At 32.7% G+C, this 144,179-nt stretch overlaps 3 protein-coding genes and 1 long non-coding RNA gene across 5 annotated transcripts; 2 read left to right on the top strand and 2 right to left on the bottom strand.

Moving 5' to 3' along the window:
* The first annotated feature begins 2,818 nt into the window (after positions 1-2,818).
* On the top strand, positions 2,819-50,529 carry LOC130894483 (serine protease inhibitor 27A-like). The gene is made up of 8 exons (XM_057801356.1): positions 2,819-3,042; positions 8,692-8,816; positions 17,951-18,127; positions 20,349-20,565; positions 29,416-29,630; positions 33,846-34,031; positions 37,007-37,160; positions 50,187-50,529. The coding sequence occupies exons 1-8, from the start codon at positions 3,021-3,023 to the stop codon at positions 50,351-50,353; spliced, it is 1,263 nt and encodes a 420-aa protein (XP_057657339.1). The 5' UTR covers positions 2,819-3,020; the 3' UTR covers positions 50,354-50,529.
* A 24,928-nt stretch (positions 50,530-75,457) lies between these two features.
* On the top strand, positions 75,458-79,237 carry LOC130894489 (uncharacterized). Its single transcript, XR_009059342.1, has 2 exons — positions 75,458-75,572; positions 79,033-79,237. It is a non-coding gene; the product is annotated as an uncharacterized LOC130894489 (long non-coding RNA).
* Positions 79,238-96,168: 16,931 nt separating this feature from the next.
* LOC130894474 (titin homolog) lies at positions 96,169-125,212 on the bottom strand. Of its 2 annotated transcripts, XM_057801339.1 has the most exons (10): positions 124,672-124,990; positions 124,264-124,467; positions 123,915-123,991; positions 121,540-121,734; positions 110,726-117,726; positions 108,678-110,668; positions 104,521-105,075; positions 103,515-103,878; positions 99,633-100,230; positions 96,169-98,017 (listed from the first exon to the last, which is right to left on the bottom strand). In XM_057801339.1, exons 2-10 carry the CDS (start codon positions 124,449-124,451, stop codon positions 96,801-96,803), a joined length of 12,186 nt encoding a protein of 4,061 aa, XP_057657322.1. In that variant the 5' UTR covers positions 124,452-124,467; positions 124,672-124,990; the 3' UTR covers positions 96,169-96,800. The 2 variants fall into 2 exon arrangements, with proteins under 2 accessions (XP_057657322.1, XP_057657321.1); XM_057801338.1 differs by having other exon boundaries at positions 108,678-117,726; positions 124,672-125,212.
* Positions 125,213-126,208: 996 nt separating this feature from the next.
* On the bottom strand, positions 126,209-134,541 carry LOC130894476 (MATH and LRR domain-containing protein PFE0570w-like). The gene is made up of 4 exons (XM_057801344.1): positions 134,334-134,541; positions 132,427-132,621; positions 128,156-132,319; positions 126,209-127,608 (listed from the first exon to the last, which is right to left on the bottom strand). Exons 2-4 carry the CDS (start codon positions 132,614-132,616, stop codon positions 126,305-126,307), a joined length of 5,658 nt encoding a protein of 1,885 aa, XP_057657327.1. The 5' UTR covers positions 132,617-132,621; positions 134,334-134,541; the 3' UTR covers positions 126,209-126,304.
* Between the last annotated feature and the right edge of the window lie 9,638 nt (positions 134,542-144,179).

Here is a 144,179-nt window from a genome sequence, read left to right as displayed (position 1 = left end):
AAAGATGCTGATGCATTTAACGATACAAGTGATCAATTTATCAATGTCTAAGACGTCATATTCAAAACATTCCACGTTTTTTCTACATTCACCTTCAATACAAGCTATAGTATCTACATGTGGCTTGTTATTATTTGAAAAAATGTCAGGAAGGCAAACAATTTTCAATTAAGCGGTGAATAACTTTGGAATAAAATTACCAAGGTGAGAAGAGGTCTTTCAAATTTGCAATACCAGTAACTCATGTCTTAGTTCCAATTAAAGTTATATCGATAAGAAGTTTTTACTAACTCCAGAACCAACTTTTTAATGCACAAGATCTTAAATACTTGATCTCATTGTGCACTACATATTGTAATATTAGAACTCTACAATGCCAATCTCGCTACTCATTGCAGATCAACGTCCGAAGTCTGTGTGCACATGAAATCCGTGTACTTGTAGCTCGCTGAAATAGCAAATTTGATAAATTAGCCGACATTATCGTGCAATATTTGAATGAAATTATTTTATTTTTTCTTCCTTTAGAAGAAAATATATTTCAAATGCTACGCCAAGTGTATTAGTTACGAAGAATAAGTTCAACAATTTGTTATGGAGGAAATTAAAAAAAAGAGAAACGTATTGAATTCAAAACGTATTTGTGAAGTATAAAATCCTATATTTCAATATCTACGACAGTTTTCTGAAAAGTTTCTAGCATCAACCTGAAGATGTCAGCACTCATCAATGTAAGCTGGGAAATAGATTTCCGCGTGCGTTGGATGTTCTTACTAAAACTTCAGCCATTTTGGACGCTTAGTTTTTGTTTGACAATCGTATAAGTGAGTCGTTGTGAAAATTTGCCTGAAGATGGAAAAATTAAGTATTGAGATGTCATCAAATATTTGTTTTTGAAAGGCAATACGCTTACGAAAATGATAATGAAAAGTTAGATACTTCGAAGATTGTGCATCCTCATTTACGACCGTAAAATTTTGGGAGGCTGCATTACAACGTGACTGTATCAATTTGACTAACAAAGAGTATTCAAGAGAGCCAGTGATTTAATCGACAAATGGTGCTGGAGGATTGTCAAATTGAATTTAGAGAGATAAAAGAGGCTATCAACATAACAGACTGAAGAATTATGCATGCGTAAGCTATCCGCGCGACAAGTGCTGAGTCCTTTGGACTTTGAACCAAAAGCGCATATTTCCCAGACCCCATTAACCCAAGTTGCGCCAAATAAATCGAATTGCGTCCACCACTACACTTCTGATGACCGTTTTTGTGATAGTCATTCAAAAAACAAAAATGATTGGCACAAATTTTTTTCTGTTAGACCAAAAACTTTTGGGGCAACCCTCCTATGATGATATTTTTACAAAATTCCATCTCTCAGGGTACAATTATCCTCTAACTTTGACGTTAGGATATGTAGTAGGGGATAAAATATAATATAAAGGTCGGCATAAATCTGCCTGACTTATGCACTTTCGCAAAATCGGCGATCCATGTGGGAGGTCACGTGAGTTCGTACTTTTGTATGGTCACGGGATAGGCCAAAGTTATGTATGTGGAATGTTCGAAAATTTAAGTGGACAAATGAACAACGATCCAACACTCGCGAACATCTGTCATTTCATGCAGTATGGAGCTTCGCTATACTACGCTTTATGTGTGTGAAAGTTCCTTAATGTTCATTTTGAAGAATGGATAGGTAGACAAGGATTCGTAGAGTGACACTATAATTACTTCTTGAGGAGCCTTTTCAAAGACCACACGCCCCTTCCGATCTCCGCACTGCAATTGAAGATGAATTTGAAAGAATTTTGACTTAAGCCGGCCTCCGTATACAAAAATGGACGCGCGCTTGCGACAAGGCACTGCAAGAAAAAGACAACAAAAGAAAAAAAAAGAGTACGTGTTGGGTATTTAATCATATGTTCAATTACATATGTGGAATATGTAATGTGCAATATAATAAGAAATCCGTCAATCGGTCGGAGTACGTTTATTTCAAGGTCAAGGTCATAGAAAAGATAGAATTCTACGTTAGATTAGGTTATGTTAGGTTGGGTTAATTTTGTTTTGTACCCACTAGACCGACTGGAACAGTGATCTGAAGATGTAAAATCATAAGATCGTGCATTTTGAAAAACTGAGAAAATTTAGCTTTGAACAAAAAAAAATATGAGGAAGGCATGAAAATAAATATTCATGCATAATCTCAGAATGAACCCATAAATGACATATTTCAAGGTCATTGGGAAGTTGTACCCTAAAAGATAGAATCACATAATTTTTTGAAGAGTTCAAGCTATTATTTCTTAACTTTGTACTCAAGTCCTTTAATTTACCAACCCAGATTGATGGCTCTATAGGTGGAAAAGAATATTTTTGGACACAGTCGTTGGACACTCAATTTTTTTACCTTGCGTTGATCACCCTCAAAGAAGTGTACCATGCGTCCCCGCCGTTACCAACGATGTACCTTGACTACATCTAATCGATTCTTATTTATACCGGTTAGATTAGTATAAAAAAAACATTCTTGTACACCGAACCCAAATCGAAAGTTTCGTTACTTTATGAACACATTGTATAATAAATATATATATATATATATAAATTCGCAAAAACAAATTCTCTATTAGCTCTCCAAGCGCCGCTATTATAACGAATCAAAATCTCATTTAAAACCAGGTTATTTATCAAATTTACTGACTCCAGACCTGTATAAATCTGGGAATTCCCTTGTATACTAATATCCTACGAAGCAAAACGAAACGTAAAACTAATAATTATTATAACAGATATCCAAGAAACTAAATGTGGTTATTTTAGATAAAAATACTTGATAAACCAGTCATCATACAACCGCCAAGATTACAGAATATCGAATTCAAAAAATATAAACATACATACAACTAAATACATCAACCTAAACAAGTTTGAGGTCAAGAAATCAAGTATTATCAGTTTCATTCCAATAATTACAAAGTCAATTTCAGTATTCTAATCAATATCAAGCAAATATGATCGTCATTTTTATTTTGGGTAAGTAAAACCAGTTTTTTTTTTTAAATTTTAGTAGTTGTAAATTTTTAGAACAGAACTATATAAAAAAGGTGGTTAGGTACGGTGTATACTCATATAAATTCTCGCTATAATTGAAAGCGAGGTTGTGAACTTGACACAATAATTATTCAAATCTCCTCCGCCATTTTAATTTCAAATAATGTACATTATTAATTGAGCTATGTAACACAATAACAGAATTATACGATATTTAAAAAATACCTTAGGTTATAATTGATATAATGTGAAAAGGTATTAACTTATGTCTTGTAATTCATAAATATATTTATTTATGCTTCTAAATGTTCTTAATTTTAGGTCTCTTTCGATTTAAAATTAGTCTCCTTAATAATTTTTCAAAGACAGATGACAATTTGACGTTTCAACTTCTTTTAGTTTTTATCATAATATTATATTGGAACTGACAATTAGCGTATTTATATTAATCAATATATCACCTGAATTAATTTTTCTTTAGTTTTTACATCTCAAAGCAGCCATCAATTAAATTATTTGTAGTTGAATTAGAATATACAAAATAGAGCTATAAATTCTATTTAAATTATTTACAAATGTGAACCATTCCTAAAAATTCTCCATTTCATGAATTAGATTTGTGAATCTTTAGAATTTAATTAATTTTTCTTAATTGTTCGTGGTCTTTTTTGTGACATAGGATGACACAAATTGATGTTCAAATATCTTGAGGATCAAGTTGATTTCGTGTACCATTCTGTTCTGACGATATTGTTAATTTCATATAATGTGACATCAAGAAAATTTATTTTATTATTTTTTTTTCATTTCGATTGTGTATTGATAAGTTTTTTATGATAATAATTGAATTTTTTATTTATGTCTTCAATTTGAAACTTTGATACAATCATCTACATATTTATATCAAGTTTGCTTAGGACAGTTTCCTCAAGATCTTCAATTACTGATAGTGCTATAACACTTGAAATGGAAGCTCCCACAGCACAACCATCAATTTGTTTGTATATTTCATTTTCATATTTGAAATATGTTGTTGTAAGTGTCTATATATTCAATAAATTTTGAGGTATTTCTATATATTTAATTTTGTCCCATTTTTTATTAACATACTTTTCACAATGGTAATAGGAATATTTGTATATAGAAAAACTACATCCAACGAAATACATATTGGTTAGGAATTTTTATATTTTTAACTCTTTCTTTGAAATTTAATGTGTTTTTGATATGGTTTTAGTATAAATAGTTTTTTCAAAATATTTTTCATATAATTAGATAATGGGGAAAGAGTAGTTTGAATATTTAAAACAATCGGTCGAGGAGGAATATCAGATTTGTACAGTTTTGTCAAACCATATATTTTAGAAGGTAAAGCTTTGTGAATTTTCAATTTTTTTGCATCTGATGGCGAAATAAAAAGTTGTTCTTCCCAAGAGCGAATTAGATCATTATTTTGTTTTTGATTAGAATTCGAAGGGTCTTGTTTAATTTTTCTGTTAGCTTAATAGTTTCATCAATTGATCATTATAATCTTCTGACTTCATAATAACAGTTTTATTCGATTCATCTGCTTTGAAAATTTTTAGATGTTGGTTTTGTTCGATAAATTGGGTTTCACTCATATTTTGATATTGCTCGTTTATTTTTTATTTTTCAATTTATTTTCAAAATTACTGATAATTTTACAAGAATCAGATCTTATTTTATTTCAAATCACGTTATTTAAATGATTGGCGTATCAATAATCTTATTATTTTTTTCTTCGAATTTATTAAAAAGTGATTCGATTCTCTCTCGAAATTTTTTTCAAATTTTTCCAAAAATTTAATAGGAATTACTTCATTATTTTAATTTATATGCTTTTTAAGTAATTTTCTGATTTTCTTATTTGAGTAGTTGATTCAGTAATAGTTCATTTTAAAAAAAAGTTCATTTTAAAATCATTTTAAATTTAGAAATGTATGTACCTATGTATCAACTAATTTTTTTGCATCTGAGTGATTGGAAAAATTCTTCGTTTTTTCTGTTTTACAATTTTGTATTGGATATTTTCGTAATTTTTTATGTTCTGCTTGGCTTCAGTTCCATTTGCAAGTTCAATATTATGATAGGTAGTCATTATTTCATCCCTGCCGGTAGGAATTTTTTGGATTTCTTATTTCTTAGACCTTATGATATGATCATGCTTCTAAATGATCTTGATTTTAGGTCCCTTCTGATTTAAAATTAGTTTAATCCATAATTTTTTAAGACAGATGAATATTTGAATTATTAGAATCATAAACATATCAAAAGATCTAAGATTCATTCTTTCTGTATACCTCGTCAGGTTCAGATCGTTAAGTTAAATCCCAACAATAATAAATTCTTCGCTTTTTGTTGTCATTAAAATGTGATACCACAAATTAATGAAGCTGCATTTTTATCATAAAATTGGGTAAATATACTTTAAAATTATTTACGTATCCGGAAATCAAGAGGCCAATCACTGAGACACAGACTGTTTGGTTTTTCTCTTATTTTTTTCAACTATTGACTGTGATTTTGGCAACCAAGATCACAGCAATATGTCTAGCCTTCCCTCACTACTAAAAACCAATTCAAATATTCATTCTCCACCTGTATCATATGCTGCAGCTACTTCAGTAGAATCCCCACCCCCTTCTGTGCCCTCAAGAAATAAAGCCATCATTATGCCTTCTATCCCCAACACTGTACTATTTGACTACATTAAATCAATAGGTAGCATCGTCTTTCCTAAAAATTTCATTTTTGCATTCAGAATATCACACGGACGCATATGCATTTATTTATCATCGACGACTCAAGTCGACGAACTTCTAAAACCCAACCAAAGCATTCTATTTAATTCCTATTTAATCCCTATACGTCGGCTTACATCTCCAACCAAAAGAATACTCATTTCCAATGTTTGTCCATCCATTCCCCATTCCGTCATCGAGAAAGCGCTGCAAGACCTAGGGTTATCACTCCTATATCATACGTCAAATGTGGATCACCTGATGAAGAATACGCACATGTACCGAGTAACTTACGTATTACCAACCAATAATGATTTTTCTCTTCAAATTTCGACTGTCATCAGTCATGAAAATACAACACTCAGAATATTTATGTCTACCGACAAACTTGAATACTTTCTCTGCAACCAGGCTGGGCACACTGCTGATTCATGCCCAAACAGTTCCATCCCTCAAGATCCCTCTTCCAAATCAAATAATTCGGTCAATCTCATCCCCTCCTCTTGTGCTAACCCTACTGCCACTACTGATACTTCAGTTAATCCCGTAGTATCCTCGGAGTACACCCTTTCTCATTTTCTCTCTCTAATTTCCTTATCAAAAACTAGCGCCGCTGGTGTCAATGTTGAAGCTAATCTCTTCTCCTGTCATATGCTGCTAAAGTATCTTCCAATCCTTCTAATATTGTCCAATCGCTACTTGCCACCGCTTCCATACCTATCAACTCACGAACAACTGTAAATTCAATCCCTCAATTGCTCGCACCTCTACTCCAAAATACGAACCTCTCGTTGACCTTTCCACTTTCTTTGCCTTCTCCCCCTTGGATAAAAAATATTCCCATAGTAGATACCTCATTAACCATCTACAATAAACACGAATCCTCTAGCGTTCTTATAGAGAAAGCATTCTTGGAAATTCTGCATAAAAAATCCTTTGATCTAATTCTCTATACGGATGCCTCCGAAGCTGAATCCGGTGTGGGTTGTGCAGTCACTACAAACCACCAACTCATAAGTTCTTTCCGCTTAGCCTCGACGTGTAGTGTTTACACTGGTGAATTATACATTAGCCTTCAAGACTTGAAATATATTTCTCCTCCCTATAAACATATCGCCATATATACTGACTCTCTTTCGTCCATACAGTCAATCACAACCATATTCACCAACCATCCATCTACCAAACTCTCATTGCTCTTGATATAACAGTCTCTCTCATCTGGCTTCCATCGCGCTCTGGAATTGCTGGAAACGAATGTGCCGATCGCCATGCCAAAAAAGCCATAAAGAATCATCCTAAAATCCCAGTTCAGCTGGCCAATTATCTGAAGATTAACTTCAAACATCTCCATCAATAATCTTGGCGCGATACATGGAGCAAGAGTACTACAGCACTACATATAGGAGAGAAGCTGTGACAATAAGAAGACTTCGCATCAACCACACGAAACTTATTCACGGCTATTTGACTGCAGAGAATATTCTACCGCATATCAACAATTTGATATGAAAACCAACCTCAAGGAGACACTCAACTGCCCGACGGAAATAAGGAAAATCGTGGAGTTTCTTAAAACCACCAAGCTGTATAAGAAAATAATAATTTAATATATGCATTGTCATAGATTTTGTAACAATCCTCTATTCAACTTATGTATCTTATGATTGTTTTTGTGTGCCAATGACCAGCGCTGTTGAGGCACGTTAAACTGAAATAAAAAAGAAAGATCTAATAAATAAGAAATTGAAAATAAAATTAATGTTTTTAAATTATTGAATGCTATGAGTTAACACAATTTTTAGAATTGAAGATTTTAAAAGAAAATTGGGATTAAGTGTTTTTGTTTCTACAGTTTATTCATCTTACAAAAAATCTCCATGCATTTATCAGGTACACTACTGATCGAAAGTTTTTGCCCACTCTATTGTTTGGGATAATCATAACAAATAAAAACAATACGATCGATTTCGATATTTAGATTTTGATATAGACAAGAATATAGTAATAATAAACCTAAAGACTGTGTTTGTCACATATTCAATTTATCTGTAACAATTTTAACAAATAGTCTATTTGGTTCCATTTGTTTATCAGGATATTCCAAAGACGTGAAGTGGAAGTAGGACAATACTTTCTTTAACCAGTTTGTTCCACAACAATTTAACCGGGTTGAGATCGCGACAAAAAGATCAATTTCATTACATTCTTCCTTTGCAATTCTCTCAAATTCTCTTTGCATAGTTACGAGGAATACTTGGAATCGTTGTCATGCTGGAAGATGAATTCGATAAGGCCAAACCATACATCATTTACTTTAATATTTTTATAGCAGTCTCTTATTAGAATCCCTTCAATTTTTACTTTAACAGCGAGATTCTCCAACAATTATCATGACTCATCACTACATAAAACTCTCCCATATTCTTCATGCGACCAATTGTGAACTCACTGCAACATGTTAATTTTATATAGAGATCTTAAAAGAAGTTTTTTCACTGCCATCTATCTTCTCGCAATCTTCTTTTCAATGTCGAAGTTCTCCTAGTGTCATTAATCTGAGGTGCTCTCTTTGAGCCTGTGAGTCGTTGATTACGTGGTGGATGAAGTATTTCCATGTTATAGTCAACGGTGCGTCGATGTATTTTCAAGTCAATGGTAATCGAACGGTTACTTTTGCCTAGACTATTAAGATTTGCCATTAATGCACGAATTTCACCTAATAGTTCTTTGTTTTCATTTTAAAACATACAAGTACGGATTTCCTGGAACGAAAACGATTCGTCTACGAATATGGTAGGCAAAAACATTTTGTAATAATAATAATTATAAATTGTGATAAAAAAATATTTGATTTCATTTATTTTAGGTTTATTTTTGGTGCAACTGGGACAGACAGAAGTAGTAACTCAAACCGAAGCTGCTGGTAACGAGGAAGATTCCTACTACCCTCCTGAAACATGGTCTAATACGTTTGATTGGCGCATTGTTAAGGTTAGTGAAACAATTTTTGATTTATTTGAATACCCTCTAATTTATATTAATTAACTTTTACATTCTCTCAACAACTTATTGAGTTCAAACTGCTTCAGTTCGAGAATTTAACTCTGTTAGGATTTAACGGTTATCAGTTAGAAACTGTACGAAATTCATAAACTTCAGCTATACATTCATCATTTTCGATTTAACTAACAACAATAAAAACACCTAGTTCCTAAATAGAGTTGCCAACACGAATAGAAACGAATTCAAATTTTATGTTAATTTCAACCCAACTTACAGTGGATTATTCCAGCTTCCTTTCCTAAATTTGAAATTTAGAATATAATCATTAACGGAGTGAAGGTGAATTTTGGAATTTCGATAAATAATTTTGAAAAGAAAATTTAATTTGTTGGACTAAATAGAAATATGCTAATTGAGAAAAAAAATCCATTTTTTTCAGCTTAATTATATAACTTACTGAAAATAATTTCTTATGCATTATGATTATCATCTCTTCTTTGGATATTTCATGCCAAATTATCTCAACTTCATGACAGGAGCTGTTAAAGTTTATGGAGGATGCTCTAAATTGAACAGCCTGCTACCAATCATGTTTCAAACCTGTTGAATTGTAGTCAGATTGGGCGATTTAGATGGCTGGGGCAGGGATCGGCAACCTTTTGAATCAGGAGAGCCGGAAATTACATTGCAAGAAATTTCAAAGTTTGATGAGGCATATAATTTTTTGTTTTCAATAATAAACAGTTCTCCCACAGGTAAAAGTTTTTTGAGAAAAAAGCTAATCTTTTATTCATAAGAAAAGATATATATTTAAATATTTAAATTTATTTTTTTCTTTCTAATTTCTTGGGTTCGTAAGTTGTTTGGATAACAACCTACGATCGAACCCAAGAAATTTTATCGTAATATTACTTCTAAAATTGAAAATTAAGTAATTTACCGCTATGAATATCTTCTACAAAATGATTCAATTTTTATTTAAAACAAACCAACTCTTCTACCAAAACATTCGCTGGGCTTCTCTTTCCTTGCAATTTTAAATTTAGCAGATTTAATTTCTATAAACTGGGTATCACAGTAGAATTTTTCAAACCACTCATTAATTCAGTGTGATTAATGCCTTTTTCTTTCAAGAATGTATTTATTTCATTCAAGCACAAAGCCAAACATTTAAACACCTTACCTTTGGAGAGCCATCGCACACTTTTTATGAAGAAGGAGGTCGGCATACTGAGTCTCCATTTCGTTTAACAATTCTTTGAATTGGTGATGGTAGAGTACTTTTATATTGAAAATGCTGTTTACACCACCACTACACCAACACTAACAATTACACTGTCTGACGCGCGTTTCGATAACCAAGTTATCGTCTTCAGAGACTGAAGGTAAACTGTTTCTAAAGACGATAACTTAGTTATCAAAACGTGCGTCAGACAGTATAATTGTGAGTGCTGGTGTAGTAGTGATGTGAACAGTGAATTCATTATGAATCTCGCCAACGGTTCCAGAAATTCCAACTTAATTTCATTCTGACACAAAGTCACTATTTCAGCCTGATCGCGTTCCCTTGGTTATTGGTTTCCTTCTCCTCCAAGGAAATATTGTCGGATTCAGATCGCTGTTACAAGTGAGAATAGGTACATAAGTGCTTCTTTATTTGATAAGGATGATTAATTTTACTTTGGTATGAAATCATACTACAATATTTTCAGTTATGTTTATTATTATTGAAGTCTCAGTGTCTGAAGACGATAACTTGGTTATCAAAACGCGCGTCAGACAGTGTAATTGTTAGTGTTGGTGTAGTGGTGGTGTAAACAGTATATTCAGAATGAATATCGACAACGGTTCCAGAAATTCCAACTTAGTAGGGTACTTTTGACAAAATGCTTTAATAATTTGGATCACCAAATTCATAACCTCAACTATTTCGGCTGGAAATGTTTGGGCACAAAGCGTTTCTGGGCAGCAGTGAATTTCGTGATTGATTTTGCTCTGAAGAATCATTGTTGCCTCTTTATGTTTTCTTGTTATACTTCTGACTCCATCAGTTACCATTTTATTTAAATTGATCCCATGGTCTTCAAGGCATTTTCGCACGGCATATAAGTTTTTCTTTTGAACCTTGGAAAGACATATATCTGACAAAAAGAGAAATTTATGATCCCAAGAGTAAGAAAATCTGCGACCTAATGAAATTTTTATTTAGAATTTCTATTCGTTGTTATACCAAAATATATCCGCTGTATTAATTTCTTTATTAATTCATGTTTTCTAAAATAGATGAGTAGGTAAAAATAAGTTTTAGGAAATAAATAAGCAAAAATTTCTATCGGTTTTATTTCTAATTTCAGAGGGAATCTATCTTGAACAACTTATTTAGCCTTGGCAATCTTGCTAACGACCTAATGACGTGTATCACGGGGTAGGAAGCAAAAAAAGAGATAGAATTCGTGTCTAACCCTCATTAATAGATTCAGAACGATTTCTGAATATTTTTTTTGATAAAATCAATAATAATTGCATATAGATGTAAAGAACCACCAATTATCCCTCGGCTGAAGCAAACTGTGGATATTCCGTTGAATAATGAAGATTTTAGCTCATCTAGAAACACGTGAATAAGGCCAATCGTAGTGTGAATGTATGAAATGCATTTTTATTTAAACGTAGCGCCTAGCTGTCTTATTTCATGATAGATCTCGTCTTTCTACTACGACTTTTCTCTATTATCTAATTACTGTTCATCCTGCAAAAATTGTGTATACGGTGAGAAAAAAGACAAAACTCCATATTCAACGATGTACGTATACAAATCACTATTTAGTGATCTTCTATCTTCTAATTTTCAACTATAGGGATGCTGTTAAATAAGTCTCTTATAGCTGAAATCCTCAATTGACGATCTGGTTTGTGGTAGCTATTTACCGACCAGAGGCTCTCGATCTATGACCTTGGCATCATTAAACTCGTTAACATTTCAGTATTGTACATAAGGATCTGTTGGATAAGGGATATCAATGGACAAGCTTAATATAACCAATCGAATTAAATTCTAGGCAATCTGAGAGTGTGGTGACTCGCTTTCCCAATTTTTGTTTTCAAATGTTCTATTCAGTTATGAAATAACGAATCTGGTGTTTGCCGGAGTGTGCTCAAAATCCTCTTTTTCATATTTCATGTGTAGCTGCATCCCAACCTTCAGAATTCACGTTTCGTTTCAAATTCTACAAAAAACTGGCCAAAGTTGAGACACTTTAGGAAGATTCCTAGACTTCTGAATAATCGGAATATTCAGCTCTGAAAAAACTCCAATATCTTTTGCATAATGAACAGTGGCCATATCTGCTCCAAATACTAAATTTTCTTTAGGATACTTTTTCTTCCTGAACTGTATTATTATAGATCTAAGACATTTTTTTCATATATTTTGGCTGTTAAAAATTTCTAGTAGGACAAATATATGCCGAAGAACGACCACGAGAAGATATCGCCAACCATACAAAAACACATATTTTTTGTCTTTTACCCTTCTGAATTTACTTTCTCACCTTCCTGACAATAATAAATCTCATTATTTGCCCCCTTCCAATAAGTAAAACATGAATTGTCCTCAATAATAATAAACATAACTGAAAATATTGTAGTGTGATTTCATACCAAAGTAAAATTAATCATCCTTCTCAAATAAAGAGATAAACCTGCCGAAGGACTTATGTACCTATTCTCACTAGTAACAGCGATCTGAATCCGACAATATTTCCTTGGAGGAGATGGAAACCAATAACCAAGGGAACGCGATCAGGCTGAAATTGTGACTTTGTGTCAGAATGAAATTAAGTTGGAATTTCTGGAGCCGTTGGTGAGATTCATAATGAATTCACTGTTCACATCACTACTACACCAGCACTCACAATTATACTGTCTGACGCACGTTTTGATAACTAAGTTATCGTCTTTAGAAACAGTTTATCTTCAGTCTCTGAAGACGATAACTTGGTTATCGAAACGCGCGTCAGACAGTGTAATTGTTAGTGTTGGTGTAGTGGTGGTGTAAACAGTATCAGTTTGAAATTAAATGTCACATCTACGTATAAACGTATAAATATGTTGTTAGCGACGGTATTAAGTTCGCGGCTTTGTTGCAGGTGAGAACGTGCCTTCAGCACCCACGCCGTTTTCTTTTAGCATTTCTTTAAAACCTAATGAATACTGCTAAATATTGGGGTTCACTCTCCTCTTTAATCCACCCTGTACTCAATTATTGATAAATAATTGTTATTTTAGTTTCTGTTGTGATATAATCAAATGCCATATATATAATTTCATCTACGAGTACATCAAAATCTGCAGTTCACTGGCTCTCCATCTAAATGTAAACTAAAGCTCCTCTACTGTATTTAAAAGGGATTTCCTTTTTCTTATAACGCATTCTAGCTTCCCACATATGTTTTATCAGATTTAAACCATCAGTTTGAGGTCGAGCGATTTCAATATATATTTTCTTTGTCAATCCTCCCACAGGATACTTTCCCAAAATATTTTACCACCATATCCGAAGTTTGTTTGCATTTGGTATACATATTTTATGATTTGAACTAGTATTCAAATCCATTCCATCGCGTTGAAATTGAATTCTAAAGTTTTTTCGTGATAATTAACAGTAAAAGAAGTAATCCGAATTTGGACAGCGAAGCAACTTCGCTCATTCGAGCACTCTACGAAATATTTACGACAGTACGTGAGTCGATTTCTTATTTGTGAAAAAGGATTTATTGACAATTTATTAGGGTGATTAAAGAAAAATATTTATTGTAGCTAATTAGAAAGAGAAAGCTAGGAGAAGGTAAATATATTTAAATGCAAGAGTCGTTCATTGAAATTGAATAGAAACTGTGTACCTTTTTGCCAAATGTTTCAACATAACTAGCGGAGATTTATGAGAGAACAGAGGACTTTCACTCTAGATAAAGTTTGAATCTGTAATGACTGTGCAAAGGTCGTTACATATTAATTTTGGTTGGTAATTACTGCAACTGTATATTTTATCACCAGTATGTTTGTAGAAAGTATGGAATTTTAAAAAGTAAGAAGATACTTGAACGCTTGTTATTATAGAACATACCTCAAGAAGAAATGCAAACTTCGTTGGTATTCAGTGGAAATAACATGGCGGATTTTCGATACCAGTGTCCTCGATGGTACATGGCAGAACTAATCTATTTTCGCGGTTCATTTGAATTTACAGAGAGAGAGAGGGAGAGAAATGCTTTGTTGTCAAAAAATTGTTACAATTTGTGAACAAAAGCTTGTAAAAACTAGAAAAAAAAATGTTTTAATAAAGATACAACTTCAGAATACAGAATATACAACATAGAATATCTACCGTATTCTAGGTTATTAATTTCCACCCAGTTATGAATTCGCAGTTTCCTAAATGGAAAAATGACGATGGAAAAACATCTTAGAATTGGTATACGTTCATTTACAAAATAATATTCACATAAATTTTCAACCAATCTAAAGAGAACAAATTGTAATGTGTAAATAAATACTAACCAGAAAATTCAGTTGAACATATTGCACATCATTACAATGATATTGTACTATTATCACAATACTATCACAATGTCACTAATCACAATAATATCACAACTACTACTAAGCTGGAATTTCTGGAACCATTAGTGGTATTCATACTGAAGACACTATATACACTACCACTACACTAACACAATTACACTATATGACGCGCGTTTCGATAACTAAGTTATCATCTTCAGAGACTGACGGTAAATTCGTTTACCTTCCGTCAGACAGTGTAATTGGGAGTGTTGGTGTCGTGGTAGTGTAAGCAGTGTGTTCAGTAAGTTGAATCACTAAACTATATCAATTCATCACAATTAAAATAAAAAGTTGTAGAGACTTTTTTTGTATTTAAAAAGAGCAAACGGTTTGTCCTATATAGTCCATCGTTTTGTTGTACCTTCTCTATATACTCAAATGTTCCAAATCCACACATCTTCTTCAATATCTTTAACTGCTGTTTGTTATTCTTCGATCTGTTTTTCAATTGTGATATTTTAGCTATTGTGTTGGTTAAATTGTTCATACTAGCTTTAGCTACAGTCAAAAAACCTGATTTTTGGTTGTCAAAACTGAAAATTCACTTGAAAACTCCGATGGCTCTTCTATATGTAAATTGCCAGATGTTAAAGCATGAACGCTCGTATTATCAACTTGATCTTATCATACGATCATATCAATGTCTACTATACTTGTATTTACAACATTTGAATATTCTTGGTTTACTATACAGTCATTAACTTTGACATAACTGTGATCTTCATAAATGGAAGTAGACAATGAATGCAGATAAGAGATAAGAATAGATGGGATAGCTTTATACTTCAAATTTTTTCTATTGACCTTTGTAAAATCACTTTACATACAAACGATAATTTGGTGATGAGCATTTAATTTTACAAAATTCTTCCCATTCAGAACACACATCAGGAAAGCGTTTTGGAATTTGAGACAAATTATTATTAATCTTCACAATTGACATTGAGAGTAATGACACATTTTTATTACACTAGCAGCACAAATTGGTAAGTGGCAGAACTAAATTTGTGTTGCCGAAATTTACATGCAAGTTGACTTTCTTATTGGGTATGTTTTTTGCTTTTTACTTTAAAAACGATCGAATTTTATTCATTATATATACGGAATAATAACCACACAGAGAATTTAATCATGTCTTTAATATAAATCAAAACGGCGTATTCTAAAACAGAATTCAGTGTACATTTCAGCTCTCTATTGACCACTATTGTTTCCTAGTTATAGGTATACATTTCATTCGCTTATAGTTCTGCTAACTGCCTTTCAGGTACACCTGAATATTCGAGAATCCACAATCTCCACGCTAACGATGTTTGTACGACTCACATTGTAGACAATATTCAAATTCAGAAACTCTTGATGTGCAAACAAAAATGTTTTCAATTGCTAATTAGCTCTTTGAATAATGAAAGTTCACTAAAATAACACCAAATAAATCACTTTATATTACATTTTAATGTTAATTAGTTAATTAGCCACTAACTAGCAACTGAATGAAATTTATAATGAGTCACAAGGTGCGTGCTCGAGTTTGTTATTTCAGTATTTTTGTTAACGTTGAGTTATTGTCAAATTTGAGTTAGACCATTTAATATAAAGTTCGGAAATGCCAGAATATGATTTTCTAATTCAGTATAGTTACATATGAATTCTAGGTTGTCAAGCTTTTATTTTGTTGCAAATGAATATTGATATTAATTATTCCTTACTTCACTTCCTGTAAGCTATATTTTGAGTTTATTAAATACATAAAATCGAATCGCGGTCAAAATTTTCTAGCAAAACATCTGCTATTTCTATTTTTATTTCAGATTCTAGTATATCAATTAGTATCAATCACTACAAAGCAATTAGTCTTTGCTTTATAATGATTGTTCTATGTTGTTATTGAGACGACGTGATCCTCTAAAACTTCTTCTATGTATCGGTTCACAGTTAATCCTTCCGCTCCATTGCCAGTTTCAATAAAAATTCAGTTTTTGCTTCCATTGAAATGTCCACCCAAACCATCCAGGAACCTCCTCCAAAAGCATTGTTTTCCTTCATGCAACAATGCGTAAATCTTTCTCAAAGTCTTATGTAGAAGATCTGCTCGGTGGGCTAGGATTAGCTGCCTCAAGCCTTCTTCTGTCTGTCCAGCCACTTACAGCTACTCATCACGATTATTTTTTCTTACTGTAAGGTTCATGGCTTGATTTCCTGATGATGATATAAAGCTGAGGCGTAAATCAATTGTAAAGATATGTTACAATATACATCTATAAAATGAGGGTTCCAAGTAACTGTACTTTGGCTCCCTTTATGCCAGTTATCACCCTAGTGAGCTGTCGACAACTTTTAGTCATATCATTCGTAATTTGTGTGCGCACGCGCGATTCAGAACAGGAGAAGAGGCATTGACATACGTCCGCACACCTCCGGTATCCACGAATGATCTCATCAAAATATTTGGATGGAATTCTATCTTACACCCTCCTAACAGCTCGGACCTAGCCTTCAGGGATTACCATCTCTTTCCTGAAAGAAATACTAGGAAGGGACGTCAAAGAACTGAAAGAAGAGGTTTTGGGATCTCTCCAAGGCACGGTTGTAGACTTCTATGGCTCAGGCATAAAGATGATCGTACACTACATGCAAAAATACATTGATCTAAGTGGCGATTATGAAGAAAAATAGAGGAAAGTCTAAGCTTTCCCAACATATATTATCGATACCAATAAACATGTTTTTCATTATGAAAATTTGAGCAGAACATTATTTTAGCAACAAGCGTCGTAGAAAATTTGGAAAGATAATTATATTCCAGGAAAAAAATTAAGTTAAATGAGTAGTCTTCATTCAAGAAACGCGACCAGATTTTTCAGCCAATAAGGTCATGACCATTATGTTCGGAAACAAAGTTGCAATCTTAATTGATCATCAAGAAAAAGGGTGCTTCACGTTTAATTTTCGAAGCATAGATTGGTAATATTTCTTTGATTATAGAAAAATCTTATCAATCCTAATGTTTCTCCTTCTTCTGGAAAATAAAACAACTAATTCAAATTTCATAGATTTTTTGAGGAACTGTCAAAAGTCCAAAGGTTTATTCCGCACCACTTCAACCTTCGGCAAAGATTTCCGTTCAATTACAAAAGAAATGTGGCGAAAAGCATTTGTATCTATAGTTCTTAAAATAAATTGTTTATTATAGAACTACTGTTGTTTTTTGCACAATTTCTATATGAGAATAAAAAAAGAATGCAGCAGCTTCAAAGAATGTGTTAACTACACCTCTTGCCATTTGAGATTTTTCAAGCAATGGTTCTTTAGGAATGAAACCGGCATGAAATCAAATCTTCACATATTTCTAATGATTTCAGTTTCAATAAAACTCTAAATAAGTACCTAGGCAAAATTAGTATTCGTATATTTTTTTCCCTAAAAATAATTAAACTTTTTATTTGTTAATTATCCCATCATCGAATACTGTACGATAATTAAATTTTATGTTACAGGAATATTCGCCTTTGTACAGAAACTTATTAGTGTCTCCAATTAGTTTGAAAACAATTTTGTCACTATTATATCAAGGTGCGAGCGGTATTACTAAAAGAGAATTAGAAAATGTGCTGCAGTTCACCGATCAAGAATCTGCCAAACAAGAGTGTAGGAATATCCTCAATAAACTACAGGTAAAACATAATTCATACAATTCATACTGCCTACAAAGATTTCTTTACTAGTGGACTTTCCAATTCTCCATCATCATATCCCTTCTGATTTACGTAATATCTTAACTAAGTTGGAATTTATGGAACCGTTTGTGATATTCACAGTGAACACATTGTTTACACAACCACTACACCAACACTCACAATTACACTGTCTGATGCGCGCTTCGATAACTAAGTTACGTAAACTACTATTAGTCTCTGAAGACGATAACTTGGTTATCGAAACGCGCTTTAGACATTGTAATCGTGAGTGTTGGTGCAGTGGTGGTGTAAGCTGCGTTCAGTACGTAATAACTTGATAAAACCGAAATTTCGCATTATACATTAAACTAAAATCTGTTATGGCACCATTTTGGTTAAGTGGAGGAAAAAGGTTATACCGCCAGCTCTCAGAGGACCATCATGACCAAATGCTGGAATTATTCTTCTTCTTTTCTACATAACAGGTCTATCGCCTCTTCCATCTTCGATATCTTTCCTCATTCTGGTTCTAGGTTGTGGAGAGGTGGAGTACCTCTTGCGTTGTCAATCTCTACTCCGTGTTCCAATTGGAGATTTATGCCTTGTTATTTTTACCAGTCTATCGTCTGCTATTCGACATATTTATTGTTTCTTGTGCTGTGCTATCCATTCATCAATGTGGTCTGCGTTACATAATCGTCTGATGTTTTCGCTCCTTTCTTGGTTTAGTAGTGTGTTTCCCAAGATATGCCTAACAATTTTAATTTCAGTGGTGCCTTTATTTCTAATCTTAAATGTTTGTTTCGATATACTACGTTCTGAAGACCTTATTTACTCTGACAAGTTATACTCTTATCTCGTCTTCCACGACTCCATAACTGATTATGTCAATTCCAATGTACTTGTATTTCATTTTCTGTTGTATTATTTGACTTCTAGTTCTAAATCGTATCTAATGGGCTATGTTGTCATGTATATGTTTTTTCCAGTAGAGATAATCATATTTTACTAACCTAACTTAACCTAACCTAACCTATACTGTTTCCCTGTGAGATTGAAGTTATTCAATATTCGTTGAAGATCATTTTCATTATCAATATTTCATTTATGTACAATAACATACTTACTATGAGAATCTCCTTTTCTAGGTATGAGTTTGTTCACCATGAATGCGAGCCTGAACTTTATTGTCTATGTTTTCGATGTTTTGGATCATAGGTACGTTCTTGTTGTACAATCTTCCAATTTTATCCAGTCAAACATTTATGTGAGATCATTGAAGCATAGGAATGCAGGTTTTTTATATTCTATGAATTTCTCAACCAATTCTCGCAAGATAAATACTGAATCTACACAGGATCTTCCTGATCTGAATCCTTATTGATCATCATCTGGTGTTGTAATCGAGTTAATGTTGTTGATGATAATTTCTGCCACAACTTTAATTGTTGTTTCCGTCAGATTCACCCCTTTGTAATTATACTCTTCGCTTGTATTGATATATCTTTCGTAATTCAACTGAGGGTATAACCTGTTTGCTGATGCGGACGTTGATTTCTCCTAATAATATAGACACTTCCTCGGCACATAGTTAATCCATCGTATTTTGTCTTCGTAAAAAAATTCCTGATCGTGTTTGGGCTTGCCGTCTTCTAATATATTAGCAAGTTGTGATGTTTTTTCCATATTTTTTTGTCAATTAGTATGTCTACTCCTTCTTTAAGCTCCTTTGTCTCTGTCAACTCCGCTGTATATGAGTATGTAGTTGTCAGATTCTTCTTGTCCTCTTCCTTTTTGGTTTCCTGGATGCCGCAAATCTGATCATTCCTCTTGATAATAAATGTTTTAGTTTATAAATATTTTAGCTTAGGTATGAGATTATTTGTTGCAAAATTACAGGACAATTAATTTGTTGATGAAGATAGCTCCGAGATCAGAAATAAACTCTTTCCAACTGAATATCACCCAAACGAGTTAGTTTTTGAATTACACTATAACAGGCAAAATATTTCTTTACTTGTGTAAGTGCAAGCGAAAACACTGTCGATATCTATAATTGCTTACACAAAAAAATTATTGTCAACCCGTTTACTCATATTATTTTCATTTAAAACGAACGATAAATTTTTCATTTAGTTGAGAATTTTTTTGCAGACCCACGGGGGTCAATAAAATCCAACAAATGTTCGATAATATATTCCATTTTTATATATTATAGCCTTCGGAAACGCCAGAATACAATTTGAATTTTGGATCAAGAATTTTCCTAGATACACCAATTCAACCTCAACAAAAATTCGCTAGTACCGCCAAGGAATTTTTTAAAACCGATATCGGATTCACGAATTTTAGTAATGCCCAAGAAGCAGCTGATAGCATAAACGCGTGGGCTGAAAAGCTTACAAATGGAAGGATACCGAAAGTCATTGATCAAGGTTAGTATCTGTAATGGAATACATGTGTGTTTGTGTACATAGTGGAGAAATTAGTAGTAGACTGGATACATTGTGCATTGATTCAGTAGCTCTTATCATATTTTCAATTTAAAATTACGAATGAAACCTATTGAAATCTATCGAGCATCGTTTTCCAAAATGAAAACTGCATAGTCGATTCTTATATCTAGTACATTTTCTATTGATACAAAATACAAAATTTAACAAACTAAATACACATCAAATTTAGTGAATATCAAATATATTTGAATATAATTATCGAGATATTTCATGAGGGTAAGTAAATATATATGCTTTTTCCCACTTTACATCAAAATCGCATCCAAATGAACAGTTCCCAGGGCTTATTGACGCGGATTAAGCAAAATTATTGGAGCTTTTGCGTTGATTCATAACTGTGGATGTAACCTAAATTTACTATACGCTTGATGTTGAGAAACAGTCTAGACAATGGACCTGATCGGAAAAAGGTGAAGACGATTTCATCGGAAAGTGGTGACGACTTTTATTTGGGATAGTCATAGTCAGAGTCAGAGTTTGTTCATAAACTATCTTCTAAAAAGTGAAAGAATAGTTTTAAGAAAAAAAAATAGCTTTAATATCGATTTGCACTGGTTGACTAGACACTGTAGTCACCAGATCTGGCTTCAAGCAACTTGAGTCTCAAGCTCAAAGTCTCCAGAAAAATCTCGTAGAAAACTCGGTTGAAAAAACCTGCCAATCTAATTAAATCTGATTCAGGGATGCTAAACTGATTTTTCTTTCTCAGAATATTTATAGCAGTACTAAATTTTTTGTTAGATTAAGTATTACGATGGAAGAGCAATAAGGTATTTTCCTATGTTCCATAATGAAGGTGCTTTTCAATTAAGCGCTGTAACCAGAGATTCTAATAGCCTTGGTTAAACTCATGATTGAGCTCATAGTAATTGCCCTTTCTTCACTATGACATTGGGTTTTTCTAAAGATGCAAATAACATATGATAGAATTACATCGCCTTGAAGAATTACTGGCTATTTTAACAAATGCGGCTACTGAATATTATTTCCTCTTCAGATTTACAATATTTTAGATTTAGCTGATTCACAATTGTTCATATTTTTTTCAAATTTTGATGTTTTTATCGTGAAAACTCAAAACATAATTCAAAATAACTACACAAGAGTCTCTTTATTAGCTGCGACCTTTAATGTGAACTAGTAAGGGAATGAAGACGTGGATATTTGGGGAATGAATGAGGAAGACCTCAAGCAGTCGTTTGAACTAAACTTAAAAATATATAAATATCTTTTTTAATGAACAAATACGATATTAGTCTCTATATTTTTAGCAAAATGCCAATTGTGGTCCATATTTTCATCATATTGAATATATTCTAGCAACAAAGCTCCATTACCAGGTATTGAAAACTCGCCCAAATGATTAAAAAATCCATTTTTCTGAGAGAAATTGCATAAAACATTGTCCACACCACAACTATATTTCTTTGAAATGAGTTATTCTCTTTCTATACAAGACCGGAAACAAACTAATTTCTTTCAGAACTTGGCTATAACCAAAAAGAAGATGTAAAATATCTCGGTATCTATCTAGACCGGTGCCTAACATGGTTGTACCGAATGATGAGCCGTTGATCCCAATTATCTCTTACGAACAAGGTGCTTGTATACAATCTATTATAAAGTCTATATGGTCGTAAGGAATACTAGAATACCACACTGGGATTCAGCAAGCAACACAAACATCTTAAAGATACGATGTATACAATTTAAAGCAGTCACATCGCTGGCTACTGCTATATGGTATAGCTGCAAACAGCGAGGTTCTTGAGCGCATGAAGAAAACTTTAGAAACAGTCAACATTATAAAGTGGCGTAAAATTTGATCATGAAATGCGCATATCTGTAACGTACAATTTTCTTCACTCGGTAATGTAAGGCAAAATAATGGAGCACAATGAATAAAAAGCGTTACAAAATAAAAACAAGTCAGATTTCTAGGAGTGGGACTTATCTATGGAAATCAGGGATAGTTGAAGGCCTCAAATGAATTCTCAGTTATTTGAGTTGACTTGAATTTGTTTGTGGTGTATCGATTGAGTTGTGGGTGTGGTTGAATTCCCAACCTGGCAGCTGTAGAATTGTGAAAAAATAAGGAAGGGAACAGGAATACAGGTGGAAATTACTAAAAAAGGAACGATTGGTAGAACAGATTTGAATAGGAAGGAACTAATGCTATAAAATTTTAAAAAATAACCAAACAGGAATTTTTTTTATTCTATTTGTTCTGTTAATCGAATACGAAATACGAATTTACACGAAAATTATAATACAAAATTTGCCTAAAACTAAAGGAAATTAATGAAAATAATATATTTATAAAAAGCAACTTCAAAAAATATAAGAAAAACTTACCAGCGAATATAAAGAATAATATCACCACAAATTCCACTAAATTTACTTTGATTTAAACAGTTTTATGTGTAGATAGAGGAAGATTTAGCTAGCAACTAAACTAATGTTTTATCGCATGTTGAAATAAAGTGTGGGGTCAAATAGAAGTAGCTACTCAGCCACAATATCAAAGGGATATCAAAATGTTTGAAGAAAAAAAGTAAAAGCATCATCTGACATAGACTTTCTGAAATACAATAATCTAATATTTGAAAAAAAAAAACTGAAACTGAAAAAAACCTATTGATCAATAAACTTTCTTTCTTAAAGCGCTATGTTTTTTTCTTCTTTGTAAAATATTCGAACTCAACTTCCAAACGACGGACCTAAACTTTAGCCAATACACAAGAATTGTTTGTATTGTAAGTATTAAACTCAGTTCGAACACCGGGTTTTAGTTGTTGGCTGACATTTCTCGACTGTTACGCTACGCTTGTTCTCGTCTAAGCCAAATATTGTAATATTACTTTTTCTTTTGATATCTTTCCGAAAATTCAATTTATTTTTGTTGTTTCAGAAACAGAAAATAGAAATAAAAGCAATGAAATAGACTCTTTTAGGTGAACATTTTGAATGTAACACAATATTCCTGAAACGACCATAAACAAATTTGAATTTTATTCACATCAAAATAAATGTAGGTGAATTTACCAATAAGCTAGTTGACTAAGTTTGCAAATTTCTTCAGTATCTATTTTATCCCAAAAAAACTTTATTTCGAAGAAAAAGCAATATTCGCATAACGTATTGAGTATTTAAAAATAATTATATTAAATTAATTAAATTAAATAATTTCCCTTGAATACGCTGAATAGTGTCATATTATCAAGTGTCAACTGTTTCCTAAAAAAATATCCTTTATTTTACAAATACTACTGTATAGTGCCTCAGTGTAATAGTACAACCATAAAAAGGTGAGACAAATTATTTATATGCGTTCCAAACAATCAACCCTAACGGGAAAAGTTAACATTTACTAGTGGAGTGACGCTTATTGTTTAGTAGCTGAGCCCGAGACTTCGTTCACGTAAATAAGGGTTTAATTTTATATTATTATCTCTTATTATTTATGTATCACCAAGGGTAAATTGAATCAATGTTAAATATAAACAGATCAATATTTTACACAAAAATTGCACTTTCAAATCTTACAACATAATATATATACAAAAACAAACAGTTATTTGATAAATATTCACAATGCCTCTTTTTAAACAACGTAGGAGGTTTGGTTTGTCGGGATGTATACAAATAATTTATATGCTTTACTCACTCGGGGGAGAGCAACGTACAGACCCTATGCAGTTCACACCAAGGTCTACCCCTTAAATGCGTAGAGTCCACCCCTATGCTTTGTTAATAGTCATTGCATAACAAAGACTAACCGGGAATTGGCCTAGTTTGAAATTAAATCGAGCGTTGTTTGGGATGAGAGTGATTCTTGGTATGAATACCCACGTTTGCCGCTCACGATCAGCGTAAAATCGGATATTTCTTTAGGTGGCCGGTTCAACGGAGCATGAAATAACATGGCGCTCTCGAACTATGTTTTGTCGAGTTCCCTTTCGGCAAGAGCTTCCAAGAAACGACTTGAAGCTTGGTGCTCTCTAACCATAGCAAGTCTCGTTTCTCGATCCTCAATCGAACTAACTTGAGTCTATTAACCCCTTTTGAGTATTGAGAATCACTAGACCGTTTTTTCGGCAGTATTTGAGATTCCTGAAATAAAATGAAAAACTAATATGGTAGATGTCAACGATCTTTAAAGAGGCTAGATTATCACTGCAGACAAACGTAGTTCTCTGTTCCTAGATAATCCTCTAGAGCTAACTTTTTTTAATAAAAATTAATTCCAACACTGAAAGCCCTCTTTAATCTGTTATTTATGTGACGGCTTCAATCATTCACCAGAAATTTGATAATTACTTTTAAATAGACAAAAAGTTTATTTCATCAGTTATCACTGAAAACCTAAAAAATAATTTGGCACATTGAATACAATTTATCCGTGTCGTCGAACGAAACACAAAATGAAACCCGTGATATTTATGACAGTCTACCTTCATTCGTTACGCAAATTGAAAAAGTGCCGTCTGTAGAAATTTGGTCGAATCAAGATGTGACATGCGAGATAAGGTGTTAGCGTTGGGCGGCTGTTATAGCATTGTACAAAGAATATTCTTTATACAATGGTTATAGTATAAAAATAACTTACAGCTCGAAATAGATATGGCCACGACTTGATATCGAACACATTCTAGGTAGTTACTTATATGCTGCCCAAATTACGCCGAATGCAGCGGTGAAACGAAATGCCAAACAAAAGTTTGGTAATTAACTTTAGATCAACATAACTTTTTTTTCGTACACCTATTTTGATCAAATATAGCCTAAATGTTGCTCCAGGCAGAAATTATTAGGAGTTTTATAAAAATCCGTCCAGTAGTTCCAGAGATTAGCGTGTACAAACAGACAAACGGACATTTTTTCCGATAACTTGTATTTTTGTGTTTCTTTATCATCTACAATCATTTTTTTGAAAAACAAACCAATGGACAGACTCTTCAGCTTTATTGTAATATAGATCAATGTCAATAAATAGAAGAATGTGTTTTTATGAAAATCATTTTGATAAAAGTACAGCACTCAATATTATCTACTTAGGTGATATAAATATGAAATAAAACTAATTTGTTTTGTGGAGTTGTATGAAAACGTCAACAATAATGATATTTTGCATGACGTGACGTAACATTTTCTTATGAATAATAGACTGTTTTCTTCTTATCTTTGTTCATTCATTTATAATTAGAAACTATAAACCAAGAAACTCGTTATTGGTGGTCACAAGCCTATTATCAGTCACGAATAATAAAAATATGTACGGCACAAGTATGATATGCCACCCCACAACGATCATCATGAAACTCTCTATATAGACTATTGATATTACGAGAAACTGAACTATCATAAGCGGAAATATTTACTTCCGGAGGTACCGGAAGTGGCCATTATCTCAGAAAGGCTAACAGATATCGAACCATGAATAACTTTGTTCGATAGATCTCAATCTATTTGTGCGTGTAAAGTCATGATGATTGACGCATTAGCAGAAGAGTTTCTGTGAAATGTATGCATTTTTCACGAAAAATGAAGAGATAAAATGAAAATTTTTGTATGGTTAGGCTAGGTTTTTTGGAAAAAATTATGCATTTGCATACTTTTTATACGTCAATCATCATGACTTTACACGCACAGATAGATCTTGATGAGATCTATCGAAAAAAGTTATCCATCGTTTGATATCTGTTAGCCTTCCCGAGATATTGGCCACTTCCGTTATCCCCGGAAGTAAATGTTTCCGTACAAAATAGATATGATAAATCGATTTCTCGCAATATCAAAAGTCTATGTATAATTTCATGATTATCGTCGTGGGGTGGCTTATCATACTCTAACCATATGTACACTGTAAAAACGGCAGAGGTCTTGCATCACGTGACTTATACTTCAGCACCATTATTCATACGAATCCAATCAAAATTTCTGACAACTCGGTAGAAATAATCGTTATGACTAATATTCCAAAGGTCGCCCTTTTCCGAATAAGTAATTAAAAAATGAATTTAGCTTTGTCAATTGTTTTGATTTTATTTATATGAATGGACATCAACATATTTAGCAAAACTATGCTCATAAACATATGGATAAACTGGGTGAATAAGTTAGAAAAACCAAAATTGATATTATTGTCCTACCAAGAATTCAATTTGTTTCCTTTGGCATGTATCCATGTTTCATGTACAAATAAAACTTGTCTTGAAAATACACGATTTTTCTCATATTCTCGAAGTAAACATGATTTTTGACTAGCAATATTTGATGTTTATATAACACTGATAAAGAGGTACTTGTAATAAAAAGAACTTCCTTATTTATAAGTTCCTTATTTATGGTTTTGACAGTAACATGTTTACCTAGAAAATAAAATTGAAGCTACCTAATCTGTGTGGCTAAATCTATTCTACAATCAATAAATAACCGGACAAAGTAATACTTTCTTATCAATTTTTTCTATGTTTAGACATGAATTATTATATTTTTGTTCAAACTTACACTAAATTACCAGTTTTCTAAGAATTTACCACGATATAAACAACTGGTGAAAAATCATACTCTATAGATAATACAGTATGATGGGATTCTATTTATTAGTGTTTCACATGTGTATTTACGTACTTTGTTCATACATGTTATATAAGGTATCCCCTAGTGCCATTTTGGTTCCCTCGTGTACATTCTGTGTTTTTAGTTTTCATCGAGGTGTCCGACTGAGTGTTGTATCATATATAAATAGATGTTAACTTTAGTTTAATATCTCCTGGACAGATGAAAGAGGTTGAAAAGGTCCGGTGTTGTTTTTTTTTAATTAAAATATTTAATCAAATTCATAACAAATTCTTGTGCTCGTGAATTGAGCTGATGTCTAACCAATTTCTGAAAATAACTGTTGGTTAATATACCGTTATAAGTTCAAGCTGGCACTTCAATTTTGAGAATTATACAGATATTTACAAATTGTATGAAATTATAAACACTATCTACTACTAACAAATAATAAAATAAACATTGTAATCTTCCCGTTTCACGGCATTTTAGGTATTATGAGATATCAAAAGTTTGCAAGTTGATGATGTATTATATTCGTACTTACCGATGTGAAATTACTTAAATAGTCAAATTAGTTCTAAAAAGAAATGATTTTATAAATAAACACAAGTTTCATTCAAAAATTCTTTGAAAACAACACAGTAAACAAAGCTCACGTCGAAGTCAACTTTTAGTAAAATCAGTTATTCACTAATATCAATTTGAAGAAACTATTACGTATGTCTTGGAGTTGGTCTTGTGAAGAAGATAATCGATATCAAGTTGTTATATTTGATTTCTATTGAGAGAAGAAGAAAGTATATGAAAAATATGTCTTCGATAAATCGTAGATTGAGTAATGGAAGATCTCTAACGTTTCTACTATAGCTCAATAAATATTATTATTTTGTAATAGTGATTTCTCCATCTACATTACAGAATATTTTTGTTTCGATTTTTAAATAAAATCTAAGCTGTAAATTACAGATTATTATCAATTTTTCTAAGCTATTTGTATCAATCTTATCGATGAATTCATATGTTGCGAAGCAGTCCCAAAGAAGCATAGTGTTCTATTTTGAGAATGTCTATGTTCCACATGCAAATGAACTACGGCTCCTATAGAATTTTCTGATCCAATAGGCACACAGCTTAAAAATTGCGAAGAACTTCCAATTTCCAAATATAAAAAACTGAAAGTAATTTGAAGACCTAAGTGCTGACCAGAAGTACATATTTGAAAATTGTCAAGCAGTATCCACCGGAGTATTCTCCGAAGACTTGGCAAAAGGAAAACCAGGGAAAGTTAACGACTGCGAATAGAAATTTTACGTTTATATGTTTCATGTGAAACTCCTCGAAATCTTGAAGTTTTTACCGAAATTGTTATCAGGGTTCATAGTCAAATGTTGGTCAACATCAAAGTGAAAGCTTCTCACAATAATGGAACTAATAATTTGAGGTAAATAATCAAATATAGATGTATTGATCCAGTTATACAGGAACTGACTCTGGGAAACATATTAGGAGACTTGGGCTTAGAAGGATTATGACAGCCAGATGGGAACCTAAAGAAAGGGTTATGTACTTTGAAGCACCTCCTCTCAATTAACAAAGGTTCAGATGGGATGTGCCCAGGATTTTTCTCGATTTTCCTGTGGTGGAGAGATGTGTCAAAATTGTTGCCGAAGACGCATGAGCTGTATCAGGTTATGCCACATATGGTTTCGTTTAGGAAGAATAAAATATTATTCTCAAGTTTGAAAGAAAAAATGATTTATAAACTGGTAAATTTCAAGATATAACCCGTATTTTTTTTAAATGATGGGAAGCGGCTGCGATCGGCTTCCACCTTCCATCCTTTAAAAAACATAAAATGAACTATTTTGCATTGCATATCTAACATAGGTACTAGATCAGACAACAGAAATGAACATTTATTTCACTATTACAAGTCAAAGTAAATGATTTTCTTTTTTTAATATAATTAGGTAACTATAGAAACTATACAGTTTCTACCATATTTTATCCAATAAGTATACGATTCGTATTCTGTTTTGAATACAAAACTATGGCAAAAATTGCTTCCACGAATAAAATAAGAACATCAACACCCGCACTATTTAAGATAAAAAAGAGCCCCACGTATATTTCACACCGATAACTTCAAAATTTCTCCCCCGTATACATATATCTGTTTACCTATAAGTCCAAATCTTTTTTCAGCTGATCTTGCAGAAGCCATAATGGTAATAGTCAACGCAATATACTTTAAGGGAAGTTGGAGATATCAATTTTCCAACCAGACTGTGGATAAATTTTACGTTCCAGATGGTAACAATTTCTTTTCTATTCAAGCCCGTTTTATGTCTGTTGAAGATAAGTTTTACTACCATGAATCTTCAGCTTTAGATGCTAAAATTATACGGTTACCGTACAAGGTAAATATTTGAATGTTATTCTAAATATTCTCCGGGTATCTTTATGGCTCAAATTTCTGTCAAACTGATCGTTACGAATCGCTTTAGGTTGAGTAAAGTTTCAGAGTGGATATGGATACTATGTTCAAGTGCGTGAAAATATCATACATAAAACTGATCAAGTCTTCTATAAGTGATTTATTGAGAAAGTTCAATATACCCCAAAAATATCGCAATATTTCGAAACAAAATTCTTGATTTTATTATTTAGTTCTAGTTTTATAGGTGTCAGTAATGTCTACTTGTGAATACTTTTATTCGTTGGCTTTGAAATTACGAATTGGGAATCCTTGTCTGATTCGTTCAACTCAAATAGTCTAAAATACCAATTATTATATTTATTTCAAAATTATATTTTATCAAATGAAATATATTTGAGAATACGGAGTCTGGCTATTAAATAACGGAAATGGTTACGAAAAAGGGTTGTATTATAAAAATTATTCTACATTCGAATTCCCCTTCAATATACTCTCTTCTCCTCGCCACTTACCTTTTCATACATTTTTTCTATTGATCGAAGCATTGCTGGAAGTCTTCTTTGGTGAAGGCGTTTAGGAGCACTGCTGTTTTCTACTCTACCACTTCCATCAACTCAAATCGGGTTCCTTTCAAAGCAAATCTTTTTCCAACCTTTCTAGCCTTTCAAGGAAATCTGAGCATACCCGTTGACGCAAGAGCTTCTGGTCAGAAGTCAGATTTTTTGGCACCAAATTCGCACAGACTTTTCTCATAAGTAATTCCTCGTGAAAAATTTTTCTAACCGTTTCTTTATTGGCGTTACAGCCTTGGATGATTTTGGTCATTGTTTCTGGAGTTGAAACAGTCATAGGACGACCTGGGCGCTGGTGACCCCAACGCACTACTCGTTTTTCACCCCACCCATCTAGAGCACCCTCTAGACGCGCAGTCTCGTTATTAACTATCCAGACCTTGTATGTACCAGTAGGGTTGTCATAGCAAAATGCTTATGAATGTGATTAGTTGGAATGATGGAAATTCTAGTCTATTTTTGATCTTGATTCCAAATTGAGGTACATTCCTATTTAAAATTGTTCCAAAAATACCCAGCCTGGCCAACAGATGACGGTAGTTGGTTGAAAGATACCATTGTATTACAATGTACACAATCTATACAGCATATGTTTGAAGTTTGAAGTTTTAAGACTCCACGTTGCTTAGCCTTCAATAGTGAACGTTTTCAGTGATTCAATACTTTTATTTTAAAAGCATTGGCCCCAATCAATATAGAAGCTGAACTAGATTCTACGTCTCCGTCGTTAACAAAAGTAAAATATTGGGTGGCAAAGTTTAAACGAGGCCGTAAGACTTGAGAAGATCAACAACGCATTGGTCGATCAAATGACGTGACGAGTCCGGAAATGTTGAAAAAAATCCACAAAGTGGTACTGGATGATCGTCCACTAACAGTGTGCGAGCTAGCAGACCTAGTAGGCATTTCAAAAAGTGCAGTACATCGCGTATTAACTGAAAATTTGGAAATGATAAAGCTATGCGCAAGTTGGATACCGCGTTTGTTCATAATAGAACAAAAACAGCGTCGTGAAGATATTTCCATAGAGTGTTTGGCAATGTTTCATTTTGAAAAGATTGACGGTTCTCATTATAAAAAGAGTATTAATATCCTCGAATTATCCTTTCATGTGGAATTACCTATCTTGCATTTTACGTTTAAGGAGCTGAAACTAATTATTCTTCAACTTATCTGATACAAGAAAAGCTCCACAGTATGATCTCATAACTGGTGGAATTTTTCCAAATATCACTCTCAAACCATGCCAACAATTTTGCAAATATATAATGCCATCCTAAGGCTCAGCTATTGCCCTCATCATCTCAAATAACATTTATATCGAAACTAGGGAAACAACCAAATAATGTAGGTTCATAGGAATTTGGATTTCAGCATGGAACAAATGTTAAACAAATCAGCGATAATCTCAAAATGAAACGTAATTGTTCGACTACATTTTTAAATATAAGTTAATAAAGTATCACACAAAGGCCTGCAATGTAAACTGAAGAAACTATTCCCATACTAATTCTACACAATCTTCAAATCATGGTTTAAGACATGGAAAATAGGGCAAAGAAAGATTTGTGTCCAACGGTCTTGTTTAAAAATCACTCCTTCCTATAAAAAAATAAAGTAAAATACCTCCGATCCATTTAGATCGAAGGCCAACATACAGAACCCACATATTTACGAAAAGGAATAGGAAGCATGAAACAAAGACAGTACTATTGGTTAATTAAATCTGGAAAATAGGATGCTGATATACAAAACTGCTTCAAAACCAATATAAGTCTACGGAACAGAGTTATGTAGTTAGTAATTCAAACTATGATCAAAATAATACGCATCATTACCAGTGCTCCATAGTACGTCCCAAACCTACGAATCTAACCGGATCTTGATGCCAGCCGTTATGTGAAAGCTGCAAAGTCCAAAATAGTGTTCACAGTAATGTACTTGTGCGCAAATTATTTAACACAAATAATGAGGTAGGACGTTTAAAAAGTTCTAAACCAACGGACGTAGCTGGGAAGTTCTACTAACCACAGACTTGTAACTAATATCTAGTTAATTAGTGTTCAGTATAATCACCTAACATAATGTTATAGATAGAGAATTACTACATGTCATAATACAAAAACAAGCATTGTTTAATAGTTGAAAAGATTGTAAAAAAAGAGGAGAAAAACAGCAGATAGGCTTTTGATCAAACAAATATTTTTTCTACTTCCTCTTCTTTTTTTTTAATGTAAGCAAAATGCTTGTTTTTCCTCCAATCCTCTGCCGTTTAATTATTAGAGTGGTTGTCGCTCCATATCTTGCGGGGTCTTCCAACGCTTCAGCGCGACTTGTCTCCAACTATTTTGAACATCCTGTTGTCATTCATTCAATCTATGTATTCGTTCCACTTTCTCTTTCTTCTCAATATCCATTCGTTCACGTTGGCAATCTTAAATATTCTTCTAATGTCCTCGCGTCTCTCCCTGTCAAAAAGTGTTTTTACCGCTATCCTGCACCCTATTTTCATTTAGATGGTTTCTAATATTCTCTTTGTGTTCGATGTGTCTGGTTATGTGTATGTTAATACAGGCCGGATGACAGCCTTGTTGATTTGGGATTTGGTCTCGATTCCGATATATTTGTTTCGGAAGATTATATGGTTTAAGTAAGCAGAGGATCGTGCTGCTTTTGCCGCTCGGTTTCTTACCTCCGCTCCGATATCACCGTATCCTGATATTTCTCTGCCTAGATATTTGAATTCATTCTCTTGTTGTATAATTTCATCATCTACATTTAGTTTGCGTCTAATAGGTGTTTTTGAGGTGGTCATGCATTTCATTCTCACTGCAGATATCTTCATTTTTAAAATTTTTGCCGTTGTGTTAAATTTAAATAGTAATCTCTGTAGATAATCTTCGTTTTCTGCAATCAGAACAGCAAAATCGGCATAACATAGTACGTCTTTATTTCCCATTTTATACCATTTCAGGCTACGAGGAGTGCTTTTTATTACTTCTTCCATAACGATGTTGAACAATACGGGGCTAAGAGAATCTCCTTGTCGAATACCACTGTTAACAGGAATTTCTTGACAGGCCATTGTTTTTGGCCTATATTTTGTTTCTCTGATAAATGTTGTCAATGGTTAGGTTGGGGATTCGCCTGTTGTATAGAAGGTGTACCCAGTTGTATTCGGTCAAACGAATTTTCCAGGTCTATAAAACACATGTAAGCCGGTTTGTTATACTAGATAGATTTTTCAGTTATTTGTCGCAGGACAAATTATATAGAAAAACCGCTTGGAAAAAATGCAATCAGATTTAAAATGGTTCAAAAGAAATAAGAAACTGCCGTTTCATTACAACGAAAGAAATTCCAAAGATGTTCTATGACTAAGATAAATACTTTTTGTATTTCCATCTTTATAATACTAAATCGCTTTATACTTCCGAAATATCACTCGTATTTTTGTTATAAAAATATTACTTCCAATTTTCATTTATCTAAAGTGACATTACACGAAAGAATAGACGATCGCGTCTCTTGAGATATATAAACTGAACCTAACCTCAATTTATATTTATCTTCGTATTATTACATATAAATTTTCAATTCTGAAATTTATTTTTATGTTTCAGGGTGGAAATTATTCTATGTTCATACTTTTACCGAACTCGAAAGGTGGACTGCCATATTTAGTGAAACAAATCAACCTAAATAATTTGAAAAGCTTATTATACCTAATGGAACCACGAGCAGTAAATGTTAAATTACCAAAATTCAAATTTGACTTCCAAGCTAGATTCAGCAAAACTTTACATGACGTGAGTAAATAATAACATATCTATCGATAAATCATCGACATGGCGAATAGAAGCAAATCGTATTTTCGAAAAATCTTTGAAAGCTCGATTTAATTCCCTCGAATAGTTTGTTTGCTAGAACGTTTTCAAGTGAAAGAAGTTTAAAGAGTTTAAGAAAGTTGATTAAACCTTGCTTTTCAACCAAGAATATACAGTCGAGACAAAAGCTTGGATTGAAAAATATCATGTTGAGGTTTGTTTTTGAAAATCAATTATCATTGAGTAATTTGCAAAGGTTAAACCTAGTAGTACAGAAAATGTCTTAAAATCGAGATGGAAGATCGTAAAGTGAACTTGTGACATGAAGTATCACTGAAATTTCATACGATGTACATATCATCTTACATGAGCATTTGAGCATGAGGAAGCTTTTTTATAAGTGAGCACTGCATTTCCTCACCATAAAACAACTATTTGACATGCTATTTGGAGCTACTTAGTTGAAATGAGAGAAATTTCAGCATTGAGGCTCACCTCAACCAAACGGCAGTCATCTGAATGTAAGAACCAAGCTTTAAAAAAAACAGTAAGTGTAACTTTAAAGTCTTTACTTAGAAACTCTCCCCCAGAAAGTAATATTCATCCTAATATTATGTATGTACAAGAGTGATTCAATAAACTGAAATTATTAAGTTATGAAGTTTTTTACAATTTTTCTACATAGTCATCGTCATACATCTCCAAAAGCCTTTGCATTTTCGTGAAAATCTTGTCACTTAACCATTCGCACACGAGCCCCATTTCATAAAATGCCTCTTTCAACGGACGAAATGAATAATAGTCGCATGACGACAAATCGGGACTATAAAAAGGGTGTTCCAGTATTTACCAACCGAAAAAGAAAACGGGAACACAGATGAAAAGTACTAAATAGAGAACGAGTAGGTAGAGCAGATTTGAATAAAAAGGAGCTCGTGCTGTAACATATGAAAAAACTGAATTTATATTTTTTCAAAATATAATATTCTATGAATTCTGTATCACAACTATGTAGAAAATACGAATTTACATGTTTATTATTATACAAAATTTGCTTAAAACAAAAACAAATTAATAAACATAATTGGATTCTTGTGAGCACTTAGATATAGAAAGCGAAGTTAAAAAGATATTCAAAGAACTTACCGGCGAATATGAAGAATAATATCACCACACATTTGACTAAATTCAATTATATTTGTTGTAGAAAAAGACAGATAGAGATCAATTCAAAATATATACTGAGGTTTCATTGAATTTCTACAAAAAATAGAAGTGACTATATTGAGCCATAATACGTGAACAAAGGAATATAAAAAATATTTAAAGAAAAACATAACAAACCGATTCAATTTATATATAAAATTTAACAATTTGCAATTCAGTTCCTATAGTAATTATATGTTTTTCAAATAAGTGTACAGTTAGATTAAGTGAAAAAAAAATGTAAAATAAGCATCAAAGAATATCAGTGATAGTTTCTTATTCGCGTGGTTTTTCATAGAGAAATATTTTTTAATATTGAAAGATGGACTCAAAAAAAAGTCTTATAGTGGAATCTATTCAAATGAATGTGAGACTTGGTTCAGCGAGTGAATTTCTGTCCATTTATTTCACATCAGAATATCTACTTTGATATAAAATATTCTTTCTACTAGGTATTCAGATGAAAACTTGTCGACACCGTGAGTTTAAGATCAATGTTTGGGTTGGCCTTATCGATCATTACTTGATTGGACGAGTTATTTTACTGAATTAACTAACTGGCAACATCAATTTAAAATTTTTGCAAAATCCTTTTTCCTATTTTTTTGACGATTGAATATTACTATTTGGATTGGAGCAACGCGATTAGGAAACCTCATATGATACTCTTACTCGCTTCTACAGTTCCTTCACAGAATTTTAACAATAACCCATCCACTTGTTTATTAACTGAGAACATTTCTTTGAAAAATTACAAAAGTCACAAAACTTCAGAAACTAAATTATCTATCGGATGAAAATAAAATTACTTGAATCAACTAATAGATAGAAAATTTCAAAGTTAGGTCACTCTATTAGCCCCCTATTAGAATCGACTTCTACCTAGCTTACTCAATACCCTTAACAATCTCATAAAGTGTACCAAATTAGGTTTTTTCAAGCTGAAAGGTTGCGAAGAAATTCATTTTTTCCGAAATTTTTGAGGCTGCACCCCTCAAAGCATCCTAAGTATAAAAGTAAATTGCTCCCAATCATCATATTTTGGGCTCCCCAAAACGCCTCTGCTCTGTGTCAGTTCTTATACTGGTCACCCTTTATATGCCAAAAATAAGAAATAAAATTTACCTAGAGAAAAGCAAAAAGCCAGCTCTCAACTCTTGTCTAGGTTGCCGGGGATGTAGCCGTTGGTCCAGCTAGTCTGTATGCTCCTGCCTCGACTGTCGGTGTTGTGTTTCTAATCCTCAATTTGTCAGAAATCTTATGATACCGTCCCATTTTGTGTAAAGTATATTAATTCATCTCATAATTTGATATATTAACGTAATATAGTTAATGGTGAAATATTTTCGTATCATATTTGACCGTATGTTGTTATCTACTTCTCAAACCATCCCCTTTTTTAATATTATTCATTAATTAGCTAATTAAAAAATAATTTAGATTATACAACTATCATATACAATTGAACACATTCGATTTTGAGAAAATTCCTGAGTTTATGAAGCCGAGACAAACATAAAACCAAATCTGTGATATAATCGCATACATTAATTTATTTTCCACTACTTGTTCTTATAAACTGAATACTAATGATTTTGTATAATACCAAGACTATCTAAATAATGAAAAGCTCTTTATTTTTCTTTGGGAAGCAATGGTTTCCGAACGGGTAACTTAGAATGAGACGGTAGAAAACACATTAAACAAAACCCAACGTTCACCTAATGAATATTCATATAAACTAATTTCAGTTTGGTTTACTTCAAATGTTTCAAAACACGGCCAGTTTTCCAGGAATCGCTAGAGGAAATAGCACGATTTTAAGGAAATTGGTTGTTACGGATATTGTACAGAAATCTGGTATAGAGGTTAACGAATATGGAAGTATCGTCTACGCTGCCACAGGTAAGAATTTTTATAAGCAAACATCATAATTCAGAAAGAAAGATGTCGTGCGACATCTGATATTGAGTAATGAGGCTGTAAAAATCACTTATTATAAAATTATTCGTTGTCAACACCATTCCCTTCGATATAGCAATACCATTTCTGATTAATACACTGGCTCCAGTGATTTTTCCAGACGTAATAGCGACTCTACGAGTCTTTATCTTTTATGTAGAAAGCAAGCACAAGACGATAAAGTCCAGCGCATTTGAGTAGCTCGAGTGGTGCGTGAGGTGTGGATATTGATCTTGAACTGTAGGTTATAACGTTTGGGAAAAACATTCCACATGATTGCGATATATTGACGTCTGTAGGCGAACTCTGTGATCATGAGCCACATCTGCCTGTCGAGTTGGTCTTGCAAAAACTGCTCTAGGTGGGATTATGCTGGATAGCTCGCAAGAGCGTCTACCATAGTAGTGTCGGTAAAACACAGTCAGGTCAGCGACCTTTCTTCTATGCTCTAAACTGTCCAATTATCTGGTCAACCCTAAATCGCCTTTAATTCGAATTGCTTTCTCCTGTATTGAGTAGATCTCCGTCGGGGTATGCTTGGGAGCCGAGCTGTTACGGAGTATATATATTTTTGGTTTTAAAAATGACTCCAAGTTTTTGTTAAGCTTCTTTAGCTAATTCGACCACGTGACTATGCCGGGACTTATTGCTGCCAACCTCAACACCCAACAAGCAAATTTGTGGTTATGGTGATATTTTATATCCATAGAGGATCAAATTCTATGTTCCGTTGCCAGCTTTCTTCATCGAAACAGCAGCACTGATTAGAGCCTCTGACAGTACCCTTCTCCTCCTAGTCAGTTTCTCCTTAATCGACAAAACGCGATGCTTTCACGACGTTTTTAATTTGAAAAGAAAAAATCAAACCACATGTCATCGATACGATGAATAAGAAAGCTTTGGTAGTACTGGAACCTGGTAAGGCGTGTGCCTCGAGATTCGCTTCTCTTTCTGATGATTACCCCTAAAACGCATATATAAAATACACAACTGAGAAAGAAAGAACTAAATGATATGATTTGTTCCGGGATTAAAAGTTGGACCTCGTATATTGTATCTAAAAGCTGAAAAAAATTATCAGTGTTGTCGTAACTTCTTCGTGCTGACCTCTCTCTCTTAGATATCTTTGGACCAGCCTTTCTCATCTGATTTCCATAATTGGATATGGTTAGATATAAAAATAAATTGATGGATATTTCTTAGAAATCCACCCAAACGATCTTTGGATTGGATTCCATTAGGTTCTCACTTCCCTCCGTAAGTTATAATATAATTTAACGTCAGCGACAGTTATGGATTGTGGTAACTTTTTAACACTAATTCTATCCGTATCTTACGAAAATATAAATTACAAATAGAGAGCTCGTTAAATATCGTTTCATTATTCAGAATAACTATGAAATGCTTCAGTTAACTTGGAAACGGATAATACACAACTTTTTGTTTGTAAGGATTATATAATATGATTTATCTTGCGTAACATAAATAATGAAATAAGCCCTACAGCAATTAAATAAGAAAATCTAAAAAAATCTTCCTTCACTAGTCAGCGCACGGGATAAAATTAAGGAAAAATACAATTTTTTGAAGAAATTCAATATAGAATATATTTTAAAAAAATAAGATTAAAACACTGTTAGTAGACTAGAAAAGAATACCATTGAAGGTACACAGTCTGTTCGAAAACGAAGAAGTAAACTGAGTTAATTGTAAATGCGGCTGGTAAAAACGCTTTGAATAAAGCCCTTTTTGTAAACCACAGGCAACACTGGAGTAGAAGAAAATGAGCCGATAAAGAGCAAAACATAAGCTCAAACATAGTTCTGAAGACTAGAATCCTTTTTTTGGAGTGAAGACACTATTGGAAAACTATGATTGGAAAAAATCGGAAGAATGCATGTGTCAGATTAAATATTATGCAGAAAAAGACGACGTCACCTGAATTGACACACCTCCTAATAGTATAACAAAATATTTCATGAATCAATTGTTGTCGGTTATCCCAAATATGATAATCAACGGGATTGAAATCAGGAAAGAGAGAGAGAAAGATCATGGAATAGGACCTTCACGTCCTATCCACCTGTTGCCCTTAACATTATTTAGATGTAATCTCACTGTCAGTAAAAAGTGTTGGCAAGCAAATTTGATAAAATATTTCATAGTCCTATTCTAGGACTATCAAAAAAGAGCCGACCTACTAATTATTAATTTATGACACCAATCCACATATTATCAGAAAGTCTCAACCGAGCACGACATTCTCGAATAGAATGTGGATTTTTTTCTACCCACACATATAAATTACGGGAATTATTTATCCCGTCTCTTCTAAATTGGGATTTATCTGTAAATAGTGTCCTGTACAGCTTTGGTCGATGATTTTTAATCCATCTACAAAATTCCAACCGATGAATTTTGTTTCCAGGTGTAGGCGCTGATCCATTTTACTTGTCTAGTACTTATTGTAGAGTTCATAGTAACAGCATCAATAATGTCATCTTTTTGCGCTCTATCTACATATCGTTCTGTTCTTCCATTTTTTGCAAATAATCAAAAACCATCTTCATAACCCCATAGACAAAAATTATGTCGGCAAATTCTGTGGTAGAAAACTGATAGAGCATGTTGAACGATAGTAACAAAATTCTATCAAAGCTAGCACATAACGTAGATACACACAGAAGGAATATGTATTCTTGTACACGTAAATGACTGTTGATAATGACGATGAATATGACATATTAAGAAACATCAAACGTTCAACACCAATCTTGATTTTAAAACTTTTTAGAGTTGCTTCACTTTTCAGTCAATTTATTCCATTATTTATCAAAAATAATGCCCCAATGCGATTTTTGTTTTCATTGGTTATTTATGTATTTTGAAAATCAGTTGATGCATTAAAAAATATATTATACAGGATGTAATATTCAATACGAATCCCTAAATTGGTTCTTCCAAAGCCGGTCCTGGAATTTGGCTTTTACCAGTCAAAAAGTTGATAGTAGTTTACTGCATCATGGGAAAATTTGAAAATTCCATTGAGCTATGTAAACACTATACCAAATTATAATAAATGGTCACTTTCACAAGTAACCATGTGTATCAATAAAAAATAATTAACACTTTTTAGTAACCTCATGATATACTTCACGAGGGACTCTATATATGGTAACATTAGTTCCTTATGACTTACCCTGTATAAAAATAGTTACTGACGCCGAATTTAAGTGTCATCTTTCATTCGGTGTACTAAAGATACTTCGTTTTTCTATTACCGAAAGCATGCTGAAATTTGGACAATTATAAAACAAATAACCTGCAGTATATGGAACTTCATAGCCGATTCATAAACGTGACTTTACATGTGCCGTTACCGTTTGACGATCGGTCTGCCGTTGGTGATTTTCAACATATTTTCCTGTCAGCCGTTCCTAGCAACTTTCGTAGCAATAGAAAAAAACCAATCACATTCGCTTGCGTTTGTCACGTGATATTGATTTATGACGCTAGAGCTTGATGTTGTGGTTATTTTTCTTTATGTCTGTTTGTTTATGGTGGTCTTTTGGCTTTGCTTGTTTTTATTCTCGTTATTTTCCATAAATACCGAATTACAAACAAAAACAAAAGCAGTACAGACGTCAAAAAGAATTTTGTGGTTAGCGGCAGTAACGTCAACTTTATTAATAGGGTATAGAATTTGCTACGAACATCAAACGGCAAACGGAAAGTCAAGTTTATGAATCGGCCTTCATACTTTGAACAATCAGTTCGAATCAGTAAGAATAAATTCGTGAGAGACAAAATTTTTTATTTCTATCAGTCTTCAAACTACAATTTTTCCACATCTCGAACGCTTCTTGATGCACTGCACAACTCAACTTTCATGTTTTTGATAGAGCTAACTCATCGTTTGTTTTATTTTCAGCATTTTCCATTTTTAATCCCAATTGATATTCTTAATCATCCTTAAAATCGTAAAAAACACAGAATGGGACACAGAGATTGAATTGAAAATGAAGTGTAATACAGGGTGAATCACCAGTATTTATACTATCGTCATTTCCGCAAAAAATAGAATATCTCAAAACCGGCAAAACCTAGGTACATAAAACCTTACTCCACGTTGACCTAATTTTCCATGTAGACTTGAGATATAAGTCGTTCCATTTGACTACCTTTAGGATGTCCTGTTTGGATGGAAACTGCTCACTAGAGACCGTATAAATCAGGAGTGTCCAACTTGCAAGGCACCAAGTGCCAAAACTAATGTTGTTGTGGGCCATATAATAATTTTGTTAAAGTAATAACAAAATAATGTAAGGTACAAAAATAATTAAAACAAAAAAAGAGTATTATATCTTTTATTGCTCGTCGAGTACGTTTTTGTAAATGAATGGAAAATTTATACATATTTTTTTGAGAGCTAAGAGAAACATTGCAATAATAATAAAAAGTTATATCTAATGTGAAGACTGTAGTAGATCGGCTTCATCCACCAATGAGGAAATGTCCACCTCCAGTTCAGTTGTAGACAGTCTCATGAGATGACGTAAGGAAGAATCGGTGAGGTTGCTTCTGTTGTGGTTTTTAATGAACTTCATGGAGGAAAAGGCACTTTCACCTGTATATGTGTTCCCGAACATTGATGTAATCTTCAGTCCAAAATCTCGCATATTTGGAAATTTCTCTTTAGACAGTAATTTGAAAAATTCAGGTCCCCTTTCTTGTCTGGTGATTAGGAACATGTCAGCTTGAAATTCACATAACTCAATTTGTAAGTCGAGTGGTTGATCTTCAGTGATTGCTCCAAAAGGATTATTATAGAGCAGTAAACTGCTTTTTGAGACTTTTGATTTCTTCAAATCTTGTATTGACTTCATCAATAACTTTGAATTTGTGAACTGCAGCATGAATACTCAATATTTTTATCGCTATTGAATTTTTCTGCTAGTTGCAGACAGCTAGGGAAGACTCAAGTATAAACTGTTAAGATGATTAGTCAGATCTGTTAAAAAAGCTAACTCTCTTAAGAATTCTGGATCCTTAAGCTTTCTTTTCAGTTCAGTTGTGTCCGATGAAACGTATTCATTGAGGAATGCAAGGATTTCCTTCCTTATAGCAAAAAACCGTTCTATGCACTTTCCTGCACTCAGCCACCTTACATGGTTGTACATTAGCAAGTTTCCATACTCAGCCTCTGTTTTCACTAAAAACTGCCTAAGTTGCCTGTGTAGAAGAGATCGATTTCCACCTCTAATCTTATTTATAATCTTACTCACGATTTGAAAAACTTGATTTTGCTTGACTGATTTTCCACATAAAGTTCCCTGATGTATAATACAATGGATTACAGGACAAGTAACACCATCCTCTCGAAGCAGACCCACTAATCCAGTTTTTTTACCTGTCATTGATGGGGCCCCGTCTGTTGCTATGGCTGAACATTTATCAAAACCTCCAATTCTATCAACTGCTTTCTTCACAGCCTCATAGATGTCTGTTCCTTTAGTCGTTCCATAAAGAGGGCAGATATCAAATAACTCCTCTTTACTGGTAAAATCGTCAAAAGTAGTACGCACAAATATTAGGAGCTGACTAACATCTGATTGATCAGTGCTTTCATCCAGACAAAGTGAGAAATATGAACTTTTTTTAACTAGGCTAAGCACAGACTTTTCTACTTGCTCACCCATAGCAACTATCCTTCTTTGTATGGTTTGATGTGAAAGAGGCACTGATTGAAATTTCTCCGCCATTTTAGAATCTTCAAAAGCTTTGGCGATTTCAACGGCATACTTTTTAATAAAATTGCCATCAGTAAAAGGTTTTTTTGCCTTTGCTAGCTCAAGCGAAGTATGTAAGGATAAAGAAAATATAATCCTCTCCGTAAAACATTTCGCGGGCCACAACGAATGGCATAGCGGACCGAATGCGGCCCGCGGGCCGCCTGTTGAACAACGCTGGTGTAAATACACCCTATATAAGAGTGATACGATACCTCAAACTAAATTATGATAGGAAATATGAGCTTTCAATAATCTTTTGATCTTACTACTCGTTCTTCAATTTTTTTAAATATCCTATATAAGTCAAATTATTCTATTTGTTATTTTTAATTTGATTCGCTCTGCAGGACATCAATTTCTGACGAGATGTTTGTACTAAATTAGAATTTCACAAAAATTATTTTTCAACAAATTGATATTTTTCTAGTCATAGCAGAAATTGAATTTTTTATATGGAAAGGAGCTTTTTGAAGTTTATACACATATTCACTGAGAAGAGGAAACAATTTTGTACGTAAAACGTATACTTTGATCCTCTCTCATGAATACGTAAAAGTAATTATTGATATCATTTAAATAGTTATTTAAAATGAAGTTCCTCGGAAATTTTGAAGAGATTGAATGAAAGAGCAATCTGTTAACTGTCATAATAATAATGAGTTAAAGGTTCATTATTTATAGATAATATAAATTTACCCCCCAGTCCTTATAGATTTGATTACTGTTACTTTATAGAACTCGTTCTACTCTTATCATTATTAATCTCTCTTCCCACTTAGGGACAATTTTGGTTGTTAACTTTTCCAAATCTTTTTTTCCATCTCTGCCTTGGACTACATTGTTTCTCCGGGTGATTTTCTGCATAACATTATTTTTCTCATTCTTTCAATCGACGTCCTGCAATCTTCTTAATATTTGCGTACCCACAAACATGTTACATCTGGTCCACTATACAAGGCGTTTCAAAAAGAATCGTTTGATTTTATACTACTAATGATAAAACGGACACGAGGTTTGTTTCCACATGTGAACGAACGTGAAGTTCGTGAACGAATTGTTATCGTTGCTACTTGCGACTGCGACTTGTGAGTTTTTAATCGGTAAAGCTATCGGTTGATATTCGTGCATTAATTCACCAGGAGCTTTGACGAAAGAAAACGTTCAGAGTGGCCTCGGAAAACTACAACCACTGGAAATAAACCTATTTTATTGGTCAGTAAACATGATCGACTTTCACGGATACACAGATAGAAGATCAGATCAATGAATCTAGGGACCGGTATAGTGGGCATCGTTCCGAAGATGTATGAAGTTTAAATCAAATTCCAACCAAAGAAAGACATAGATTTCTAATATATTGAAATATTTCATTTTGGTATTCGCGAACTAACTTTATTGTACAAAAAACTTTTGGAGAATTCCGTTCATGTACATTTGGTGTTGTTGAGTATTCTATATTCCCATATTGTAGCGATTGATTTCACCATTGAGACAGAGAAATGCCTTGTTAATAAATACTATGTGGATACAGAATTTTTGCCATTATTTTCCATAACTTCGTCCATAATTTCACAAAACTCATTCTTTGTCATTTAGTACAAAGCTTATAGTGACTTAAACTCTACGGTTCCATATCTAAAATGCGGCGCAAAACACTGCAAAAAGCAACGTTAAATCTCCAGTCAGTATGCTGAATGCATTTTTGCATCTTTATTGACACACGAAGATGACCTGATGATTAACCATTAAAAAGACTGTATGAGGACTGTATGCTGTATGAGAAACGTGAAACGGAATTCACGTTGCACAGAAATCATAGATGCCAATTACAAGTGTCTTTAAATTAATGTAACGAAATTCAACATCAAAACAGCCCACAAATTAGAACTAGAAAGTCAAATAATACAGCAGTTATGGGTATAACCAGTTATGGAGACATGGAAGACGAGGTAAGAGGACAAGTGGCTTGAGCAAACATGTTCGCGGGATGTTTTCAGAACGGAGTATCGTGGAACAAATACCTAAGATAAAAAACAAAGGAATTTACAAAGCTACAATCAGACCTATAATGACATCAGAAACAAGACCAAAAACATCAAAAATGAAGCAACTATTGACAAGCACAGAAAGGAAAATTCTCAGGTGGATCTCAGGGCAAACACTATTAGACCGAGAAAGAAGCAAAAACATCAGACGATTATGTGACATATTAAACAGAATGGTTAACACATCGTAAAAAACAATGGAACCAATATTTTAATCGACTGATAGTCGATAATCTGGTAAAAACATCAAGGAATAAATCTCCAATTGGAACACGAAGTAGAGGTGGAGTGGCAATCTAGAACCAGGATGAGAAAAGATATCAAAGAGGGAAGAGGCGTTAGATCTATTATGGAAGAAAGAAGAAGAAGATTCCTATGTAAAATATTTCAGGGCTGGCTGGTGTTGCCTTCAGTTTGAATTAAGCTTTCGAACATTATCCAGCAATGTAGTAGTTTTCTCTTCCGAGAAATGGCAAATCCCATTTTCCAAAACATATATCATTATTTTCTTATGTGTTTTCTTCTTCTATATTCCCAGTATTCTTTTTTTCAGCTTTTCATCGGTATTTTCTCCATTTTATTAGCTTTCACCTGTCTCTATTTTACCTATTTAATTCCTGTAGTAAATAAAATTACTTTTATCTTTCTCTAAATATTTTGAAAACTCGTTAACGTCCTCACTGTTCTATATTTTTTTATTACAACTCACTATTCTGGATTGAATTTCGTGCTTTTAGAAGCTTTTTCTTTCCATCATTAACATAAATTTGAAAATTCTTTGACTCAACTCTTCCGAATGCGTATTTCCTATTACTTCTCACTAATACCATTGATAATAATTGCTCTTTTCAAGAGCTCAACACAAAAGTGTATCTTTATCAATCATTACTTCAAACTTGACACTCCTTCAACTCAGTTGTTAAAGTGGAGTGGTTCCATAATCGATTTGTAACAATCTCTCAAGTAAAGGTTCTTTCAAGACGTTAAAAGGAGCTCCACAATACTCTGTCCTTTTTCAATATGTGTTGTTTGAAAAAGAAACAAAATGATTCTTAGAAGTGAGTGTTATTTTGTCGGTAACGTTTCTTTTGGCTTCATCTTTGATGACGTGCTGTTGTGTTTTTTAATTGCTAATTAAGTTATTAAATTGCATTTTTCATTTCAATTATCCTAACCAATGAATTATCATTTTTATTCCTACGACGTTCCTTCACGTATTCACATTTTTCAATTTTGTCATAAAGTATCTGTGAGTGCGGTCTTCACTGTCACCAACTGCAAGATGTCTTCTAAAGTGTCTTTTTTCAAATTCTCTCCTCGAAGCATTGTTATTGAATATTTATCTGGTCGAAACGGAATCTGGTTAATGCATCGGATATAATTTGTACGTTTCTATCTATGTCGATATATTTATTGTCTTCGCAAGAGCAGGTAGTAGCACGATATCTAGCAATTGAGTCATAAATCTTTTAAAACTTATTAAAAAGACACCTGGGTCAGCTTAGAATTCTTCTTCTTCTTCTGCTACTTCTCGGAGCTCTGTCGATCTGTTAATTCTGAAGCTGCCTCTACATCTTTTCCTGATTGCCGGATTGCCAACTATCTTTCCACCTTTTAGATGGTCTCCCGGGAGGCCTTGAGCCGGCGGGTTGTTTTCTAGGACTATTCTCGGAAGTCTGTTCTCGTCCATCCGTCTTACATGGTTGTACCACTGCCTCTTACGTTGTCTTCCCCATCTCACAATGTCTTGTATCCCGCATTGCTCTTTGACATCTGTATTTCTTACACTGTCTCTTCTTGTTTTCCCCACTATTGTTCTCAGTGCTTTCATCTCGGCCACCCTCAGCATCTGTTTCGTCTTGTTGGTGTCCTCGCGGACTTCCGTGCCGTACGTCATGATGGGTCTGATACAAGTCTTGTAGATTCTAGTTTTGCTATCTTTGCGCATGTACGGATTGGACCAGACTATATCTCGTAGGCATCCTGATAGTGCGGATGCTTAGAATTCAAACATAGCATATGTTTGCATTTGCCGTTTGCCACTAAAGGAGACTAGCTAAAGTGCAACATTTCTTTACTTTACTTTACCTCAAAGTTCAAATTAAAAGAACTTTAAAACTAAGTGTTGATTGTGAAACACGCGACTCAATCTAATGGAATTTAAAACCTTTAAATGTATTATGAAACCGTAGGTTATTATCAGAATTAAGTAGTCTACGAGATAGAAAGATAGAAAGATATAACATCATCATATCTGATTCCTCGTTTAATTTCAAATTCTGTGATTATTTGACCTTTTCATGTCACTTCGCCTCTTTTAATTCCGTAAGCTTTATCACCTTTTTTGGTATTTTTCGGTTACCCAGAACGTGGTCCATTTTCCTGCGATATATTCTATCCCAGACTTGCTTGAAGTCCATGAAAAGCGTATGTAATTTCATTTTATATTCACAACACGTAATTTGAGTTTCTTTAAAAAGAACAATTGGGTCAATAAAGTATCGATTACTACGAAAACCGGACTGATATTCTTCCAATATACAGGGTGTTTCAAAAAAAGTAACCCCATCTCTAGGATAGATATAAAACTAACAAATAAATGAGGTTTTCTTAGTGAAAAATTTTCGTAACACGATCCGTGTTCAAGATAAAGAACGTTGAAAAAAATTATTATAAAAGTATAAACGTTTTTCACGATTTTGCAGAAACTGAAAGCAATATTGAAATGAAATTCTATATGAATATGTTCTGAAAGCTGATGTATCCTACGAATTTGTTTTTACACAGAGGGCGCCAGCTACACGATTTGTACCAAGTAGTATTGAACATTTAGCAAAATTTCAAGTGAGCTTGAACATCATCCAATTTCATTGGAAAGTAACCAAATATGAGCCCGGTTTCTGTCTCAAAAATTTACCATCAATAGACGTTAGCTGGAATTTCATACTGAATACACTGTTTACACCACCACTACACCAACACTCACGATTACAATGTCTGACTCGCGTTTTGATAACCAAGTTAGCGTCTTCAGAGACTAAAGGTAAACTAAAACCTAATGACTTGACTTACCTGCTTTATACTAAATTTCCAGTTAAACCTTCTCCCGCGAAAATTAATTCCAGTAATTTAGTATAAAACAGTTAAGTCATTAGGTTTTAGTTTACCTTCAGTCTCTGAAGACGATAACTTGGTTATCGAAACACGAGTCAGACAGTGCAATCGTGAGTGTTGATGTAAACAGTGTATTCATCATTAATGGACGTGAAAATAATCATACATATATTTTTAAAGAACTAAGTAACAGTCTTATATTATAATAAATATTAAGCTGAGAATCAATAAAAATTGCACAATAGAAATAGCAACATTTAATCTTGTACGAAAATAATTATTTTAAATGTTTACTCCATAAGAGATCAAATTTCTTTGGCAGCTGGAAAAAATTATTAATTTATTCACAAAAATCACATATCCATTTATCGAACTCTGACCTATCATAGTCATTATTTACCCAGATATCACACATTTAACATCTGATACACAGTTCTGCGCTTTCGGAAAAAATTCCCGCATCGACAGTGCCTGGACCTTCTCTTCCTATAGAGACATCAGGTTCAATATGTGAATTTAACAGGATATCTTCTTCACCTTCACTTCTTTCAGTCTTCCTGGTCCTGGTTTTCTTATTTTTTATATTTTCTTCCACTTGGATGTCAGAAATAGCATCACATATGTTTTTCCTGCTATTTAGAATTCACCAAAACGGATTTTGCAAATTGTTACGTACTGCCAACATGTATGCCGCTCTGCGAAGATCAGTCCTTGTTAATAAATCAGCATTCTAACATCAAAATATATTCAACTAAAAAGTTTTCCTACCTAATGTAACCCCTTCTTCAAGAGTACGTTCCGTTTTCTGGCTTAGGTATTGCAGTGTCTTTCTTGGTATTTTTTATTCCTTTTAAGAAGCGTATTTTCTTTTGGAGAATAATTGTCATGGCTTCAATCATTTGTTCTTTATCATAAGTTTACCTTGGTTCTTTTGATTGTTTTGGCATCAGTCTGAAAAAAATATGAGTAGGTAAATACAATAATGAATGTGAAATAGCCACGCTTGTCAATGTACGTTACTAGATGATGGTAGTAGGGATTAGTACGGTCCCTCAAGCAGATATACTTGACTACTATTGTCAGTTCTATTGCGTCTGTTAGATAGTGAAGAACACTCCGTGAGTACCTACTTTTATTGTTTTTACTGGATACCGAAATAAAATATATATTTTATTCTGAGGTACAGAATTTAGTATTTTGATTATTTATCGTACGAATTCACCAAGCGCATATTACCCTCTTTGTCATCCAAATACTCTCTAATTTTAACTTCGTGCCTCTCTTACGTTTCTCGAACTTTAACTCCTATATTTGCCAAACTGTATCTTTTGAACCACATATCTAAACACCGAAATACTAATGGGCTAGCTCATGACCCTAGTCATAGCCCATATTCGAAACTCTTCAACAAAATCAACTTAATTGTCTACTCTATAAGTCATATACAACAAGCAAATTATACAATTAACTTATTTCATTATAAAATAAAACACTGACGGAAGCTAGCGCCCGATTGACGAGACAGTATGTGCGATGTTAAAGCAAATAAATACGATAGACAATCGTCGTTTGTAGTGTCATGGTTTTTGATAATTGTTACCATATTAAAACCTTAGCCCACATTTACTCACTCTTGGTCAAACCGGATTCTGTGTATTGATTTCGGAATATTCGGAGGATGGAAAATTATGAAGTAATAACTGATATTGAATACTTATGGTGTTACGAATTTTTTCACCAAGTAAACACTGATTATTTTAGATACAGATGGTGGGATTTTTTTGTGTTATCAACCAATATAATCACACTGTTTTAGTTAACAGTTTGCAACATATTCTGGTAGTGTCATAACTCTATTATTGTCACAAAATTGATTATTTCGACCATCCCATCCTTGTCTTATGCATTTATGACAACAATTAAAGATTATACTTTAGTTTTTCTGGAGTCATTTATTTGAATTTAAGATTTTTGTACATTTAGTCGTTACCCGTTTCATTTTATTTCAAATATTTCAGAGCTAACCATTGGAAACAAATTTGGAGAGCTGTTATCAACATTCCACGCCACGCATCCCTTTTTATTTTATATAGAAGAGGAGACGAGTGGGACTATTCTTTTCATCGGTAAAGTTGAAAATCCGTTAGAAGTTGATCCTCAACCTTTAGCACAGAAACCAGAATGATTGTAATCAATCAACCAAAGGACCTTTCCTATTTATCACGTCAGTCGATTTTAACTTTTTTATAGAAAGAAACTGAAATCAGTGTCATGAAACATGAAAAGATTTTTACAAATTGTGCGATAAGACATGTATAGGAATAATTACTCTTTTATATAATAAATTTATAAAAATAAGAACTAGTATTTGTTTCAACCAGTTCATTGCATCATATAATACTAAAAAAACCCGTATGGTTATGTCCTAATAGTTTTATCACAAAATATTTAGCCATAGATTCACTCTACCTAACCACAGACTTAATTTTTATGATAAACCAGATGATCACTGGCTGTTATGAATATAAAATACCAACACAGATCCTTTTTATTGGTTTAAAAAGAGCTCATGATAGTGTGAACAGAAAAAAGTTTATCCAAATATTACGAGAATTATAAATTCCAAACAAACTAATTTAACTAATTGGGATGATATTAGAGGATACAACCAATACAGTGAAAATTGACAACAAGAAAATTAACGCACAACAAGTATTGAGACAAAGCGACCCCCTATCAACGGTAATATTTAATCTAGCTTTGAAAGGCATAATAAGAGGAATCAGTCTCAATATTATATTTAACAAAAGTCATCAATGCTTAACTCATGCTGATGATGGCTCGTCGATAGCAAAAAACAGAAAAAAGCTTGAAGAAACCACAAAACAACTAATAATAGCAGCAGAATGCTTACACTTCAATAATAACAAAAAAATGTATAAAGAATAAATGTGGAGGCAAGTCAAAAAACAATGTCAAAGTATAGAAAATAGAAAATAGAAAATTTTTGGGTGTACTACTAAATAATAAACGCCAAGAGGACAAGGTAATCGAACTAAAGAATGCTAGAAGTAACAGATTTCAGATCTAGTTCCAATTTATAAGACAATTTTGAGGCTCACCTTGACATACTCTCATGAAACGTGTATAATGACGAATGTAATTCACACACTTTTCAAAGATCTTAAAGAGAAAAACATCCAGAGCTGGAGAGAAAAAGCAAGGGACCGAAAGAAGTAAAGAGAAATTACAAGGCTAGATTCATTCTACCTAATAGCTTGCCAAGAAAAGATGGTTTGTAGTAAATTACAAAAATAATATTTTGTTAGTTTCTCAAACTGAATTAATTGATTTGTATAGTTAAAACACTACCTTGGTAATTTTACTAAGTATCCTTAGTATAAATCTTTGTATAAAATGTTACTAATCATATTCTACATTACGACTAACTAATTTTATAAAATTATTTGTGTTTTTTTCAAACAGCATCGAATTTTTTTTGAGTAAATTTATTAAATTGTTTTGCGTTCTTCCTACACGTTTTTGGTAAAATTTTTAACAGAGGAGTTCACTTCTCATAACTCTCAGCTAAATTTTGTACAATCTACAATTTGCTCACCTACTTTCATATATATTATTGCATGATTCCATCTGTCTAGAGTTGTTTATTGTATAGTAAATTGAACAAATATTTTCACAGTTTTTCAAAGTAAATTCCAGTTAATTGAGTAATATACTTAGAAGTTTACTATTACGAACTCCTTCACGACATGGATCGTGAAGCAGGTCCTGTCTAATTATAAAGTCTAAAATTTAGGGAATACCCCGATTGGCGGTGTCTTTAATATTGCATTTGATGTTTATTTCCATCACATCGGCGATTTGGTGATTTTTTTTATTTACTCTCTAGAAATTTCCATTCTGATATATATAAGAGCTTGTTTAGGAGCGACTTAGTTTATAATAAAAAGTCATAGTGAACGGAACGAAATAGAAAAGTAACCGGTGAATTTAAATAAATTATAAGAGTTAGTCAAGTCCAATATAAGTGTTCAAATAAATTGAGTAAGTACAAGACAGTGTATATAAATTTACCCCACCTTTGAAAAACAGTTCAAAGGAATAATCTGAGGGGGCTAAATCTAGCGAATAGGGTGCATAAGGTAGCAATTAAAACTTTAATCATCAATTTTGGCCATTGCAATAGCGGATGTTTGCCTTATTCTTTTGTTTCGAATGTGAAGTGATGAACAATTCCATTCATGGTTAAATCGGCTCTATTTCTGTAAAACATTGCAAAACACTCGATGGAAACATTGTCACGACGCTGTTTTTGTTTCATTGTGAGAAAACACGGTACACATCTTGCGCATAACTTTCTCAAGTCCAAATTCTCAGTTAATATGCGAGGTACCGTACTTTTTGAAATGCCTTCCATGTCCGCTAGCTCGCTCATTTTAGTCTACGATCATCCAGTACCGCTTCGTAGATTATGTTCAACATTTCTGGAGTCTTCTCTCCCAGAGTAGAATCTAGCTTAACTTCTATAATGATTAAGCTAAGGCCTCTCAAAGAAAAGAAATTACCGCAAACTCTAGGTCAGGCCAAGTACTCCTCGTATTTGAATAATTAAATTAGTATGAATCCCAAACTAAAGCCATTATTAATAATTATTACAAGACTATTTGCACTACTAACCAATTCTCTTTCCTAGTAAATTTGTTCTCTTAAATCTTATTTCTAATTTAAGTAGAATGCTCAGAATTCGACGATTTGTTTATAAAATATATCTTCTTCTAAAACCTTATTATTCGAGTCAAGTGCATTTAGGTGATGGAAATTCCTCGAGTAGTTATTCGAGCATTTCCGGGTTTTCTTAAAAATTACAGACTCCATTCGAATTCTATTTACATAATAATAAAAACCAGGCACATAGGACTTATATTTCTTAACACCTCGAGCGAAATAGGATCATAAAAATGAAGGCGATAAGGCGAAAAAGGGCCAACACAAAAATATACGTAATGCACTTACAGAGACGGTAAAAGTAATTATTTCAATTTAATAAATTTTGACAAGGATAAACTCCGTGTTTTCGTTAAGCTGACTTACTATGTTGTACATGGTGATTATACAAAATTTTTTTCTTTTTCCATTTTTTTTTTATAACCCGCGAAACAAAATGTATTTTTTAGAACCTATTGAGTTATACCATGTGAGAATAAATACCACAACATCTCATATTTTTATTTCAAAACAAACTTTTTCTAATTTGTGCTTATCATCAAAAAAAGTCTATCCGTTGGAAAAGTCTAGATTTGAAGAAGCGGCTGAAAAACTACGGGTATCTATCAATAAAATAGGCACAAGGACAAAAAAGTAGAATATCAAAATAAATGAATCCAAATCTATACACTCAAACTTTATCAATGGAGCTCAACAAATTATAACTTTAAACATATAGAAAAAACGAAAGTCATTAACAAATACAGCAATGCAAAGCTCATATTGAAAAGAATATTACATATAGAAAATGTATTGGCTTACCAGATGAAGCTCCATCCTGTTTGTTCCAAACAAGCTTATGTTTTATAGACATATCCTCAAACGAAGTACAAAAAAATATCGTGGATGGTACATTCTAAGGAATATTCTCCACAAACTTTTAATTAAATTTTCAATTATTTGAAATTTTATGCATATTTTTAGAATATTTAATGAATTGGATCACTAAAAATTACACACAATTATAAAATACTTCCCAAAAGCTTTATTTTCCCACTGAAAGAAAAGGATTTTCTACGCGACTTAGTCAGGATGGTTTTTTTTTCTTATTTAGGACAAAATAACTACGTGTGTGCCAAAATTTCGATTTCAACTCATTTTGATTTATGGTCTCTAACGACTGGACTGATAGTGAAATTTGCAACGATTCATGAACAACTACGACTTCCTCACCAACAAAATTCGAAAGGTAAATAAACAATAACATATCCAAATTACTTAATAAGTGAAAATCGAGTTATAAAATTCCCAAAGTGGACCACAGGAAACACGACGGAGGTCTACGTTAGGCGTATTAAAAAATGGGGATCCACATTTGATTGCTCTACATGATGATTTTATAATCAGATCAGAAGATATTGTTTCGATGGAACTACTACCATGTAACATATATCCATTTGATAAAACGGAAGTGTAGAATGTGATATTACAAGAGGAGCACTAATGAGGAGCTTAAAGTGACATTTGAAAGAGAGATCAAAAACCATACGGGACCGTAGAACGTTCTCCAAAAGCTTCTGATCGCGTTTCAATCCATCAAGTACATCCTTCTCATTAAAATTTTATTTTTTGTAATTACTATTGTAAAAGTAATATTACATTATAAGTGTTTAATTTTGAATATATTATATTATACAAGACAAGAAAATATACTATTTCTTCGCACCACTCTGAAGAGGGAAGTTTTCTAAAAAAATGTGTGAGAATTGATTGGTTCTTATGCTGTGAGTCACTGTAGATTTCAAAAAAGTCACTTTTTCGTTTGGCAAGCTTTGCTTTTTTGATATCTACTCACAGCATAATCAATAAAAATTTAATTACAAATTTGATTAACTGATTTTATTATCAAATAATTAACCCTATCAAGCAATCAATTCTAGCCTTTTTTAAATAACTGTCAATTTGTCGTTGAAACTCAGCTACAACGCAAGTTTTCACTGTTTTTCGAAATTTGAAAATAGCAAAATAAACTAAATACAATAATTTTTACCCGCAAAAATATTAACGCGTTTGATTTCCTGTCACACTTTTGTTTACGTAATTCCTCAAGAGGTTCATTAAGTATAATAAAGAATAAGGGAATAAGAGGACTAAAGTTTTTGCCATTTTGGTCACTTAGTTTTTGGTTGACAATCATATAAGTTGTCGTTGCAAAGACATAATTTCTTCTTCTTTAGAACTTCTTATGTTCTTCCGAGCTCAGAGTATTGGGATTCAAGTTTTCATCCTCCTTTCATCCATTTTTTTATGCTTCCTAATCCTTTGCTACTTCATTTATCTGCTGTATTATTTTCCCTTATTCTTCTCCATTTCTGGGCTATTTTTGTAGCCAAGTTTTCCTGGGACTTCCTTTCCTTTTTGTATTTGTTACAAATGAGAAATTGTATTAAAAAAATAACTGAGAAATAATTATTTTATTTAGATATTTCTGCTGCTTGAAATAATTAGTCGAGCTAAAACTTCTATCAAAATGGCAATACTTCTAATCGATTCCCTATTCGAGATACCATCTATGAAAATAATATCTACGTATCATAATTCAATTTCTTAGAGGAAATTACAGATAAAATTCATTTCTGGTTAACTAGACACATCGATCGATGATCGTTTTCTCTACTTTACCCTCATCTCGAATCCATTATATTATGAAAATCTTATTTTGATTATATGCGCCCGAACTACCGTGAAGAAAACTAACCCTCCTTTTGTCGCAGACTTTTGCTGTTCTAGCGATATTTGACAGAAAATTGCTAAGCTAACTTAAAATATAATCGCTCGGAACGGAGTAGATGCACTGTGCGGGATTCGCAAACGTTCTACCTCTATTACGGTATGGAATTTCAGAGAAATTTCGTGTGAATTGGCGCACTATAATTTATATACGTCAGAGATATGAAATGATTGTTACCAATGTGTACTTGGTGTATTCACTCGGTTATTAGACGATGGGTTGATACTAAATGTTTATTGTTATTACGATAAACTATTTTAATACAAATGGAACTCAGTACTTTTGAACATTAGGAGAACAACTTGAGGCTGATATAAAGTATACGATACTAAAGCTCATAATTAAATGTATGAAAAAACAAGTATACAAAAGTTAAGGACCGGGGAGATAGTTGTAAAAGAGGCAAGTACTAACAACCATTTTTCGCCTAAATATACAGTTACCTAGTGATATTGTACCGTTTCATTGTCTTAAATTGATTTGTTTCTTCTTTTTATATCATCCAATCAATTATAGATTAATTGAACATAATCAAAACAGCATAAAATATGGAAATCGTATGTTCACTTAGTTTTAAAAAAAGTGAAAATAATGTAAATGATAGTCGATAATTAGTTGAACCACCTGTAGCCGCTTTTAACCCTTAACTATAGTTGAGGGTCCAATGGACCCAGGTTGAATTTTTCAGTATACGCCGCGCCGAACAACATACTCGTTCCCGTTTCTTAGTACCTTCATCCAGTACGCCGGACGCGTTTCGCTCTCCACTGCAAAGGTGCTTATTAGCTTTTTGTATTTATTTTATTTTATTTTTTAATTGTTCAAATTCATTACGATGGCAAATCGCAAGATTGTATCTGTAAATGACTCTAACACTCGAGTTAGAAGTCAAAATAATATCAGATTGCCATACACTACATCACATTCACGACCTGATGAGCCATATCGTCCACCTGAAGATTTCATTTAATATTTGACAATGCTATCGAAGAAAAAATACTGTTTTGTACAAATAAAAAATTAGAAAGTATGAAGATGAAATACAAATCTCCTGATCGTACTAAAATAAGAGAATGTTCAAAGGAAAAACTTCATTATTTCTAAGGTTTTTTTATAAATTCTGTCATCTTCAAATCCAACCACGAAGCCATTGTATCATCGTTTGCGACGGATGGAACTGGTAAAGAAGTTTTTCGGCTAAGCATGTCTTCTCTACGATTTTACATACTTTTGACATGTCTTCGCTTTGATAATCTTTGATTGCATTACTACATAACTTTGTTCAATAATAATTCTCAAGCAAATTACTTAATCGGTGCTTATGCAAGAATCTATGTTAGTAGGCTTCCGCGGACGTTGTAGCTTCAAGATGTACATTCTCAGCAAACCAAATAAATACAGTTTGAAAATGCAGTGCTTTGCAGACTCTAAAACGCATTATGTTCTAAATACTTACTTGTACTATGGAAAAAATACTGATGGGCTGACTTTGACACAGGCCGATACCAGTTCAGTCTACGACTTTGCCATCCAATTTTGAACACCAATCGTAATATAACGATTGATAATTGGTACACCTCTATGGAACTTGTCAATACTATGCTCACTAAAGGCATCACGGTTTTGCCTGCCTCACAAAAATCGTCTAATTGGATCTTCATTGTTCGGATTCACAAAAGATGCAACATTTGTCAGCTACGTACCAATATAAATAAGAGTGTGATACTGGTGTCTTCAATGCATCATGATAATAAAATCGATGAGTCCTCAAACAAACCTGAAATCATAGGTACTGCTCTATAATACCACAAAAGGCGGTGTCGTTTCTGTTGACTAAATGTGCGCAGTATACTCAAACAGCCGCAGAACACGTCGTTGGCTTATGCCGGTTCTGTATAGACTATTGGATATGAGTGCATTGAACACTTACATAATTCAACAAAGTCATGAAAGAAAACCTAAAATGACACTTATGATGTTCTTGAAAGGCCTTGCTCAGTCTTTATGTGATTCTTATATAAATGCTGCTATGCTACAATCAAAGACTGCCCACACAACTGCTAATGAGCATTGCAGCAGCTCTAAAAATTGAGTTGACAGAAGTGGAACCTTCTGGAGAGACCATAAAATTAGATAGAAAAAAAAGAAAGTGATGCTCATCCTGTTTGCCTGGAAAAAGAGCTAAGTGCACCCAGCCCATATGCATGACTTGCGCAAATATCGTCTGTAATTCATGAAAGTAATTGAGGTGTCAGATTTTTCAAAAAAAAGATACTTTATTTAGTAAGGAGAAAAATAGACAATAATAGATTTTTGTAAGTCAACTTATTCTGATGGTAAGAAAAAGCGACTGATTCTGTAAGTGCCATTAAAGTGATAAATTAATTGATTTTGATAAATATAGATTCCTTGTAAAACAAAATATCAATTTTATTTAAAATTACCTTAAAAAATATGTATTATTTGATTTTGTAGCTATTTTAAAAGACATGGGCCCATTAGGCCAATAACTATAGAAACATAGAAACCACTATAGTTAATGGTTAAAGCTTTAATCTTACTCGGCAGGTATCAATACAGAGTTGTACTCTTTAGCCACTTCCCTTTTCATCAGCTCTCACAGATCTTCAATTGGGTTAATACTTGAGCTATTACCCGGCCAGTCCAACATAGGGATATTTTCTGCTGTCAAAAAAGCGGTGTAGCAGGGAGCTCCATATTGCATGAAAGTGGTTGGTTCCCCAATTTGAACCCATTCTCTGAGCTACGGAATCAACCGATTTTGTGAAACTACTTTGTATTGATCTTTCCTCTACGACGGCGACGCTTATACAGAGCTTTATATTGCAAAATCTCGAATGTGCTTTCGTCACTGAAAAATCATTTAAGTGAAGAACATTTCGAATATTTCAAAATTTTCTAAGCGCTACAGTGAATTATGGATTTTGTAAAACTCACGCAAGCACAAGCTCAGTCCGCTTCCTAGATTCGCTCTATAGTCACTAGGTTCTTAAGAGCTAGATTACCGCTTAACATACCTCCCACGAACTTCGAATAGCCGTGTTCACGCAATAAGCAATATAAAGGTGACCTTTCCTTTGAGACACCTTGTACTATCCACGACAAAAGACCTGAATTTTGTCAACTACGTATTCTTTGTCATCCTGGTCAGAAATCGAGATTTCTTCAAAAAACACGTGTACCAGAAACCGATCAGATCGAACAAGTCGGCTGATTATTTCGAGGAATCCGCCCCATTACTTGCATTAAATAAAATAGTTTGGTTTCGAGTATTGACAGTAGCGGTTTTCAGTGTTGTATTTAAGGGAAAGTACGGAAATCAGTCGTGAGCTTGGTGATAATGATTAACACGTCAAAGGGTTAATTTGAGTATGTTTGAGTGCCTTAAACGAGCTCATGAATTTTAATTCCATATTCTACCATTTATCGCGTTGAGGATGCTATTAATCATACCCTAAAACAGAAGAAATTTAACCCGAAAACTGATGAAAGTTCATGACACAACTCGAAATCATTTAATTTCTCTAATTTGTTTCAAATTTACAAAATGATTTTTGAAAAGCCTTCATCTGAATACAACACCAATATAAAAATTCTTTTCGAATTTAGGAGACAAAATTGTATATTATTTTTTACTTCCACCATATTTTGCTTCTTCCAATGTGAATTGAACTACTTTACAAACATTTAGATTAGATCCAATACATACAAATTTCTGGCTACTGGCTTTTTGATTTTTAATATGAATTTCTCCAAACTATTAATGTCTAAGAAGTAGTTAATGATCTTAAGACTTAAAATGAATCAATCCATTGCGCAGTTGCTGAACTTGTTCAAAATACAGTCTGTGAATCAGTTAATTTATCAACAATATAAAAACCAAAAATGGAAAGTTGTATATATGCTTCTCGAAGAATATTTGGATTCACGTTTTTCATTATATCTTGATCATTATATCTCCTAAAAAATATGGAAATAAACCAAAAATTCTTGGACCTAAAAGTACTTTTGCCAACAGACAAGAAGAAGATGCTCATGAGTAAGAATAAAAGCACTAAATCGTGCAAGAGTTGTCTAGTCTAAATTTAAATTGTTTGTATATGAAATTTCTCCAAATAAATAGAAATAACAAACAAATTTCTATTTTCATGAAGACATAAAAGAAGTCGAAGCGTCAAATTTTCATCTGTTTTTGAAACATTATAATAGAAACTAACTTTAAGTAGGAGATACCTAGCATCAAGTTCATTTAGAAGCATAAACATGACAAAAGGTCTAAGAAATTATACAATTTCAAAATATTGAATTTCGAAATTATTTCAAAGGTGAATAGTAAAAATTCTTTATTTTGATTTTCGTCCATTTTCGCTCTGTTAACTTTTTCTTCTTCAAAACTTTTCTTATCACGTCATCCTATGTTTGTTTCTTGTGATTTTGTTTTTTTTTTGTTGTCATTAAGCTTGCCAAACCTTTTTTTACTTGTGTTGAATTGCCCATTCTCTGTAAATGTCCCCAACAGCTCAACTGCCTTCTTTCAATGAATTATGTGACTAGTTGCAGCACTTATACTATCATTTTCCATTCAATCTTTCTTTTCACTCCTTCTACTCTTCTTAAATATTCTATCTCTGTAGCTTATATTTACTTTGTTCTTGTTGATTTAGCACCCATGATTCGCAACCTTATGTTAGTATGGGTTTAAACATAAATCCACATACTTCCATTTTGGTTTTTCTTGATACTTCTTTCTTTTAGATAAATCCAATAACTGTAGCGTAATATTTCCTATATTTATGTGCGTTTTGTAACCTCCGTTGTTTATTATCATCACATTCGTTTTATTTCTATCAAATTCTATTATTTTGTTCTATATAATTAAGTTTTACATTCATTATTTTTCAGTCCCTGTAACTGAAGCTACATTATGAGCAAATATGCATTATGATATTTCTACTCTTTCTAAGTATCTACGCCCCATATACATGCTTTTTGTATTTTATTTGTACCGCTTAATTATATCGTCCCTAAAAACGTAAAACAACAATGGACTTAATCCTCCCTTTGTTGTGTTGTGCCTGACCTTCTGTTTTTTTCTTTCAATATTATTAACATTGCTTCCATATATCTCTTCTATAAGTCTTATTAGCTTGTTATTCACATTTCTACGCCGTAAACTTTCCCATACTTTTACTTTTTGATCGAACTTCATTTCCATATCTATAAATGAAAAACACACCTTTCTTTTCGCTGTCGATGCGCTTTATTAATTATTTCCCACTTTGTGAATATGCTAGTGTTAGTTCTCTGATGCATCTCAACCTCTTTTCTATTATCTAATCATATACTTTCATCACTATACTATCAAATATATATATATATATATATATATATATATATATATATATATATCCCTATAGTTATTACAATCCTCTTAGTCACTTTTTTTGTATTGGCATCATTAATCCCATTCTCCAATAGTTTGGTTTCTTTTAGTAAACTCTTTGTCCTATAATATCTGGTTTCTCTATTATAGCTTCCTCTGGGTTTGTATTCTTGATTTTCAACAATTCTTGAAAGTAATATTTCTCCAAATTCTCTCCAAGCTTATTGTTTTGATACTTTCCTCCTACATCCTTTGTATGATTCATATTTTTTCTGCGTTCTGTCTCCTAGATAAGTGTGTCATTTTTATTAATACAAAATAGAAAGAAATAACATGTTTTTGTTTTCTATAAGTGCTCAAAGAATCCTTACCGACCCACGTTCAAAATTATAAATCACGTTTTAAAGATATTTTCCAACATTTTATTTCACCATTTCTCAACACATAACATCTACTGTAATCATTTTCATAATTCTGGACATTAATGGATTAAAAGGATCTTTTGTTATGCCTCATAGTGATTCAAAGTCTTAATAGGAAACAAAAATCTGGCAAGATAGAATAAACAATGACAAATATTTTAAAATATCATCTTTACTTTCCAATCTTTCATCTTTCTTAATGAAGAAGTAGTACTACAAATTTAAATCGAAACAAAATTTTTGATCTCATTTTCTTTCATTCAAAATATGAAGTAAGTTCAGCAGTCGTAAGTACGATCTAGAAATTTTTTCAAGATTTTGCTTCTCAATTTGATTTATAACTAGAGTATGTAGAAACATAAGTAAGTAGAAAAAACATCTACTAATCTGATCCACCATACTAAAAACATAAGATTCAGGAACAAGTCAGATGGCACCGGCAAAGATTTCCAGTCCAGATTGATTAATACAATCCATTTGATTAAGCACTTGACGCGAAGTCCGACGTAGACTAATGTTTCTCCCTGAGGGAATATGGCAATGGCGAAATGGAGTAACGGCTGTTACGGTTCACCTCCAGAGGCCGATGTCCCTCTTGCTGTCGTTCTCGTAGCCATCGTTGCAACAAAATGGAGCATAGAATTCGAAAGTTGTGTAAAATGAAATGGCGTGCGGTTGACCTCGCTCGAGGGGACTTGGAATATGGTAACAGTTTCGTGTACATTATAGTGTTAATGGATAAGATAAGTTAGATTCAAAGAGATGTTATCTTGGGAATTCCAAACGGACACATTCTATAGGAAAATTAGAATGTGCTAATCAAGTTCGACATAGTATTTTAAGAATTTTTGATAAATATAGAAACATTCACGTCTATTAGAGAGTTACGATTAATGTTAAACAAGAAACCCTAATTGATCAGTTTTTTTCAACACCATTTTATAATGAGATATTTACGAAGCGAACACCTTATTAAAGCAGCGAACTTCAGTGTACAGAAGTAACCGAGAAAAATAGTTGGACAATTCAAAGAGTATATTGACAATAAATCCATCTAGAACAATTATATACCGCTCAAATAACACTAGCTGAGTGTTGAATTGATTTGATTCTATTGAGCAGCAAGACACTGCTCTACAGTCTTCCCCGTTCCAAAGTATGGAATTAAAGTAAAAATTGCATGAAATTCTAGGTTCCTCTCCTCATCTCAAGGAAGTCATTCTACAAAGAAATATGAGCTTTTTAGTCATATTAAGATGTTCGCTTTGCATAAAAAATACTCTTCGTGCGGGAATAAAACTAAAAATCAACATAACAAGTATATATCAACTGTTTCTGGAAAAAATAGAATGAAAAAAATAATTTTGTAACAATACTCCCTTAATTTAGTTAAAAAATAATTTGGCCTTACTGTATACTTCTTTGGTATACAGGGTCTTTCAAAACGTTCGCGTGCGAGCTAAATCACAGCATCAAGCGAAAAAAAAATTAATAAAAAATCCCCAAACAATCACATGCATAGATTAATAGCAAATTAACAGTAAGGTTTGGCCAATCAAAGCTAGTGGAACGTTTAAGTTCCTCCCTATCGAGCGGTCGAGAGAGCCATAAAAGTATTTAGCTGTTACCGCATTTTTGAACTTTGAAAGGCCCCGTATAGGTAAATATTTACCAGCTAGTCCACCCCAGCTTCGAAGTATTTAATTGACGATTTTTATAGGAATTTCCTCCAGCTGTTAACATAATTTATTCAATACACGTTTGTAATGTAATCAAAACGTTATTGAAGGTGGATACTTCTAAGAAAATGAATATAGTTTATAAAAAACTAAAAAAAAGCACTTTGGAAGCACATGAAACTAAAAAGTATAAAATAATTGCTATAAGCTTGAAACAATAATAATGAAAAAAACTAGTATTATTGTGAAGAAATCATCAGGCGTTCGGCGGATGAAATATATGAAACAAAGTGCCCCACGATTTTTTCACGATGGTATTTTTCATTATTATTGTTTCAAGTTTGTTTCAAAAATTATTTTCAACTTTTTAGTTTGATATTCTTTAAAATTGTGTCTTCAAGGTTTTTTCAAAACTTATTTATTTTTCACTTTTCAGTTGCATATTCTACGAAAGTCTGTTTTTTGGCTTTTCCATACTATATTCATTTAATTGAAACCACCCTCTTATGGGTAATGGCTTCGCTGCTTAGGTACCTTCGTCGGAACTTCTATCGAAGCATAATGGTGTAGTTGGTAGGGTTGTCGAAGGTTCGAATGAAATTTTTATTAAATAAGCATCTTTCTTCCAGTCCAAAGGAGAGTTATAAACAAACAAACAAACCCACATACATATTAGCTAGTTGTGTTTTAAATTTAATATTCCAGCCATCAGCAAAGTGAAAATATCTGCTACGTTATCAGAAAAATGGGGTTTCGCATTATCTTGTTGTACGTAAATTGTTTTCTTTTTATATTTATATATTTTATTCTTGAAATGATATCTTGGACTCTTGGAATTTCTTTGAAAAGTTATAGATATACAAATGGTCATATTCCAATTTTACCATCATAATAACGCTTCTGATGTGTATCATAACGTGGTCGAATCAGTCACTGCAGCCAAAAACATTACGCTCGTAATCAATCTTTTACTTTTGCAGTTTCTCTATAGTTCCTTTTAGTTTAGTATTAGGTGATAAGAGCACTCAATTTTAGTACGATGAAAAAATTTTTCATCAATAAGAATTTAGTAATACAAATCATCAAAAATAGAATCTTAGTTAGTATCATGATTAAATTTTGACCAAACTTTAATCTGTCTATTTTATTTTCATCTGTTATAGTAGTTTTAACTGTAGGAGATAGTTTGGAATACCAATGGGCTTGGTATATCTAAAAAAAAAGTATACAACTTGATTTCACTAGAATAATGAATTTATTCCAAGTCGATCGAATTAGTACTAGTATTTTACACCGCCCGAGATCCGCTCCAAATAGTTACTACGCCATCAGCGCCTATTGTGTAGGAAATGTTACTGGCTAGAGTGACTTGTCGCTATTTTGATGACAAATAGTTGATTTGTTGATAATATCTGGAGCAAGGACCAGATGAATCGATAGAATGATTTATTCATGGAGCAAAAACAAGAAGATTTTTTGTGCAGAGAACCTCTCGATTGTGAAATACCAAATTTTAAGCTTCAAACAAATATATTACATTTAATTCAATTTTGTAGGACTTATTCATTGCCTAATAACTTGCAAAATGTGTCAACCAACTTAAACAAAAATGTAGGGGTCAAATTTGCTCCATGTTAAACGTGTATTATAAAATTTATTAGTTCTTAATAATCGGAGCTGCCCCTTTTTTTTAACAATATTTAGGTTAGCTCCCAATGCAAAAAAAAATCAAAACACTAGTAAAACTTTAAAATTATTGTTACAATAAGTCAAGCTACCTGTATCGTGAATTTTAAATAGGGAGAGAGAAATATCTGCATATATTTTATCTTTTTTGTATTGAGATTATGCTGTATGCCATATTCCATTTATTGTAAGCTGGGATACTTGAAATGTAACAAAGTCATTGATTGCATCGTGTTCAAACTTGTTCCCCTTCATGTGCTATAATATTTTTACTGAGATACCAAGACGTTTTTATGTGGGTAATATTCGATATTGATTTTGCAGCGCTACCAATTTTAATTATCGTAATATTATATTAAGTTATACCACTTTCAATATATACTGTAATAATTTAATCAACTTTTTCATTGGTTTTCTATATTCACGATAATCTACAATTTTTTTTAATGTACACCTTTTTTTGAACGCATTAAGTGAGATATTGAATAAGAAACATTTAAACAGTTGTCTGATGCCGAATAGGAAGTGTCTCTCTTGAAAATGCATGTCAAATTTCAACAAAAACTTTTAAACTAAAATATAAACCTGTCATTGTAAATACATAATAAAACTTATGTGGAAGTCCTAAAGTAATTTCAAATGTGCACCTCTGGAATATAAATTCAAACGCGGAGAAAACACGTAGGTTTAGGTAAGTTTATCCGGATGTTTGTAGAAAGTTTTCACGTTTTCTCAAATTACTGTTGGAATAAGTTAGATCTAAGTTTTAATTACGCTTTCGTAGTTACATACGGCTTTTGTTGAAACGATTCTTCTTTATAGTCATCAATTAGGTGTTAAGGTGATAATTGCTACAATTAAAACAGTAAAACTTCAGGATTTTAACTTGCCTTGCACTATATACCTTTACGTAAATTGAATTTAATCGCCTCAAGATCAAATGAGAGCGTTGCAATACCACAAAGTTCGAACTTATTTTTATTTATTCAAATTAAGGGAGCTACATCATGACAGATTAGAAGTGAGCATTAAAGTACATAAGAAGCAAAGTACCAACAAGAAATTATATCAATTGGTTTAAAATATGTAAAATATAAAATACACTCTCATTTATATGTTAATAGCTCCCTAATATTGAGATAATCTCCTCTTATTCGTGCAATAAATCAAATTTGACAAGGACACCGCATATTTAGTTTTAGAAATTATTAAATTGATTTTTTTCATGTTTCACTTTAACCGTTTTTTCAAATTAACATTCGATGTTGTTTTTGATTTTCTTCTATTTTGCGTTGCTTCTAATTTAGTTTTGTAGACAATTTGGAGTTCAAAGTTTTCGTATACAGTGGGCGGCATCATAACTTACTTTTTTGAAAACTTTAATTTACTTTTCACAATGTAGGTAAACCATCAGTCAAAAACTCGTGTGACTAACTAAGAAAAATACATTTTTTACCAACAATAGATTTTAATCATCAATGTAATCAACTTTAAGACCAATACAATCATTCCAGCGCTTCTCTAACTTCTCGTTGCCGTGCTTGCTCTTATCGGCGAGCATTTTTCGAGATCAGCGAATATCCAGTAGTCACTGGAGTCCAGACCTGGACTACATGATGGATGAGAGAGCTATTCGAAGTGTAATTCGTTCAATTCAACCATCGTTGCCATCGACAGGTGAATCGGTGCATTGTCTTGGTAAAACAGTGGTTTTTACTTAGACTTATGAGGCCGTTTTCTATTGATTGTCTCTCCCTTTTTGAGATAGTCGATGAACAATATTTTATGTGCATCCCAAAATACTGAAGCAATAACCTTTAAAGCTGACTGTGCCTTTGGATGCTTCGGACGTGGTTTACCGATTGCAGTTCACACATTGTCACATATCGACGAATGAATCTGATTTATTGTGTGTACACATAGTCAAACACTGCTCTGAATCACCAACACGTTGTTATTTTTGATCGACTGTGAGTAAACGCGGCACCTACTTCGAAAAAAGCTTTCTCATGGTCAAATTTTCGTATATAATTGTAAACCCACTGCCTTCTGATATCTTTACAGCCTCAACTATCTCAAGCAATTCCAATTTAGGATTAGATTGAACCTAAATTGGTCGACCAGAACGTTCACCATCATTGGTGTCTGTACGACCACGTTTAAATTCAACAAAACAATAACAAATGGTTCTTTTCGATGAGTCCAGATAAACTTTTGAAGCTAATGTTGAGCTTGTACAGTATTTTTTTTCAAGAAGCAATGAAAAACGAACTTGTTTTGAATCCGGCGTTTGAAAATAACAAAAAGTAGCTCCACTTAAATGGCCGTCACTTTTCTCTGACACATCGGAATGTCATGAAATTTTATGAAGTGAAATTTTAGACATAGTCATTTGAACGCTGGTACTCCATAAATGTCTTATGGATTTGATAATGGCAGCGCTCTCTGTGTGTCAATTACCCGAATTATTGAGTGATAATAGTGATAATAAAAATGTCAATTATCGATACATTCAATATACCGATTTCATGCGTTTGTCGTGATTCTTATAGCATACCAGGTGTTATGTTGGCAATTTATCTTTGGATAGTGCTCTTTAAATATTGAGGGTCCGAGGAAGGTTAACATGAATAAAGGATATTTAAAAAAACCATAAAAAATATCATAAGGGAAAAATCGAATCGGCCACTGCAAACCGCCTCTCTGATTAAGATGAGGTGTTATTGGAAGTGTTCCCTCAAAACAGTCATCGATGATTTTGCTGTTACATTGTCATGGTGTAATTAAAAGTCCAACTCATATAGCCGTTGGAAAAAAACCTGCAGCATGTGTCCATAGTGGCCCAAATTCACTGAAAATGTAACTTCATGCTTCTCAAGAAACAAAAAACAATTTCTCACCACATTGTGATTTTATATAAATACAAAGACCTGAAAGTTCTTAAACAATACCCATCTTGTACAGATGGAAATGTCTTTATAAAGAACTCTTCTCACAGAATCATACATTTTAACAAATATCTATTTTATATTGTCGATTTGAGGTCGAAAAGGTCTCTTACAAACCAAAAATAGTAGTATTTGTTATTCTTTAACTGTAACTGTGAATCATTTCTTCGGTCTTTATGATTGTAGTTTAGTCACCATTAGCCCTGTGAGACGCAAGAATGAGCTATAACTATACTTTTCTGGCCAAGACATCTTCTTGTGCAGTTCGTATATGAAATATTTTCGTTCCAGTAAATTCAGACTTGTAAGTTTTAAAATGGATAAATCCAAGACACTATCGCTTGAAACTAGTGCATAAATTCCAAGTCTTCATATTCTAGGCGAAAATGACTGTACCAATTCCACTGAATTAAAAATACCTCGATGAACAACGTGGTGGACTACAACGTAAAAAATTATCATCCACCAGGGTCTTAGAAAACTATAGAAAACGTTCATGGCAGCCTCGATAAATCACAACCGCTGAAGAGATAAAGATATTTTATTTATCAGTTATTTATCAGCTCAAATCAATTAATCTAGAAATTTTTCTTCGAGTACTTGTACAGTGAAAAGGAGATCAAGAGAAGCTGGCTGTCTTGGAAGAATGGCAGTGAAGAAACCTCTAAGACGTTAAAATAAAATTAAGAAGTTGCAGTGGGCTGAAGAAGTGGGCTAGTTTTATTTTATAGTCATAGTTTAAGGTTTTTGAATCTATAAATAGAGTGTTTGTGCGCAGGTCAAAGAAAGGTTATTAGATACATGTATTATCCCGACTATAGAGCACGTCGAAGGATTAGTGATGGTTTGGAGATGTTTTGTAGGAAGGGCGATTGAAGCCCTCTTATAAATTGGACAATCTTGGATGAAAGAGGCTATAAAAAGGGAAATTTCGAAGCTATGCGAAGAGTATTTGAAATATCGAGAATAGAAGTATTTATTGAAAGTAATGATTCAGCCGTCACAGTTGTCTGATTGACCAGGGAAGTCAAAAAGCACTACTTTCATTTCACATCTTTGGAATATCCTGAAAAACAAATGAAACAAAACAGACGACGATTATTTGTCGAAATTATTATAGAAAATGCCAAAATTGTGCACGAAAATATTAAAAGCGAAGGGAGGTTACGTTAAAAAATCAAAAATTTAAAGATATAGTAATTACAGACTGTAGATTTATTATCACTATATTTTTATCCATATAATTATGTTCTTTAGAAGCTATAGGGTGGGTAAAAACTTTTGACCGGTAGTGTATATCAATGGTGAAATCAGGTAATTGTCTTGATTTTCAATTTCAATCATCTCGAAGAATATATTAACAATTTGATCAAAATTTGTTCAAAACCTTTGTAAAACAAGACATTGAAACATATGAAATAACAAATTTTATTGAATAAAACTGTTGAACTCATTTGTTTCCAAAAATACATAATATAAACGGCTTATAGGATACAAAGTGTTCTAAATAATCAACAGAACGAATGAATGATTTTATTAACCACAGAAAAATGAGGAGAAATAAACGAGTGCTCAAAAAAATGATAACAAACTTTTATTACTTTCCATCCTGCTGAACAGGTTTGTCACGATGTACACGGGGATTTTTATGAAAACTGGAACATCTTTCGCTAGACGTGTATAAATAAAAAGTCGTCAACTCGGTGAAATGTAAAATAAAATTATTTTTAGAACATAACACCAACGGATCATGAGTTTTTTCGCGGGAAACAAATGCCATTGCCGCCCGTCTGTATCTTACCTCATTGTCATTTTCATTTTAAATATTAGACGTCCACTGGTGAACATGTGCCTCTCAGAAAAAACTCCACTCAATAATTTTACTCCTGCGAATACCTTGGACTTGTGATAATTCTCATCCATACCATTACTAAGATGTTAAAACGTATTGGCTGTATTCTCCTAATAATACAAATATTTATCATTAGATTTTTTGTATCTCCATATAAAATAGAAGCTCCCAGCTAACTCTCGTCCTATTCTCAGGAAATCAGACTTGCTCAGACTTCTTCTTCATACTTGACATATGAAGATTCCATTACTAACAGAAAATGCGAAATTCAAGTCCAGCAAGGTAACGCAATTAATCCTCTTTTGGTTTCTGACATCGTTCAATCAAAAACTCTTTGGAAAAGTTGAGAAGCTTGTTGTTATCTCACCCAAATTGATTTGTTTGTATTCCATGGATCGTTTATTTGTCCGGACAGAATCAACGCAATTCGTGTACCCTCTTTTATCCAATGTTATTTGTGTGATGAAGCAGAATGAGTATATACAAAATTTGTGGACCAAGAGAGATAAGGTACGAAGGCAGCTTATCCCTTTCTGCAATTCTGGCTTGTATTCTTGTATGGTACTTATAATTGTCAGCTTGACCATAATATTATTCAATAATCAAACCTTCAACTCAATAATCTGTTCGCAAATGTACTCTCCTGAAATTCTCGTAACTTCTACAAAATTGAAGACATAATAATTAATATGGTAATTGATTGATGACCTTAACAGGTTTTTCTTCTAATTTATTCAACCTATTTTTAACAGCGGGGTGATTTATACTCGAGTTGACTCTCACTTACTTTTACCACGACTTACTAATTTATTCATATACTCAAACTAAAAACAATATTCTATGGAGTAAATACTAAATTAATATATAATTTCTTTTAATTCTTCTCACTATTTCCATCAGTTCACTATGACATACAATTATTTACTGACTTCTCGCTGATCAAAAAACGCGTATTTATACAAAAAGGTTTTCTTGATAGTAAGGTTCTAGAATGTAGACAAATAAAAATTATTAAATTTATTTCCTTTGTGGTAAATGTCCCTGAAGAACATAGACGAAATATGAATGAGACGAAATTGGGACTTTATTATATATTTCATTCGTACATATTTCGAGAGCTTTGGTCTTTTAACTTCCATAATCGTTTTATACAGATAAAAATTGTCACATAATGTTGATTAAGTTTTTATTTCATTTAATATCTAAGCATTATTTGTTCCTTTGGTAATTTTAATATCAGTTAAGTAAAGTCTATAAAAGTTAATTATAGTAGGTGAAGGAACTGAACACTTTGTTTATATTAATTTTATATCACGTACAATTTCTAATAAAAGCAATTTTTTCAAATTGTTTTCAAAGGAAACGAAGCAAATAATGAGAATATATACTTGTATATTTCCAAATATAATCAGAAATAATTACATTTCTATAATACGAGTATGAAGATATATATTTTGAGGTACAAAAATATTTATATTTAAATCTTCCATAACTTAAAAAATTGTCACACATCTTTTGAAATGCTCTCAAAAAAATTGATGAGTTGCTTCATCTATGTCATCCTCTGTGGTTAAACGTCAAATATATAAATGTGTATTTAAGTTAAGAAATAACCAGAAATTACGCAGGGTTGAATCAGGCTAATAAGGTGGATCACTTTTACTTTATTTTCATATAAAAATCAAACTCTGCTCTGCATTATTGAACGATGCATTACATATTGAGTGATCGTTGATCTGCAGGTGCTTCTTCTTTATCCAGTTCTCCGATTGTTTTTTCCCATATTGATGAATTTTATTTCCTGTTGTAGCTCCCGATTCCTTTAGTAGGTTTATCATTCATTTTTGGTCCTAAGTTGATATCGATATAGAAATACAAGGAATATTTTGTATCCTATCCCTATCATTGGTTTGACTTCCGCATCTACAATCGCCCTCTTTCCTTTTCAAAATTCACTTTCAAAAAGTGTCTTTGCCTTTCCTATGTAACAGATTTTTGTGTCAAGGGTTTGTATTAAAAGTAACATTTTTTTATGGATAAGAAAATTTACATTTATGAAAAGAGCGCATCGAATAGAATATAAATTGATAATAAAATAGATGAAGTCGTTTAGATAAAATCAAATTTTGACGTCTCTTGTGTGATAATTATTAATTCTATCAGCTGTGACTGATTGTGTTAGATGATGTCGAATGACCATCATCAAAAAATGTATTATTCACACTTTTTCATGGTTTTTACTATTTATCTTGGTCAATGCATCACACGGTCATAATATAACATCCAGCAACTTTCATTTTTTTTAAGAACTGAAGTCATGGCTAGGAGAACAGCGCTCCTAAACCAACGAAGATTTCAAAACAATGCAAATTCCTCCGAGGGTTTCAACTTAAGTTTTGAGATAGACAAATAAGAACAAATATTAATGAATGGATATTTTTCCATTCTGATTTAAGTACCTTCAAAACAATACGTACACAACACATTAACCTCGCAATTTATTTTTGATCTGCGGGATTGGGTCCCAAACAAGGACTGTAAGCGAATGACGCATAAATTCGATGTTTTGATTGTTCAAAAACGTGTGTGTGTGAGAGCTCGCATTGTCGTGGTGGAGAATAATTTGTCTTCTGCGATTGGTTTACCCGTTTTTTTCGAACACTTCTAGCAGATAAATGCTGGTATATCATTCATAACTGATCCTCAACGTTGCACTAATGGAACGGTGGCGACATGTCCAGTTATTCAGAAAAAACAGGCGCCCATTTTCTTCGAAGTGCTTGGTGCGCGAACAACTTTTGTTGGATTGCTTGTCTTGAAAGACTTATATATACTCTTACGATATGTCACATGATGATCTTGCATTATCAGTTTACGCACAGCATCGATGTTTTCTTCAGATTTTAAACAACCTTCACGGAATTTACCCTGTGTGACCACGATTGAATTAGGAAAACCAACTAAACATGCTAACTCGTCGAGAGTAGATCGCCACACTACTGTTGGTTTAATGATGAATGTTTCAAGTATCTATAAACAACTTAAATACCACTCAAATACTACCAATAGAAATTTAAAAACTTTATGAGGGAAATATCAGATTTGAAATATTCACATCTTTATTGCCATAACTCAAAACTTAATAGCAACCCTCGCATTTGAGTTCATAGTCGGTAAACTTTATTTAAGGGGGCATTGGAAGCTTATCATAGGATGCAATGAATGTCCTAATCTTTTTGGTGATTATTCTGTTACATAACCTCAAGTCTTCAGAATCTTAAGTCAGAAATTTTTTATTTTATATGAACTTGACGTTTGTAAATGGCTCACAGAAGTTGAAAAAACTACCCACGTATGTTTAGAAAAATGCCCTCCTTGTTTCTGTACATCTTTGAGCTAGAAAACTATCAATGCCACAGTTATAGAAACTCTTCTTTACTGATTGACTGACGATTTCAACGATCAATATATTATTCATTGAATGGCAATTGCCAGGCACTGTTATTTTATCAAATATATTTCAAATATTCTGGACATTATTATAAATAACATTTTTAACACTTTATTTTGCAATCGTCATCTCTTAATGGCTTAATGCATTGAAAATGTTAAATTTATGACAGTTATGTAATATACTCTAAATTATTTTTGTTATCTTTAGTATTTGCTATTATCCTATCTTTATCTATTGCTCTTTTTTCCAGCCACTTGTTAAATTATTGTGGACAAAGAAGAATTACCAAAACCCGTCGCAAATATGGTCCTATTTAAGCAGAAAGTCTTGCTGTGTGACAGGTGGAATTATAAAGGTTTAGTTTACTTAGAAATTATTCAATAAGGTCGAACTATCAATGCCGAGGTTTATAGTGAGCATCTACCGCAAATATATGAGGTTTTATCGGAGAAATACCCAGATCTACCGCATCTAGCATTTAGTCCGAACCATCATATTACTATTTAAGATCCAAGGCGAAATTCTTGTGTGGGAAAAATTTGATCTAAAATAGATGATGAAAATGCGGTACAACAACTATCTGCAAAACCCAAAGAATAATTTTACCTCTCAAGTTTGGTTGAAACCATAGAATATGATGGGTTGTACTTCTAATATTAAGGCTGTCTTTTTGTGTGAATATTTACACTTGAGTCCCGCTAGTCCGAACACGGGTAATCCGAACGTCCGCTTAATTCGAATACGTTTCAGAAAATGTTTATAAAAACAGTACACAAATTGTTTGTTTGATAATTACTGACTAAATTGACACAACGCAAACAATAAACAAAATAAGAAATAGCAGTAAAAAAGATTGTAGGTATATACCGTACTGAGCAAAAGAATAAACTCTGGTTACTTTTTGGACATAAAATCCTTCATTGTCGATTGTTACAGCTTTGACAGTCTGTTTTTAGCTACATAGTTCCCCCATGACATCCGCGGGTGTGGCAGTAGAGTGTTACTCCACGTAGCGAAGAGGTCAAGCGCAGCTGCTGCCTCATGGTACGAAACATTCTCCTCTCCCTTCGCGCCCCGTTGCTCATCGCCGCTCTTCTACTCTTCATTGCACTGAGCCTGCTTATGCGTTACAACGACGATGATGTCATCATCTATCAAAGTCTTAGCGCTATCTGCCACCATCCATTCATTCACGTCTGCTTCGACTGCAATCTCACAATATTCTGGAATATTCTGTAGCAGTGGAATCAGGTTAACGGTATCATTTTTTGTAGACTGCTCTTCAAATTTCAAAGATGTCCATCCTTTGCGTTTCTTTCTTTAATCTTTTGTATCAAAGGGATGGTATCGTCTTCAATTAAAGATTTCAAAAACCGTTTTCGGTACTTCAACTCCAGCGCGTGCAAAACTCCCTGGTTCATTTGCTGTACTGGAAGTGTCACATTTGGTGGTAAAAAGGCTGCCTTTATCTCGCCGCAAGTAAGTTCTTCAATATCTGGATGGGACGCTGTTTGCCACACAAAACGTTGTGCAATATTGTTTGCACGGTTTAGTCATATATTATAGCTTTCCAAACCTTCAACTCTTTTGTTCCTCCACTTTGTCTTTAAGAGTTGACATCCTAAACATAGGATTAGTAGCCATTCCAGTTTCCTTTTACACTTCAAAACACTAATCTTTCAAACAATAATATAACAAACAAAAAACACTACAGTACTGTATCTTCACACTTAAACAACACACACGATTCCACAGGTGACTGATCGCTGTACAAAAAAATAGTTTTCGATTAATCCGAACAATTAGCTGATCCGAACAGTGTTCGGTCCCAATGAGTTGGGATTAGCCGGGCTCAACTGTAATGAACAAAGTGACATTATTTACGAAACGCTCTTTATGATATAAATGAGCTACCCATTACTATTAGATATTTTCCTATGAGTTGAAATATAATTATTACACCAGCTACATTCTGGATAAACTTATTCCGCCAAAAGTTTTCAAACTCGCTTTACCAAATTGAAAACTAGCCCAGGAATTTAAAGTTTTAGTAACCGTAATAGTAAACTAATACTTCCATTTCCTAATAATGTCCTAAATCAGTCAAAAGCACACGTTTTTTAATTACATATTAAATCGCTGTCAATAAACCCAGGAAAATCATACTATTTTAAGTAAAATTATGAAAAGATAAACATAGTTTTATTATCATGTATTTCACAGAACCGGTTAATGAATACGTACAAGGGGAATTTTATTTCTATTTAAATATATGCCGGGCTTATCTCATTACGGTATATAAAGACGTTGTCAGTTTGGTTGCAAACAAAATAAGTTCATCCTTAAAACAGAAACGGCGTCTCAGTTAAGATACATTTTTATAAAATGAAGTATTTTCTTTTACTTTTCGTTTTGTTTGTATTTTTTGCCGTGGCTCTCGCAGGTAAGCTTTTTATCAAAAAAGAATATTATTGGTAATTAAAATATGAGGAGTAACAGATACAAAATAAGTAATTTATTTATTCGACTGTCAATTATCTGGAAAAGTAATTTTCACGGTTTTTGTATATATACAAAGTTCGAATAAAGTGAACTTTTGAATGAATTATTTAACAGAATTTATTGTGATTACTAAATTTACGCTAATATTAGGTGTCAATCTAAGCTATTCATATTGAGTTATATCGGCAATGCACAGCAACGTTTTTGCTCTCAGACGATGTTTATTGCTTAGCTTTAGGTAAGGCTTGAGAGACTCAGATGAAGAATGACCGGTAATTTGTATCACTTCTTTGAAATTGGTTCCGAATTTTGTAGAATTACTTCAACAGCGTTGTTAGTTTTAGTCTCTTCATGTCAGTCTTAATACTTTAAGCACTAGATTTATCCATTTACCGTGTTGGTTAATGCCTATTGGAAAATTTTTATACAAAATTTCTGTCTTATTCCAATTCAGATATAAAGCTAAGAAAATCACTTCATTTTAATATTCGGTATTCTTTTGGTCAACATCTTCTGTAGTAGACACACTGGTCACTTGTCTTGGCATTTAGATATGCAACGCCTTGTACAATTTTGGAGAATATGGTGTTGTATTCAACCGTAAACTTACCCTAATCATCGACTTCGTTCTTGTGATGCTGTAAAATTTCTTTGTAAGCTATCCGGCGAGTTTTCATAAAATTTTTCCACAATATTGCTGATCATTTCAGTAGCCAAAGCTGCAGAACTGAATTTTGTATTCCCTGAAAGTGCTTGTAGATCTCTTCCTTTGGCTGTACGTGCGTTCCTAGCATCCTCATAAAGTACATCTTCAAATGATTCTTTTTTCTGAATCAATTTTGCAATTTCTACAGAAGCTTCTCGGCCATTAGCTCGCTTTATATTGAAAGCCTGATCTTCAAATGTTCATTCGAAATTAATATTTGCGCTCTTCACAGAATGCTGTGTTCGTGGGGGTTGAAGATTCAATTGCTTCGCTTATTTTAAAACCTACAACTATTCCGAAGTAATTTATTGCTATTTGAAGACTTTTTCTGCCTATATGAAAAACTTTAAAAGGTGGATATTATCCCTAAACAAATTAGCACTTTTTGGAAACTACGATAGGATTAACCCTAACATGATCTGAATGTTTAGAAACTAATTTGGATCACGTTCACTACTATTGGAAAACTGCTCGAGTTAATCAAATCGTGGTCATATGATAGGATCATTTCTACCCTAGTAGACTACTGGATAAACATTATCAGTCGACGGGTTGAAAGCTAAACATAAGGATGTTTCATTACCAAACGACGCGAGCTCAACTGCAGGTGATTGGTAAAACTTCTTTGTAAATTATCCGGCGAGTTTTCATAAAAGTTTTCCACAATATTTCAGGAGCCAGAGCTGGAGAACTGATTTTTGTATTCTCTGAAAGCGCTTGTAGACCTCTTCCTTTGGCTGTACGTGCGTTGCTAGCCTCTTTATAAAGTACAATTTCAAATGATTCTTTTTTCCCAATCAAATTTTGAAAATAAATTTTCCGCAGAAGCTTTGCGGCCATTGGCTCGCTTCATATTTAAAGCCTGATCTTCAAGGGATTGTTCGGAATTAATATTTGCCCTCTTTACAAAATGATGAAAACTATTTTCAACTACATAAATGCTTTTCAAAGTATTTCTATTCTTATTTCTAAACCTAAAACTATCTCGAATTGATTCATTGTTATATGAAGACTTTTTCTGACTATTTGAGAAACTTTAAAAGCTGGATACTACCACTAAACAAACTAGGACTTTTCGGAATTTACGATGGGGTTAACCCCAACATGATCTGAACGTTCAGAAACTAATCCGTATCACATTCACTATTGGTTGGGAACTGTTCGAGTTAATCGGATTGTAGTCATATGATGAATCCTTTCTGCTCTGTTAGACCGGTGGGTAAACGCGATCAGTTGACAGGTTGTTTGTTTCATTTGTCTATGGTTTTTTATTCCCTTTAAATTGCTATCTACTATTAATTCTAAGGAGCAGCGTAATTAATAGACATTAACGGATTTTATACTTTCATGATAAAAATAGTTTGTTAGTATTAAACTTTAGAGGAAAATCCGAAAATAAAACGTGGCGTTCGGGAATTGTGATCAAAATCTGGTTGTGGGCTGGGATCCAAATTTTATTGCACGGAGGACGAAACCTCTATCCATATTCTCTCGAAGTGTGAAACACTGAGGAACTCCAGAGCACTATACCTGGGAGCGTATGAACTAGAAGACGAAGATCTCTGGCAATTAAAGGCATCCTACATTCTAAGCTTTTTAAAAGGAGTGAGATTGATGGATCAGCTGTGAACACTGAGTTCTCCAGTATCGCAGCTAGAAATACATACATCTACCTGAATTCAGCTGGTAGTTACCGGAAAGCACTATCGTTGGACCTACCAAGAAACTCTACGTCGCCAATCGTATAATCGCTAATTCATACACCCTAATGTTGATCAAGTCCTCATTTTTATTGACTTATTTTGACATGAATTATGAGGTCAAAGTAATTTCACTGACAAGAAAATTTAATTCATCAAACTAGAGACGAGTTCTCTAAATTTAAAATAGGGTTATCGGAAAATTGTTGCAATTGACACATAGTTGGTATTTCTAATCTGAAATCTTATTTTTGTTATAAAGTGATGGTAATTATGGGGATTAACGATAGGGATATTAGATATGGTTTCGTTTGAAAGAACAATGAAAATAAAATAAAACAAATTTGGTTATCTATAGAAACCGTCTATCTTTCGACTTCAATTCTAAAAACACATGAGTCATATAGGCAACTAGCCATCGATTAAAAAAAAGAAGAACCATAAAGCTGATTTCAATAAAGATAATGGTTTCCTTTATTAAAAAACGGCACTAATACTATTACGAAGACTTAAAATGGCGCATTTTGCGCGTGCACACTTGTCATTGATTTTATTACAATCGCCGCACTTTGGGGCGAAACTCCAAATTATTGGACTTTGTAGTTCTATGTCCAGACTGTTGGCCGTACGAAAAAAAGTTAAAGTTACAAGTTACGAGCAAAGAATTTTCATACTTTTTCAACAGAAACTCTTCTGCACATGCGTTAATCATCATGACTATTCACACACAGAAAGATCTTGAAGAGATTAATTGAACAAAGTTATCCATGGTTCGATATCTGTTAGACTTCCTGAGATAATAGCCACTTTCGGTATCTCCGAAAGAAAATGTTTCCGTATAAAATAGATATGATTAATCGATTTCTCGTATCATCAATAGTCTATGTATAGAGTTTCATGATGATCGTCTTGGGATGGCTTATCACACTCTTACCGTACAAATTATCTAACGCGGGCGAAGCTAATAATTACTGAGATATTAATTTTTGTTATAGATAGTGGATGTAATGTTGTACCATGCAGTAGCTATTGTCAACAGACTGGACACTTTGGAGGATACTGCGTAGGACCCAATTTGAGTACTTGTCATTGTTACGACCTTCACGGCAAAAACTGAAACTGTTATAAGAAACACACAGAAACAAAATTCCATTAGATTGTATATTTCACGTATTATATATAAACTATATCAAAAACGTAGTTACATTTTTTATTACTTATTAACACACTCAACCACGATATTTTCAATTCGATCGAAAACTCTTAACACAAACAAAACAAGCTGCTGTTAGAAAGGAAGAATAAACATCACGAAAGTTAATACGTATATTATAGACTTAAGCTAATCCTTATCAAGCTACTTTAGTAAATTAAAATCTCAATTCTAATCTTGAGGTAATTGTTTTTCTTTTCGTGGTATATTTTTATAAATAATTTTCCAATTCATTTATTAAATTCTTTATCCGAATAGTGAAACAGAAACAATACATATAATGTAGTATATGGACTAGAATTTGTTAGTAGATACAGTGTTAGCCGTGTAGATTGAACGATCGAGACAAATCTTTCTTTTTGTCTGGATTTGAGAAATAATTTGTCTGTTCTACGGGCGTTATTGGGATATTGCAAAAGATTAAATTGATTTTTCATCATCCTCATACTTACTTTTCACTTATTTGTAATTGTTAATTGATACACCATGTAACTATATTTGCAGGTTTTTTTCCAAAACTGTGAACTATAACTCATTATTTATTTCAATCCTATATTGATTGTGAAAGGGTAAAATACTGAATATACTGGAGACCGTCGAGTATGTTTGAAACATTAGTTACGACCTAAAATCGTTAAGAATAAGAACCAATTCGGACTGAGCTAGTAAAGATTTGGCAATAATAATATTAAAAAAGTTGCACTGGTTGACACCATGTTTCCATTGATGTATTAGTGGTTAACATTAGCAGAAAAAGGTTGTCTTGAATCAATTTTGTTATTATTTATGCTAGCTCCAGCTCATCCACTGCGGATTTTCTGGAATCCAATATCATTTTGCTTATTATCCGTTCCTTCTAGGGTAAACTACTGTCTAACCGTAGAAATGAATATTTTTTAGAAACATTATTTTCAATAAATTAAATCATTATTTATATCCTGAACAGTATTAGATTTCTACAGTTATTTTACATACATTATACATTATACAGTTGTTTTAAATGAAATAATTATCAACAGCTACTTATCTTGTGTGTATCAGTGGATTTTTCTAAACATGCACAATATGTCCAATTCCTTTCGATATCACATTTTGATCTCTCAGGTCTGGAGACATCATTGAAACTAAATGCCAAAAGTATCAACGGGCCCCAGAAATGGATAAGATATTTTTAATAATAATAGTTACGTTTTTTATCTTTATTGAAAACGCAGTATCAGTAGAGACTGCGTGAAGTAAGAGAATGAACCACTTAACGTTAGAAAGAACATTTGCTGCTATAATCAACAGATCCATTAGTTCTAGTCAAATGAGCAAAAAAAGGTTACATAGTTAAGAATATACATAGGGATATATGAATAATATAATAAATACCAGTACATACTTTTTTCTACGACTATAACACAGAACCGCATAGATTTTAAAAATAGGTGGGCGAAAGCTGCATAAAATGATCTGCAGAATGATAAGAAAAATTTGGAAGAAGAGTAGTTACCAGATGATTGGAACAACGCTGTAAGAAAGGGGACAAACTTGCTGCGAGAACTAAAGGGGCATTGCACTAATGGATGTGACGTATATAGTTTTGGCCAGGATAATAAGAAACGGGACCTATTCATATCTAAAAAGTCGGTGAATATCAAGGTGGTTTTAGGAAAGGACGAAGCACAGTTGACCAGATTCTAATTTTGCAAAAGAATTCACAGCAATAATTAAAACCAAAATCTACATCTACTATTCATAGATTATAAACAAGCTTACGATACAATAGAGAGGACAAAGTTGTATCAGACTTTAGAGTTTTTAGGTGTCCCCTGAAAACTGACTGGTGAAACTGACTTTGAATAGAGTTGAGATCAAAGTATTATCTGAAGGACACTTATCAGAAAGTTTTCAATGAAATAGAGAATTGATGAAGGAAGACACCTTATCCGCGTTACTTTATAACCTCACATTAGAGGTACCTAATCAAAAAAAGTGCATCAACAAAAAGTTGGATATATCACCGGAAGCATTAAATTTTAGCTTATGCAGATGATATTGTGTTATTAGCCAGATCCCGGGGGAAATTGAAAATGATATCGGTGAATATCACGGTTGCTTTATGGAGGGGAGAAGCACAGTGAACCATATTTTTACTTTAAAAAAGAATTCATAGCAATAATCAAAACCAAAATCTACATCTACTATTGATAGATTATAAACAAGCTTACGATACAATAGAGAGGACAAAGTTGTATCAGACTTTAGAGTTTTTAGGTGTCCCCTGAAAACTGACTGGTGAAACTGACTTTGAATAGAGCTGAGATCAAAGTATTATCTGAAGGACGCTTATCAGAAAGTTTTCAATGAAATAGAGAATTGATGAAGGAAGACACCTTATCCGCGTTACTTTATAACCTCACATTAGAGGTACCTAATCAAAAAAAGTGCATCAACAAAAAGTTGGATATATCACCGGAAGCATTAAATTTTAGCTTATGCAGATGATATTGTGTTATTAGCCAGATCCCGGGGGAAATTGAAAATGATATCGGTGAATATCACGGTTGCTTTATGGAGGGGAGAAGCACAGTGAACCATATTTTTACTTTAAAAAAGAATTCATAGCAATAATCAAAACCAAAATCTACATCTACTATTGATAGATTATAAACAAGCTTACGATACAATAGAGAGGACAAAGTTGTATCAGACTTTAGAGTTTTTAGGTGTCCCCTGAAAACTGACTGGTGAAACTGACTTTGAATAGAGCTGAGATCAAAGTATTATCTGAAGGACGCTTATCAGAAAGTTTTCAATGAAATAGAGAATTGATGAAGGAAGACACCTTATCCGCGTTACTTTATAACCTCACATTAGAGGTACCTAATCAAAAAAAGTGCATCAACAAAAAGTTGGATATATCACCGGAAGCATTAAATTTTAGCTTATGCAGATGATATTGTGTTATTAGCCAGATCCCGGGGGAAATTGAAAATGATATCGGTGAATATCACGGTTGCTTTATGGAGGGGAGAAGCACAGTGAACCATATTTTTACTTTAAAAAAGAATTCATAGCAATAATCAAAACCAAAATCTACATCTACTATTGATAGATTATAAACAAGCTTACGATACAATAGAGAGGACAAAGTTGTATCAGACTTTAGAGTTTTTAGGTGTCCCCTGAAAACTTGTAAGACACTTTCTAACCTTCAATGACGTTAGTAATGATAGCATGGCATATATGGTTGTGATTAAAAGTTGTTTTATGCTTTTGTATTTTTGCCGTCGTTCAAAAATTATTTTTTTCTTCCAGCGTATAATAATAACTATATTATTTTAGGCAAGATAGATCGTAAAAATAACCTATTCTCTTACCAGTGTAATAATGAAAGCTCATTATTGTACTAGACAAAAAATAATGAGAAACGATAGCAACGTCTTATTATTGGCGTTGTAACCAAGTAGGCAGAAACCGTCATTTAATTTTTATTTAATTTGATGTTTGTCAGTTTTGAAAAGTGTATTGAAAAATGTCTCAAGAAGAAGAATTTCAATGTATTGGATATAATAAAATTCGTGCGGTTTGATAAGAGATGGCGTAACTTGTATAATATTGCATCGTTTCAATATTTCGAACGTGCGCTGGAAAGCTACTGTTATTGTACGTCTTTTCAGTATATGGCTTGATTCATTCTTGACTGCCAAGCTGGCGCAGTTCTTTTGGGATGGGATCCATAATTTGCCAGTAAGATGAGAAAAGTCATAGCTTCAGATTGGCAATACTTTGAATAATACTATTGCACATTTTTTTCTTAAATAAACGTTCAAATTTTGAAGAAAAATCGCACAAGTCAAGTTATTTTTATGCTTGAAGAAAAAAATAGTATAGGTCACTAAGAGCAGGAGACTCATTATATGTTTCGCCCAGTTTGCACAGCCTCAGCTAACGCCTCAGCAGTGCAAGAATCTGGGCTCAACAATTATGATAGCCTTCTACTCCTAGTAACATGTACTATTATTTGAATTCGAAATTTACGTTTTTTTTTTCCGTTACTTTCCATATTTTTAACCGAAACGTAAATGTACCTTATACTAAAAAACGAGATATACGATATAGATTATTTTACACTTTAACAGGCTGCAGATCGTTATTATATGAAATAACTAGTTCTTCTTTCTTGTATAGTAGGTTCAAAACCTGTTTCTTCTTCACTTTCAGCCTCCTGGATCCAGATTGTCACACCATCTCTTTCTCTAATTGTTTTTTTATATATTCTGCATTTTGTTTCTTTTGTAAGATGTTTATTTTTCCAAATAGCGCTGTTGAGGCATTCTGCTACTTTATTTGTTTTGACGACCTGCTGTCACACCTCGTTCTCGACATCTCCATAGCTCGTTATGACTATTCCTAAATATCTAAATTTTAGTACCTGTTGTATTACATGACCATCAATTTCTATTTTGCAGCGTATAGGTTTCTTAGACGTTGTCATGCATTTTGTTTTCTCAGCTGAAATTATCATATTGTACTGTTTACCTAACGTGTTGAAACGTCTCTGGAGATCGTCCTCGGATTCAGAGAAGAGTATGGCATCATCGGCGTAGCAAAGTATTTCAAGTTGTTTAACTAGTTAAAGTGTCAAATTAATAACATATTACACAGTTTATGGGACACGATCAGTTATTTCATGGAATAACTAGGTATTCTATAAAATAACGGATATCATACTAAAACGGTAACATAATATACATTAATACTGTGTATTATTTGAGAATATAGTATCGTCAATAATTTATTTTCCTCTCCATATCCATCATATTTCATTTGATATTTTATTCGAATAGTATATTTAATATGACGATATTAAAAATGAACTTGGAAAATAAAGTACACACAAATAAAAGTATGAAGAGAAAAGCGTATAAAACACGAGTGAGAGTTTTTTAATTAAAAGTAGAGCGGCTTTAATTATTCAACCATTTGTGTGAAACAAATAGTATAAAGTAATATCGTCATGCAGTTTGTTATACAACCTAAAACGGTAGTAATAAATATGCTCTTGAAATGAGACACGTATGACATATATCGTTAATCCCTTTTTGTTGACGTACTCCTTTGCAAATAATCCGTATACAGGGAATTTTATATTAACGACATATAATATTAAAGTAGTCAATTCAATTACTTATCACTCTATGTTATAAAGTCTCTATTGGACAGAGGTGATATTGTTCAAAAAATGTTTCTCATTGTCATATAAACATCAGTTACTTCTACCATCTAAAATTATTACAAACAGAATGTCTCAAAAGTAGTTAAAAACATCAAACATGATAATATTTTTGAATTCTACATGGAAAATTAAGTTGACTTTTAATAAAGTCTTGTGTATCTAGGTTTAGGCCTTCTTAAGATATTCCTTTTTTTGCGAAAATGTCGAGTTGGCTTAAGATAAGAACGCCAATGGTGCACACGTTAATATATGTTTTTTTGAAAATCCTGATTTGACATGATAAAATGATACTTATATATTCTAATAATTAAAAATCGTACCAACGATAATGAAATGTCATTTTTCTAAAGATGGTTAATGTCCTTTCATTCACATTTTACTAATTAATGGGGAAGATATTGCTCATTTTTTAAATGGTTTCTGAGGTACCAAAAATTGACAGAAAATTCTCCAATATTCGACGGATCCTGACCCTTATGGTAGAAATGAAAATCAAATACCTATTAAGTGAAACAAAGTAGGAATTTTTGCAGTATAGATTTTGATTGGGTACTATGCACAAAAAATGCAACTAAAATTTGATATCAAGAAGATTTTTTTAACCATCTACATCAAGATCTTCAGAAAATTCTTATTTCAATCAATCTCCAGCTGCACACATTTTCGAGAAAGCCAACAATTTTATAATTTGTGCTGACATACTTTTCATTTAAAACCAATATTCTGTTTTTGGTGTCTGTTTTTTCATTCTAACTTCAACCTCCATTGGCTGAATTTTATGTGTAGAATTCGAAAACAATGGAAGAGAGATTATCTCGTGCTGCTCACAAAATTGACTCGCATGTATGAGGTTACGAAAAAGGGTTTCATTATAACAATTATTCTTTATTCGAATGCTCCCCTTCAATTTACTCCCCTCCTCTCGCCACACACCTTTCCATATGTTTTTTCCATTGAGCGAAACAGTGCTGGAAGTCTTGGAGAACGCTCTGCCGTTTTCTGCTTTACTGTTTCGACTCAAATCGGGTCCCTTTCAAAGCAGATCTTCTAACCTTTCTTACTTTTCAAGGAAATCTGAGCATGTTTCTAACCGTTTCTTTATTGGCATTTATAGCCTCGGCAATCATCCGTATGCTCATTCGACGATCTGCACGCACAATTTGGTTGATTTTGGTCACTTTTTCCGGAGTTGAAACAAATATAGGGCGACCTGGATGCTGGTCATCTTCAATGCTCTCTCGGCCCTTAGTAAAGCGCTTACACCACTCAAAAACACGCGCACGAGATAGAGAATTGTCCCCATAGGCCTCTTGCAATAATTTATAGCACTCAGTCGGAATTTTCTTCAATTTCACGAGAAATTTGTGATTGATACGTTGCTCCTGGTTTTCGTCACACATGGTTTTCGGCACTAGAAAAAAACACGTTCGCTTCAAACCGCTACTGCCCAAACACTATGACCTCGTAATGTGAGATGGAGACCAAGCAAATCATTAAACGGAATGATCGATAATTTAATCTCATTTTGAAAAATCCATGGATAGAATATATTAGTAATAAATTCAAAAAATGTGTCGCCGGTTATCCAGCTGGTTTCAGACTTCCCGATACTCCAGAATCTGGTACACTTTCCGCTAATTCCTTAAGAATCCTTTCTTACTTGAATATTATCATTGGAGGAGTAAGATTACCTTCTGCATTTGATGAAATTAATACTGTCAAGCATTCCTTTTCGCCATTATTAACTATTTTTTAAACGGTCCTCTCTCCTCGTGCAGCTAATACTTTGTCACTCTTCGAATTGTGATAAAAGACGGTTTCGTCAGCATTGGCAATTCGTCGAGGATAAATTCCACTAAACTTTTTAGATGCCTACTAGTTACCGAAGCTCTGGTAATTGCAATATTTTGTGGTGTCCTTTGGCTAACTTCTGAATTTCTGCGTAAAAAACTGTTATACCATTTCTTTCTTTTAATACAACCATCAAGTGTTGGACGCTATCAAACAGTTGCACCTTCCTATCGAAAATCCCACTTTGGCCATAGTTAGGAAACTAAAATTTTTCTTCATCTTTTCTAAGATAGTATTCCCTACCCATTTTATGAAATGTCGGTGTTTTCCCTTTGATTTTATACATCAAAGTGACCCATTGCATCTTATATTTTTTTACCACTGCCATTCCCTTTCGTACATCAGCTGCAGCTTCATTGATTTGACGTTCCGTATATTTAAAAACCACTTTTGTTTTTGGCATTTTCCCAATCAACCCAATAGTTGATATTATGTTCCCTCCTGATGGGAATCAATTATTGGTTTCTATTGTTTTATTTTGATGATATTTATAGCAAAGTGATGCTGACGAGACAGGTAAGATAGACAATACAAAATCCTTCAATGAAAAGCAAAAATCAATGTCATTTCTGCAAACTTTCCACCAAACAATTGACAAATACCTAAACTAACTTCAAAAAGCAAAAGTAACGTTAACTATTTAATGAAAAGTGATTATACATTTCTTTATTAACTTCCAGTGATATGTAGCTTTCACATATTCACTTAAAACCTTATTGCTTCCCTCTATATCTTAATCACCTTCTTAACAAAACTGACTACAATATCAATAAAACTTAACATGCAAGGTCAATCACCTGTGAAATCTGATCCATTTGAAAAAGGGGCTTCTCCCTAGCTCTCTAAAAACAGCTATAATTGTTCCCCTGGGCAAGGGTGTCGAAAAAATACCACTAGTACTTAATGTCCTATTACATTATTACCAATCCTATCGAAGATAATTGAAATACTAATGAAAAACCGTCTAGTGCCTTTTCTTTAACATAAAATATAAGAGGATATATTCTTAGCCTACTATATTCTATAGTTTCTACCAAAGAAAATTTCAATGTCAAAATATTTTATTACTCAACATATTCTCCTCTTAATTGGATAGATTTATTACAGCGAACCTGCAACGTCTCTAGACCTTTAAAAAAAATGTTTCTTCTTGCTCTGCAAACCAAATCTCCTCGTTGGAAGAAAATTCACTACCTTTTAAGCTTTTTTTCAGTTGAGGAAAGAGATGATAGTCGGACGAAGCGAAATCTGGTGAATAAGGGAGATGTTCTAGTAAATCAAACACTAAATCACTAATTTTTTACATGGCAATATGAGATTTGTGTGCAGGGGCGTTGTCCTGCAAAAACAAAATACCTTTGGATAGCTTTCCGCGTCTGTTCTCTTTAATTTTTTCCCGTAGAGTGGTCAGTAATATCGAATAGTCATCTCTAGTTATTGTTCTAACCTCATCCAAAACTGAAGCAAGAACTTTTCCAACAGATTTTTGGACACGAAACTTCTCAGGTCTTGAAGAACCAGAGTGTCGCCATTTCATCGATTGTTGCTTTGTTTCTGGATCGTAGAAATGAACCCAAGTCTACATCGTTTTCATATCGAGCACAGATCGAACGCGATGCTTCTATCCTTGCACGCTTTTGGTCAACATTCAAACATTTGGGGATCCATTTTGCAGTAATTTTTCTCATGACCAAATTGACGAGAATTATATGATGAAGGCATTCGTATGAAATATTCAGTGCTTCAGATATCCGTTTTAGCCCAATTCGACGGTCTGATAAAATCATGTCATGAACTGCATCGATATTTTTGGGGACTGACAAAGAAACTGGCCTTCCCGATCGGTCATGATCTACAATGGAAAATCTACCTCTTTTGAAGCTTGCAGTTCAATTTTTCACGGTCGCATACGAAAGACATTGATCACCAAGAGTATTAAGCATATCTTCGTAAAATTTCTTACCTCTTAACCCTTTTAAATACAGGTACTTGATGATGGCTCGATACTCCAATTTTTCGATTTTCACAATTTCGGTGGACATCTTTTTTCTTTTAATTTATTGCGAAACTCTGATTTACTTTTCTGTCGTAAAACTTTACACTTACAATTCTAATAAATTATTGTTCCTTGCTGTGGTAACGCAATATTTTGTTTATTCACGGAACTGGTCTAGGCTCACTTAATAATAAATTTTTGGGCTTTTTGTGATTCCGCTAAGACATTCGATTGTGTTGATCATGAAATTCTGATTAACAAACTAGAGTATAATGTTAATTTACCAAATGGCAGTGGTGTTCAATTTTAGGACCAAGTCTTTTTTGGTATTCATTAATGGTAAATTCACTTTATTCGTATATGACATCAGTGTAATCTGGAGTGGCCCAGATATACAAGCCTTACATTCTACCATGGACAAAGATGTCATTACTATCAAGTCCTGGTCTGACTCGAACAGGCTCTATTTAAACACTGAGAAAACTTATGTTTTATACTGCAAAGGAGTTTCACATTCTCTAAAACTCAACAATGATTTGATACGATCTTCAAATTCGATCAAATTTCTTGGTCTAGATATTAAGGTTGCCGTTCAATGGTCTGTACATGTAGACACTTTGCCGATTAAAAATTTACTTTGCTTGTTTTGCCATTAAATCTATGTCTTAACAGCTCGATTTTGGTACTGCTTTAACAACTCCCCGCTCTTTTCATTTTAGAATCCGTTTGTTTGATTCGCAAATAGTTTCACAACTCAACTGAGAGATCCTTCCACAGTTAACCCACTAGAAAAAAAAATTTGAACATTTACCTACCATACCTACCTCTGATCTGGTAAAAAATTTCTTCACCTTCAATGCCAAAAAATTACTCAATCAGCTACTTTTAGAATTAAAGTAGCAAATACATTTAAGTTCCGCAAATCGACAAAGGCATTATTTATTGGAAGACCTTATCATTCTGTGGCAGAATTCTACAATCTACTCTAGACTGGCATAATTCAATATTTAGTAAGTAATAAGATATTAATATTGTATTACAATTATTATTAAGCCAAATTGTTATTTGAGATTATCTAATATAACCTCTATTTTTCAGTTGGTCTCGGAAAATTTTCGATAAAATTGCACCTTGAAAAAATTTTCGGAAATATTTCAAACTCTAGAAAGATTGTATGTGAAAATTGGTATGATATGAAGTGAATAATTGTTCGCAGTTTTTCTTAATCCTTCATCTTAGCGATCCACTTTGAAAGATTATCTAAAGCTGAGTTTTGCAAGTCTTAATCGGAGTTTCGTCAACGATGCCTTCCAAACATAATCTTTAAGCGAGTTTGATCTTCTAAACGCGATTAGAAGCAACGCAACGGTGCATTTGGGAGTTAATAAACAGAATTCTATTATTTGCTTATAAAAAAATTATAAATAAAAACAAGATTTTGCCATCATTTCCTCAAAACATAAAGCTTGAACAAATATTAGAAAAATATGGGAACTATTTTTAGATTTATCAAATCTATACACTTGATACGGCGATGTTTTAACCTTTTTAAACCTTCCAAATAATATTTTAACACGTTGGTTGCTAAGCCGTATGAAGTAACATAATTACCAGTGGCAGAATTTTTTTTTGTTTAAACTTAACCGTAATGCTTCTTCTTGTTACTTTCTTTTGTCTTAAAACTGATAAGTGGCAGAACTAAATTTGTGTTGCCGAAATTTACATCCAAGTTGACATTCTTATTGGGTATGTTTTGTGGTTCTAGTGTCTTCTTCTTTCTCTTTTCTTAAGACTTAGTCTTGTTTCTTCTACTAATCAGCCTCTTGAGAAGTAGATGTCCAGCTTTCGTGCCAATTCTTAGGAGGTCGGTCGGGAGGTCTCCTTGAAGTTATTTTTTCACCGTTTGACCATTTATCCCATCAATATTCCATCATTTTTTCGACGTAATTTCCCAATATCGTACTATATCCCGAAATTTCAGATCTCCCCTCCTATAGTACCCTAAGGTGGATTCAATAGCTTCAAGGGCACTGTAGCCTGTCCCAAGCCCGAAGGAAGGAGCAGAATTGGAGGACATGGATAGTAACCTACCAACCGTAAAACAAATTCAATGCTCAAAGTACTAGTAATAGAGCATCGTAAACTAGACAGACTTTATGGAATAACGACACGGCGAGACAAAGGAAAAAACGACTATGGAAATCGCGTTGGAATATAACATCATGAAATAGTAGAGATCAAGAGGTTATAATGGAAATGAGCAGACATAATATCGAAATATTGCATTGAATTCCAAAATTTTCTCGGCTCTGCGAAATTTCCTGCTCCTAGACATCCTGTTATATAGATTCGAAACTCGTAATGCAATGCTTTAAATTATACCATATTCTCTTCGCCGATTTTTTTCAATGTTTACTGCAAAAAAATACCTATGGAAGGGTATTAGACTAAGTGACATCCATTCATGCACCGGAAACGACACACTGATAATATTTGAAATATCTATGAATATTATTTTCACTTGCCTTCACTATATTAATCCTTGTTCTAAGGTAGAATGAATTATTAACCCCGTTCGAACCGGACTAATCGGTGGTCAAATTCAAATGTTTCTTCTTCTTCTTCCTGCTGTGTATAGGCATCATTGCCTGTTTTTCTTCACGTCATTGCCTCTGCTCAGTCACCTGGGAGGTTGTCACTCCATCTTTTCCTAGGTCTTCCAATGCTTCTTTGTCCTGCTGGTGATTTGTCCCTTGATATTTTCACAATTCGTTCTTCCGTCATGCGGTCAATGTGCTCATTCCATTTTATCTTTCTATCCAGTACCCAGTCATTGATATTATCTATCCCGCATGTTCGTCTTATGTTTTCACTCCTTTCTCTATCCATTAGTATTCTTCGAACTATTTTCATTTCTGTAGTCTCCAATATCCGTTTCGTTTTAGAGGTCTCAGGTCGGGTCTCTGCTGCATAGGATAATATAGGTCTGATTGCGGTCTTGTAAATGCGGGCTTTTGCTTCAGTTCGAATGTATTTATTTCGCCAGATTGTGTCATTTAGGTATGCTGCTGCTCTTGAGGCTCTTGTAGCTTGGTTTCTTACTTCCATCTCCACGTCCTCGTGTCCAGATATTTCGATTCCCAGATATTTAAATTTCATTTCCTGGTGTATTATTTTGTTATCCACCACAAGCTTACATCTGATCGGTGTCTTGGAAGTAACCATTGATTTTGTCTTTGCCGCTGATATTATCATATTGAATTTTTTTGCTGTTTTGTTAAATTGGTACAGTAGCCTTTGCAGATCGTCCTCGTTCTCCGCCAACAGTACCGCATCGTCTGCATAGCACAGGATTTTGACTTCTTTATTTCATTTTGTATCCTCTTAGTTTGCGTACTTGTTTTATGATTTCATCCATCAGTGATGGATGATGGATGAAATTCAAATGTTTAGTTTTTCAAAATCTAGAGCATCAAAAACGCGCAAGAAGTAATTTCCTATGGTTTTTGGGTCGAGAAACTGATTAAAATAAGTTTCAATGAAATCGTTGCTTTCATAAAGTCAATTTGCAATATTTTTGTTAGAAGGGTTTCAACGAAAATTTTTTTTTGGATATCTGAAGAACAGAAATAAATTGAATATGGTTGAAAAATATATGAGTATAGTTTTGCAAAGAGCAGCCAAACTACACGGTAAAATTGCAGAGCTATTTTCAACATTACCAAAATCAAAGGAAAAATGTAAATTTCTAAAAACAAGAAGTCGATTTCTCGAAAAATATTCGGTTGTATTTCAGATCCTTTTTGCATAACTACATTCATATAATCCATTTTTTATAATTATTGAATGCTGTATAAATAAGAAAAAATATAGATTGTGAAATCTAGCTTTAGAGATGAATCTCCAGAGAAAATTAAAAAAAAATCCGTTGACGGGTGATAGAGGTATAAATTAGAACTATTTTAAAATACGAGTAGAAAGTTTAGAGTTGTTTCCAGTTGGCTAGGCTGATACAAAAGAAATTAAAACAGCACTAACAAGTGTCGAAGGGTAGTCGACGACGCTATTTCGGAAGGGGCGTTACAGTCGAATACCCTTCGACGGCCGCCGTTAGGAATTAAGAAAGTTCCTGAGGAGTAAATGCTGTAAGTAGTTAACGAATTTGTGATTATTAGCCATGAAGATCACCGATGTGAAAAGGTGCGTTGACTTGACGGAAAAATACTTTTTTAGGTTATTTGTACCTTCTTCTATCTACATGGACCATGGTTTTAATCTTCTTACCCCGTTTTGTTTTATATTTGGCTTTGCTTCTCCAGTTTTTGGGTTTTAGTTCATTTGTACCTCGTCTTAATATCTCATTTTGTGTCTACTTATTTTATTTTGCCTCCGGTGTCTCTATACGGATCTGCTTCTCTCTTTTTTGGTTTTTAGTTCATATGTACCTTCCACCACTTACCCTTAGATTATTTTTAACTGACAAATTTTAGACAATATCAATATGTAATAATAATTGAAAGTTTATGAGACATAGTAGATCTACTGTTATAGGTAGAGACAAATCTTAAAGATACATCGCATCGATGAAAATGTTACATATAACATACATATCGATTATTAGACCGAAAATCAAGACTTGTTTCCAAGAAACAAACATTCGTTTTTCATTTTCTTCATAAATAAATAAATTGTGGCCCTGATAAATTCTCCCTTTACCTCATCAAGCAATGATGCTTGTGCTCTCCTGTTATTGTTTTACTTTTTAAAAATAGTCCTTGAACACAATTCGATGACTATTACAAAAAGCTTCCCGATAGATGAAACTGCATCTACCTTTTTCATTTGCTATTTCTAATCCACTGTTTTCGTTTCAGAAATACATTGTTGGATCAAGGTTCCATTTACAGTTATAAATAGACATAAAAAATTCGGTAGTTTTGTATAAACTATGTCAATAAGGCCTAGTGAAAGTTCTTTTTAATGGACTTTTGCTCTAAAGTGAACAAAGGATAGCAATAACCAACGGTAACAAGTCTATCAAATGGTATTGGACGACCGTCGACTTAAAGTATAAGAAGTTATCGGCATATCAAATGAACGCATTTGCAATATACTAAATGAAGAAGTATGTTACTAACACATACATTTTAAAGTCGAACCAAGCGCTCGTCATCAAATATATATATATATATATATATATATATATATATATATATATATATATATATATATATATATATATATATATATAGAGTATTTTTCTCTGATTGTCCTACCAATTATTTATATGAATTCAAATAAACTACTTCTTTCGACGAACTATTTAATTTGTGAACACCATAAGTTAAAGCACCAAGGGCACTTCAATCTCTTGACAGTGATTATCGCCATTTCTATTTATTCTACCAAATTGAACTGTTAAGGCATGTTGCTATTCTATTGGCTTCTTCTCCCCCATTATCCTGATAATTATATACACAAGCTCCATTACTTGTCATCCAGCTAACGTTTCTTCATTTTAGTCGTTGTTATGCATTGAATGATATGGCGGCCTGATTGCATAGTTTTAAGAGCCTTTGTAGGTTGTCTTCGTTTTCTACAATCGGTTTAACATAGATCTAAATCTCTGTCGCCTATTCTGTATTCACGAACGATAAAATCAAGACAAATAATGAGAATGAGTCATTATTGATGATAAAATAGTTTAGTAGCGACATATCCCCTTCCGCACTAATACGATTTCAGCGATTTTTACTGGCGTTGTAGCAATTCTAGAAGTCCTTGACTGTAAACTCCCGACAGCATCCTCGTCATAATTGTTTGAATATCGTCAATCGATTTAAAATAGGTTTCTTTTATATTTTTTTATTTTAGGACAATAAAATAAGTCAGAGCTATAGATTCAGCGATTAGGGTGGCCGAGAGCCAAAAACTACGTCACACTCAACGTGGAGTGTCAGGGTAAATTAGATTAATGCAGCAACCAAGTGTTCCCGATGTCTGAGCGCACTCTGTTGATCCTTTTTCGAAGTCTACCAAGTATTTTGTGATAAATACTTGATTCACAATTTGTCCAAGAGGAAATAATTCCTTATAAACCGCGGAAGTTGAAGCATTATTTTGAATTTTGGCCAACAGTCCATTTTAGGATCGTACTGAAAACCAACTTTCGCCACCAACAATAATTCAAGATTATAAGATCATTTTGAGCCTATTCCAGTCTTCTGCAATTGACATTTAATGTCGTTTTTGTTCTTCTTAAGGAACCATTTTTGTAATTTTCTTATCTCGAAATCGTAAGTTGAAATATGCTTGACGGTTTCACGGTTGATATTTAGCTCATCTATCTGCGCGGCTTCTTCCTCGTGGTTCATTTATCCGCAAGTTTCACGGCCCTCCTTGAACATTTTATACCAATGAATAAAGGGTGTACAGCAAATAGAATCATCATCAAATATTTTTAACACTATACCGAAGTTTTAGTCGCCTAATCGCTCTATATCGCACTAAAGGGAACTAATGATCGCACTCAGATACGGAGACAGCAGGGTTAACATATAGTTTCATTGCTCAGAGATCACCACAAGCTCAGTAAAAAAATCAATCTCATTACTTAATTGAAAATAAGTTGTCTCAGGTAATCCTCGTTCCTACCTGTATTGGTTCGGTAAGCTTCTGTTTTGTAAGGTGTAAGGTTACCTAAAGAAGATGTAAAATAAAATGCATTAGTATTAAATATGACTTTTTTAATAAAATCATACAATTTATAATATTTAAACGATATTTCTATAATCTTACGCTAAAATATATATATTTATTGAAATTTTGGATTTTTGATAACTTACAAAAAAAGAAAAAGTTCATCACACAATAGGGCAGACACATATATTCATTTCTATAAGTTATACATTAACTATTACGTTAACATTAACTTTGACGTGCTTAAGTGAATACCTATAATAGTATATCAAAAAATCACTAATAAAAGCCTTTTATGTACAAAATTGTACATAACAATGAATTATATACAAATATAATAATATAAACCAAACAAAAATTATAAAGATTCACGATTAGCAAATTCTATATATATATGCTATACAAGTTTTATTTACAAAAAAAGTAATTTCAGTCGAATTGAAGGTTGACGTTAATAAACAAAACCATAATTTTAACAGTAGTTTAGACTATACAAACATGAAGTAGTGATTTAAGCATTTAATTCCTGCAAAAAATCAAATTAACAAGGTGTAGTGTGGTTACTTCCTTATTGGAAACTCGCGTCCCCATGTGGTCATATTAGAATTTCAGTGTATATGGTTTTTATTTATACTAGTTCACTGTCACCAATTCAATGGCAAAGCAAGAGCACACATTGACTTTGGCTGTTCCATCATAGCAACTCAACGTGCATTCAAAAAAAATTTTAAGCCGCGTCGTTTTCAGATTGAAAATTGATTCGTTTGTGGTTTTAGCCATAGTAGTAAAAATAATGGTCTTTCCAGAACAGTAAGGACGACTGAAAACATCGAAAACGTGAGGGAAGCAACTCTTGTCATACCCTAGGCAATCTGTGACTGCTTAATCAATTTCTAGCCGGAACAATTCCTTTTTTCACTTTATTCCGAAACCTTTCTCAGGACGCCCTTATTTACTTCAATGACAACAAACAATTAGCAGTCGCCTCGTATAAATCGTGTGAATGTTTAGTGTGCAATAACTATAATTAGCCCATGGTTTTATGAAGGACAGTTACAATCAATTCTCTATCAGCATAATAGGAGTTTCTACTAACCGAAAGAAATGTGTAATTTGAAAAATAGTGGAATAGATACTTTTTGTTATAATTTTTGAAAATAAAGAAGTTACTACACCGCACCTTAAAGTAAAACAATAAAGTCGAGGTAAAAAAGAGATAAAGAAAATTATAATGTGCGCTGAAGATTGGACAAAATAAAAGTGAAATAAAAAAAGTCAAGTTCAATTTCCAAATTAATCAATTTTAAGTTATGGAACCATTTGCTTTATACCAAACACGCAGTAGACTACCATTACATTAATTTCCACAAATTACACTGTCTTCTGGTCCTTCGAGCCGAATATAAAGTAGGAACCTATGAAAAACTGAATAATTGTGTAAATTCTAAGTGTTGGTATAATGGTAGAAAGTGGTGTATTCAGTATTTCGAAATTCGTCGTACGTCATACGATGTCAAATATTGGTTACATAAGTATACTGAAATAAAAATAGTGAATATAGCTAAAATTAATGTGGCTTGAAAGGCAGATGTCAAACAATAAGACAGCTGCAAAAGATCACCACATGAATGATTCAGATATTGCACATTATTTGGAAGAATCTGATTCCATCATATCAGATCATTTCAATCCGTTGATTCTATCACTACATCATTATATAGCATTCTAAATTACTTTTAAAAAAAAGTTAAACCGTTATTATGACATTAAATCTCCGCTATTAAATATCGTTCAGATCCGCCGATTTTGCAACGATTTTCGGTTGTAGGGGAATTTCGCACGATCCCTCACTAGAACTTTCCGTTTGAATTGATCCGTCGTCATCTTTCGGGTCCGGCGTGCTTTGCAATGAAAGGGGAATGTTATTAGCATTTTTTTCGCCGAATGTGTTATCGGGTATATCGAACATTTCCGGTGGTGGTTCACTTAGAGAGCTACACATCGATCCTCCCAAGGTAAATCTGCTTTCCTCTACCAAAAAGCTTCCGGCGCTTATGTGTTGTTGACTTTTGTGATCGTCCTTTTCGCATTTCTTGCCTGATAAACTATCATCGACGTCGTCGTTGAGCAAAGGCATACTACTATTGAACGGTTTGTGGGATATATCGTTGTCGTCTAGAGTTGATAACGAATAATTGTAACCGGGGCTATTTAATCCCGTCGAAACTGCCGCTATTGTTACTTCCGGGATACTTAAACCTAGTTCTAGGTTTGCTTGAAATTCGTTGCCAATTAGAGTAGCTACCTGTTGATTAGCGACGGTTTGTGATATGTTTGGATCTGTAATGGTGATCGGTAGATCGACGTTTTTAGGAACTTGTGTTAAAATATCGGCTTCGTCATCTGGAATTTTTTTATTATTCGAGCTTGGTACTTCCAGAGGTGTCATAATCGGTGAATTCAAAGTTAAGCTTGTTTCGAGTACGTTACCAACGTTTATGGGGTATAAAGCATGGTTAGGACTTAATTGCGAACCTACTTTGGATTGCGTAGGAAAAACGTCAGTGTCGGCCAACGCGGCGGCAAGAATATCGGTGTTTTTGTTAGGTTGTGTCGCGAATACGGGATTTCCGTTTCCTTCCGTACTTTCTACGATATTAGTCAGCATCTGACTATCAGTATTCGTATTGATCAATATTTGTTGTCCGTCCGTTTGTATTAAAATACTCTTTCCTTCGGCGTTGGCTATTATGTTTGCCAAATCGGTCGTACCTTCCGATAACGATTCTAAGAATTTTTGTGTAGCTATGGGATCACCGGTGACTATTAGCTGTTGACCCTGTTCCCCATTCGAATTGGAAACTATATTAACTGAAGCCTCCGTTGGGGCAACCATGATACTCTCTTCTATTTTTTGTTCAACTGTGGGTACTACTTCATTGGCGACGGGCAATGATAAAGGAATTGTTTCACGAGGAATTTCGATTTTGGAGGTACCTAAAAAAGATATTATGTAGTTATATATAATAATAGTAATAACATTAAATAGAAAAATTAAAATCGATTCAAATCTATCTACAAAATCCGAGAGACTAGAGTTTTCTCAAATGAAATCAATTTACCTATATGGCAATGTGTAAATTGAAATATTAAGTAGAAGAAAAACCTTGTAGTTGACCTCAAATTGTCATGAGAATATTTTATAGAACATAGGAATATCAATATCAACTCAATTCCCATCTACTGGTGTTAATTTCACTAAGAAGGCATAGGTCAGTACCACAAATATGAGAAGTTTTCAATAATTTATTGAATCAAAACAATTATTTGTGACAAAACTCGATACATTGTTTCAACTTTACAAGTTTTAATTTTTCTTACCAAATAGGTTTGAAAATAGATTCTAAAAGACACATTATAATGAAATTCCAAAAATAATATAGTTATCCCTGTTTTCTTAAGATTTGTAGCTCTTTCAAATTCTTTTCTATGAACATTTTGTTTTCAAAACCCCCAAAGAAAAAATCATTAAAAGATAAACCTAGTGATGTGAAAGACCACTGTATAACACCTTGTAAAGAAATAATTTTCCAGTTAAAACTATTTTTAATCTCAGAACCACCATGTGAGTACCACAACAGTCTTACTGAAACTGAAATTTCATCTGAATACAATAGATTTTTAAAAATTTTTTATTTAGTTTGATTTGAATCATAATTTCACTTCAGCCTTTGGATATTGTCTTGAAAAATAGTTCCTAGGTTGTTTAAATTTTAGCGACAGTGTAACCATTTTCACGACTATTTTATTAATTATTTTAGAATTTAAGGATCTTAACTTCTGGCAATTTACTTCAAACTAATTAGTAAAAACAAATGTGATCCAAAGAGGAATCCACACTCACACAATACTCTAGAAAAACAACGAAAATGCAGTGGAACAGCTCAATGCAATTTATCATTGATATGAAGCTTTCACTGGTAGATTGAAATAAATTTGTGTAAAGCTTAAACTCATATTCTTATCTTCAGTAAAAAATTTCTAATACTGTATATAAGAAATTTATTATGTTGGATTTTTGCCACCATTAGTTCGGAAATTATCTCTGGTAGGTCATGTTTCATTTCATAGTAGGATAGTGGGCAGTCAAGGGCCATTGAGCACATAGACCAGTCATACCCGTGATACAGCTACACCAAGAATGAATTCGCCATTTAGTCACTACCCATTAAAATGATTTGACATTCACCCGCGACCTGCGTCCAGATTTTTGCACGGCCAGTTGGTCAAGACTGCAGTTCTTTGAGGATGTTCAGCCTGTTTGCTGTCCTCAAGAATTCAAATTATATCGTTAAATCTAGTGGTGGGAGATCCAGTAGGACCTCAAGGGCAGTGGTTGGGACCCTGTAATAGTAAGATACGCGAGGCGTTGGACTCTGTCCGTTGGTGATTATTCATATTGAGAACATTGTTTACTACCACTCACAATTACTGTCTGGTCGTTCGAGCCTACCAGTAACCAACATGTTCAATTTTCAATGAAACGTACAGCAATTGAAAGTGACACTAGGCTTGTCAAAAAATTCCCAATAAACTAAAAATAATAAATTACCTGCTTGTAATTCTTCTCCTGGATTGGTGATCTTAACGGTAGCCGGTTGAGCCAGAGGTGTCGGTTGGTTAATATTCCCTGCTAAAGCTCCTTGATCTATTTGTAAGACGATGTTATTCAAATCTCCTCCTAATCCGAGGTTAGGATCTAATGACATAAGTGCCTCGTTATTCAGAGGTGTCAAATTACCGGTCTGATCTAAGGTTACTAACATATACGATTGTGGTTGACCGTCAACAGTTTCACTAGGTAATGCTAATATTTGTCCTTCAGTTATTGTTGTTTGGTTACCGAGAGCATCTTGGATGACCAATTGATTTAGCGGTCGTTCAATTTGAGGTTTAGGTTCTTCTTGAACCACTTTTTTCGTTTCTGGTACTTGAGGGATGACTTTCTTTGATGTAGTAGCAGTAAGAATAGATGAATTATCACTTTTTGTTGAAACTGGAATTGTTTTAAACTTCGAATCTTGTTTTCTATTGTAAGATTTGCGGACAGGTGATTTCTGTAATAATTTATGTGGAACAGATTCCGATTTCGACTGAGAGCTGAAATGCATTCCGCTGCTGGCCTTAATAGCTTCTAATTGTTCAGCAACCTAAATACACAGTTTCAATTAATTCAAATATAAAGTTAATAATAAGAATATATATTTGCAGGCAAACTTGAAGGATAATAGGGACTAACTTATAGATATTCTTGGTAAAGAAATATATATAAATTGGTAGAAGTGGATGTCACATTACTATTACTTGTCACACAAAATTGTAATGAAATTGTGACAGAAAATAGGTAATTGACATTAACAAAGATTTTTATTGAATATATTCTAAAGATAAGCAATATTATTGGGGAAACAGAGGCTGAAAGGGCCAAAAATGCCATTTTAGGCTCTCATAGATCAGTCTAAGGTTCTGAAATCTCTAAGATATCACAACTAGTAATAGCAGATTCTAGTTATTTTGTAGCAATACCTTGGGTGACTAAAAGCATCTTAGATAAAAAAGGTTATTTTGTACTTTTGAACATTGTGAATTGTTAATTAATATCAAGTATTGACTAATATTTTTTCAGTACATAAATCGAAAAATTTTGAGAAAATACAGAATTACATACATTAATTTCTACAGAAGGTAGTACATAAAAAAGAGCGTTTCTCTATGTACTTTATTCTTTTAAACACTGAAACGGGTATTTTGAGAATTTTTTGTTCTACTAAACACTTGTTACTACGGAGTTCACATTTTGAGTCATAATAATGATTAATGTTATATTATCGTCTATCCCATCCTATAGTAGTAGTTTTGGAAATAAGTGATGGTTATTATGTCACATAGATTTTTAAGTAACAAACGCACAAATGATGCTATATTCTCCCTCCTAAATAATGTTTACTCCAACCTAAACAACCATCACTCCACTGCAACAAATTTCTGTAATTTTTCTAAGGCTTTTGATTTTGTAGATCATAATTTATTAATTAGTAAATTGCAGTACTGCGGTTTCAGGAGAGCACATCTTGCATGGTTTAAGTTCTTACCAAAAGAAGTCAGCTTGTAAGGGTAGATACAATGATGTCTTCCTACAAGCCAATAGAATGTGGATTGTCTCAAGGTTCAATAGTAGGCCCTATTTTGTTCCTTATATTTATGAACGACATTGCCTAATATATCTAACGACCTAACCACCCTTAAAACATGGTGAGATTCTAATCTTTAGTGTCTCAACGTTTCTAAAACTAAAGTTTTATCATATAAAAATACGTCACAGCCTTTTGTACTAAATAACACATTGATGTCGTTGAATCTGTAAAACTCTTAGGACTTGTTGTGGACAATTTTTTGAAATGAGGGTTACATATCCAAGAAACTAAACTTATTTTCCTCTGTAACAGTTTATTTGCCATTACTGAGTCGCATCTCTGATATGCTCTCCCTTTTAGGCTGGGAGCTGGTGACAGTTAAATTGCACTTACACGGATTCTAAAGTTTCGCATAGGAATATATAGTATTTAATTATAGGTACAAAATAAGCCCGGTATGCCAGGTCGTATCCTGGCAAAAATATTTTTAAAAAAATTTTATATTTTTAAAAATTCCTAATAATTTGCACTTACACGGATTGTTTGATATATCATAGAGCCAGACGATGTTTATAATAAAGAAAAAACTGATGTACTTCAAAAATTTACAAATGAACTATATAAAATCAAAAGTAATAATGTCAGTAAGACGAGATTCGAATTATTTTTAAAATTCTTCGCGAGTACTAGCAACAATGATAGATTTTATCAGGGCATGATAAATTTTAATTCCAGCAATATTCCTTCCTATTGGAAATCATTATCACAGAAAATATTAAGAACAATATTCATAAATGCAATGTGGCAAAATGCAACCGAACAAAGTTGCATTACATTAGACCCAATAGCATGTGGTTAGCAAATTAATGAAAAAAATAAATTAGAACCATTATGGTATACTAGCCAGGCAGCTCCTCTGACCGTCAAAGAAATTGTACAAAGCAATCAGGATGAAGAGGAAAATGAGGAGGAAGATACAGAATCACAAATAAATAGATATTATGGATGTGATGCTAGAGATAATTCTGACTAAATTTATGTCTAATTTTAATAATAAATCATGTTTGTATATAGCTTAATCGTAAGGCCTTCATTTTTTATTTGTCTTGTTCCTGTATTGATTAAGTAACTAATATATAGAAATTAACCAAATTATGAATGAATGGAATGTTTAATTTTATAAATAAATAATAGTTTTCACCAATACATTTGAAAAAATTTTATGACCTTTACTTTCCTTCCTGGTATTAATTTATTTCGGTATGCATCATTCTCATGATTTCCAGGGGTTGAAGCCATAATTCAAAGTGGTGTGACAGATATTTCTGCCAAGAGAAGCAAGAAAACCTAATTCCGCGATAAGTGCAAAATTTGTTGAACTTTCATTATTAAAAGTCGGCGTGACAGACATTTCTGCCAGGATAAGAGCTGTCACGCCAAGTTTTTTAGAAAGTACATAAAATTTGCAATAAAATGATACATAAAACATGACAATCCGTGTAAGTGCAAATTATTAGTAATTTTTAAAAATATAAAAATTTTTTAAAAATATTTTTACCAGGATGAGACCTGGCATACCGGGCTTATTTTGTACCTATAATTAAATACTATATATTCCCATGCGAAACTTTAGAATCCGTGTAAGTGCAATTTCACTGTCACCGGCTCCCGGACTATTTGTTGTGTGATTCAATTTGAGCGAAACTTCAAACTAGAAAAGAGAGCTGTTAAATATATACTCAGACTAAACTGTAGGACTAACTGCAGGGACATATTTGAAAGATTCAAAATATTGAGTTTGTTTTGTTTGTTTAGAAAGGTCATCGCACATCTACTCCACTATCCCCATCTATCTAATTATTAAAAGTACAGAAGAGCTTTTAAAATAGTCAAATTATTAGAAACTCAAAAAATGGAACACAGTAACTCCCATCCTCCAAAACAATCTCTTGTTCTTATAGGGATGCAGTACATATGAAATTAACTCACAAAATATGAATTGTTGTATATCATGCAATTTCTGGAAAGAAACGGGTTTCGGAAGTGATGATATATTTTTCTAAGAATGAAAGAATCATACAAAATGGTTGAATCGTTGGAGAGGTCCTCATTACACCATAGTACAGCTTTCAACTTCAATTGTAACATAAATTAGCTACAATCCTTGAGTTTTGAAAATTTTCTAATAATCATCGACACAATAAATAACTTTCGTTACTATGTTTATTATAATAAAAAAATTCTAAAGCCTATATTGTTGAATATGTAATCTTGTATATTTCTACAAAATTCACATTTACCTGCTTATCAATATCGTCTTCAGTTGTAGCAATTTTCTTTATCGTTTGTCCGTGCTTGTTGGTAATCAAAATCGTTTTAGTAGTTTTGGTACTTGTAGCTTTTTGAGTAGGCAGGGAGGATGTTGTTGTTCTTTTTACAACTGACTTCATTGGCCTGGGTGTAGCTGCTCCGGTAATAATTTGACCAGCAGTAGTAATGATTTTTTGTGAACTTGTCGATTTTATATTGCTAATTTCAGATTTTAGAGTTGGAAGTGTAACGGTTTTTTGTACCAGCTCAGGTTTTATTACAGATTTTTCCACCTTTGGCAGTACTGGAGACTGATATCCCAATACTTTTTGTTGGGCTGGAGTGAGTAGTAGCCTTAAATATAAAAAATAGGGTAGACATATTTAGATCTTATTGAAACAAATATTTAAAGGAACGTGGACATCAAATTTATTTAAATTATATTTTTTAATAACAGATTATCTCAAACAAATATTTAAATTCTATCCTAGAAAGTATTTTTATTCTTCACAAAATCAAATTATAGTTAAGGTGATTGGCTTATAAAATAGATGATGTTGATATTGAAATTTAATAGAAATCCCGAAAATGTATTAATCATAAATGATCCAAATATAGAATTCAATTCTGTGTGCTTTGAAGGAAACAGCATACTTCAAATAAGTTATTAAAAAAATAAACTTCACATTATTTTTCCCTAATTAAAAATATATCAATCTCCAATCATTTTTGAGAATTATTTGATAAATTTCACTTGCAATCAAAGTTTAGGGCATTCGACATTTGAGTCTTGTACATCTCTTGAAGTTTTTCTTGTATAAAAGAAATTGTAGATATTGAAATTTTTGACAAATTTAATACCTTGGGGTAGCAATATCAAGTGAGAAGGATTTAATAGAGGAATCACGAACTAAAGTGATAAAAGCATCAAGAGTCAGCAGTCCTATTAAAAGAATAGGAAGTCACTTTTAATACTCCAAAATATAGTATACCTACCTTTGTTGTTGTCCTTGTTGGTTAGTCACAACCATTATTTTGTGCCCAGTTCCTTCAGTTGCGCCAGTAATTTTGGAAGGGATATTAGAAGGTAATGAAGTCTTTTTAATTATGGTTTTTTTCACTTGTGGCGCTATACCTGAACTCTGTGAAACAAGTATGTATTTTCCAGGTTTTGAACGTGATAAAATATTGGGAGTGACTGATAGCCCAGGTTTCGATACTGTTTGTAACAACCTCGGTTTGGTGAATTTCGGTGAGACATTAGTACTTCTTGTTGCTATTACAGTCGACTTTCCAGTCGGCACAATTTTTGTTAAAACTTTATTCGGTATTAGCTTTGTTGGTTGTGGGGTTTGTTTAGGTTTATTTACCGGAGTATTATTTTCTATGACTATCGGCATATTTTCTATACTTTCTGGAGTCAATATTTGATCTGACAGAACAATTGGCATATTGAATATGTCAAACACGTTGTCGTCTTGACTAGTAGCGTCGGTAGTTGTAGCTGATTTTGACGTCTTACTGGATTCCAATGAAATATCTGCAGGTGTTCTATTAACAAAATAGAAATTAGTTTTATATATATATATATATATATATATATATATATATATATATATATATATATATTATTCACAAAAAAATATGAAAAGTGAATAGAAACTACAGTAATTAAGCAAGAGAAATCTTATTATGAAACATGAATTACAGATTAATAAAGAAAAAACAAATCGAATATATGAACTTGAGAGCAAAGAGATGGAGTAATACTATGAATAATAATGGGGTAAGCCAAAATGAAAATTGAATCAATAAAAGAATCTCATAAAATTGAAAAAGCACTCCACCTATATACACTTTAAAATAAATTTTAGTAAATTTGTGGTGATTTTATTTTTTATATTCGCTGTTCTATAGCTGCAAGGTTGTAGTTCCAACCAAAGGACTCAACCGGTACAACCTAAGCAAATTCAGAGACTGTAAATAAACAATTTACCTTCAGCCTCTGAAAACGATAACTTGGTTATCAAAACACGCGTCAGACGGTGTAATTGTGTGTGTTGGTGTAGTGGTAGTGTAAACAGTGAGTTCAGTAGTAAATGTTTAAGGTAAAACTTGAAACAAAATAGTAGTATAATGTAAAGTTAAGTGCTAATAACCCTTAGTGGTTGTAACACATTTACAAACAAAGTGAGAACTATTTCAAAATGTTTCTCAAATTTTTATATACCAAACGGTTTGTTTGACTTTTCGAAACACTCTATATGAATCTCAAGACATTTTATGGATGATTTCTCCTAAAAATGGTCAAAAAATCAGCCAACAATTGTTCTTTATCCCAATTATAGTGAAGTGTCTCAATAATTTCTAAAGAAATATCATAAGGTAGCTTGACATGGAGGAATAAAACGTGCACCCAATTTTTCCCAAAGTCAAAATATTTCATAGATTTAAATTGCACGTCGTTTGACAAGTCTTTTACCACTACATCATCTGTCCCAAACAAAGATTCCATAAGAAAATTAAACAAATGCCTAACGTAAAATTTTATTTGATATTTTGTGACCAGTTTAAAAATGAGAATAACAAAACTAAGTGAAAAAACCAGGAAAGAATGAGAAAGAAGTAACTAGAATTCTCCCTAAGGCCGCTTGACATGATGCAAGACAACGTGCAAGAAATTGCATGTAATTTCTTAAAAGATCAACATATTGCATAAACGATTATTGCATGTTTCTTGACATTATGCACGTCTCTTGCCATTTCATCATAATTGCCACTAATCCAAATTCCACAAGCAAAAGTAAACAATTCCAACACCAAATTTAATTTAATACTTTGTGATCGAGTTACAAATGAAAATAACAAAACTAGGTGAAGTAAACGAGAAAAAAAAGTGGTCAGTGCATCACTGGATATAATTATATCTGCTGCTGCCTTGTTTTCGGAGTCTGATGGACAGAAAAGAACACATAGGCGATGGTGGACCAGCCCCTTGTTAGATAGAACAAGGGGAAACATGAGTTTATCTAAAAAATTAGATGAGAAAACATACAAAAATTATTTGAGAATGGATGAAGAAACCTTTGAAAATCTCCTGAGGAAAATAAAACTAAGAAATCTTCAAAATAAAATAAATAAATGAAAATGGAACCGAACCTATAATATTGCAAGTGCGACATCTTGCATGAAACAATCAGCTGAACTTCATCTGCGCATGCTTTTGATCAAGAAATATTACATCTTGCATTATATTGCACATTGTCTTGCATCATGACAATCGGTCTCTAGAATTACAACTTGTATATAATATAAATAGTATATTATATTATGAAGATTAAAAGTGAATATTCTTTCACGAGCAATATTTGCAGTTGCGAGGTGAAGCGCAGCGCAGCCCAGTGAATGCAAAATTGCGAGTAAAAATAGGCACTTTTAGTCCGTATGATATATACTATTTTTTCTCCAACCAAGTCAAAATTAAAATAAATTTAGTTTTATTCAAAAATCGTTAATAATTTGGTAATAAATTTGAACACCTATTAATTATAACAGCGATAGCAAGTCGGTAGTCATGGATATCTGGTATTGTTGGTAAATATCGATTGTCAAGTAGACGTCAGTAGACGTACTAATCATATAATTTTTGTAGTAGTTTTTGATGCTTTCAAAATGAATCCCGAACACGATGAAAATATACCCGCGGATATATTGGAAAGTGCCGAAACAGTACATATAAATCTTTTTCCACCCAAATCTCGCCAAATTTATGAACTTGCATATCAGCGATTCATGGATTGGTGTAAAGAAAAAAATGTGCAAAACTATGCGGAGAGTGTTCTTATAGTGTATTTCTCAAATTTAACGAATACCGTCAAGCCATCCACTCTTTGGTCACAGTATTCATTGTTGCGATCCACACTGGATATCAAAAATGGTGTAGATATTAGTAAATATTCAAAATTACGAGCATTGTTAAAAAGGCAAAGTGATGCATATATACCTAAAACGTCTAGGGTTTTTACAAAGGAGGAAGTAGATCGGTTCCTGGATATGGCACCTGATAATTTATATTTGATGATAAAGGTTGTTCTAGTATTAGGAATTGGAGGTGATATGCGTTGTGACGAACTAGTTCATTTGAAAATTGATGGCATTGAGGATACGGACTCGGTCCTGGTCGTAAAAATTTTGCCGACAAAAAACAAGAAACCTCGTTTGTTTACCATTATAGTCGATAATTATTTGCGTTTATTTCGAAAATATGTTACACTACAGCCATCGAGAAATATACAGGAACGTCGTTTATTTTTGAAGTATGTTAATAGGAAGTATCAAAGAATGGTTGTTGGTATTCACAAAATTAGTGCCGTGCCGCAAGAAATTGCAAAATTTTGGAAGTTGAATCACGTATCAACAAAGAGAATACTGCCAGAAAAATATTGTAACCTGACAAAGAAGGTACAAGTACCGGTTCGGATATTTCCTCGAATGTTTCATCAACAGTTACTGAGAATATTTTGAGTTGTTCTAACATTAATGAAAATCTTTTGAATTGTTCGAAAATTGTTAGAGATAATTTCAGTGGTGCTTTGAATTTTGGCTATAATTGTTCCAATTGTACATTCTATATCACAATAAATAACAAATAAATACCTATATATAGTTGCCCAATTAGTTTGTTTTACTAAGATTGTTAAGAGACAATGTTTTTTTCTTCAAATTTCAAATGCAATTACTTTAGTCCTAGGATTAAAAGTAGCGTTTTTAATTCTAGGATTAAAAGTGTTGCTAAGCAACGAGCAAATTTTTGTACGGTAAGGGAATTGATGGCTTTTGCACCTGAAAATAGTACAAAAATGTCAACATTTTTTGATGGTTGGAGAAAAAAAATATTGCGTATTGCATTGCATTGCACGTTGTATTGCATCATGTCAAGCGGCCTTTAAAAAGTTGACAATTTGAAAAAAAAAAGGAAAATATTGATATTAATTTAAAAATACTGTTAAAAATTCGCTGAAATTGGATAATTCTTTGTACCAAAGCGAAAAAACGAAGGGACTATGATAGTCTAAAATTACCAATATTTTTAATAAAATATAATAAACTGCACAGTACTATAAATGAAAATATTGAAAATAATTTATAAATACCGTGTACTGGTGCTGGACGCTGGTGCATTGACAACAACAGTTTTCACCTTCTGCAGACTGGCGGCTGGTTGTATAATTTCACCAGCAGGAGTGATGATGGTTTCGTGCAAAATATTCGCCTTACCAAGCGTTTTTTGACGTGGTTTTCGAATTTGTTTTGGACTTTGAGCGGTTTCATCTACTTCTACGTACTTCTTAATATCCTTGCGAATTATAAAAGCCTCCACATCTTCAATATCGTTAACGACATTATTTGATGGAGGTATGATTTTCTTGGGATCAGAGGCTGGTTTGATAATCTGTTCTGATAAGATAATCGGTTTTAATTTAGGTTTTTGTTTGATATTCTTTGTTACTGTTTCACTGGAGGCTTCTTTTTTTGTATCTGTTTTTATTTCGTTGAGTCTCTCTAATAGTTTAGATGTTGTCGATATAACGGAGCTTTTCTCTTTCTTTTTAAATTCGTCATCCAAATCTTGCTTGAACTGTTTAGTACAAACGATTTGTGAGGGTATATGTTCTTCAAAGTCGCATATATCGCCTGTAAAGCTTTTTGCCTGCGTTTGAAACTCTACCACTTTTTTCTCGACCTCGGAATTTCCTTCTAAAATATTCAATAACTCGCACTGGTTATAAGTATTGATTTTTTTGGAAAGTATTTTCGGTTTGTATTCTTTAGTGATGGCCTTTGAAGTGAATTCTGTTCCTTTAGAATCAATTTCCTTATGTTTACGTGGTTCATTCGATCCTTCATTACTGACCTTGTCGCTGTTTGTGCTTGTTGATTCAGAAAAATCCATCGATAAACTAGACAACATAATGGATTTTTTACTACTTATAACCTTTTCACTGGTTATTTCAACTTGTGCGTCTGCTAAATCTTTTTCTGACATAACAGTCAAATTTCCTTCAATTGCAGCCATTTCTGTATCCGATAGTTTTTCGGGAGACGGCAGATCTACTTTTGGTACGATTTCCTCTGTTGTATTGCTTTTAACTTCCACGTCCGTTTTTACTTCTGATAAAGTTGCTAGAGCTATAGCGGAAATTTCTTCGCTTTTAGACAAATTTGAAAGATTCGTTTGTATGCAAAATTTGAAAGAATCGCTCGAATTACTGGCACAAAAAATTTCCACTTCGTTAGAAACTTTTTCATCTTGGTTATCCATATCTTTTGATTTTTCCCCGCTTTTATCTATACTTTCAGTTTTGGAATTTTCTCTAATGGCATCAGATTCACCCTTAGAAATATCAGCTGGCAGTTGCAAAGAAGCCACATGGATTTTCTTAGGACTTTTTGGGGTTAAATGCATTTCTTCCTCTAGCTCCATATCCAATTCTTCTTGATTTTTATCGGATTCGTCTCGATTTAATTTTTGAACAATATCGCTGACTAAATCCGTCAATTTTTCATCTTCATCATCTGCTGGCATATCAAATGTGATACATTTTTTCGATTCAATTTTATCTTTATCGTCGTCAGTAACTGTTTTATCAGTATTACTACCTTTTCTGTCTTGCATTGATGTTTCGAACAAATTGCCAATTTTTGTTCTGTACTCTTCAAAATCATTTTGTTTAGTTTTCTCTGAATCCTTACTACATTCATACGAGAAAATTGTTGCAGAATCAAATAAATTTGTTTGTTCTTTAATCGAAATATGATCATCAACAGTTACTTCTGTTAATATTGATTCTTCAGCATTCTTATATGTATCTTTTGATTCATTAGATTCCATTGTTACGGATTCTTGTAGAGCTTCCAACTCTACTAAGCTTGAGGATTTGACTTGGCTGACCGCTGATTCTTCAGTTTCTCTTGAAATTGAATCGTTGCTCATTATAAGCGCTTGATTGTCATTATCTGCATTTTTACTTTCTTCAAAAGAACCTTCTTCCAATTTTTCTTCATTATGAACAGAATCTTCTATGGTAACCTCAAATATAGTTTCCTCTTCGACAGCTTCTATAGAACTATCGTTAACGATTTCCTGATTGAATGTTTGAAACTCATCATTTGTTATGGATTCAGTTGTTAATATACTTACATCTTCCCCAATTTCTTCTGCTGCAATAGTTTTTTCTTCTAAATTTTTGTCACTGTATCCTTCATTTGGTGTTTGTTTTTTCTTATAACTGTCTTCTAATAACTTTCCAGTTTTTGTTCGTGTACTAAATGTAGTTGAAGGTTCATAGATAGCGTCTTCGGGGAGTTCCAAGCTCGTGTTTCCTACAGAAAATTCTTCACTTTGAGAACATAGTACCGAAAATTGTGAAGTATTTAAACCAAGGATATTTGCATGTTGGATCTCTTTGGATTCATTAATTTTACTTGACTCTGATGCACTTTTTGTTTCAGAAATGTTTGACAATGGTTTATCAGTATGAATAAAAGAATTAGAAATGGTTTGTTCTGTGTCTGTATTAAATTCAGTAACGACTACATCCTCGCTCTTTTTCATGGCACAATGATAATCTTTGGACGCCTCATTTAGTTGTTCATCTAGAATTGGTTCTGTATTAATCATTCCTTCGATCTTCTCAACTGATGTTCCGTAATTTTTTGGAATATCTTCGACTTTAAGATGTTCCATATTTTCAACAGTAATTTCATTGTCAGTTGAATTGATCTCATCCTTTGTAGAAGGTAATTCTTCTGGAGTATTTACTTGTAATTTAGCAAAAGATGAACCACAAATAGATTCATCTCGTGTTTTGCTTGAGTCTTCAGTGGGAATACCTTTTTTTATTTCACTTTTGTCTTCTGTAAAAGCATCTTTGACTGTAGGTTTGTGTTGAGATCCCTCACCGGTTTCTGATTTTGATTGAGAATGTGGGCTGATTTTTAGTGATGGTGATGTTTGGAAGGTTGAAGTAATTCCTATACTTCTATACTTTGTAGGATGGCTTGTTCTTATAGACCACCTGCCTTTTTTAAAAGGAAGTCTCAATTTTTCACGATTCTCTACTACTCTGTGAACGCTTGTATCAGAGGACTGGGATTTTTTCAGTGTAGTAGAGGGTTTTTGTACATCAACACTTGATGGTTTCAATTCAATAGATTCTTGTTTGGTTTTTAATTTTGGTTCACTAATAACTGAACCTTTATTATCATCTATTTTTACAGATATTTCTTCTTCAGAATGATGTATTTTGGGTTGTTGCCGGGAGATTTCTTGTAGTTTATCACCACTATGACAAGTATCAGTTGTTTCAATGATTGTTTGTTTGATATCAATTCTTTGTTGGTGCTCAGACGAACTATGGGTAATTGTTTGATTATCAAAATGTTTATCTACATTTTTTGGAGTATTATTATCCTCTATAATTTCAGCTCTTACTGTTTCAGCATCTGAGAGATTAGACTTCACAATGCCTTCAATTGAACTATTTTCTTTTTCGATTGTAATGATTTTATCAACATCAGATTGGTGATTATGCGTTTCTTGTTGAGTATTAAGTTCCGTATCTTCTCCTTTGTTTGGAATAGTGTCAACTATTTGATGTGGTTGATCGGACACTTTATTTTCTAAAGATAAATGTCGAAATTTTCCTTTGTATCTAGTTTTTTTGGAAGAGTAATCTTCTACTTTTACTTTTTGTTTCTCGCCTTCACTTTCAATTTGTACTTTATATGTCAAATCCTGCATTCTTGGTAAACTTGTAACTGTTTCTTTTCTTTCAAGACTTAAGCCTTTCAACTCAGTTTCTTCTACAGTATCTGTTTCAAAAGTTTTATTCTCAATTTCATCACATGTACTATGTGTAGTCACCAGTTCTTCTGATTTAGCTTCCATTACTTTGAATTCAAATGCAACTTGAGTTTCTGAAATCAAATGTTCTTCATTTTTATCAACTGTAGGTATAACAATTTCATCTGGAGAATGTTCTAGTCTGATTACAGATGCACATTGTGAAACTTCAGATTCTTCCGCAATTTTTTCATCTTCATTATCTATCTTCTCTGCTATATCATCTTCTTTTACAGGTATTTCTATTGTAGCTTCTATATGTTCCTTCTCTAATGATTTTTTTTCAAAATTAGTTTGATCTAGTATTTCATCCACATCTTTTTTGTCAGATAAATGTCCCACTGCATTATCTTGTGATGACAAGGAGCTTTCTAATGTATCAATGGACAAAAGGTCACCTTTTTTTGGTTCCAATATAATCAAATTATTGTCTGTAATTTCTCCTTCATTAGTTGAAGTTATATCTGCATTTACAGATATTTTATTTTCAGCTTGACTAGAATTTTGTGTGTCTCCGATCTGTTCATTATGATCTGTAGGTGCAACAACTTCTTTTTCACTAGGCAAATTTTCACCCTGTAGAGAATCAGATTTTTCAGGTGAGCTTTTTTTAGACCCAGTTTTATCAGTAATATCTCTAAATTCATCAGGTAAATGTTTGATTACTTTTGTTCTTATATGATGCTTTCCAGAGGATTGTTTAGAATTTCGTTTACGTGAGGTTTTAAATGAACTTATTTCATCTTTGTCAGTTGTTAAATCAGGTAATTGTTCAGTTTCAGTTTCAGCTGACGAGCAACTGGAATTTGATTCTGTAACGTATGTATTATCTTTAGTAATGATTGATGATTCTTCTACTTCAGTAGGTGATTGTTCAGTACTTGCAGTTTCTAATGGAGCTTGTTTTTCAGAAGATAACTGATCAGAAACTTCTAGCAAATTTTCAGCTATGTTTACTTGGGGTAACACGTTATCAATTTCTAAACTCTGTTTGAACTCAATTTTTTCAGCAGTTCTATCATTATCATCCTTGATATCATCAACTTTTGGGACACGATATTTTCTGGATGAAAAATGTCTGGAACTCCGTTTGGGTACAATTTTTTTTACAATTTCTTCATCTTTAGTCACATTAATGTCTATATCTTGTGGTAAATCTTCTCTTTTTGATTCATATAAAGATTGTTTACCTGCAATTACATTTTTATCATCTTTGGAATTGGAGAACTCATCTGGTGTGCATTCAGTTTTTGTGATTTCTGTTCTGCAATGTTTTTCCAATGAAGATTTTCTACAACTTCTTTTGGGCATAGTTCTATCTGCAACATGTTTATGTTTGAGAACTTTTTTTGTAATACCTTCACTTTCCTTTTCTTTTACCTCGCCTTTACCAGGTAAATCTTCTTCTGTTTTAGTGTCTGATGGAAATTGAGAGGAATTTTTTTCACTCACAGTAGTTTCTTCAACAGCTTCAGTTGTATGAGGGAATTTGTTCCTTGTTTTTGTTTCAATTGTATTCTGCTTTCCAGTGTATCTAGAACTACGTCTACGTGAAGTTTTGTCTACAATTTCTTCATCTTCCTTTTTATGACCAGAAAGATGTGTTTTAGTTGAATGCACAGATAGATTGAATGCAATTTGTTCATTCTTGGGATCTTTAGTTTCTACTACCTCAACAGGCAAGTGTCTTGTCGTTTCTGGTTTACTATATTTTTCAGAGGAAGATTGTCTACACTTCCTTTTGGGCATTGTTCGTTCTATAAATTGTTCATTTTTCTTAACTTTGGTTACAGCTACTTCTAATTCATCAGATAAGCGCTCAACAATGTTGGCTGGTAGTAACACATCGTGCTTTCCAGATCTTGAACTCCTTTTATTCATAATTTTAGCTGTCACTTCTTCACCATAATCTTTTACTGAGTTTTCTTCTTCGGGTTTATTTGTTTTCAATGTGCGATACTTTCCAGTAGAAAAGTGTCTGGAGCCTCGTTTGCGCTGAGGAAGTTCTTTATCTTTAGTGGCAATGTCATCGCTAGTCACATCTCCTTTAGGTAAAACTTCTCTAACTTCATCTGCTTCATGATATTTTTCTGGTGAAGAATGTGTACCGCTTATATCCAAAAGTGTATCTACAATTTGTCTATGTTTATGAATAACTTCTGTATCATCGATCAAACTTTCACTTATAGTCACTGCGGAGCTACATTCTTCATTTGAAGAACCAATTCCAAGTTCTTCAGATAAATGATCACTTACTCTGTGAGAAGACTTTTGCTTATTCCCAGTCTCATCCACAATCTGCTCTTTTTCATCATCTGTATCCAGCGCCACTAGTTTTTCTGGAAAACCTTTTTCAGCTTCTAATTCGCAAAGTTTCTCACTTTTAAGCATAGTTTCATTTGGGTCTTGGTTTCCATTGTCTTTGGTCACAGCTACCTCTAATTCATCAGTCAATGTGTCAGCTGTAATTATTTTTGGTGGAATATCATGTTTTTCAGTCGAAGAATATCTAGAAGAACCAAGTTTACCTGATAAAGAGCGTCTAGATCTTCGTTTATTTTTACCTTTATCACCAATTTCTTCGTCCATTTTAGATTCTGAATATGTAAATGTAGTTTCTCCACATATAACTTCTTTGATATCATCTATTTTATCATCAGTTTTTTCGTTTTTATTATCTTTCATTTCCTCACGATTTCCTTCTGATTTATGTTTTGTGGATAAAGTTTTTTTACGTAAAGATTTGCAAATGATGTCTTTATTTTCATCATCTTCAATTGCTTCTCCATCAATGGATAGAGGTTCTGTTATTGTCGTTTCTGACATGTTTTGATATGTAGTTTTATAATTTGTATCATCTTTGGTTATAACAATGTCTTTTGAAGAATTTCGAGTACTTCTTTTTCGCACTATTTGACCCATCATTTTTTCTTTTTTACCCGTTCTAGTTTTAACTAATTCTGATTCAATAGGTTTTTCAATGGAAGTTTTGTCTTCATTTCTGTTAGATGCAAAAAATTCTATTGTTTCATGGCACTTTCCTACAGTTGTAGGTCGACACTGTCCTGTTTTTACATCATTATCTTTATCCTTATCTATATACTTTTCAGTAGATAAATCTTCTGACATAGCTTCAACTCTTTTGGATGTATCATTGTTTTCGTCACAATTTTTAGTGCCGATTAAGTCATCTGGGCCCTTCTCTAAGCCTTTACCCAAATCTTTCCCAGTATCTTGTTCCTTGTTCGATGCACTATATGCTTGTGATTCATGTAACGAAAGTCGGGAACTCAACTTTCGTATCGTTTGTTCAGTTGTTGATTTATGTTTATCAAAACAAGTATAATCTGTATTTGTAGATTCTTCTAATGAATGTCGGGTTTTCCTACATTTACTTTGATCATCTATAGCGCCTTTGTCAACATTACAACTTCTTTTACGCAACTTTTTATTTATTTTCATTTTAAAAGTTTCTATGGGATTATGGTCAGTTAGTTTAGTTTCTACAGGCGAATCAAGTATCGACGCTGGTTTTATGTAACTTTCTGTTTCTATCCCTTGGGGAATACTTTCATCGGCAACAGTATTATCTAAAAAAGTAGGGGATCTAGATTGTTTATGCAAATCAGATTCATTTATTGATAAATTATTGATTTCTTCTTCTTGGGATTGCCCTATTTTGTTCACATCTGGTATACATGGATCTCTACTAGTGCTTGATAATATTTTATCATCAGTTTTTAATGTTGCAACTTGATTAGTATCATTTGTAGCCTCCTTGTTATCCGCTTGGTCATTTTTATCTATTGATTGTGATGCTGAATCACTAAGATATGAATCTAAGATTTTACCACGCGGTGTTTTCTTCTTATGGATGTTTGACATTATCGTCTGCTTAGATTCATCACTAATGTTAATTTCATCAATAATTTTTGACATTATTGAACACTGTAAGTGACTTATATTAATATTGGTGCTGTTGTACTCCTTGTCTTCTTCAGTTTGCTCATGCTGTGCTGGTTGATGTAAGCTTTGTTTTCTTATTTTCCTTTGCAATTCAGCTTCTTCTTTACGTTTGATTTCCTCTCTATGGAGTTGATTTTCAAAATCTTCGAAGCTTTTCACGAACCTTTTTTTGGGGTTTATCAATTTAGAAGAAGTATCTGACTCTTTTTTGCCGCGATCCTTATTTGGAGAATCGTCTAACTTATCTGGAAATTTTATTGTCTTGACACAGTGAAAATTTTGTGTAGGTTTCAAGTTAGTCTTTACGTCAGGTAATTTTGGAACTGATACTTCATCCATGAATTCTTTAAAAACATTCTCCAATTCGAGATTATCAGATTTTTTTTCATTGAAGCTTTGACTCACTTTTAGTATCTCATCTTTATTAATTCCCTCTTCCAAGTCAATGATATCATCAAGTATTTCGGATTTTCTTTTTTCTGTAGGCGGTATTACTCGAGGTATTTTTCTACCTTCTTGAACAGTTGTGTTTATCAATTCTTCTTCTTCGTCTTCTTCAAAATCAAAGCAAGATTTTATAGCCTCTTGAGTTTCTTGATCCATTGTAGATTTGGAAGTTTCTTTTGATTCTTGTTCTTCTTGAATACTTTGATCAGAAATTTCTGCATAATCATCTTTCTCCAAATTTTCTATTACCTCTGTATCCACGTCACATTTATCAGTATTTTCGCCATTCTTAGTAACTTCATTGGTTTCACCTTTATTATCGTTATCATTTTCTATACTAGATGTAGTCATGTCAAAAGTACTGTCCAATTCCAATTCGTCATCTGTATCATCCCACTCAGCCAGAAGATCATTACAAATATCAGTGGCTTTTTTAGGTTTTATATTTTCAATTGATGCAGTCGCTCTTTTGGAAATGAAACATTTAGTTTTTCTTTTCTTTTCCTTTGGAGGTTCTAGAATCTCATCGCTAGAGCTGTCATGTGACCAAGAAATTGAAGGTGGTTTTTGTTTTTTGCTACCTTCCTTCTTTCTTGGTTTGGGAATTACGGGTCGTTTTCTTTTTGGACTAGACACATAATTGCCTTGGATGTGCGACTTAGTGTGTAATATCATAACCTCAAGACGTTTTGTACTGTAAGAACATGAATGACAATTATATTCGTGTTCTGGTTCTGTGTTAATCCGAATCACTTCTTCATCTTCACTGTCACCAGGAGTACGATCTTTTCCGGGGTATTGTATACAAATATATGCTTTGTAGTCATCGCATCCAAGGAATCTTCGGTGAGTAATATGGGAGGTATCTCGGTGATAATGACTTTCTGAAAGTAACAAGAATTAACATTATTATGCAATTATAAGCTCCAAATTTAGAATACCACACCAACAATTTTATTCATTTTATTTTATTTTAAATATACTGGGAGTGTTAATTATGTAATGCCCTTTATGTTGACTGTTATCTTTCAATTAACCTCATCAATTTTGAAGTTCTTATTTTTAACCTACTTTCCATACATGTTTTGTGACGTCTTCTACTCATTTTTCTATATTCCCGTACGATTTACTTATTGTTCCATTGTAAAAAAACTTGGTTAATTAAAAAATAACAAAGACGAAAAAGGTAGTAGCTACTAATTCTATCACAGAAAAATATAGCTTTCAATATTTCAGATGTAAACTAGATGTAAGAAGAAATTCTCCTCAGTCTTACAAGTCAAGGGAAACATTAATATTGCTTGTTAGGGTAAAACCAACAATCAATGAAACAACTAACCTAAACGCTGGAAGAAAAAGAAGAAACCCCGTCATTTGACTTGATGTATTGCAAATAAATACCTTTCACATTTACTAGATGTTAGTAAATCATCCATTCAATATCATAACGAGGAAAGTAGCTCAATTAAATTCAAAATTAATAAATACGAAGAATTGGTATGTAAAAATACAAACAAAAAAATTTCAGTGAATTATAACCAAAAATATTGTATTCCCTTGATGTGGTTCAAGCCGAATTTATTACTTTCTAAAAACCTCTAATAGAATGTTTTCAATCTCTAGTAGTCATAATAGAGAATCTATTCCATGTGATATTTTATTGAGCCTATTAGTTGACCTGTTAGTTTGTGGGCGAAAGAATTTTGCTGCTTAGAAATATCCATCCGATTGCCTGCTATTAGCATTTTTCGAATGTTTAAATTCTTATTAAGACTTTAGTAATATTATTCTCGTAGGAATGTAAACACGTTGATTAAAAATTATTTTGCTAACTCATTATTAATTGTTATGCATATTCGATACAATCTCTAATCTAAATTATACTACAAATATATTAGAATCACATAAACAAAACAAAAAAAGTGTCTATCTAGATTAGGGTGATTCATTTCTGAAAAAAAAAATTTTCGGTGCCCAAGCAAAATATTAATAGAGATACATAGATAAAAAAAAATTCCCACCAAGTTTGAGTTTTAGGTATTTACAATTTTAATATAAAGTTTTACTATTTAAAATGCATGTAAATTTGTGTGTGTGTGAGTACTAAAAATTTGAAAAAAAAAATTACATGCATTTTAAATGGTAGAACTTTATATTTAAAATTGATATTAAGAGTTTAAACTTGATGAGAATCTTTTTTTTTTTCTATATGAAGATTGATATTTTGCTTTAGCACCGAAAAAAAATTTTTTTCATTAATTAATCACACTAATATAGATATAAATAAATAAATTTCACAGGAATGTAGGCCTAGTGCCGGATACTTTTTTGCAAAGTTCTAGAGAACGGATTTTTTTTAGTTCAAAGGTGTCCCCTGAATGTAAATCCAAGTGGGCGTCATGGGGAGGCGCCCGCGTCATCCAGCATCTTGAAAAACACGTTTTATCGAATATCTCCCGAAACGCTCATCTTACGACAAAAATAATGTAGATCACTTTTATAGATAATAATGTTTGAAACTTTTTTTTTTGAATAACGCATAGGTTTTTAATTATAGCGCTCCAAACTTTTTATAACATGGTTTTTGCTAAATATATAGTTAACGATTCATGATAAATTAAAAATGGTGAACTAAATATGTTTGCTTGAAATTTCCTATAAATTTTATTGGACGACGTCGCAATTGAATCAATCGATTATATTGGCATTGTAGCACTCCTCAAAACATGGTGATTGATGATTCCTCTTGTTTCATCAGGATCAAGGGTCGTAAGGGTCATCGGGATCAGTATCATCATTTTCGTAGGAAAATCGTGGTTTAGGACAATTTATTCCAAGCTTTTTCAAGTGTGGTGTCTTTTAGGCCTAAGCATCCGCCGCCATGTAGACGGCGTCATTTAAATTCAATTTCTTGTTACTGCTTAGCACACATTGTTCACTATTCTCTATATCTAGAAGCATTACTTGAAGCAATTGCTTTCTGTAGAGACGTTTAAATGTTTCTATCACACACTGCTCCATTGGTTGTGGGACTGACGTCACATTTGGTGGAAGAAACAATAGATTGAACTTGCCATCATGTGAGCTCAAAACAACGTCTGATGGATCAGTTGGTGCATTATTTATGAGTAAGAGCACTTTACCGGTTGAACCTGTTTTTTGTCGGTATCTTTACCAGTCACCAAAAATCTCTGTTTCCATCCAGGAATTTAGTGCAAACCAAGTTTATAATGTAGGCTTCTCTGGCTTTGTACCCTTTCTCTTTTGGAAATAAAGGACTTGATTTGCAACTTTATTCAGTTGACACTGTATAGTAAATGTTGTTGGTTTCAAAACTACTACCAGCTTTGCAAAATTAATTAAATGTTTTCTTAAAATTTCTGGCAGATACTACATCAGTTGACAGTTTCTCACCTCATATGTCAACTCCTTAATCCCGTACCTAGATTTAAAGCGTTGAAGCCAGTCAGTTGTAGCTTTGAAATTAGGACCACCATTAATCATTTGGTTTATTTATAGTGCTTTTTCACAAATGATGTCCCCGACTTCTAATTTGTATAAACGAAGTATACATTGCCAAGTCCAGATCCTGATTTAATTAATTTTCTTTTTGTACTCCCATATTCCCCGTCTAGTTTGGAAGCATAGTCTTTGATAGTTTGACACTACATTTGAATGTCCTAAATCGTAGAAGTGCCTATATTGTAATGCCGTGCTAAACTAGCCCCACTTACACCACAATCTAGATCTTAAAATATTTTAAGTTTTTCTGCATTTGACAAAGCTACACGTTTACGTTTAATCGACATCACTTACAACAATAATAACTTAATTTATCAGCAAATTCAGTACAATATGTAATAATAAAAACACTAGCAAAATGAGGATCTTTTGTTTTGAGGGATTACGGCCGCTTCAAGTGGCTAAATCCGGAACTGCAACAGAGAAATGAAAGTTAGAACATAACGCGCGGAAATTCATTGCAACCTCGCAACCGGGTACAAAACATGCTTTAATGAATTATTACTATGATGAAAATCATAGTAATATCAATGTATAGTATCTTTTTCCATAGTGGCAATAAAAATTTAAAAAATGCCATAAATCATGTATTAATAGAAAAAGAGAAGATGTGCGATTCTTTAATGTAAGTACATACATTTATTATCATAACTAATTGCAATTATGACACAGCTTAGATGTAAAAGTTTAAAACAGGATGCAGTTATATTTTTAAAATGCAACTTTGATAGATCGAATAATGGATAATTATTACTCTAAATTTATTATTGATTTTTGGAAAATTATATAGATAAATAAATACTGAAACATTGTTTAACCGACACACATCAGTACCTTTACTGTTGATGCTTATGATGAATATATCAATAGTTTTGTTGTTAGAAATAAATCAAACTAGATACAAAAAGGAAATTCAAAACCACTTTGAATCCCATCAAAATGTGTTTGGTACATTGAAATTTATATATTCGCGTTTATAATGAGAGTATTTAACCGCTAGTGAAATAAGGACAGACTACAGAAGTCATTTATTAGCAAACAATTATAATGAGTCATCAAAAATAGTAATCATAATTAATCTTTGATGAATTAACATTAGAATATTAATGCTACCAATACAGTACTTCTGTTTTATTAGAAATTTACATTGATTTACACATTTTAGTGATACTTACTGCTTTTTTTGCTCTCTTTACTTGTTTTCTTCTTTGTATTTTGAGATCCAGATACTTCAACTGTATAATGTCTTTTCACTTCAGGTCGATACGCAGGATCACTCAATATATTAGGATTGCCTCCTGTTTTCACTTCTGCAGTAACCACGTCTTTTGGAAATTTTTCCATATGAGAAGCTTTGGAGTGAAAAGCAGCTAGACAAATATACACATTATTAGTAGAAGAAAGTAAATTATAAAATTCATTTTATTATATACATTCGTATACATCATTCGAAAAAAAACACTTTATATTTTTCATTCCCAAAATGATATTTTAAAAACTTCGTAACTAAGATGAAAATAAGAAATTTTTCAAAATTTATCCTGCACTTTTCACTTTTAGATTCATTTTGCCTTTTAAATGCTCCGCCCCCTTTTTCTCAATTCCGAAATTTTTTAAATTCTTCCTGTCTCCTCAATCACAAATCCATTTTTTCCCAAAAATGTCTGCTACATTTTCGTAAATTCCAAATTTACTTCATCAACCAATGCAAACAAATATAAAGACCACTGTGCAAACAGTAGGAATCAAATAATCAACCCTATTCAACCCTTCATTACAAAGAAGATGACTTAAAAAACAATGGCCCAAAGATTTGTAGAAAAATCTGCATCATATCATTATGTACTTATTACTCGAAAGAAGTATATTGTAAATTTGTAAATAAAGGAAAAAATCATTTATTTCTCACTGAAGACTGGGAGAGAATGTTTAATTTTTTTAATTAGGGGTTATATTACACTGCAGCCTTGATATATTTTGTATCACTCTATCAGAGCTGTTTTCAACCCCTATCGACCTACCTTTCAGTAATTCTAGTAGTTGTGCTGGCTTCAAGCAATTTTTACAAATGCTTACAATGGCAACATGTACTTCCTGGAGATCAGTAGCCTTTGAGGAAGCCAATAAGGTGTAGCTTGTTTTTGCTTAAATCTCATTTTTAGCAGCAATATCAAAGTTCTGAAGAAACTATTTCAAGTGATTTAGTTAGGAAAGTATTTTTGTCTATAAGATACCTTTTATGATATGTACTTCCAATCATAATACTTCAGTTAAAAATATATCTTCTTTCTAACATAGAAGACCATATTAGTAAGCTACTGCCAGTTTATTGCCAGCAAGTCTTCCCTGAAAGTCGAAGACCAACATTCTTGCCATCGTTTAGGTGGTCTCCTTTCTTCTAGGTTGTTCATTTTTGCATCTCTGTCTCACCCATCTTCCCTTTCTTTAAAAAATTCCACCTGCCTTCCTGTATTCTTCTCAATCACAACACATTTTTTTTTTCAAAAGTTTCTCCAAACTTTTTCTCAATTCCGGATTCACTTCATTTTTCATTTTACTCACTTTCTAACTAGAAACTGATTTAGTGTGTAACTCTATCAGAGCTGTTCGAGTTCCATAGTTCTAAAGAGCTCTAGTATTGCTTGTCTAAAACATTATTTACATATATTTACAATGGCAACTGATACTTCATGGGGTGTCACTGGCCTCTGAGGAAGGAGTGTTTTTGCTTAGATCTACTTTTTGGTAGCAATATTAAAATTCTCAAGGAATCATTTGAAGTGATCGAGGCGGGAAGGTGATGCCAGAGTACTTCCCCAAAATATATCACTATATCACATTTTTAGTAACTTCTTCTAAGTTGGCTCATTTCCATGCATATTTCACTGATAAGTATTTTTGCCTACAAGATACTCAGAAGCCTAGTGATGAATAAAGTGAGATCAGTTGATTGTCGTTTTGTTATTTCTTAACAATGTACCTTTATTTCTTCACTCCTCAATTTACAGACCTTTATAGTGACATGTACTGCCAATCAGAATACTTGGGTTAAAAATATATCTTCTTTTTAACATGGATGGCCATATTAGTAGGCAACTGCCTGTTCATTGCCAGCAAGTCTTCCCCAGAAGATAAGAATTGTGTATTATTGTATTTGTAACAAGTCAATTGTCTTTTGTTCCAGAATTTTCGCCTCTATCTTACCCACCTTCCTATGTCCTGTATTACACTTTGCTGTTTAATGCCATCATTTTGTATTCTGTTGTGTAGAGTTTTGCCTTGTACACTTAACTGTTCTAAACATCTGTAGTGTCCTACTTGTATATAGTCTCGTTTCTACTGAGTATATATAATAAACAATGAAAATAATGTAGAAATAAAAATAACATGATAATACAAATTGGGAAGAGTAAATTGAGATTAGATTGCTAAAAATCCATCACCGGGTGAAACATAGCTGCTGATTTATATAAATAATGTTAAATGAACAATTTTACACAATTACTAACTATAATCTATCCTCTAGTAATGAATTCCCTCAAAAACTTACACATTCCTTTTTTGATGAATTCCACCTTTTTATCAGAGTTGTATGGATATATGTTAGCCCAGCTCCTGACATATTCACTATAAATAAAAAAGCAAGCTATATATTTTATCAACAATGTACCTGGAGTTTTTGAAATAACAAAATTTCTAATAATTGTGATTTGAAGCTGTTCAATTATGAGAAATGTGTAGCTTTCATTTGCACTCAAGAAATGAATTTAAATGAGATTGGGGTATAATTATCAGTCTCATGAAATCTGGCAAAAAGAAAGCAATAAAACTGCAGAGCTTTTAGAATAATAAGAAATAAATATTTCATATAGGGTTATTAGAGATAAATATACACTTACTATGTGTCTTCTTCAAAGAACTTCACTACAACTAGAGGTGGTTTTTTAAATTCTATCTCATCAGTGGGGATGTTATTCAAGTCTTTGACTTCACCTGGCCACCAGCTGGGGCCTAATTTTACCCAGACGATATCACCGTCTTTGTAATTAGTATAAAAATCTTCACTCATTTTAGGAAAAATGTCCATCAATCAAAATAGGTTCCTAAAAAGATACAATAGCTGAAGGTAATAGTTTAAATCAAAACTAAAAGTTTTGACGAAGTTTTGTTTCCTTAAAATGTTGACAAAAAGTAAAAGTCTTTTCGGTGTCTATACGCAGTTATTTGTATTCATTCTAACGGATGAAATAAACAATGAACACAACTTATATTATTCATTAAGTTATCGGTTGTGCACTATTACTTACAATACTTGTTTATATTTGGAAGAATATCCACAATTTTGTTACTTGTCACATACATATGAAATCAAAATCGTTCATCTTCTGTTTGGCGTCGCCATGTTGCCAACCAATGTATTCCAAGATGGAGAAACCGAATTCACCTGAGTATCATTAATATTTCACTTATTTTCAGTATTTGTACAAAAACTATAACATTACTGATGTTATTTTCATTTTCTATTATTATAAATATTTAGAAAAACACGAGATGCGGTTCTGATCATATAGAAATATTTTATAATAATTTAGTGATATTGGTAGCACTGAATCAATGCGGACTTAACAGTTAAACAATAATAAAATAATTTTCCTAGAAAAAGGTCATCCTAATTTTTATAAAAATAACAAAATATATTTTTCCTTCTCGATATGAAAAATAACGAAATAGAGAAATATGTTGAAGACACCGTGTCATCATTTATTCGAAAATTATTTCCCCAAAGTTTGAAAAATTTAAATGACCTTTCATGCTTATGCAGATGATTGTAATTAATGCTGCATATATGAAGGTTATCTATGAATTAATATAAGAATGCGCACAAATGGTTTCAAATTAATGACACTTCAAATAGATTGACGTTTTTAAATAGTGAACGCATACCAAAAGCTGATGGGCCAAGTAAAATAAATGCATCTAAGAGAAAAAGAGAATATTTTGCAGTTGGAGTTACGCAAATGATTTATTATTGAGCACTAGATTTATCATGATCTGTTATTGAGTAAATCTGTATAAATAATTGTCGGATTTGAAGTCACTCGCTATAAAATTTAAAATATCCTCCATTCATATCAATTAAATATGGATTTCTTATATGAATATCTCCATAATATTAAAGATTAAAATTGAATAGTTCGCGCTTAAGAAAATTATCTATCAATTGGGACTGTAACAATGACAGATAACGACTCCATCTTTTACGAATGTGACGTCATGTACGAGTTTTATGTCTGCATATTTTTAGTTTAATTATTGTGATAACAATTAAATTTGACTTAATTTTGGCATAATTCTGATATATTTTTTGGGGCAATTATTTTACTATTTGAACGAAATAGTTTAGTGCAAGGGGAATGAAAAATAACGTCATTTCCTGATAGTTTTCCGGCTGAAATAATGCTTTTACAAAAGTTGCAAAAACATAAAAAATCAACATTTTTGTGTAAATAAAATAATTCATTTATTTTTTCTGTAGATTATGAAAATTTAAATACTATCACTTGGACCGAAGAAGAGGTGTGGAATAAAATTTATCATATAGTCCATAGGTTCAATGTTGCGGGCCTATGGAGCGCTCCATGGTTCAATGTGTTCCAGTACCAGTACACCCTGTATATTTGTAATCGACTTATACAAATGACCTCGATTAAATAAAAAAAAAAACTTTTGCTTAACGTTTTGGAGTATACCTAACATAAATCAAAATAATAACAAGTCACGTTACCTTACGAAAGATCATATGAGATAAGCACTAAAAACAATTTTATAATTTATATATCAAAATAATCAAAAAATAATTTATTTCAAAGAATTACAAAACAATGCAGTTATAACATATAACAGTCTAACTCGATAAGCATTGAACAAAACACATAAAATTTAATAATAAACCCCCTTTTTTTGTAATATTTTTTTAGTTTCCACTCTATTTACTCTATTAGAATTGTACAACATTTGATTTCTGAAATCTTTTGGGTGGAATTTTTGTTTCTTGAATGTTTCCTTTTCTTTTTCCGTTACAGTGCTAGTGGAAGGTTTCACTTTAACATTGTTTTCTACACACCAATTTTCATCTGTATCTTGTATTGTAGAAGGTCTCATCATTCTTCTAGATCTATTTTTCACATCTGTCACTAATTGGTTTAATAAACTGAACGTTTTACTTTGAAGATCTGAATTATTAGTACATGGTGTAATTTTATCTTCTGTTTTGTTCGGTTTATGGTTCTTCTTTGACTTTTTCTTTTTAGCTTCCATATTAACATTCTCATTTTCATTTGGACTAACAGTTTGTATCTCAGTGGTGGATTTCCTTTTTTTGCCCTTTATTTTCTTTGTTGTTTTTAATTGATCAGAGGGAGTTTCTTTTGCATCAATTGAACTCTCATTTTGCAATTGTTCTTCATTAACTTTTTCCTTAGGACTTGTAGTTAATCGTAGTTCTTTACAAGGCACTATTTGTTCTTCGTCACTGGACTTCCTCTTCTTACCTCTAGACTTTTTCTTTGGTTTTTCAGATGCAATTTTATCTAAGCTCAAATTATTCATATGGGTATTTTTCGATTCTTCCATATTTTCATTCAAACTGACGCTTAATCGTGATTCTTTCATCTCGGCCCTGTTTTTATGAAATTTGAGTTTCTTAGATTTTTGTGGTGTTTCAGGAGAACTATGACCAGCATATTCTAGAGATAAATTCATTGAGACGCCTCCTTTTTTAGGTATAGTTGTACAAAAAGTGTCTACAAGTTGGTTAATTCGATTGCTTAGAACAGCATCTTTAATTTCATTGACTTTTATATCTTCTATGATGGTTATTGAAGACTTTCTACTACTTTTTCTATCTTTATCTATCGATAATCGTTTCAAAGTGTCACTTTTGTTTTCATTATTGCTTGTTATATCAACTACTTCTTCGCTTTCAGAGGAGCTTTCCATTTTGATAATTCTAGTCTTTCGCTTTTTTGGTTCTGGTTTCGGTTTTCTATTGATTTTAATAACATCATCATTACTATCTTCTATATTTATAATGCGTGATTTTTTCTTTGTTTCGCTATCATCTAAATCGTATTCGTCTCCTGGAAGTAACTCACTATATTCATCATGGCAAATGAAAGAAGAATCGCTTTCATAATCGTCCTCTTCCGATCTTTCAGAATTTGAGTTGATAGATTCTCCCTCATCTAAAAGAAAAACAATCATATTTTAAATTAATTACTAATTTCAATTCAAGGCACATGATGATCTTTATATTTTTCTATTTTTGGCATTTTAAAACTCTTTTACAGTTTTATTTTGAGTCCTCAATCTACAACACCATTCAAATTACAAATGGACCAATCATACACTTAGTCATAAATTACTTTAACTATTGGCAAAACCGGAATAAAAATCCATAGTTACAAGGACCTTGAGATTTAATTCTCAAGGTATTTTTAACTTCCCCCCTATGCCAGTATTTTTCGTTTCTAATGAACAAATTCCATACCAGTGATTCTCAAAGTAATCCAGTTGCACCCCCAGAGGTCTATGGGAAGCTCTACAATAGGAGTGTACTTGAATTTCCATAGTTAGATCTAATTTTTTTACGAGTTGCTAATATGGTGTAAATTTATCCACTAAAACTAGTAATAATTATTTTGAAAATGGCTTACGAGGAAAAAAGTTTCTGAACTTCTATTCTATACTTTTGTAACTACCATCAGAAAATCGTGATAAATTAACACTTACCTATAATTGCATTACTATCTTCTGAAGGAGTGTCTTCTTCACCTTCTTCGGCCATGTCATCTATAAAGTTGTTTTCTTCTAGACTTTCCTGATTGGAGTCTTTAGAATCATCAGTCTCTTCTGCATCAAATTCTTCCATCTTTTTATCCAAAAACTCATTTAATCGATTAGTTTTTGAAGTTGATATGGGTATAGTACCTGGCGATTTGTTTCCTTTTTTCTGGATCTTCTGTACATCTTCCGAACTCAGAGCAACGCCGCAATCAATACTTTTAGTTTTGGTCTTTTTAATTTTAGGAGATGAATCAGTGTTTGTAGTTTCAAGTTCTTCAGTTTTATCTTCTTTAGTCCCGAACCATTTATTTAATGAAAAGTTTGAAGATTTCGGACTAGTACTGTATATAATGTCTTCTAATTTTTGATATGATTCATTTGAGGTAGTATCTTCGTCGGTTGAACGTTTTTTAAATTTTTTACCTGCATCTTTGGTCTTTTTACTTTCTCTTTCTCCTCCAAGAATATCTTCTAGAGTTTTTGATTGTTCACTATCAGCTACACATTGGATTATGGTGAAATTCTCACCTTTCTCGATTGAAATATTTTGTTTCTTTTTCTGTTTTGTCTTTGAAGTATTTTTCTCTGATTCCTTTGATTTTATGTCTTCCTGATTTTCATTTTCTTCTGTTTTATTTTTGCGTTTCAATTTTTTACTAGACCGTGAATTTTTTGTTAATATCTCATCTTCTATTCCTGATTCTGTAACATCATCTTTACTAGTATCGTTTTCTAATGCAGGGGAATCGCATTTTCCTTCAATACCACTATTTTCAAGCTTCCGGAAACTATCATTTGAATCAAAGTCTTTGACCTTTTCAGATTGTCTTCTGTTTTTACTAGTTTGAGGATGTTTCATTGATTTTTTCTCGATTTCTTGTTTGGTGTCTTCATCTTGAACAACATCTTGAAAACTACTCTCCATGTCAATATGTTCATTCAATTTTATAGAAATATCTTCCATTTGAACAAATTCTTCAGTCTGTTCATTTTGTTGGTCTTTAATTTCATTTTCAAGTTTTTCATTTTTATCTATAGTGGCATTATTGATTGGTTTATTGGTGTCAGTAGTGGATTCTTCAACACCAGTTTTCCCATCATCAACTTCAGGATTTTTCATTTCATCATCATTTATTTCATTTGTATCAACATCCTTATTACTTTTAGATTCAACATCTATATTTTCAACATTAACTTCTTCATCATTTTCATCTATTTCTTTACCTATGTTTGCTTCACTATCTGATTTTTCAACGTCCTCATCCCCAGAAAGAGGGTTGTAGCTATTTTCCATTTTATTTGTATTAGAATCAGTTGATTCCTTGACTTGTAATTTTTCAATTTCTAGTTTATGGCAGTTGTGAACAGCACTATCATCAATTTGGATTTCTTCACTGGCATCAGTAATCAATTCTTCAGTTTCTATGTTTGTGTATTGGACTTCATCATGTTTCTCTTCTGCCTCAACAGTTTTATCATTGTCTTCAACATGAACTTTCGGATTTGTGCTAGATTCCATAACATCTTCAGATTCTTTTACAGAAATACTATTTCTAGATTTCTTTATTTCATCATCCATATTTACTTCTCTATGTTCAGTTACAACTTCATTGATTTTATTATTTTCTTTTTTCAAATCTTCGGAATCAGAGTTATTTGCAGATTCCAAACTAATGACTTCCTTAGCATTTTCTTCTGGGGTTTCAACGCTTTGTGCTTCCTCAATGGAAACGTCTACTTCCCCATCAGTTTTATTTAATTTTTCAACATGAATTTTTGATTCTTCAATACATTGATTGAAGGAACTATCAGTTCTTATAGATATGATGTCAATTTCTTCATCAGAATCATCTTCACTGACCAGATTGGTTTGATCTTGAGAATCCAGTTTCTCATCTTTTTTTTCAAAGTTTTCATTATTTTCGGATTGTATGTAAGTATTTTTTTCATCATCTTTATTTTTTGACCCATCAATACTTTTTCTACCAGATCTATCATCTTCTTCGCATATCATTAGTTCTTCTAAATCACTATGATCTTTAGTTCCTTGTTCATTATTTATTGTCTCTATATTTTTGTTAGGCTCTTTTACCTCATCTTTCGATTTTTCCAAATTGATTTCATTTTCTTTCAGTCTGTTTGAATCCTGGTCGTTAGCTTCTGTGTCAGGATCATTATCCCCATCCGATAAAAGGTTAAATTCATAATCATCAGATATATCTTTAATTTCATTCAATTTATCACTAGATTCTGTTGGTTTTTCTTCATCTGTTATTTCCTCTGAGCAGTTATTTGTTTCTGTTTCGATTTTATCCTTTCTTTTCATTTCTTCGGATCCTTCTGGAGATTTACTTGAATCTTTATTCATTGTTTCTGAATCTACTGAACCCTCATATGTTTCAGTTCCTGCTTCATTTAATTTCGTCATATTTTTTGTTTTATCTTTTTCTGTATTTTTTTCTGAATCTTCTGAGCTTATAATTTCATTTTCTCTATTTTCTGTAAGTTTTTCTAAATCTTCTGGACGTTTACTTATTCCAGATTCTTTTTCTATTGTTTCATCTCCAGTTTTTCCTTCTTTACTAGTTATATTTTCTTTTTCTACCAACTTTGTTGGGGTTGTAGTAGATACTAAATCAGATTCGAGTTGTCCAGAAACAGAATCTAAATTTTCATTGTTAGTTTCGGGTTTCTCAGTTACTAAATCATCCTCAGAAATTTCTATATAAGTAGCACTCAAATTTGAAGTAAATGTTTTATTGACTGTCTCGTTAGCATCCATTTCTCGATTTTTTTCAACAATACTTTGTTCAAATTTGGAAATATTTAAATTAATTGTAGTATCGACTTCCATAGGTTCAATAAAACTGTAATTTATATCTTTTGGACGAAATACATTTGATACACGATCAACTGTTTGCGATCTGGTATTATCTGGACTTTTATTTGGATCATTCATATTTTCCTTATTGTTGGAATCACTTGTAATTGTTATTGTTTTACTTTCCACAGATTCATTGTTTCTTAACTCGATGTTTGTTTTTTCTATTTGAATTACAGGTTGCTTCAAAACAATACCATCTAATTGAATTTCGTTAACTTTCTTGTCAATATCTTGGGAGCTTTTTTCAGTCGATCGAAGTTTTGGACTAACTGTGACTTCAGATTTGACTTCTTGGTCTTCTATGCAAATACACTTTCTATGAGGTGAGTGATCTCCAGACTGACATTTTTGAAGTTTTTCTTGAAGTCTAGGAGATTTTCGAGGTACTGTATTGTCACTAATTTGTTTTCCTTCATCACTTAGGTGTATAAATAGTATCTTATTTTTAGGTGAATGTTCAGTTAACTTATTTTTTTCATCTGTTTCATTTTCTTTTGAGGAACTTCCTTTTTTCGACCTTGGTGAAGCCTTTGATATTGTAGTTGTTTCGTCTTCAGAAAAACTAGTTTCAAAAATTGTACTGAGTTCTAAGTTTGTTTTATCAATTTCTTTTTTATTAACATCAGTTCCGGACGAACTCTCAATTTCTTGTTCATTTTCTTTATTGATATTTTCTGAAATAGGTGAGTTTATAATTACGGAAACTGATTGTTTGGATTTAATTGGGGTATTGGTAGGTATTTCATCAGACATGTCTGTAGATGATCTGCGACTTCTAGTTACTCTTTTTGTTTCCACATTTTCTTCAGATAAATCCCTCGAAGCAGATCGGCGACTACGCACATTTCTTTGTTGTTCAACTGCTTCTTCTTGTTTCGAGTCAATTTTTCCTCTCGTTTTCATTACAGGCGTTAGTTGTTCCTTATCATCTTGTAGCGAGCTTTTTGTTTTTTTCAATTTATTTTTGTCTTCTTCACTCGTAGCTGAGCTCCGGCGTCCTCTAACTGGTTTAGGAGTTACTTCTTCATTAGTTGCCGAGCTTCTACGTTTCCTCACAGGTTTTGGAGTATCTTGAGGTGCATCTTCAATTAATTGGGAATTTTTGGTTTTTGTTGTATTTTTATTCTCGTCTCCTTTGGTAGAACTATCACTGGAATTAGATTGTCTGCGGGTTCTAGTTTTTGCTGGTTCATTTTTTTCGATATTTTCCTTTGATAAATCTGATGCTAGAAATAAAAAAAATTACTAAACCTAAACATAATTTTGTTTTTCAATAAAATATGAAAGAAAAATAATTAAAGGGCATATTTAAAATAATCCTTAAATAATTTACCTGTTTTTCTTTTGACTTTCTGATCAACTTCAACATCTTTGTCCATGTTAGATGAAAGACGTCTTCCTTTAATGTGCTTCGATTCTGAAATCGCAGGAGAGCTTACAGCTACAATACGACATGACCTTCTTAAAGGGGTACTTGAACTATTTGATTCTTCAGCTTGTATAGTCTCTGTAGGTTTGGACATTTTTACTGGAATAAAAATAGAACAATTCTCAACAATAGATGTTATAACAAAAATATAATGAACAGGTTTCCCAGGTTTCTAGAGTTATGAGTGCATCAATTTTCAATAATATAACATCAATTTTTCAATAAGCTAATGAATGTACTAAACTTTTCATTGCGACGTCCTTCTACAGTCGAGCCAGTAAGGCTTTCCTAGGGTACTACGCCCTACTGGTCTAGATGAAGGTTCGGTGATGTGGACCAAAAATCGAACACAAGATTTTCAACATTCAACTGCTAATAAAATATGCCCATAAAGGCGTTCTAATGAATTTCTCTATGAAATCAACTCTTTAATAGTTTTAGAAACCATCACTAAAAGTTGCCATTGGTTACAACATTTTCGTTTATGAAATTTTAAACGTTTGTAATTAATTTGATTCATAATATTGTTGAATCGAATTTACCTTATTTAAAATAAGGTAAGAGCACCAGTGGCAGACACTTTTGTAAGGATATTCCTTTGAAAATACAGTTTCAAATAAAAAAAATCTTCCAAATTTAATGCAGAGCTATTAAGTGGTTAATAGTAAGTAAACTGATTTAATTAGAGGTCGTCAAATTTCTATTTTATTGGATATGCATTTTTTCAATGTATACTAGACATAGCTGGACCAAAGTCAGACATCACCAAGTACCAGTGGCAAACAGTCTGTTAATACTGCTAGACTAATAACAAAATTGAAATAAATAAATCAACTATCAGGTAGACTTAACGATCCTACAATTTGATCTGGTTTGACAAATGACACACCAAGGTTTTTATCAGTTAAGTACCATGACTTAATCCCATTATTTACTTTTTCTTGAATGATTCAAACACATCTGTAAACTTGTGAGTTTATTTTGCTGCTCAATACTTTCTTGTTCACACTTTTACCTTCTTCTGGATCATACTCATCATCATTACTATAGGAATAATCTGACTCCATATAAGAAACATCTTCATTGCTCTTATCTAAGTCATCCTTACAAGAAGTATGCATTTTCTTCTTCAGTTCCTTTTTTCAGCCTGAGCTTTTCCTGTGTCCTTTTTTCTTTAAATCTTATTTTTTTCTTTCTGTTCCTTTCCATCTCTTCTTATTATAATCCAGCCAAGAATCTGAAAAGACTATTGATGGCGTTTTTTTTCTTTCTCTTATTGTTATTTGTCTTTTGAATATTTGAATGAGGCTTAAATAATGGCTTTTTAAAGAGCATAGATATGTTTTTTATAGTAGTGCATGTGAAATGAATAAACTCAAATGAGTGAGTATTCTATGCAAATATTGGTTTTCATGATGTTTAATATAGAAACTATAGCAACCACACACTGTTTTGTCTTCGTATCAAAATTCATAGATATAACACTATGAATCTCCTGGAAAGCAGTTGTATTACCTAAAATATTTAGTACTTATGACGTGATTTACGAATGAACGTAATAAAACTGATAGGCAACTATATGCTATTCATAAAAAAAATTGATGATTCTAAAATATGAAATTGGAGCAAAATTTTGTAAAATTTGTTCTTCTTATATAAAATATCTCTAAATTTCATAAACGAGGTATGTAAAACAAAGTAAAAAATTGGGTTAAAAAACCGGGTTAAAAAACCTAGGCGAAAAAAGCTGGACACAATTGTATTAATAATTAAATTGTAGAATGGACGAATAAATGTAGAAAACGACTTACCTTTTTAATATTAGGGGTTTGACAACATTAAACACATTAAAACTTAGTAGATTAATATGAAATATCCACGTGCACTTTGACATCAACAGCTGCACAAGGCGCAAAAGTAAACGGTTAACAACGTCAAATTCAACCTTTATCACATATGTGCAGTTTTTAAAGGAATCAACTCAAATCGGTTCGATGCGGTAGATGCTTTCGAATGTTTAGTAATCAAAAACAAATTTGTGAATGGTATATCGAGTGCAAGATCTTAAATTCGATGGTTTATGTGTACGTATATGTCCATAGATAACACCAGCTAACACAGGTCTGCATTTTCTAACACTTTGAAAGTTGACTGAAAAATTTCTTCTGCATTCTAGTGACTTGACAGCGATGCCTTAAAATCTGGTTACAGTCTTTTATATCACGTTAGGTTTTTTTTTTCAAAACAGTATAAACTTAAAATAAAAAAAGACCACGATTCATTTAATTTGTAAGCTAGTTCTATTAATCTATTAAAGAAAAAATACCAAAATATACAAAATATCCAAATAGGAACATTTAAAAATATTTATCTACTTTTTACGCGTCTTTTTCTTTATTGAAGAAATCTCTTTTGGTTGTTTTTTTGTCATATTCAGCTATTTTTAATGTCCAACGACCCAGCGCACTTGGTATCTTTTGTTTCATCTCTTGAATATCTTGATTATATCTTTTACCTTCCTTTTCATTCAGGTTACTAAGATTTTCTGAAAAATAGTCCGAATAGGAATAAAAAAGGGAATTTTTAATTCATATTACAACCAATAATCCTGAATTTCTTCAGCATATTATCAACGATCTCAACATAGCTTAAATCTTTATAATTTCCTAGAAACTTAAGTCCAACTTTTTTAAAAGCGCCCCATGCATCTTTCTCCTCATCCTTCATTACATTTGCAAATTCTATATCGTTCATGAAGCTCTTAATCTGCGACCTCACAAAAAGTCTCTCCTTTAATTTCGTGTCAGGTAGAACTTGAAATATTTCACATAAATATTTAAAACAATTTCCTTCTATGTTTAAGTGGTGCAAGTAAAACTTTTGGAGGGGCAATAAGACTTTCGCGAAATACATTTTTAGTTCCAGGTGTTAAAGTTGTTCTTTGTGGCTAGTTTGCTTCTGTCCAATCTGTTCTCGACTCTTAGTATCTTACTCACCAGGAAACTCTCGATCTTCCAGCCGTATTTCGAATACCTCAACCGGAAATTCATTTGACACACTGGGTGTAATTATTCCAGAGATAAAAGTTTATATCTTTCTACTTTACATTTTAAGGGTTCTCAACTATTTATCCCTCAACCTTCCTTCTGCAGTGCGCTTTTCTTTGTAGTTAATCTAATTTTTTCTTGAATATTATCGTAGATTAAGAGTACTCCTGAATATTTAATAGCTGTTAAATTGAATAGGTACAGGACAAGTTACATGAGAAATATTCCTTACATAATTGTTTTAGGATTGTATAAGTGATTTAGGTTGAATCTTAATACTTTGAGCTCTTCCTCTTTACTTTATGTCCTTTTGTGCGTCTGAGTATTGGGTTTTTGGTTTTCACTTTTCTTTTATCTATTTTTTCCACTCTTCCTGATCCTTTGCTACTTATTTTATTTGCTGTAATGTTTTCCCTCAATTGTCTTCCTACATTCTATACTACTTGTTGTAAGTAAGAAAGTTTTTCTCTGCCTTCCTTTCTTTGTTTTCTTATATCTTTTTGCTTCCTTTACTTCCATATATTAACGTGAGTACACTTATCGAGATGTATACTTTTAATTTTATGTATTCGCCTATTTTTTCACCGGAAATTGTCTTATTTAGAGTATAGTATATTTGATTTCTTTTCGTACTATGTTCGCTATCTCTATTTTCTCTTTTTTGGTTTACTATCATCCTTTTGCATTTCTTGATATTCACTTCCATTCTCAGGTCTTCTGTTATCTTTGTTGTTCTCTTTCATTGTTTATATCAATCTATCCATGACAAATATCAATAGAATTCAACAGAATTTTTAACGATTCTACATAAATATTAATTTCAATATCGTTAATAAAATTTACTGAGGTTTAAAGGTAAGAAGTAGTTTGGTTTAACAATTGACTGAAACAAATTGTTTATTTTATGAATGTGATTGCTGCATCTGAAGAAAATGTGAATGAAATCAGCTTAAGAATGATCATCGCAGGTACAGGCTGATGATTGTGTAATACCAAGCTTGTCAAGATGAGCGGGGTATCTCCCATGACCAGTCTTCATTCTAAGAATACTTGCTGCATAAAATTTCTAAGTTGTGCATTCAAAAATATAGATAGAAGGTTAGGTAGGATACATTTTAAAATAGGTGTTATTTAAAGATCGTGAAACGGTGTCACAGTGTTTCATCCAGGATACGTACATTCTAGCTTTCAATTATTTAATCACATCTTTTCCCAAAAAACTTCATTAAGTACTGAATCTTTTGCTTATCGATCAGCTTTTTTAGTACTATACATTCCAATATGTCTTTTAACCCAAATAAATGTCATACTCCAATTTAATAATATGAACATTTCATTCTTTCGAGATGAACCTCTTTTGTAGCACCCAGTGCTGATCTAGAATCAGATAAAATCGCACCCCGATCTTTTTTATTTGATTTTAATCACGAAAGACCCTGTAAGATAGCATACATCTCTACAGTATATATGCTAGATATAAAGGGTAATCTGATTCGTATAAATTGCTTTGTATTCTGATTGTATACCAACTGCACATCCAGCTCCATCCCTCGTCTTAGATCCACCAATACACATTATTGTCTTGTCAGCAAACACTGCTAGTATAAATTTCAACAAGATGGAATTAATGCGACTAGATGCCGTATAATTAGGGATTATAACTTTGTGAACTTTAAATATAGCCTGATAAGGAATGTTATATTCTGTTAGTTCTGTAAATATTATTGTTTTTATCGGTTTTAATGAAGGCTTCCGCAAGTGAAGGTGTGTTTTTAATTCTCCAATATCGATTTGTGAAGTTTCCTATGGAAATGCTACATACATTATTTATTGTTTCTGCCCTGACAGGACCAAGTTTTTTGATACATTTTTTGACAGGGCAATAATATTTGTTGCTATATTACCTATAGTTTAAGATAGGTCAGCTTATGAAAAATGTTTGTATGTAATGTTTCGTTGTCACTATTATATCCTTCTATGTTTATAAACAGAAAACAAAAAGTTGCTAAGAAATCAAACCGTATAGATTTGAAAACTAGCTACAATTTTTACTGGAATTCATGGAAGAACGCGCAACGAAGGGAAAGGTAGGATCGAATCCCGACTCAGGAGAATTTAACGATGACAATGAAGACAATCAACATTGTTTCTCCTCCATAATCATCGAACCTGCAGCCATTTAGCCCACCATTCGAAGAACATCCTACTATCAACGACATTCCCTCCACCTCTGTAGCTTGCTTTGCTATACCTACACCGTGACTGGTAGGAAAAAAATCCCAACATGAGTCAGCAGCTTCTGCAATAATGAAGTATGTTATCGAGAAGAACTAAGGTAAAAACAATACATACACCATAACTTTAGATAACCCTATCGACTGTTTCCTGTTCGGATTATCAGCAACTTTAAAATCTATGCCTCCTTAATTGCAACATTTAGCCAAGTCCGAGATTTTCTCAACAGTCCAAAAGTACGAGCTTCAAATGCTGCAAAATCAACAGAGACAGGCAATTCAACATACATGCTGCATCATTTCAACCTCGTACAATTGATGATACTTCTTCCACAGGAAATTGGGAGGATTTTTGTGGATGATGCTGAAAATTATACTTATATTGTAACCTACAATTACTGTTTGAATAAAATCAAATTTTGAATTGCTTAAATGTTTTCTTGATATTAATCAACCCTCTAGTTACTTGTACATATCTGACGCAGCTTTTATATTTATAGGAATGTTATTTAAAAAAATAAAAAGTAAATTATCAAAAACTAGCATCAACCACAGAATAAGACGATATAAAAAAATAAAGTCTGAGAGGAAACATGCCACAATAAATTCGTTTGAAATATTTACCTTAAACCTTTCTCTTACATTTTTTCAGAATGTGCATCATGAGCAAAACATGAAAGGCGCTTTGGCTCATTCATAAAATTTACATTCGTCGTCCACAGAGTCTTCTCTTCTTCTGTTCTTCTTCTTCTTATAATTAGCGATGATTCTACATACAGTTTGTATATCTATTTTATTTATTGTCGACCACCTCATCAAATAAAAACCATGGAAGAGTTTTCGATAGCAGCAACCCCTGCTTGTGATTGGATTGAATTGTAGAGAAGTATGTAGGTTAGGTTATATTAGGTTAGGTTTCAACGATTAATTTAAATATTAAAATCACTGAAAAATCATTACAATTATTTGATTATTTAAACGCAAAAAGTACCTGAAGGGATGATTTCCGTGCCCTATATATACAATTCTTGTTCAGCGTAATTTTCTTTGTAACATACTAAATTTTAACGAAATCGGAGGGGTGTAACTTATTCTATATAATTACCGTCTTCTGTACTGACATTCATTTTGTATAGAAAACTGAGATAACTGGTGAAGACACGTTTGATCACCGTAGAAAATTGAAACAGAAAGGTACGGTGCTGTGTGGTTGGCAAAGAAAAATTTATCACGGATGTCACCGGAGGTTACGGAACACGGAGAGCAACGGTGCCGTCCCGTCACGGATGTGTGTGGATAGTCCTTAAGACTATCTCCCGTGTTTTGAGCTCAAGAATGAAATGTGAAATTATTTCTAATTATTTATAAAGTACCCTGTATATAATGTATAAGTGGGTATTACTACTCTTATATATTTTTGAGCTGCAACGTCTTTCCAAGACGTTTTATATACATATAATAATTTGTAAATCTCATTATTTTTTTCTTCATAAAACACTTGCTTTATTCAGCTATATAGATCTCATTTAATGAAATTCCTTTATTTGATTTAAGTTTAATGAATTAACATGCTGCTTTAAAATGTGTTGACAGTAGAATGTTATAGAACAGGGCTTCTTAAAATATGGGTCGACCGCCACTTCTAAATATCACGCACAAAGGGAGGAATGCGCGCGCGTACACACGTGCAACCTGCAGCTAAACAATGATTCAATAACACTGACTGTACTGTGAATTAGTGGAGTGTTTTTTTTATTTATTCGGTAAGTAATAAATCAATTATTATGTACAATATGTTATTTTTATATATTTATTGTATTTTAGGATCCAAATAATTTTTATCCATGGATAAATGGCTGAACTTAAATAAGCATGGTTAGGTTAGGTTAGATGATAATGCTACAAACTCTTCTCAGGCAGGACAAAGTATTGGAAAACAGGCATCTAATGTGCGAAAAAGAAAATATGATGAGTCTTTTCTTCAATTTGGCTTTACATTCCAATATTGTAAGGGTAATAAACAACCTCTTTATTTGATCTGCAATGAATCATTGGCTTCGGAGAGTATGAAACCATCAAAATTAAAAAGACATCTTGAATCAAAGCATGTTTCGTATGTAAATAAACCATATTTTGAAAGACTGTTTAAATCTTTAAATGAAGAAAAGAAAATCTTTAAAACATTTATTACTGTTAACGAAAAATATTTACTAGCGTCACATGAAGTTTCATACTGTATTGCTAAAAATAAAAAGCCGTTCACCATTCGAGAAGATCTTGTGTTACCGGTTGCTATTAAAATGGTAGAAATACTACATGGAAGAAAATATGGCGATGATATTCGAGAAATTCCTATAGAATTTCTGATATTAACAAGGATCAATTAGTACAACTTATTACAAGAATTAAAGAAAGCCCAAAATTTTCAATTCAGTTGTACGAAACAACTGATATTGGCTCAGTTGTTAGTTTATGTCAGGTACGTTTATAAACCGTGGAGGAAGAATTGTTATTTTGTCCTCCTATGGAAAACCATACTACAGGGAAAGACATATATTGTAAAATTGACGAATTTTTAAAAGCAGAAAGTTTAGAATGGAAATATTGTTGTGGAATATGCACAGATGGTGCAAGAGCGATGACGGTCAAAAATATTGATTTCAAATCATTTTTTCAAGCTGCTCATTATGATCATATAACTTTTACTCACTGCCTTATTCATCGAGAGGCTCTTGCAGCAAAAAATTAGCACCAGAATTGAACGATGTGCTAAAGGATACTTCAGTCGCTTATTTTCAAATCTCTGTAGGTTACGGATTCCAACTACACAACTTTGTTATTACATGCAGAAGTAAGATGGTTGTCAAGAGGTCAAAATTTAAGAAGATTATTGTTATTAAAGGACGAGATCGAAATGTGAACTTGCTGCTTTTTTTCAAAATGACTTGTGGCTATCCAAGCGGTGTTATTTGTCAGATATTTTTAGTTAAAGTTAAACGATCTCAACTTGTCTCTTCAAGGAAAAAATTGCGATATATTTACTTCAAATGATAAAATTGAAAGTTTTATTAAAAAGATCAACATTTGGAGAAGTAGGGTCGAACAAAATTCGTTTGAAATGTTTTTCAGTGTCGACAATTTTATAATCGAGAAAATTCATTGTAAAACTTTTATTGCAAAAATTATTGTAGATCACTTAAAAGCGATGGAAATACAGACCCGTGCATATATTTTTTTAAATATTGGTTTCCAAAAAATAGTTTGGATTCAAAAGCCGTTTTGGATTGGCTTAAGTGAGATTGATCACCTGCCACTTAAAGCTCAAGAGGAATTTGCTGAGCTTTCGAGTGACTCAAACTTAAAACTACAATTTCAAAAAAAGCCCTTGACTGAATTCTGGATCGGAACTAGAATTGAATTTCCCACAATCGCTGATATGGCGTTAAATGCACTTCTGCCATTCAACACCACATATTAATGTGAAGTTACTTTCTCAGCTTTAACACATATTAAATCCCAATATCGTTCAGCGGTAAAAAATGTTGAAGAGGCACATCCATCTCATTAAATTTTTTACTTATATTTTAATTTAATACCTACCACGCAACTACTTGAATATATTCGAGCGAACTAAGACGGTCAGAATCCTCTTTTATTTTTGAAACTATAATAAATCCAATTTTATAATTTTTTGTGCAATTTTTAATTTTAGTTTTTTGTATGTTTCAAAACGAATTCTAAAACTATATATTTTCATATGTATATGTATGTTGTTACCTAATAAATAAATCATCTAAAAATATTAATTTATTTTTCTTTTATATATTTGTATGAGGTCGACAAGAAACTCGCAATCATAAATGGGATCGTGAATGACAAAAGTTTAAGAAGCCCTGTTATAGAATGAATATTGTGTTTGTTTTTGATTCGATTCGTTGTGTTTGTGTTAAATTTATCTAACACCGCCTAAATAAAACCGCCAAATATTGATCAGCACCGTAAAATGAACACATTCACTTAAGTTAGAAATGCACTTGGGAAAGTAGACGTGTCTTCTACAAACTATTAAGCAATTAGTCATTGTATGTAAAATATATCTTTCGTCTTTTCCAGATTCTCGACGTTTGCTTACCGATAAATAAAAAGATAACGTTCGAGTGTATTGTTACTTTTTATGATATAAATGTTTTTGTAGATATAAAAGACAATGAAGATGATAATATTTTGCAATCGGCGTAATACTCCACGAGCTACGTGATCTATAGAAAATAAAATTTTATTTTCATGAGTCAATATTATTTATTACGTGGAATAGAGGCCACATACAGGGTTATTCAACACCTTTGAAATAAAAATTTTCTTTTTCAATAAATATATTATTTCAATAAATTCTAGTATGAATTTGATGGAAAATTGCTCCGAGATATCTGCTGTTGTGCCTCCTCATTTCGCAAGACATCTTCGTGAGACTCTTAATGCCGATGGAATGGTAGATAAGAACCTATAGAATGACCATCGAGATCGCAGATCTTAATCCATTGAATTTCTTTCTATAAGTGTGCTTAAAAAGCCAAGTTTTCAAGACCAAACTGGCAAATGCTTAGAGCGGATTTAGATCGCATTTAGGATGTTGTCAAATGGTCAATGGACAGTATATACAACGTGTTTCTAAATACATGCGACAAAATTCAGAGTTATCACTCTCAAAAGGTGCTGACTAAAGTTGAATTTTCATTTTTATTTTCTAAAAGTGTACGGCAATCCATGACACGTAGGCTACGTTCATGTATTTTGGCTAGAGGTCCAGCTTTTATTATGAATCGTATTATATTTTACAGCTTGACTATTTTCCACTCTATTTATCAAAAAATTATATACTATGGTGTTTATTTTTTTTCTTTGCAGCTATTGGTTGATTGCATGCAATGAGCGTACGTGAGTCGAGCGCATGGTGGTTCGAGCGCATAGATTACATAGGTAGGTGCATCGAGCGCACATTTACAGGTATAAAGACGGTATCTTCAATCCCTGTATTTAGCTTAAAATGTTTATTATCGCAAATAAAAAAAGAAAAATTCTGAAAAAGTTAACAACAGAGTACAACTTTACTACTTTATTATATTTTCTCTTCAATGCAATTATAGTCATAGTCAAACAAATTATGATAGGGATTTTATATTATACTATCAACTAGGTAAACTAGACATACTATACAGGTAGTTCTGGGGATTTTCAGCTGCAGGGATAATTCATAGAAATTGGTATTAAAATCTAACCTAACCCAACCTAATCATAAATTATTTACAATCTAATACCAAAAATGCACTCATTGTTAGGAAAACTTATTTTTTCTATCAACTTTTGCTCAATATTTTATATAATATTGAACATTTGCTCATTTTGGAAAATCTTAGATGTTGCTGAGGGTTTTTCGTTTTTTCTTAATGATAATAATTATTTAAAAGTTCAGATGTTTGCCCATGACAGAATTTCAAGTTTCTACCATTACTGAAATTTTAGAAGAAAAGAAACTTAATTTTAGTCACCACCTTTTAAGGGTGAGGAAATTTTATTCTTCTTCTATCTTTTCTATAGGCAGTAGAAAACCTTGTTGTTTGTCCTTAAAAGATATTCTTTAATTTATTAGTTGGATTAAAATTTTGGTTGTCATTTTTAGAGTAGTACTTAAAAGATTGATTCCTGTATAGTTTTTCGGTTCTTTTCTGTCACCTCTTTTTAAACATTGGAATTAATATACTTGTTTTCCTTTCTTCAGATACTTTGTTGTGTTTTAATATTTTGTTAATGAACAGTGCCAACTGCTCAGTCATTGCTTTCCCACATTTTTTTAAAAGTTCATTTCCTATTCCATCACTGCCTGTAGCTTTTCGGTTTTTAGTTTTCTCTGAACTTCCTCTACTTCCTTTGTACTTATTCTGGTCTCTTCATCAGTTGTGATTTCTGGTGTTTCCGGTTCTTCTGTTGTGAGCTGATTTTGTGAGTACAATCTTTTTAGGTAGTCTATCCAGGTTTTTATTCCTATATGTTTTACTTCTACTAATTCTTTCATTTCTTGTCCTCTTATAAATCTCCACATTTCCTTTTGTCATCTGTAGAAGTCATGTTCTAGATCTTTTGAGAAGCGTTCCCAGTGGTTATTTTTAGTCATTCTGACGAGTCTATGTGTCTTTTTGCGAATCGTCTTATAGTTCCCATATGAGGGTGGTGTTTTGTTTGTCATATATTCCAGGTACGCTTTTCTCTACATTTTTCTTTCATTTCCCTACAGAACCATGGCGTTTTCTTTTGGAGCTCTGAATTTTTGTCCACCGTTTTCTCGCCAAGAGACTCCTTTGCGGCTTTTAGATGGTTAGTT

This window comes from Diorhabda carinulata, chromosome 5, assembly GCF_026250575.1.
Source record: "Diorhabda carinulata isolate Delta chromosome 5, icDioCari1.1, whole genome shotgun sequence".
NCBI lineage: Eukaryota > Metazoa > Arthropoda > Insecta > Coleoptera > Chrysomelidae > Diorhabda > Diorhabda carinulata.
The sequence above is the reverse complement of the archived record's forward strand: the minus strand, read 5'-3'. Positions and strand labels throughout refer to the sequence as shown.

Bases quoted from the DNA above. Each gene is read 5' to 3' on its own strand.
- LOC130894483 (XM_057801356.1), top strand. From the start codon at position 3,021: ATGATCGTCATTTTTATTTTGG. The intron at 8,817-17,950 runs GTTAGTGAAACA...TTTATGTTACAG, and splicing joins TTGATTGGCGCATTGTTAAG to GAATATTCGCCTTTGTACAG. The intron at 29,631-33,845 runs GTAAATATTTGA...TTTATGTTTCAG, and splicing joins TTATACGGTTACCGTACAAG to GGTGGAAATTATTCTATGTT.
- LOC130894476 (XM_057801344.1), bottom strand. From the start codon at position 132,616: ATGTCCAAACCTACAGAGACTATACAAGCTGAAGAATCAAATAGTTCA. The intron at 132,320-132,426 runs GTAAATTATTTA...TTTTATTTCTAG, and splicing joins GAAAGTCAAAAGAAAAACAG to CATCAGATTTATCAAAGGAA. The intron at 127,609-128,155 runs GTAAGTGTTAAT...TTTTTCTTTTAG, and splicing joins AGATAGTAATGCAATTATAG to ATGAGGGAGAATCTATCAAC.
- LOC130894474 (XM_057801338.1), bottom strand. From the start codon at position 124,451: ATGGACATTTTTCCTAAAATGAGTGAAGATTTTTATACTAATTACAAA. The intron at 123,992-124,263 runs GTAAGTGTATAT...TTTTATTTATAG, and splicing joins TTCTTTGAAGAAGACACATA to TGAATATGTCAGGAGCTGGG. The intron at 121,735-123,914 runs GTAAGTTTTTGA...ATATTTGTCTAG, and splicing joins ATTCATCAAAAAAGGAATGT to CTGCTTTTCACTCCAAAGCT.